This window comes from Heterocephalus glaber, unplaced genomic scaffold, assembly GCF_053883595.1.
Source record: "Heterocephalus glaber isolate CG9 unplaced genomic scaffold, H.glaber_assembly_v1.0 deba00000122, whole genome shotgun sequence".
NCBI classification, from domain to species: domain Eukaryota; kingdom Metazoa; phylum Chordata; class Mammalia; order Rodentia; family Bathyergidae; genus Heterocephalus; species Heterocephalus glaber.
In genome coordinates this window covers 15,889,021-16,033,199 of record NW_028258138.1, presented here as the reverse complement: position 1 = coordinate 16,033,199, position 144,179 = coordinate 15,889,021, and the positions used below count along the sequence as shown (strand labels likewise).

At 34.6% G+C, this 144,179-nt stretch overlaps 2 long non-coding RNA genes across 3 annotated transcripts; both read right to left on the bottom strand.

The window, feature by feature from the left end:
* Positions 1–36,335: 36,335 nt before the first annotated feature.
* LOC101699071 (uncharacterized) lies at positions 36,336–124,519 on the bottom strand. 2 transcript variants are annotated; one of them, XR_205136.2, is made up of 4 exons: positions 124,372–124,519; positions 114,067–114,161; positions 50,848–50,965; positions 36,336–48,321 (listed from the first exon to the last, which is right to left on the bottom strand). It is a non-coding gene; the product is annotated as an uncharacterized LOC101699071 (long non-coding RNA). The 2 variants fall into 2 exon arrangements; XR_001183287.2 differs by lacking the exon at positions 50,848–50,965 and having other exon boundaries at positions 36,337–48,321; positions 124,372–124,518.
* On the bottom strand, positions 70,175–104,528 carry LOC147830359 (uncharacterized). Its single transcript, XR_015452158.1, has 2 exons — positions 96,854–104,528; positions 70,175–71,430 (listed from the first exon to the last, which is right to left on the bottom strand). It is a non-coding gene; the product is annotated as an uncharacterized LOC147830359 (long non-coding RNA).
* Positions 124,520–144,179: the final 19,660 nt, after the last annotated feature.

Genomic DNA, 144,179 nt, shown 5'->3' with positions numbered 1-144,179 from the left:
CATCAGCAGATTCAACTTATTTTTCATTTAGACATTATTTCAGATTATCAGAAAAAGATATGGTAATATTATATTTAATTTCCCAGAAACAGTAAGCAAAAGACACAAGATAGATAATAAAATATTTAGAGATTTTTGCATAAGATTAAATGATATTAAATACCTGTGGGGAAATGAAAACTTGCTGAAGCTTGAATGGTGTCCTTGGGGTTATTAAAACACCAATGACTAATTGTCACAGGATATTGAATGCCAGATTGTTTCACGGAAATAAAGAAACTACTCATCTTAGACACTTTATATGATAAAATTGAGAGCAAACTCTTCTGTTTTAAAATTATAGCTATCATAATATTTATAAAGATTAAGAATATGTACAGATCACAAGAAAAATGAAAAGATTAATAGGTATATACCATAACACAAAGTGGCAGAAAACTTTCTAAGGTGGAGACACAAAGTTCAACCATTACAAATCTGAATGGGACATAATTACACTTTTTAGCTCCAGAAATTATAACAAATAGAAGTAAGGTGACTATATAGATTAAATCAACCAAACCCTTTGATACAAATTGTGTAAGTACTTTAAAAATCCAGGGAATACAATTTTTAAAAACATAATACAGCATGTCCTGGAGCCTATGAGGATTCTGTACTGTATTATTTGAAGTCCAATGAATGAAGGCAACCTTATCTCTGTGCAGGTGTACAATTTGAAAGTCAATATGTTTTGGTTCTTAATTTTAAACCTATATAGAAGACTCCATTTGATAATACCAGGAGTTTCAGTCTGTAGCCAATTTCCCATACACTGTGTTACTCTCATGCAAAACTTGCAACATTTCCCTGAAACTGAATGCAACTACATGTTTCAGTTTGGTGGTTTGTTTTGCAGGAGCAAACCCATGCAGATTCTAATTCCATTAAAGAATGGAAAGGAACCACTGGGAATTAAAGGTGTGCTCCTAAAAATTAAGTAGAGGTATCTTCCTGGTAATGCCCTGACAAAAGCAGGTGGAAGGGGAATTCCCTGACAATACACAGGAATTTCCATTACCTTCTACTACAACTTCGGAGAAAAACAAAATCTTCTAACAGTAATTCAGAGTAATCATAACTGAGGATAATACAATAAGCCCTTGATTTAGAAAAGGGCATATGATATAGTTTATATGGCTTGGTAGTAATCAGGAAAAAAAATGGAAAACATAAAATCACTAGAATGATTACTTGTATATTATCTTTCTTCCTATCTATCTATTTGCCTATGTAAATTTACATTCTACAGAGCAGAGACTGATTTGTTTTTCTCTTAGAAACATCAATAGCATTCAAATGCACTATGATTTGTGCAACTAAGACTTTCTAGAAGGGGACTGATTAAATGAAATTATAGTAAATCATGTATTTGTTAAAAGAACAAAGGAAACTTAAAATTAATTACTTACAAAGTGACTAATTCAGCTGCAATATAACTACTTTAAACTACTTTTAGTTTTATATTTACTTGTAACACAACAACCTGTGTAGATGGGTGATAGATATGCAAATAGGTAGACAGGAGAATATATTTAAGAAGTACACTTCAAATTAAAGAAAATTCTATACCATATTTTAGCATCATAAATATTAGAAATAATTTATCTAAGTGATAATTACAATTGTAAAAGTATTGTTATGTTATAGAACTACTGAAGATAATAAAGTTTCCAGCATCATACTTAATGAAGACTTTTCTAAAATATACCTCACTAAACAATATATCTACTAAATACTCTGTGTTGTAGCCTCTGAAGGTGGTAGCTTATACTCAAACACATTGAAAATTTTAAAGCCAGTCTAAAAAAAAAGAGAAAAAAAAACAATCCTAATGAGCAACATTTACATACCATGGCTCAGAGACTAGATCTCAACAAAAAATATTGTCCCTCAGGCCACTGTCTAGACCACAGGAAACCTGGTCCACAGCATGTGGGACATCACAAGGTTCAGACTCAGAAGTTTCCGTAAAGCCGTGGCCAACAGCTAGACACAATGAGTCATGTCCACACCAGCAACCAGAACACAGGCTGTTCAGACCCTGATGGACTCACACATCAATATCAGGCCAAAGTAACATCTAACAGATTTAAGTAATGATTGATCTTTGGCTCAGTAGAATTTCTGGATTTAGTAGAATCCAGAAAGTTCTGCCAGGACACAAAAAGTATAAAATTTAGAAACAAACAAATAGCTATTCTTTTGCTTTGTCCATTTAGGACAATCATCAGACACTGGTGTTCCCTGATGTACTCAGTTAGGGACCGAGTTTAATTTTGCTTCATCTGATTTAAATGATCCAAGGAGAATAGATAGATAGATAGATACATACATACATAGATTATACTGATCACTTATCTTTTGAAATATCATTAAATGGTCTCTGATAATGCTAGCTCAGGAATATTATCTTTTATTCATTTTATCCTCAGTAACTTTGCTGGCACAAATATTATATTTAAGCATCTTTTTCTCTCATACTCATCTTACAAATTTGAGATAAAGCTTGGTGAAGTAATTTCTTGCCCAATGAATGAAAATCCATCTCAAAAACATAAAGCACTTTATTCTGCGTGGTGGTGGACAGATTAACATAAAGAGGCACTCGACAAATATATTGGCTAGGAATGAAAAATTCATTATTATTGTGAAACACTGTATGATCTTGGATGCCGCTTACTACTAGCACTTATTTAACTAAAGTGATTTTTATTGACTAACATTCATATAATATTGATGTGTGTAAATTATAAACTTCACTAATTAACTGTTGTTTTCTCATATGACATTTATGCTGTGCAATTTCATTGGAAATCCATATTACTGAAATGTATTTACTTATAGACTTTAAATTCTGAAAAATCTGTTAATAATTTCCTTATACTGAAATTTGTTGGTAAGGTGAATAGCAAATAGAATTTCTTTTATATATTAAAGCAATGTATTGTTCTGTGCAATATGCAATACAGCCAACAGAACTATTGAAACAAGTTGACAAATACCTTTACAAAGCTTCACTTTAGACTCTAAACTTATTAAATTCTGATATTTTTTGAGGAACATTGAAAATATTCATAAAAATTTCAAGTAGAGTTACATCTTAGCCCTGAAAGGTATAACACCATTACATTTTCACTTACAGCCAGCCAATTCCAGGAAAACAGGTGGAAACAGAGACTGGCAAGGATGACCACATTTTACAATGGAAAGGATGTTGTGCATAACTCTGTCCAGACAGCAGCCACACTTCCTTTCAACCTCATTTTTAAAAAATATATATATTTATTGGTACATTTTAGGTATAAAATACATTTACATTTATCATTGGATGTTTGTACCAGAACATGATGCATCTTAGTTTTTATTTTTTCTCCCATTACCTGTGTACCCTTCACCCCCTTCACCCTTCCCTATCTACACAAAGTTTGATTCCTTTTTTTTTCTCATAATTTTTTTCTTTCCCTTCTTCCCTTTCCCCTTTCCCTTCCACCATCCCCAAACCCTTGGACTTTCTCTTACTTCAAATTATCAATTATTCATTTTAATCATTTTCATCCTTATTTGCACTTTCAATTTCTCACACTAGAGAAACTATTCGGTATTTACACATGTGTGTCCTATTTATTTCACTTAAGAGTATGGCTTCAATATGCATCCATTTAGCTATAAATGACTCTAGTTTCTCATTCTTTATGGCTGAGTAGTACTCCATTTTATTAAAAAAACCACATCTTCTTTATCCAGTTTCCAGTTGATGGGCATTTGGGCTGTTTCCAAACTTTAGCTATTACAAATTGTGCCACTATAAACATAGGTGCACATATATCGCTGTGGTATGATTCTTTTAATTCTTTGGGGAAGATTCCCAGTAGGGGAATAGCTGGGTCAAATGGGACCTGTAGTCCTAGTTCTTTGAGGTATCTCCATACTGATTTCCACAGTGGTTGCACCAATCTACATTCCCACCAACAATGGAGAAGGGTTCCTTTCTCTCCACACACCCGCCAGCATTTGTTATTGGTGGATTTCTTGATAGCAGCCATTCTTTGTGGATGAGGTGGAATCTCAGTGTTGTTTTCCTCTGCATCTCTCGAATGACCAGTGATGTTGAACATTTTTTTCATATATTTACTTGCTGTTTTTACTCCCTTGTCTGAGAAATGTCTGTTCATTTCAGATGCCCATTTTTGAATTGGGTCTTTGAATTTGGGAGATCTGATTTTTTTCAGTTCTTTATATATTCTTGATAGTAGGCCTTTGTCTGAGCTACAGCTGCTAAATATTTCTTCCCATATTGTAGTTAACCTCATTTTTAAAGAAATTTAAAAACGGTAATGATGAGAAAGAAGGGTTAAAACTTTAAAAAAAATGTATACCTACAATGTACCAATAAAAGAATTTAATAAAAAAAAATATGATGACAAACGTGACTGCATAGCAAGTGAGTAAAAGGAAGTATGGTTTTAACTTACTCTACTCCTTCATTCTGGAAATAAAATAAAATAAATCATTATCATTGATTCTGGCTTTGTATTAAGGACATGACATTTATATGAATCAAAAAAGATTTATAGAACTTTCCACACCATAGCCTGATCTAAGAACCTTTCAAAAGGCATCTTCTGTTTGTCACCAGAAGCAGTTGACTAAATTATATATACAAATGGAAAACAGGCTTTAGTTATATACAAAAGAATGGTACTCAAAAAAAATAAACATAAATTATTAGGTCAGCACAAGGAAGTCAAATAATTGGTAGCTATTATTAAATACAGGGGAGCCTAAATTGTGAGGACTATGATAGTTATGCAGTATCTAAAGACATTTTTTTTTTTGGTACCGGGGCCAAACTCAGGACTTGCACTTGCGAGGCAGGCAGGCAGAGGAACCACTAAGCTAAATCCCAGGCCCTCTAAAGACATTTTAAATCCACTGTATAAAAAATGTGTGCTTATGACAGTGTGTGGACTTTTGCCTTGCCCGGAGGAGTATAATTAAGGGCAATGTTCAAATGAGTGGTTTACAATAACACCCATTATTCTCCTAAATGTCTCAAAAGAAAGCTGTCTTTGCTTTCCTGGACCTTCCTTCACTGTGCGTTAGATTTCCTTCAGTGTATTGAGATAATTTTTGGAAACCTATTGCTTGTCTCAGTCAACATTCTCTTCAAGTAATTACAATTCTTAGATTTTCTTTTCAATATAAGTTCTCATTTTGGCTAGTAGATGTATAAGGCCATTAAAAATTAGAAGGAACAATTACAGTAATTGACGGCTGTGGGTCGTTTTGTGGTTGAAGCTGCACAGCTACTACTTTGAGGAATAAATTGGGAATATGAAATTGCATGTCTTCCAATGGTGTGATGACATCTACAATTTCATAATAGTTTGGCTAAAATTGATCCTATATACATGGCACAAAATTAGCCTCATGGAATGAAGGTATAATGATATGTTCAGGTTAATCAACCTAGTGACATTCTGTCATTATTTGTTGTGGCATTACCAATTGAATTATGGGCCATATGGTTCTTGTTATTAATAAAATAATAACTGATTTTATGAAGTTTACTGATGAATAATCCCTAAAACATCAAACACATTGGAACTCCTCAGAAAAACAACTAATTTATTAGCATATATAATCCCAGGTGTTGAGTGTTATAGGTAAGTCAGTAATATCAATAGAATTAATTATAATTTAAGTTTAAAATTTTTCAGCAGCCAATTAATATTTATTGAATTCACCAATAATACAATGTATTTGTGAAGTTAAGATTAGTTTATATAAAATAAATCTTTTATGACAATATTTATAATTAGATTATAAATTTAGGAAAGTAAAATAAGTGTGTGATAAAAATCTGCATGTGATAAAAACCTTAATGTATTAAAATTGTATTACAAATTACAACGCTATATTTATTATTCTGGCATAAAAATTTTGGTTATAATTCATACACTGCAAAGTAAAATGACAATAAAAGGGAATAAGGCTTTTAAATTTAAATGTTTTATTTAAAATTTATTAAAATTTTTCTTGTGCTTCTTCTAGAATTTATTATATCTAAAAGCAATCTTGCAGCCAAATATCTGGTTAAATAATGTTATTGTTCTGCGAGGAGCTTTCCTGAGCCTTATTGAATTGGGCCTTTAATTATTTTTCATTGATGTTCAGAATCACTTCCCCCAGGAGCGTTATGTAGTGCATGTAGCCATCTGACAAGGTGTGTGCAATGCACTGACCAATGCACAGTTCTCGCCTTGACCCTGGAATCCAACATCTGTGGTGTTGCAGACAGGGAATACACCACAGGTTCTTGAATGAATAGGATGTGAATCAGAATTATACCTGAGCTGTGATGGACATAGAAGATGAGTTGAGGAGCTTTATCAGCCACTTTTTTGGGAGATCATGGACAAATGATTCCCTTGATTTTTCTATCATTTCAAATCGAGCTTCTATTTCCCAAATATTTCTTAATTTTTCGGGCCTCACTAAGATAATCTTTTCCCCCAGAAATCTGAGTTTGAGAGCTTGCTTATAATTTATTTGTAAGGCCAGGAAAATGGACTGGAAAAACAGAAGTAGTAATAGAGGGACAGAGACAAAGACAATGTGACTGTATTTTATTGAGCTTTGAATTATTAGGACTTGAATCCACTGAGAAGCTAACATCTCCACATCTCCCCGAGATCAAAGGTTGTCCTACATGGTCTTAATCACCTTGCATTTATCTGAGACAGACTTTAGCTGGAACAGTTACTGAATTAGTTGTTGATTTCATCTAACTTGCCATGTATATCTGGATCCCATTATTAATAATATTCTTTTAGAAACCTTCAAAACTTATAGGATATCTATTTATGTCTCTTCTTGTGCACCTCATAATGATAGTGTGTCTTTCATTTTTCTCTTCACACTTGCCAGAGATTATCAATATTATCAACCTTTAAAAAAAACACTTAGCACCTCAATTTATTTATTATTGTCCAGTGTTTTTCTATTAATGTCTTTATCTTAATAATGTCCTTTCTAATTACTTTGGGTTTATTTGCTCTTCTACTTACTCTGGGTTTAAACTTTATTGGGGATGGTTACATTATTTCTTATATATTATCTTTATAGAATTATAAATCTAATTTATACATATGAGTTACAGAGCTGTATATATACCTTTACATATTTAACTTGTCCAATAAATTTGGTATAAAATGTGCTTATTAGTACTTTTGTTTCTCCTTTCATCCTCAGCTTTTATTCCTCTTCTCTACTTTCCTTATCTTTTCATATTTCACAATTTTTCCTGCAATTCCACTGAAATGTTACTTTTGGCTTTTAGCTAGACTTTTTTTTCATGGTTGCCATAGGGATTTCTGTGTTCAGGCTTAACTCTTTATAGTTGATATAGTAATATGTTAATTTGTTTAAAATGTAAAAATATTGCAAATGTGCATGCCACAGCCTCTTCTTTTTTATGTTAACATTTTATATCATTAAATCGACATATATAAACCTATAAGACAAGTTGTGTGTGTTTGTGTGTGTGTGTGTGTTATCATTTTCATGTGTCCAGGTATTTACTACTTCAGATATTTCTTTGTTTTCTGAGAACACATTCTTTCTCACCTGGGACCTCACCCTCTTAAATTAAAAATTGCATAGAAAAGAAGGGATTTAGGAAGCTTTGCACAATATTTACATCTTGGGCCTCAAGGTGTAAGGGAGTAATTGCTGGGTGGGCTGGAGAGGAGTAGGCAGGGCCCTTGCCAGCTGCACACCCACCTCCACCTTGGACAGGAGGGTGAGAGTGAGCTGTTTGGGAGGGAGCCCCCAGCCTGGGGCAAGACAAAACGGGGGCAGAGAGCCCTGGGAGGTGGCATGGCTTCAGTTAAGGGTTTGCTGATATTGAAGTCTTCTGGTTTTCTTCTATCTGAAAATATATTTATTTCACCTTCCTTCTGGAAGAACTTTTTTTCTACATATTGAATTATTGGTTGATGCTTCTGAGCTGTTTTCAGCACCATGAGGATGTTTCTCGATTTACTTTTCTCCATGGATTCTGATAAGTCAGTTCTTAATGGAAATCTCTTTGTATTATGTTGATTTTCTCCTGTTTGCAAGATGCTCTCATTTTTTAAAATTAATTTTATTGGTACATTTTAGGTATACAATATAATGACATTCATCATTGGAAATTTGTACCTTTACATAGTCTCTCTTGGTTCTTATTTTTCCCCTATTCCCCAGCCCTCCCTTCAACCCCTCCACCCCTCCCTATTTACAAAGACTTTGTTTCCAATTCTTCATTTTCTCATATTAATTCCATTTCCTTCTTTCCTTTCCCCTACCCCTCCCGCTTCCCCTTCCCCTTCCCCTATTTCACATTATCTATTGTACCTTTCAGTCCTTATTTACACTTTCAGTTTCTCACACCAGAGAAACTACTTGGAATTTATACTTGTGTGTCCTGTTTATTTCACTTAATAGTATCTCCTTAATGTTCATCCATGTGGCTATAAATGTCTCTAATTTCTCATTCTTTATGGCTTAGTAGCACCCCATTTTAAAAAAGAAACACATTTTCTTTATCCAGTCTCCAGTTGATGGGCAATTGGATGCCCTCTTTACCTTTGACATTCAATCTTTGACTATGATGTGTTTCACTCTCTTTTCCTTTTTTTTTAAAATTGATATTTGCTGAGCACCTTAAATCTATTAATGTATATCAATCATTAAAAGTGGGAAGTATTAAACCCTATTTATTAACGTTTCCTTTAATTCTCTTATCCTGTTGTTGCGATTACACATATGTTGGACTATTTAAGATCATGTAACACATCTCCATGCCTCTGTTCTTTTCAAAATTATTTTTCTCATTGTCTTTCATTTTAGATAATTTGTATTTACTTATGATTAAGTTAATTACTTTTAAATATGATATTTATTTGGGTATGACATCCATCCAAGAAAAATACCTGTACTTCAGAAATTATATTTTTCAGTTCTAGAATTAGCAAATAATTCTTTGTTATCATTTACAGTTCTTCATTTAGCACACATTTTCTGACACAGAACCAGTTTCCAGGATGAAGAACAGAATCAGTATAAAATGCAAAATGAGTTTTGAGACAAAAAAAGTCTACTTCACAGAGGTGATTAAGTAATATATGTGGATATTTTGCCATTCATTTGGCTATGAGAACTTCAGAACTATGTGATAGAATTATTCAAATGTTATGAAAATGCTATGGTACTTTAGTTACTAGGTAACATAGTTCACTAACATAGCTATTGTTAGTTCTTGGCAGGTGCCCATGCTATGAACTTATCCTCAATTATCTAACTCCAAAAGAATCTTAATTAAAAACGAACTCTGGGGAGTGTTCCATAGATATACTTAATAGCATCATGAAGTATTGAAATAACTTTACCACTCTCATAGCATTAAGAAAAACTATGGAAGTATACCCATATAAGAGAGAGATGTGTTAATTTAAGAATTGATGTTTACATAATGAAGACTTTCTTATAAATATTTTAAAGATAAAGTATAGCATTATTTTACATACTCCTTGAAGTACATTAACAGATGAGATTAATTTGACATCTATTCATTGTTATTTGATGAATTTCTTACTATAGAAATATTTTACTAAGAAGAATAAAATAGTTATTGCTTTCATAAGAAAACAATTTTGACCAAATGTTATATATGCTGATAATGCTCTATGACAACATATGTTAAGACATATTCATATTTTTGAGGTCATATATGTATAGAATCATGCATAGCATACCACCAGTGTTTTACCTATTGGATAATCTCACTTTCCTCAGCTTGGAACTAATCCACAACATTTTTTTGCAGCCTCAAAATTCATGAGATATAGCTCCTGCACATAGAATGTCTCAGATGTGTATGTAGTACTTGGTTATACAGTCTGGATAATTCACATGTTTAGAAATAGATAATTTATAGGGAATGTAACTCCAAAGATAATATCTTCACAGTTTCAATTAATGCCTGCTCAAATTTCAAATTTTCAGAGTATCAGAATATATATATGTTATATAACACAATCATAGCTTAAGAAAAATGAATGCAGTAGAAATGAGTGGATAAATCACTCTAGAAAGGAAAAGGTATTGTGTCAAGCTAAGTCACATTTATTTTCTACTGAAATTTTATTTTCCTTTAGGCATTAAATTTTACTTCCATTTTTTTCATACCACCCAATCCCCAAAGATTCTCTACTTTCTTTTTTTTTAAATCTCTGGCCAACAATGCCATAAATGCATGTTTGTACATTTTTAACATAAATTAATGATTAAGTATAATTATTATGATAATGCTAATAATAATGTATTAGGTCCTTTCCATAGAAAAGATGAAATTTATCTCAATAGATTAGTACTCCACCAGCAACAATTTTTTTTGTGTCTATGAAGAAAGTAGTTAATCTATTCCATTGACTTGGAAGATCAGATAGTGCGAATAAATATGTAGTTCTTTCCCATCATTCAACCAATGTTGTCAAAGCCCTGAGTCTCTCTCCATTATCTCCTTCATTTACTAACAGTACAACAGTTTCCATGGAAATTTGTCTTTCTTTCTCTTCAAGTTTTCATCTAGCACGGGCAAGCTGTCTGTAGCTATTTCTGAATTTACTTTCTAAGTGGTTAACAATCCTGGCATAAAAGCAAAATTATTTATTTTACAACAGGAAAATTCACGAAGCACATTGATTTAACTTACTTCTGTTGCCTGTCCAATCTTTTAGCATTATTTAAATACATGTTCTCTTCAGATCCTGCTAGGAGTAAATTTTATGAAAACATTAAAAGACAGGACCAGGTCAGTCCCATCAAAGTCACATAGAGATGATTTCCATAGGAAAGTTGCATTTTGCTGCTAAAAGAAGCCAGAAATTCATGCAAAAAGGCAAAATATCTTCACCATAAATTTGCATGAACATACAGTGCTTTTCCTGAAAAGAAATTTTAAAAATTAAATCCTAAAATTAGTTTCAGGAATTATATTTAAAGCAATTTTAAAAGATCTTACACGCACATTGAGTGTGACTTTTTTTGCAAGATTCTGCATTCTTTCAAAGTCCTTTGCTAAGAAATATTTATTGATAACTTGAAGTCTTCACATTATTTCACAAAATTTTCAGGCTATTGTTTCATTTCTGAACTTCTATTTTCTTCTACAGTCTGATAGTGTTTTATGGTATGAGAACACTTTCAATTGTCAAGACAAAATTACATTGTCATAAGGAGACAATTCAACTTATTTAAAATCTTAGTAAATTTTGCAAGAAATGCAACATTAGAAGTACATTAATGTGAATAATAGCATGTCAGTAAAGAAAAATGTCTTGATATACACTAGTGTTTTAATTTAACACTTATTTTTAAAAGACATTCATGGTATATATTAGTAATACAGAATAATGGCATTTGTTTGTCTATTTGTATGCACATATAACAAATTTTGATTTTTTTTTTACTTCAATATTTCTCTCTCCCTTTTCTCCCCTGTCCCCTGATCGCCTTTCACATCTTTAAAAGTTTACCTTTTGGTTTCCTGTTACCTGCTCTTCCTTCCTTTCTTTCTCTTTTTCTGGTTTTTGTTTTGTTTTGTTTTTGTTTTACATTGCTCACATAAGAGAAAACATGAGATTTTGGGAGACTGGCTTGTTTTGCTTAACATAATGATCTTCAGTTCCACTTTCCTTCAAATGACAGAGGTTCATCTATGCCTGAATAATGTACATTGCACATATATATATATATATATATATATATATATATATATCACATTTTTTACTGCTTTATCTGTTAATGGGCATCTAATCTGTTTTCATAGATTAACTATTGTGAGTTGTACTGCTACAAACTTTGGCATCATGTGACAACATAGTATGCTCTCTTTAATTCTTTCAGGAATATATCAAGGAATGGTGTAGTTGGGTCAAATGCACTACCTATGTTGTTCATTTGAGAAATTTCCATAATCTTTTCCATAGTGGTTGTACAGCTGTTTTTAATTATATTAAAATACTAGTATTAGTCAGGACGAGCTATGTCAATCGAAAGTAGTAAATGACATCCAAGTCTCAGCTCCTAGCTACCACCTTCCTCCTTTTATTTATTTTTTTAATTTGTTTCCATGAAGACCTCAGGTTTTCTAAGTCATTGTGCAAAGAAATTTTCCTTTACTATTTGATTTAGTATTTGAGGTTAAGTCACTTCAGAAAAACAGAGCTTCAGAGAAGAGTCCTGACATAAAGTTAGTTTCCTGACTTTACTTATAGTTAATTAGCCACACCAGTCCATGGGCATACTTAATATGTAAGATATAATAATTCTATTTGTCTCTTGACTGAAAGGTAAAATGGATCAAAATTTACATGAAAGAATATTTGTACATATATATATAAATGTATTTATGTGCCTATGTGCATGTGTGTATCTGTCTTCTTGTGTATTTATTTCTGTGTGTATAATACACAAACCATTGTAATTTTTATTCCTAAAGATGCAATACTAGTAGCATATCCATTAATGTCAATGCTAATATGTTTGCATCTATTATCAATGAATATTGTCCTAAATGTCTTAGATTATGTAATCTTATACAAAGTAAAATTTAAAAATAAAATGTTGCAAATGTAGAATTGACTAGTATTTTATTTTTGCAAACAACTTATGTGCATGCCCAGGAATATAAGATAATAAAAAATTTAAAACTGCAAGAAATAGTTAATAGTTAATATTTATTAATTGGTAAAAAATCTGTATTGAATCAATCATTTTCCTAAATGAAAAAATGGCCAACCAGAGAATATTCTAGACAAAAAAGATAACATTTTCTATAGCAATTTAATTAAAACTAATTTAATATTGGAAATAAATTTTAAATGAAAAGGAACATACAAAGCACATAACATATAGATAGTGAAGTGTACAACATTTATGAATTATGAACACAAAATAAATATATTTTATAAATTATCTGAGTTATCCAAGTTATAGAAATAACTTGGAAACTTTGAAGATTAAAAAAAAAAAACACTTGAGAATTTAAGCATAGAAATAACTGGGAAACTATAAAGACTTTAAACATTTTGGAAAGACTTGACATGTTTGGAAGGAGAAAATCTGTTAGGCATGTCTTTACCTTCATAGGATTTCTGTAGTCTCTTGTGTGCCATAGTCATAACCAGAGAGGCACTGATGTTTAAAACTACTCAATCCAAAGGTTTTCTTACAGCTAGTCTGAGGGTAATTATTATGGAGTTCCCATCCCTTTAAAGAAGGACTATGTGAAGCTGGGCATAGTGGCACACTCCTCTAATGCCAGCAGTCTGGGAGCCTGAGGCAGAAGGATTACAAGTTCAAACCCAGCCTGGGCAATTTAGCAATTTAGGAAGAACATGTTTCAAAAAAGGAAAATCAAAAAAGAATAAGTGAAGGAGATTAACATGTATTCCAAAAGAAACGACAGAAAATCTAATTAAAAAAAAAAAAACTTAAAGAATTAGTTCAGAGCCAAAAAGAATGATACAAGTCCCAAATAGTTTCTGGACAGAACCAAAGGGAAATTCCTCTTTGCTGCTTAAATAAATTATGTTCAGGACCCAAGAGGCCTCAAGAAAATATGAGTGGAAAGCTGCCCCCAAACCCTGCAGTGGTGAAGACTGGGTTCAGGAAAGTCTGATATTTCTTCGATCTTAGTCCAATCCTCTTGTTCTCTTAAAAATCCACTTTAGATCAAGCTGATCTAAGATATCACTATGGATTTTACAAACATAAACAAATGGCATATTTGATTAAAAACTGCAATCTTTCAATCTCAAAGGATTATAACAGAACTAGATAGAATAAAACATATTTGAATAATCAGACACTGGAAAATCCTAAACTCTTCACCATTTAAACTATGTAGCAATAACTCAATATCAATTTGTCACCCTATAGCAATGTGAACAGAAGGAAAAGCTGGATGGTTAATGGGTAGGGAGGGAGAGCTGGGGGAGACAAGGGGGAGACAGAGCTGACCACAGTGGACACAGTGATGGGAAAGCTACTATGGCCTTGAAGTGACTCCTAGACCAGCAGACATGAAGATCCAGTCACCACTCTACCGGTTATTCCTTCTGTGATCTTTGGAAAACCGTTCATCCAGACCCCAGCTTCCATTTCCCCATCTTGGAAAAGAAGAGACAATATCTAGGACATTGGCAAGTTCTTGTTGCTTTACGTTTTCCATAAATGGAAAATCGGAGCTAGTGTTAACAAATCCTTATTGAATTCAATAGCATTAGACTATCCATACACCCCTGTCACTTACAAGTTGTATCTATTGTTAAAGAATCAATCTCAAATGAATAACTTGCTCTGATTATTTTAGATATATAGGTTAAACATTTATTTCCATTTTATTTAAATGAGAACAATGGAAGATTGAGGATAATTGAAAGAAAAAGCATAGTATTAGAAATATATAACAGCCCCTGACCTACGGTTGACTAAAAGAAGTATATTGTTTATGATATAAATAATCAGTTCACATTGTCTTCATAGCACTCAGTCTACCTGACTTTGTCTTGGGAACCAATTATTTTTCACTTTTTATTCTCCTTATTTGGTGACCTAGGGAAGGGGTTTTAATGATCTGATTCAGCTTCTTCTACACTCAGAATTTGGGGGGCTTAAATATCTTTTGTTTTAAAGTTCTGTGATTCTATCACTCAAGTATTTGCATGGCTAAACTGAAGTCCATCAAAGTATAGTCACTAAGTTGGCCGGGCTGGGATCCTCCTGTCTCAACCTAACAGAGGGCTGAGACTACGGGCATGCGCCATCAGATCTGGCTCCAATAAATGTTTTGATACTTAGTTTTCAGATCAAGATTCCATGATGAACAAGTTACTATCAAACTGTATGAGTAATTTTTATCAACTTTGTCTATTAAAAATAATAATTTAAATGTAAAAAAATCAGAATATTTTCCAAGGAGTGTGCCAGTATGTTTTCTGTCATCCATGTTTGTTGAATAAATAAACACACAACATTATGCTGCCTTATTGGCCCATCCCTGCTTTATTTGATGGTAGAAGAAGAAATTTTAAAATAATGGTAAATGCACTCTTGTCAGATTGTTTTTGGCATTGGTGTTTTCTTCATAAACAGACCACTTGGGATTTAACTTCTCTACATGTTGCTTCTATGTAACTTCAGTTCTTTTCATGCTCTTCCATCCAGGCTGTCTGAATATTTACCTCCTCAAGTTACACTGGAATGTTAGAATTCCCTTATAATCTTTCTAAAAATACAGTTAAATTTCTTTCTAGTTTCCTAAAACTTATCCCGGCACCAATATCATTGGATTTACGGAAGAGCAGAGATATATAGTCATGTATGATTAACAGACATTAAAGCCCACTATTGATTCCACCAGCTCTTATGTTTTCTGTTTTCACACTACCCATTCAACCCTTAGGTCTCCAACATCAAGCAGTACATTCAAACCCTCAAGGAGAAATGAGTATCTGTGGTTTTTAACCAAGAGTACAGCAAATCTTGGTTTACAGAGATTGAGCAGGACATTGATGAGGTTGAATTAATTCCAAATTCTTGCCTAACTCTATTTTCAGAGATTTAGCTATAAATTCTACTTTTTTTGCCAGGCACAAATAGAAAGTTCAAAGTCACGGTAATTATGAAAATGTATTCTTCACAAATTGAAGACATTTCTATGCTACCAATTTATTGCTGTGATGTTAGCACTCTATTTCATTCCATGTAAAATAGAAGAAAGTCAAGTAATCTAAAGTAAGGCGGCATTTTAAAATCATGTTTACTATAATTCATATGCCTAATACATTTATGAAGCATATACTTTGGTCAGGCACTGTTGTTAATGTTTAACATTCAATGTTCACAGCTCCTCTTTACTTCAGAAGAAACTGATTTATAAATAAATGAAAGTAAAATTTCTATTATGTAACAAGGAGTAAAGGAGATGCGATTTTCAACACAAAACTATCTGTGCCCAGGGCCCTTGCTTTTACTTGTTCATGGTGTGGCTTTCAGGTAATTCTAAAAACTATAAATCATCTACTTTAAATCACCCTCTCTGCTTTTTGAAAACTCAGCATGGCCTTGTGGTATAGGAATTGCTGAAGATAACAAGGAAATCTAAGATTTTTTTTTCCTTAGCAGTAACACTTAAAAAGATTTGCCTCTGTGTGTCTGGCTAATCTATTTTGGAATTCTCAGTGGTCAAGAAAAGACAACTATTCTGCCTGTTTATTGCAACATTCAGTTATTTAGGGATAGTCTAGAATGGCAGCCAGTGGTGGAAATTGATTATATGCTATTCACAGTCTCTTGCCATAAGCTGGTGCCTCAATAGACCCAGAAACTTTTCTGTAATTGCATTTAGTTTTTTCTGCTGTCTATGCCTTTACCTGCTTATACAAGAATAGCTTATGTAACAAGCTACTAGATATTTAATTTAAGGGATATCATAATCACTTTCTAGTCAATACATCCAAATCCATAGTTAGCTACATTGGATTAAAACTAATTTTCCCTCCTATACTCCCCATTATAATAAGAAGGTAATGCTAGCCCTTTAATATCCATTGTGAAAAATGTGGTACAATCCTTCTGCTTTTCTCCCCTTCATCACTCATTAAGTATGGAGATTTTACTTCTTTAATAAGACTCCTCAGAATCTCCTTCCCTATATTATTGCTGGCCATAACTGTTTCAGGTATTTATTACAGATATGACTTTCTGGCTGTTTACAAGGACTCTGCTCATCCTCACCTTGTGGTCTGAGTAATGTTTCTAAACTACAAGCTTTGTCTTCAAGTTGTTTCTAAACTATAAGCTGGACTATGCACACCTATATATTGACTGCTAACATTCCCCTCTTCCACTATATAATGATCAGAATTAGATTATGATGCAAATCTCTACCATCTCAGCCATTTCACATCATGGGTACATTTATGCCATCCTGATTTCTTTACCACTACCAGAAGAATAGGCTAATATGTGCACTTATCTTTATTAAAAATCATTTACATAAGATGTCAGAATTATGCAGATTTTTTTCCTCAGTACCCAAAGTGGATGTATTAAGGTCTTCTAAAACTTTCCACAAGTCACACCCTACATATGTACACTTGCTAGAAATTTGAATACCCTTCTGGATAAGTGAATTTAACTCTTGCTATGAAGAAGTTTACTTGGTGTCAGCTGCAGAATCAAAGTTAAAATTGTAAATGAATAATAAAAATGTAGTAACAGCCTAATATTCCAAATCATATTAAAGTAAATGGCACTTACATTTGCCACTTTATTTTCACAGATGAAGAAGCAGAGCTATATAGACAGGCAAAGAAGCAGACCATGGGTACATAGGCTAAGAAGCAGAACAGCTAGAACTTGAACCACAGTGGCAGGACTAATTTCTTTCTGTATGTTTAATCCACCAGCAAAATATCCTCTTCAGAAGAGAACATAATGGACAGGGTTCTTCAACAGTGACATCCAAATATTAGATATTTGATACACAAACATCAAATGAGATTTTCCACAATACTACTTCCTTCCTGATTTAATACAAGCACCAGCAAAGTCAAGCCAAGAACTTAGTCTTGGAGGTCAAGCCAGGCTGGTGGCCAGCCAACGAATGGGAAAAGAATGCTCAAGGGGAGAATGCAGGGAGTATGCATTCAGAGGAGTGCAGAAGGGAAAAGTAAAATTTGGTCAAGGTTTACAGGTTGGGGCATGGATTGCAGAGGACAGAACAGGGCAGAATGTGCAGGAAAAAAAATCCATCCAAATAAAGAATCATCAGATGCACTCTTCCATTTTTAAGCTGCCCAAATTAAGAAGGTAGGTGTGAATTTACATAGCATTGTGGAAAACAGATTTCTGGGCCTGGGAAACGTTGGTGGGTTTACACAGCTGCATTATTGTGAGATCGCTAGTTGATTTCTAACTAATGTCTCTTCATGTGAGAAGGCTCTTTTTGGACAGTGGGTGACTGCCCAAGAGGGCAGTTTCCCTGGCTGAGGCAAAGATAAATGGGACAGTGACAAAGCTATAGAGTTATTTTTCATGGGGTGTTCCAGATGCCCTAATGGTGATTCTGACTGCGCATAGACAAAGCTGTGCTCCGTGAAGGCTATAAAACCCTAAGCCACTTAGCTGCCATATGAAATGAGGTCAACAAGAAGTCCTATCTAAATGCAAGACAAGAAGTAATAAGTTACTTTGAAATATAAGCTGAACATAGCTCTTCCAGATATTTATGAGCATTACTTTCATTAACAAAATCTAGCAAAATTTGCATTTTCCTCTCCTTATATAAAAAGTTAAGTTAGAAAAACAGCTTTGCTGATCGGTTTAGAGGTAAGAGTTAACTTTCTGCTAAACAACTCCTATCTCTTATAAGGAATCTTAATGTTTATTTCTTAATTAGTAGAACAATTTCATCAATTGTGTTAAATCTGCTTAATGAGTAGAAGAGTAGATTAACCAAAATTTCACTGACATTTTTCAGCCTCAGACAAATACTGTTCATCTGAGAATCACTTTATTTTTAAACATAGTTTACTGATTCACAGACGTAGATTAGGTGTAGAGCCTGTTCTAAAATCTCATGAGTTTTTCTTTTCCTGAACTGTGAAGGCTAGAATCAGAATGGCAGGGGAAGTTGTCACATTATAATGGATATTGGAATTCCAGAGCCAAATTTCTATGTAGACATTCAACAGTGGAAATTATTTATAAACATAGGTTGCAACAATTCTCAAATTCCATGGCTACGCTAAGTGGAAGATTAAGTGTACTATGCTAGCAGGCAGTTCTGCGAAAAATCTGTTAGTTCAGGGAAGATGAAATATTTCTGCCTAATTTCTCCTTCTCACCCATAGGGAGATGATAAGAAGAGTGAAAAACTACACTGAGTCAAGCTCTTGTAATTGAGGGATTGTCAGCTAAGCACAACAATGCCTTTCCACAGAAATTCTCCTAATTCATACCACTGTGGAAAGCAAGGAATTAATATTTACATAATCGTTATTCTATAATATGTTAGAAGAGATCCACAGAGAAATAAAAGAATAATTCATAACTGAGTTTCTTAAAAAGGTAACTTCAGACCTTCTGCATCAGAATCCTCTGGAAACCTGAGTATCATTGAAAAATAAATCAACTCTGAGAGTGTACTCCCAAATCCTCATATGTGATTCTTATGGGCTTCTGTTGAAGCTTCTTGTCTCCCTGAAAATCGCCCATATTGTCATTATACATTTATGAGATTTTTGTGACAACACCTTGTACACGCCCCCATTCCTTTCAATAGATGTGGGAGTCTCTAATTCTGCTTTATCTTTCTTTCTACACAAAGCATAGAGAAGGGCTTCTGCTTCCAGGCTGAATGCAAACTAAAGACATAAATTAATTAGTTAAAAGTATACACTTATATGTCTTCTCTTTTTACTGCTGATAACTGAATCTCTTTGTATTCCTTTACGGTAGGTAACCCCCAAAATGTATTATTGTGTTAATTGATCAATATAAACCATTAAAATATGGCAGACAACAATTAAAACATGTTTTAAAATACTCTCAACTTTCATTCAATTCCAAAAATCATACATAAATGTTAGTATTTTGTGTATAATCTCCTAAATGTAACAACTAACCCTTCAAAAACCACCAACAAGCTTGAGAAACAAAACTTCTGCAATACTACTGAGGGTCCTCAATTTCATGTCTTCCTCCTCGACTCTGTCTCTTCCCCAAGACCATGTAACAGTAACATAACTTTTTTGTCTTACTTTTCTTTCCTGCTGTTGCACCTGACTTTTTATTTACTAACAAAGTGTTAGTAAGATTTAGCTACATTGGTGATCGTAACAATAGTTTGTCATTTTTATTGAGATTTTAATAGTATAGTAAAGTATCTTCCTCTCAGTAAGCATTACAATTCTGCTTTGTTGTTGTTTCTGTTATTCATATGTTTGTCTCACTTGGTTTTACTCATATAAACAATGCCACTGTTGCCAGCAAACTTGAGTCAATGTTTTTCTGGGATGCATTCCCAGGTGTAGAAATGTGAATTGGATCTTCACAGACTCAACCTCGTTAGATAATGCCAAAATGCTTTTTAAAATATTTGCCCTGGTATACTACCTATTTTGTATGAGTTTCCATTATTCTACACTGTTGCCAAAAAATCATGTTTTGGAACTCAGTAAAGTTTGCCAACCCAGTGGGTGTTAAGTGGTGTCTCATTGTGGTTTGAATTGGAATTTCCCTAATTACAAAAGAGGTCCAGATCTTTTTATACAATTAGAAGTTATTCATTGAAATGACCATTTATACATACTATCATTTATTATGTTGAGCTACTTGTCTATTTTAGTTGATTTCTGGATGATAATTCTATGTTCAGAATATGCTTGTTGACACAGTATACATTCTCTCTTCACTTTCTTTGTGGTATGATATATATTGATATGCAGAAAGTGCTTCTTTGAAGTACTTTGAAAATAAATCTTTTAATACCACAGGTATATTTTTTTTCTAATTTCATTTATAAAATGCTTTATAACTTTACCTGGAATTTACATTGTTAATATCAAAATAGGCAGTGTGGATATACAATAAATTTAAGGTTTTAAAGTGCTTACAAAAGTTAATAAACCATCATAAAAATTATGAGTCATGTGCTTAGACTTCACACATTATGATGGCTTTGATATTATCGAGAGTAGACTCTAAAAATAAAATGGGCACTTGGAACACATGTTTCAAATCTGAATTTTATTTTAAAAGTATAATCTGCTAATTTAAAAAAATGAAAGAAAAACAAAATATGGAGAGAGGAGAACTCTCATGTACTGTTGGTAAGTACGTCAGTTAGTATAGCCAGGTGGAAAAACAGTATGGAGAGTCCTTAAAAACACTAAAAACACATCTACATTTGAATCCAGCAATCTCACAATTATGTATATATCTAAAGAAAATGAAATCATTACATCAAAGAGCTATCTGCACTCTCGTATGTTTTGCAACACTATTAAAAATAGCCAATATTCAATCAACCAAGGTATCCATAATCAGATGAATGGATGAGGCCTATATTCACAATGGAATACTGTTCAAACATTTTTGAGAAGTGAGTGAAATTCAGTGGATGGACCTGGAGATCATTATGATAAGTAAAATGAGCCAGACAAAGAAAATCACATAAAAATATTCTCACTCATTTAGTGAAACTAAAAGATTGATTTCATGGCAGAACAGAAAGGAATAATGATCACTATAGAGTGGGAAGGACAATGAGGAAGGGAGAATAAAGTTTGAAAAGGTCCATGAAAACATGATTAGGTAGTAGAAATTAGTACTGGATTTCTATAATACAGTAGCGAAACTATTGGTTAAAATAGTCTCTGTTACCTTTCAACAAAAGTAGTTAAGAGTACAAAACTTACCCATATATAAGAATGATTACAGAGAAAAAATGTAATCTAGTGTGGACAATGTATTTAAAAGTATACCTTGACTTAGTACAATCATGTTTCATGCTTTATATGTTCTTTGTCCTATTAGTCTGTTTTTAATTTGTATTTATAATTAACTTTATAAGGAAGGTCTTATAAAACAAGTAAATGAATGTGAGGGTGGAAAAATAAAAGAGGGAGGAATGAAGGGGAAGAAAATAACTGAAATATGTTATGTACATCTAACAATTCCCTACAGTGAATGTAATTATTAGGTACTGCAAACAGTTACTACTAAAAATCAAAAAAATAAATTCAGAAGAAATTAGTAGTGTTTGAGAGCACAGAGCTGCTTGTTACCCTGATCTGATATTCTACATTGTATAAATGGATCAAATTATCATACTATTCCCCAGAAAGATGTACAAATATTATATCTATCTCCATACTTAAAATTTGTTAGCATATAGATTTCCTGTTGGCCACATTAGAACTCTTGAAAACTAAATGTTGAATTGTGCAATGATGGTACCTAATCCCACACAAAAACTTAGTGTTCTTGACATGTATGAAGGCAAATCCCATCTCGCAAGCAGGCACAGCTTTTCCTATGGATCATTTGGTAACCGTTAAAAAATATTTTTACAAAATCTAAGTAGAAGTAACAGAAATATCTATACTTCTTTATTCTGTTTCTTTTCCTTTCATTATAATGTTTGATCTTATTGCAATGATTTATTCAACAAATATCTACTGGGAACTACTGTTTCCAGTAGACAAGTTTTAATTGAATCTGTTTTGTTTGTATGCAAACTTGAATTGCACTTTCAGAAATGTAACTCATAAAACATTCTTGTGAGAATGTTTAATCTTTGTCTTAAACAATCAAGAATTTAAAATTGGCCCTATTTGTATCAAATTTCTCGTGAGTCAACATTTTCATAAATGTCCTTGTACACATACAAATATCTGCTAAAGTAAGAAAATTTAGAATATTTTTCCTCATATAAACAAACCAGTTCACAACAATGATGAAAAATATCATTTTACTATTTCTTCAGTAAAATGAAATAGAGAATCTCAAATCTCTTTACTCTATACTTCAAGCTGCAGTTGCAAGCTCCATAAAAGTTTCAAGAATTAAACTGAAAAGCAGTCTACATCTAACACTCTCTGAAGGGTTAAATCTTCTTTCAAAGCATTTGGATTTGTTTTTATAAATCTTCAAATTCGGCTTCTGTGAGTTTCTGTAAAACTTTAATATTAGTGTTCTGGAAAATACAGATCTGAATTCTAAATCTTAATAAATAATAATTATCTGGATGACTTTGGAAAATAACCAAACCCATTTCCTCCGTAATTAGTTTCCTCAATTATTATAGATCACAGTTCTGTGAAAATCAAATAGAAAAGTGCTTTGTAACCACTAAGATTTTTATATTCCTGTAATATATTTTGTGGCATGGAGACAAAACTCTATTATTATTTAGAAGTCCCCAGGGAAACTTTTCATGAGTTTATTAAATTTATGGTACATCTATTTTGAAATTAAATATTCTCTATTTCTTAAAACTACATATCATAAAATGTATACAGTTTCCTCAGAGAAGTAATAGATGATGTTATGGATATAATATTAGTTACCTAACAATTTAATCTTGTTTTTATATAGCAGGCTTAGGGCCAGGATCATACCTTATGCATTGTTTAAATATTTTCCTTAAATAATTTAATGCTTCAAAATAGAATTCTATATTCATTCTATATGCCAGCGCTCAAGCCTTAATGAAGCTCAAGTTGAAAAACAATGATGCATACATCAGGCCAGCAGAAGTTTTTTCACGTTAATTAGGAGATTCTGATTGGGTGGCAGCAATTGACTCAAATGGTGCCATACCATCCCGTGTTATTTGCTGAGAAGACCAGGGTATTCATTACTGTTGATCTGGAAGCTTTATCTTCTAGCTTTGTAGGTGGTTATGAATGGATATGGGCCACATGCCTCAAACTTTCTCTCCTTTATTACCTCATTTTTTGCTGGCAGTTGTGGTTGCATTTTATGTATTTATCTGTTTAATAATTCTGTCTCCTCAGCAAAAGCTAGCTGGGGCAGCGACCATGAATATGACTAAAATGAAACACAAAATTCTTTCCAGAGCAGTGGAATTTTCAGGGTAATGATTATAATTAATTCAAATTACATTTCTTCCTTTACTTAGGTTTACTTATTTTAAAGTTATTTATTTTAAAATACAGTAGGTGTGCCACAAAGTTCAGGAATGATTATCAAGCAACATGTACAAGTTGTATATTTATGACTCTTTTATAACAATAATAATTACTTTTGGAGCCATAAAGAGGCAAGTTAAGTGTAAATATACATATTAGTAATTGGTTTTTCATTTTATTTGATTAAGAAATCAACTTTCTTTGGATGTGGTTAAGGATCACATCACCCAAAAATAACTCATAGATTTTATTACATCAAAAAATGTAAGATATAAATTAGGAAAGAAAATAAAGAGAAATACATTATACTTCATAGTTCAAAGGAAGGATCATCTGCCAATAACATTGTCTTTTCTCGGTTGTATTACTCATTTATTAGAATCATACCCATATGAAATATGTCCACTGAGATTGTTTGCTAGTTCAGGGCCGAAATTTATCTCACTACTATTCGTTTGGACACTTCCTGCTCCTACTGATAGTTTCTCGCTCATGAGACTTCTTCTGGCCAATAGTGCACTAACGAGGGAAAAGTGCTCATGCATGGGGCCTATGCTCTCCGGGGACTGAGAATCTTCCCTCCACTGTGGGACTAGTCCAAGCAAGACTTCTTAAGGATGAGAGACTAGCAGGGAAGAGGCTGCCTCTCCAGACATTCCTGTTCAGCCCCTTCAGTTCTCTTAGTCATTCCAACTGAATAAAGATCATCGACTGACCTCGGATCAGAGCCATCTCTCGGCTGAGCAGCAGAATTAAGGACAAATATTTTTGTCTTTAAGCTCTGGAGAGGTTTTTCACAAAACGAAATTTGCCAATACAACTAGCAGCATTACATTTTCAAGGAAAGAGAAACTACACTAGAATTAAATTTTGTGATAAGTTTATCAGTCTGATCTTTATTTTCATTTTAAAATGTGATTTTTGGAACTAAAGTTTAGGAAAATCTTACACTTGCACTTTTATTCTTGTTATTAGGACATTATAGTCACAGATGTATTATATAATGACTATAGGCATATATATGATATGTATAATATAATGCCTTGATCATTGCATGATATTCAATACTATTACCTAAAGTAAATATAATAATGGCTCTGGTATGATTTGGAATTTAAAACTTACCCTTTTAAAAATTTCAGAATACATTTAATGGATTGAAATGGTTTACTGGTGATTTCTGTACATGTTACTAACAGATAGAATCTTTGGGTAGAGTTGTTTATCTTTAGATAACCTGTGGTTTCCAGTTCTGTATGCAAGAGGAAATTTGCATGTAATTTTGAAAGTCCTAGTGGGGGATATATCCAAGAAGTTCAAGGGCTGTTTCCAATTCTCATGAAGGTTCTCAAATGTATCTTTTTAAAGGAGAAAATGACACATGAGAAACACAATAAGACAGCTCTTATGGGCATGAATATATACTCTAAGCCAAGGGAAGGGTTTTAATCAATTCCTCCACCTCTCAGTGAAGAAGAAGCAGCAGCTGAGGGAGCAGCTGGAAGAGTGAATGCTCTGAAGTTAAAAATACTTTCCATAAGACACCCCTGCAAACCACTAAATAGGTTCTGTATAGAATTGCTGTTCATTTGTCCTCCATCCTCACCAACCTACTAATGTGTGCATGATGAATTTATATACCTGGTTCATATAAAATTATTTTGTCCATACTTACATCTGCAAGGATTTTTTAAAAACTGGCTTCAAGTTGTCTCTGTTACCTTTTTGAAAACTGCTTCACTTTTTATCTAGAATACACAACATAAGCTGAAGTCTCCTCTTTTCATTAGAGTAGCACTATTTTCAACACTGGAAAAATTCCTGAACAGCCTCCTGGACTCTGCAGCATCGGGGATCACCTCTGACCCATCTGTAGTGACCTCTCACAGAAAGGGGAGCCATTATTTTAATTCCCAAAACACAGTAGAGACAGGCTTGTCCCTTCTAATAAACTGTGACAAAACTGAGTGAGAATGGAGGTAAGCAGTCAAAGTATCTTGTCACTTTTATTATCTACCCTGAAAGCTCATCGTCCTCGGCATCTTGGATGAGCTCTGGATCAGTTTCCATGCTGCTTGTCCAACTTAGCCAGACTACCAGGAACACTTGTCTGCAACAAACTGCTCTTCCAAGGACCAGGACCTCATTTTCTCTACAGTTTCAACCTCCCCGCACCATATTCTGCTTGAGATTTGCATGACTCATGCTGAAAAATAATTGATTTATTTTGAGTATCTCTCTCAGTAGGAAATTACTTTTATCCAAGGCACAGATTAACTCTAGAAATTGACAGTACATGTGCAAAATTTCCTTTATATTTTTAGTTACACAATACATATCATCCTCAGGAGGTCGAGATCAAACAATTCTTTTCCTTAAGGATGCCTAAAAATCCTTCCTACTAAGACTTGTTTTAGCTCCTACCCTGATTTAGTAAATCCATGCATTAAAAGTGAAATAGAAAAAAAATTATACACACATAATACTAAATATGCATCTTTTTCCTGCAGTAGTCTGTCTTCGTTTTGGAAACCATTTCTTTCACACTATGCTTAAAAATAATTCTGATATATCATCAAATTATTGAACCCACCTACTATTGTTAGAAAGTATATTTATTTCCATTTAAATTATCTACATTGCTTCCCTCTTTTAGTATGTTTTTGTCTGATAGAATATGCACATGATATTAACCAACCCTTCTCTTAGAACAAAATGTATTCTCCTCCAAGACAGACATTGGTACTTGAAGTAAGAAACAAATTTACAAGCCTTAAAATGGTGATTTTTAGCCATAAATGCCATCACAATCCACTCATTATAGATGAAAATTCATAATAATTTCCAAGGTACCAAAGGTTCTCAGAAGTCACAGTTCTATGAGTTGTTAATTTAGAATGTTTGAGGAGAATGTGGGACAGGAATTTAGTAAAAAGGTATAAGATACTGAAATGCTACAAAAATGTAAACAATGTACCTAAAACTCAGAGCTCTTTTGGAAAATGTGAGCTTATGTTTTCAATTCAACTGTAGGAAAATGGGTGCATCTTGAGACCATAATGTTAAGAGACATAAATCAGATGCATGAGCTTAAATATCACATGGCTTCTTTTATGTTAGAAATCCAAAACATAGATAAAGGGCAAAGCAAAAGTTAGATAATAGGAAATAAGTAGATAGCTTTTGCAAAAGGTAAAAGGACCAAGAAACGGAGGAGGTGGTGGTGGTGGGGAGAAGTGTATGAAAAAGAGAATTAAATTGTATTATGCACATGTGCCAACTCCCCAAAAGGAATAGAATTATTCTGCACCGCAAACATGTACTAGTAAAAAAATAAAAATTGACAAAAAGAATCAATTTAGCCTCCGTATAAATATGCAAGAAGACGAGGGCCCTAAATGTCCAGATTAAGTAGCTGTTAGATGTAATAAGTACATAAGAGATGACTCAAAGATTTATTATCTAGCATCATTAAGCGTGGTTCCATTCCACAGAAATACGGCCCAACTGTGTTAAATATTATCATAAGGCGTGATTTCAAAACTTTCCAGAAACTCCTTAGTAGATTAATATCAAGTGTAGTTTATTAGTGTTTTGTACCTGACCACTTTGTTAAGCTGAACAAGGCCCTTGGTGAGCAGCGCGGAAGTCTTCAGATTACAGTGGTATTTAAAGGCATAAAACATGATGCTACATTTTAAGCAGTGTTGGTAAGAAGAGCAAGTCATAGGACTAAGTCTTGAAGCACCAGAGAAGTTTGGGCTTAAGGAGAAGAAGAACCTGGTGAATAAATGGAAAAGGAAATTCTACTAATGTATAAAATAACCAAAAGAATACAATTTACTGAGAACTATGGGAAAATAGTTTCTAAAAAGATGTGAGAAGTCACCTGCATCAAATATCACCTGTGTTACCAAGTACTACATTAAAAGAAAGACTGCACCGAGGGACAAATTCTTTGCACTGTCTTCTGTTTAAAATGGCTGATAGCTAGTTCAGCTTAAAGGAAGAAAAATTACTCCAACTGTTCTGAAATGGAGGCTGGAATGGTCTGATGTGGTTGGAGGTGGCTGTTATAGGTACATAAATTTGCCTAAGAGATGCAAGTTTGGCTAGATGCTCAGCACCAAGAGCCTCCTGTGGTGGCGGAAGATTGACGAGGAAGGAAAGAGAAAGATTAGAATAACCAAAAGCTGAACTGGTATTTTGCTTACAATTTTATTGCTTTATGAGAAACAACCAAAGAAAATGGTTAAAGTGGAAGCTTTTTTTTATCTGCTTTGGTTTTTCCCAAAGACAAAGAATTAAAGTTCTCATGAAAACTAAAGTGTACAAAAAGAAAATTAAGCAAAGAATGAAGAAATATTGAATGAACACATTGACTCACTGGCCACCCTAAATAACCAATCAACCAACAAACAACCACAGTGGCGCTTTTTCCATTGTTTAAATTCAGCATGATTGCTTCAGAATGGTTTGTTAAAACCTATGAGCTGGGCCTGGCGCACAGTCCTTCCCCACTCCGCTCCTCGTGGCAGGCAGCCCTGCCTGTGATGACGTGTGTGGGCTGGGGAATGTCTCAATGAATAGCAACCATGACTCCAGTCATGTAATCACCTTCCTGCCAGTCACTGCATGCTCATTTTGCCTCTAGTTTATGAATTCCCTTTCTCATAATCAACACCTTCACTTCACTAAGAAAACAGTCACCAAGGACGACTACATTTGACATTTTGTAATTGAAGTTATTCTCACTGAGTCATAACACTTAGGAAGAGAACATGGAAAGTTGGTATTATCGTCAAGTCTTGTACTTTACATTTATACATCAAGAATACTATTAATAAATACCAGAATGACTGGTAAAAGCAATTGGCGTGCAAGAAGCCATGCCTGCTTTCTAAGTATCTTAGCCCTATAGCCATTGTTCAAATGGCCCAAAGGGGTGGGGCAGGGGAAGGCAGAAGAAACAATCTGACTATATTGTTGTTACCTTCACATCAATTTTGGGGAATGAACTGCTTTATTCCAGTAATTATTGATCAAATACAAGATTATTTGTGAAATCAGGATACACTCTCAGATATACAAGGCATTCCAATTATTTCAGGAAAAAACTCACTTATAGTTAGTTTAATTCAGATAGGAGGTAGGATGATATCGCTATAATTAATTTAGGCAAATTACCCAGCAGGAGTTTGCAGTTGTTAAACAAAGAAAAATGCACAAAGCTTCCAACAACAACAACAAAATCATAGTGTGATTCCACAGATTAGAATAGTATGAATCTGGGAGCTTTTTCTTTCTGCCCAGAAATCAGACAAACTGATTTTCTACCATTTTATCTGAGCTATTTAAAATCCCTTTACTGGTGAGTTGTCAGAAAGTTACAACCAGTAATGAACAGAACACTGGTCACACATTCAGGAAATTAAGATTCTGTCTCATACAATGGCTCTATTTTCATGGTCACAAAGTGCAACTTTACTATTATTGAAACAAGAAAAAAAAACAAGAAAAAATACATATCAGTCTATCACATTAGATTAGTATGAATATCACATGGTCTAGCAATATTTAAGTCATTTCATTCTGTTACTTATTCCAAGATGGGTGAAGAGTTTGATGGTAAAGCAGTAAAATGTATTAGTCTCTGGGTTTGGGTTTGTCAAAATTATGATTCAGCTGAAATAATCTATCAAATTTTTATTTGGGGATAATATGTTAAGGTCCAAGAAACCCACATTACATCATTGTGACACTTTTATTATTTTAAATAATAAAATTTAACTAAATTTTTAAGTTAAAAAAGTGTTTTATACATTGGCATTTAATCCAAATTATCTATCAACATAGCCTTTTAGTAAAGTTTTCTAAGATGTTATTAAAGTTCAGTTGATGATAGACACAATTCAAACATACTAGATGGCCCTTGGAAATTCAATGATGAGCAGAGTACATAATATTATTACATATTGACATTAAAATATTTGCAACCATTTCATGATATTGCTTTACTGAAAGAACATGCATTACAGCAAGGGAAGTAAACATTATGATATATGTCACAATGTTCATCTGTCTATGGATTTCAAATACCATGATATTTCATAATTACTAAATAGTTCACAACTTTTCATTAGTGGAAGAAAAACATTCAAAGTATACCTATGAAAGTAACTAAAGTGTCTATCAACAGAAAAATTCATAAAGAAGATGTGATGCATATGAACAATAGAATGTTACATATCCTTAAAAAGAAAGGAATATTGCCACTTGCAACAGCATGGGTGAACTGGAAGGCATTGCACTCAATGAAACAAGAGAGACAGGTAGAAAACAATGATCTCCCTTTTCTGTGGAGTCTAAAAAGTCAATCTCTTGGAAAGAGAGAGTAGAAAGCCAATTACCAAGCCTAGATAGAGGAGGAAGGGTGGGGAAAGGGGAAATGTTGGAGGATCCAAAAATCCAACTTAGCTGAAGGGATGAGTTTTAGGGATTTATCACACTGGTTGGTGATTACAGTTAATAATTATGTATTATAAAGTTCAAAATAGCTAAAATACTAATTTTAATGTTGGTACTTCAAAAAGTAATAAAATTTTCAGGTGATCAGTATTTTAATTAACTTAGGTCAGGGTATCACATTATATCCCAATATACCCAATTATAATTTGTTAATTAAAAATTAAAAATGAAACAAACAAAACAAACAGTGCCTTTATTCTTTTGTAGAGTCAGTATCTTTCTGTTTCTTTTTATTCTCATTCACAAAAGAAAATTCTGCAAACAATGATGTAGTATCATTTTTAGAAAGTACATAATCACCTATGTGTTTACATTTTTAAAATAGGAGAATGAAATATTCCAAATTGTTTAAAGCTATGTTTAGAAATTTAATCAAGAAAGACATTATATAAAGATACATTCACAGACAATAAACTTTATATATTTCCATTTTGGAAGGGTGGTCAGGACAACAAGCAGAACACTGTAAATTTAAATAGGATATGTATAGAAACTGTGTAGCGTTTTGGTATATTTAGCAAATAGAGATTTGCAGTATTGTCCCTATTAGAATAATATTAGTGTCTGATCGTTGTGTTCTGATCATTCTTACTGGAGACAAAACAACACTAAATTGGAATAAGTTATATATCATGTTCCCTTAAAAGGCTTTGTCTAAAATCATCATGTTACAACTATAATCTTGTTTATTTATGTAATTTTATACAATAAATTTGGAAAAGTAATATTATTTTTATAGAATTCAATGCAGCATTTCTTTTCTATGTGTAGCTTTAGGGTTTCATTTTTATCGGGGTTTTTTTGCTATGGTATATCATGTACCTGTCCATAAGCATCTTGGTATGCAGGTTTGTTTATTAAGTAAATGTTCCAAAAAATATTAAAGTTGTGTGTCAAATTATGAAAAAGGCCAGATGTCTTTAGTAAGTATATGTTCATCACTAAGGTAATGTTATTAAGTATTAAGTTTGACTCCTCCTCAGGAAATGGTTTTACAACATACAAAGTATGATCAAAGCTACAGTGAATGTCTGAATTTAAAATTAATTCCAATAAAATACACATTGTCATTATTCCCCCTCAAAGCACTCTCCTCACTTTGAATACACTTATCCCATTCTTCTTGGCACTTTGTGAAGCGGTTCTGGAAGTCTCGTTCTGTGAGTGTCTTTAGTGGCAATGTCATGGCTGCCTAACTGATTCAAGATGTTTACATTTCATAGTCATTTTGACTTTAGGAAAGAGCCAGAAGTGAGGAGGTGCCAAATCCTGTGAACAAGGTGGATGAAGATACACTGTAATATTTTTTTCTTATTTTCATTCAGCTTATTGATACATTTTAAGTATAAAATATAGTTACATTCATCATTGGGATCTTGTACCTTTACATGATGTATCTTAGTTCTTATTTTTTCCCCATTTCTCTGCCCTCCCTTCAGCCCCCTCCACCCTTCCCTATTTACAGAGACTTTATTCCCATTTTTTCATTTTCTAATATTTTTTTCTTTTCTCTTCTTTCCTTTCCCCTATCCTTCCCACTTCCCCAATTCATTTAGACTTTTTCTTCCTATTTCACATTATCAATTATATCATTTGAACCTTATTTACACTTTTAATATTTCACACCAGAGAAACTATTTGGTATTTATACATGTGTGTTGTATTTATTTCACGGAAGAGTATGGCCTCAATGTGCATCCATTTAGATATAAATGTATCTAGTTGCTCGTTCTTTATGGCTGAGTAGTACGCCATTTTATAGAAAAAACAAATCTTCTTTATCCAGTTGCCAGTTGATGGGCACTTGGGCTGTTTCCAAGCTTTCGTTATTACAAACTGTGGTGCTATGAACATGGGTGCACATATATCACTGTGGTATGATTCTTGTAGTTCTTTGGGGAAGATCCCCAGCAGGGGAATAGCTGGGTCAAATGGGACTTCCAGTCCAGGTCTCTGAGGTATCTCCACACTGATTTGCATAGTGTTACATTGCCTTTCTCCTGGCTGGTGCTCAGCAGCACCATTCACTCTTATCATGCCTCATAAAGACACAAAAGAGGACTCCCAGAACTGCTTCAGAAAGTGGCAAGAACAATGGTGTCTTAGTTTCTCCCCCCTGGAACACAATAGCTGACACCCACAATTTAAAGGAGGAAAGATTTACTTTGGCTCACAGTTTGTAGACATGTCAGTCTCTAGTCGGCTGGCTCCAAGGCAGGGGGCATGAGTGGCTCAGAGGTGTGGCAGAGGATGCCTGCTTATGGTATGGTAGTCAGGAAGGGGGAAGAGGACTGAGGGAGAGAGAGAGCAAGGGAGCAGGGAGGGAGATAGACCCTCAGACCTCAGGCCACAGCCCCAGTGACCACATCCTATGACCAGCCTTGACCCAAGTCATATTTAGCTGTAAACTCATCAGTGGACTAATCCATTAATGAGTGTCACTCTCTTACGAACCAATTGCCTGCTAAAAGCACTACGTATGTGCACCAGAGGCTTTGGGGAACATTTAAATGTAAGCCATAACAATGAAATTATTCTGTTCAAACGATGGGGCAGTATTTTGAGGAGGATTAATGGCAATGTGTTTTTAATTATAATATTATTTTTAAAATTTCAATATTCAGGGTGTATTTTGATCACCCCTAGTAAATATGAAAGAAATGTTTAGGTTTTAGCCCCTTATCACTTGTAATCCATGCTTACTTTTAGTTTACAAGAATAAATAGGTCAGTTATTGATATGTGATGCTTTATAGGTACCTTTGCTTAAAGCTCAACACTGTGCTGATGATATATGAAACACATACAGTATATTGCTTTTCTGAGATGAACCTCAGCCCTGTAATGTAAATTAGCAAGGATTCCAGCTCTCTTAAAATTTGGTGTCTTCCCAGACACAGAATAAAACCCAAATCTGAATTCTAACCTGAGTACTTAGCAAATCTGTGAGAATATAATCATATTCACAGCATAGAAATTATAATCTTTGATTTAACTTACAAATGTGAAAAAAATTTTAAAGGATATTTTAATTCACATTTTACTTTATTTTAGAAAATTCCAATGACGTTATCCTTGTACATTTATTTATTAGCTTAGTCTTACTATGGAATCGTAGGCTCTGCAAAACTGTTTTACCTCCTAACACATTGTATGATCATATTCCTCAGTTTCTAGAATAATGAAAGGGCAGCTGTTGAAAGGGCAGGTAAATTTCTCTAGAAATGAATTCAAAAAGTAAAGGCTAATTGCACATGGATTTCTTGACATCTGTCTTGAGAATTTTCTTTAGACTATTACTTGCCTTCAAGTCAGTAGCTGGAATTTCTTTCCAGTGTTGGGGAAACCCTGAAAAATGAGAGGTAACATTTTGATTTTCAAAATAACTGGGTGGTAGTATGTAAGTGGTGATTAATCATTTGTTTCTACCCCTAGTGATTCATTTCTTATTCATAAAAGTGAGGTTATAAAACAAAACTTTCTAATCTGCACCATTTTGTTATTGAAGAAAAAAAATTCTATTATGTCCAACCTATTAAGGACAATAAAGCTAAGATGATACTTTCACTTTTTTTTCTAACTATTCTAAACTTTTTTCTAATATTTTTACTGAATAAATGTTTACATTTTTCTTTTTAAAAATTAACCCAGATAAAGTTTAGACTTCAGGTTATATAGAAGAGGACTTTCTCATCCCAGCAACTACCAGGTGTGGGAAGTATTATATTTTTATGATGTAATGCCATGACTAATTTAATATGAACTTCAGGCAATCAGAAGTGGTGGTTTCTCTTACAAGCTAATCGATTACACATACAGCAAAAGAGATAAAGCAAACAACTTTTCATTGTTTTATTTTTTCACTTGCCATTCCTTCCCAGAATTCTCCAGTGATGTAACTTCTAATTGAACAATCACATTTTGCTGTTGTGACCAGGAATGTTACCACAGGCTTCAGTGGTAACATGGAGGATGCTTCATCCAGGAGCTTCAGTTTCCTCAGCCAGGTGTTCTCCTTAGGAATGAAATCCCTACATAGATTATGGAGCAAGAAAGTGGTGCATAGTTTGGCTATTTCTCTGCCCTTGACTTCTCTGTTCAAAAAAATAACCTCTGTTCTATATCATCATTTCACCAAATTTGTAGCATTCTGATCAATGGTTTTGCTCAAGTTGTTGCATTTTAAGTTTATGTAAGAATATTAGTGTGTGTGTGTGTGTGTGTGTGTGCACGCGTTCACGCACATTGGGGTTTAGGGAAAAGAGGTAAGCAATTTTACTCTAGATGTAATATTTTAAGGGAAATAAGTTAACCTAATGGGAAAGGGAAGTTTCCTATGGAGGATCTTGAGTGGGTGGATTTAAATGACTGGCAATTTTTATTTCCTTCAAAAGACAATAGATCTGAGCCTCATCATGTAGAATCCTGGCTTCAAAATATTCCCCTTTTAGATCATTGTAAGTCACAAAAATCACAAAATATACAATAGACACAGAGGTACAATTAGCTCTCTCATCTTGACCATATGGAAACAAGATTCCTTTATTCTGTCACCTTCTTTTAGGAGTCTATCTGCAGTCAAGTACTTTCCTGTCATTGGCACCATTTCTCCTAGTTCTTGCTTCTCTTAATACTACAGTCCACACCCCTGCCAGCTTTCTTTCCTGAAGTCCTCCCGCTACCTTTGGTGGTCTTTATGTGCTCCTCAGAAGCTGAATTCTGCAGCCTCTTTTCCTTAGAACTGGAAAAATCCCAGGGAAGGAACTAGAAAGAGCAGAGAGAATTTATTTTGAATAAGTTTTGAATAAAATGAAGCGTTAGATTCTGCTACTTTGGCTGTCTTCTAGAGTCCCTTGTTTACTTCCTCCTCTACAGTTGTCCAGTGATAAGAAAAACTGGGAAAGCCTGAAAGAAATATCTGGTGAATTGGATAACACAGGAAATATGTGTCATTCCAAAAGTCAGTTTTACTTCACACCAAAAGTGGGTAGTGACACATCCTAGGAATAAAACCATTCAGACAAGTTCTCACAGGCTTAACAGTATTTTCTTTCTTCTTTTCTTTCTTTTTTAAAACTTCTATGGTGACCTAAGAGGAGATGTTTTTGGTTTAATGGATATTACCAAAAATGAGCAAGATATATTTATGAAGTTGTGGAAGTGAATAGTCTCTTTATGAGGAAACGGTTTAGTTCTTTGTGTCTATTTTTTTTTCCTTCTTTTTATTTAATTCAATGAGAAAAAAACCCCTCAAAATTAAGTGCAATATCAATTTGACAGGACTTGGATGGCTGGTTTTAGAGTTGCTGTGGAAGTATGGCCCTGGCAAGTTAAATGCTCAAGTATTTCATCTTTTAAAACATACATATTTGGAAAATACTCAAAGAGGAAAGCTTCCTGTACTCAGGACAACCAAGAGTTATTAAAATAAGGTTGGAATGTGTGCTTTAAGTGTACATAGCACAGAAGATTCCAGGACAAAATTTACCAGCAATAACCAAAGTGGCAGCTAGGATTGTGGAAGCCTGTCCTACTACTGATGTAGAACAGTATTAAGCACAAAGGTGATTATTCTGAAACAAAGTCTTTTTCCGCATCCCAACAAACCTGAGGAATTCTGCTCTTTTTGTATCAATGAGTGATAGGAAGGTATCGATAGCATTGTGGTGGCTGGGTTCAGGGAAGGACATGGAGGGCTGTGGACAGAGGGCTTTGTGGACAGACAGGAAGGAGAGGTAAGAGTGCACAAAAATTATTAGTCAGAGTGAAAACTGTAAGTTTATACAATACTTTCATTCTAGTGCTCATCCATATTTCATACAATAGCTTAGTAGTTATGCTTTTAAATGAGTAGATGATATTTTAAAACATGTGAAGGAAAAATAATATTTTTAAATTATCAGCAGTTTGATTTTGATTTTTTTATCAGAATTTGATTTTGTTTAGTTACTAATTAATATTTGTGAAGTTAAAAATAGTGAAATACAAAGTGTGAAAATAATTGAACTCATAAAATCTTCACATCCTTCAAAAGGTAAAAAAAATTATTTCTGACAACTATATATTAAACATACAACCACTGAATTGGGTAAATCATTTAACAAATATTTTAATTACATTAATCATATCACCTGCTGATTGCCTACATAGCTATGTTCATAAAACAGCCATGTTTCTTCATTATTGTTTCCTTTATTATTTTAATATATATTCTAGATTTTACTAGTATAGAATTATTAAAATAAACACCAATCAACTATTTGTCCTATATAGATAAAAACGGGTATATGTTTACTCTAAAAGCTTATTAAAATCATTTTTCACCACAAAGCAAGCAGATTTTAAAAGTAGCTTCTGATATCTTTTCTCACTGAGATGTCTACTATTTTAAATTGGCTGAAATAAAAAGAATGGATTAACCCAGGTGGAGCTGCTTATCTTTAGACCAAACAATGCAAAAAGAATGTTGAATAAAAGCTGAGCTTAGCGCCTGCCTCGCAAGTACAAGGTCCTGAGTTCGATCCTCGGTACCAAAAAAAAAAAAAAAAAGCTGAGCTTAGAGGTGGCTTCCCACTACGTGTTTGTAGATTCCAGATAAAGGCCTTTGAGTTTGGATGATAGAAAGTTGTAATCTCTGGTCAGCAGGGCCTTCCATTTTGTGGTGTTTCTTCACCAGGGAGCTTCGTGAAGCTCTCATTTCCCGGGATTATCCTGAGAAGAAGCTGCAGATACAGTGCAGACTGCGCAAGGGGAGTGGAATGTGACTCGTGGGGGCTTCAGTCCTCCACAGTGCTCTGACCACAGGACCGTGGATGTCGCAGCAGGGGTTTTTGTCTAGTGCTTTTCTTACAGGTGCTGAGTATTTTAACCAGACCAGAAACACAATAACAGGATCTTGTGCCCAGTGTGTTGAAATGTTCATTTTTGTAGCTGTTTAAATAACTAAGAATTAAGTAACGGTGGTGATGGGAGACAAGACCTTCAGCTGTGAACTAAACTGTTGAGAAACCCAGATCCGCTTTGGTGAAGAAGATACTGAATTATCACTCCGAGCGAGGACAGGTGATTCCAGGGTGGGTATGTTCAGGGAATTCCATAAGAAGGTCTGAAAGCAGGGAGCAGCAACAATGTGGACACCTGCATCTGATCAACACCAAATGGAATAAGCCCGCTGAGAGAAGAAGCCACTAGTGGAGAGGCTTAGGGGAACAGTGCTACCAGGGGAACTGGTTTCCATTAAAACAGAAGTTAAGAGGAGGAGGAAGAGTGAGGGAAAATAAAGGAACAAAACATATACAAAATCTTACAGTGATTAGGGTGGGAGGAGAACAATGGTCTATGATTTTGGAGGGAGAAAAGGGAAATAAGATTGATTATTATAAAAAATATTACAGAGCTGGGGTGCAACCGTGTATTTAGGGCATGGGTGTAAGAAGAAAAGGCTAATCAGACTTTGTTTTTACAACACATAAAGCTTTATTGAGATATAATACACAATACTATTAACCTATTTCATATGCATGATTTGGTAGGTTTTAAACAGATTATACCATGAATGGTACAATCTAATTTTTGAATACTTTTATTTCTCCAAAAAGAAGCTCTCAACCTATTCAGTAGTTATTCTCCCTTGCCCTTACCCACTGCCCCATTGTCAGCCAGAGGCAACACTAACCTAAGTTATATTTCTATAGATTTGCTTATTCTGGATATTTTGTGTAAATGGAATCATAAAATCAATATTTGATACTGACTTCTTTCAATCAACATGGTTTCAGTTTCAACCCTGTTGTAGCATATAATTTTATTTCTTTTTATTGCTGAATAATTTATTTTATGGTTATAACATTTTCATTATCCATTGATTTAAATATAGGAGGTTTCCTAAATACTACTTTAGTGCTTTCATGAATCATGGTCATTCATGTATACATTTTTGTGTGAGTGTACATTTTTATTTTTCTTGTGCATGTGTCTAGCAGTATACTTGCTGGGTCCTATGGAAGCTCTATATTTAGTGTTCTGCCAAATTACCCAATTGTGTGCCAGTGATGCTGCCCCATTTTATACTTCTATTAGCAGTGTAGGAGGGCCTAGGACTCCTTCCTAATCCTGATTAATGCAGCCAATTGGGCCTGGGAGGCTCAGTCTTCCCCTACCTCCTACTCTCTTTTTTCCTTTGTTTTCTCTCAGTACTGGAATCAGGGCTACATCCACAGTGTTTTCCATTTTTTTAATTTGAAATAGGGTCTCTCTAAGTCACTACACTGTCTACACTGGGCTCAAACTTGTGATCATCCTGCTTCAGCCTCCTAGAGTACTAGAAACACAGTTGTGTGCCACTGTGCCTTGTTTGTGGTTCTCCCTGAGACCCCTGAAGTGGAGGATGACAGCCTGAGAGGAACATGATCTCAGTTTCAATGTCTAGGTCCACTCTTGACTGTATGGAGAGAGGCAGCATTTACATCGAGTCTAAAGACTCACCTTGTCTGCTGTCAATGAGTTTAAGGTTTTGGAGCAGCCTAGTGTCACACAACATGACTCCCTAGTCAACTTTTACTGCCTAGTAATGGGGGCTGGGCAACACACAAGAACTTGGAATGCTCCCTGCAACCTTGCAAAGATAACTATTGCCAATCCTGCTCCTCAGAAGAGGAATCAAGGGCTTAAGATGTTTTGAATAGCTTGTCCAACTCACATTAATGGCATTCACTGAGTGAGTCCATACTGAGCACATTGCATGTCAGCACAAATACCATTTTGAAAACTGGGTTGTTTTCCAAACTTGAATGGTCCTCTGCAGCTCTGCTTTTGTGTGCTTAGCAGTTATTCTAAACATTGTAGTTTTAACTAGCACTGGCATGTGAGAAATGTGGAAAAGCATTCCATTAAGATGTCATCAAATTTTATTAAGTAAAGGTGAGTTAGATAATGGGAATAAGGCAAATTTATCTTATTCTTAGTCATAATGAGGAATCACATTTCAAATTAGTTCTTTTGGGAAGTGCTTCTTTAATGCAATTTGGTTTGATGCCATCGAGGAGAGAATTAGATGATTAATACCAAAAATGGATGTAAAACATAATCTCTAAATTGTGATTCATCTTTCTTCAAGAAGATGTCAATATTGGAAAATTCTTAACCAACTGTACCCTCTGAAGTTATACCACATTTCTTGTATGTAGCAAATGTTCTGAATATGAAACATGTTAAATTTATATGCTTTATATGCCATACATTTAGAAAATAGGTGATTTCTATTATTATCTAAAAGGAACAAATCAAAGCATTAGAAATAATTTAAGCAACTTAAAATAAGGTACTGCATTTATTAACTGTACAAATCAAAACAAAATAGCAACATGAACTTGTTTCATGACATAGAAGAATATTCAGTGACAGTAAAATTGGCAATAGTGAGCTCTGTGGTGCAAATAGAAGCAGCTCACTTGATGCCCTATTCATCTTTGGAAAGACAGAGCAGGACGAACGGTAGCATCTTGATTTTAAAGCATTTCTTAAAAGTAATTACCAATATGGTAACAGTGGTTTTCTTTGGGTGTTGAGGTAAAGACTGCTTAGTATTTTCCTCTTTTTCATGAATCAATAATTTCTGTTTTCTATATCAAAATAGCTCTTAATTTTGCAAAGACAAAATTAAATAATTTCAAAATATCAAAGATTCCAAATGATTTTTACCAGTATTCTTGTAAATATGTTCTATTTACCAATTTAGGTTTACCAAAACATTTTATTTTATATGGTTAGTAGTTAGAGGATGGTTTTAGCTGTCAAAACATATCTTTTTACCTGTACCAATATGATAATAGAATCAAAGAGAACATTAGCATTGCTTATTTTTTTCTTTTGTAAAAATATAGAATGTAAATTTTTATGTACAAGACATGTCACTGATTGTGAAAGAATACAAAATGACTTACTCTTATCAATGATGCAATTTGTGAGAAATTCATTGCTCTGATTTTAGGTAAAGAGCTATGTATTTATTTTAGAATGAAAGGGCACAATAACAACTTTTGTGATCCAAGCCTGCCCCCTGGTGGCCATCTTGTCAGCATGAATACGCAGGGGGCTGCCTCTTCAAAAACTCTTCACAGACCACTTCTAAGTGAAAATAAGGATGATGACTGGAGAAGTATTTCCCTGGAGCACTTCAGGGATCCCTCAAAATAGCAGAACACACCAGGTGGGTTTAAAATTAATATAAAAAGTAACGAGTTATAATGAGAATATAGAAACTCAAATGATTGTCTTGCATTTTCAACGCATTCTTCTTATTGGAGGAGAAAAAATAAGTTCAAACTTGTCAAATTTGAAGAAAAATTATTAATAAGAAATATGCTAATAAAATTTACCTACAGGATACCAAGAAAATTGCATTTAAGGCACTATTTTTAAGTAAACTACATCCTAAACATTAAATAAAAAATTGAAGACAATACCATAGCTATCCATCCTAATAATCAATTCTCCTCTGTCTCTAATTTTGAGGAAAATAGTGACTAGAATTCAGAGAGAAGATGTCAAGTGGAGCTTTAAAGAATAAGAGTTCCTTGCCAGAAACGTTTTATTGAGCTACCAATCCTCTGTTTTGGGAAAAATCTCACCAATGTTACCTGTAATTTGTTAAGGTAACACTTTTCTCTTTCCATAAGAGGCAGGACAAAAACTGGCCCATAGGAAGCCAAGAATGTATGTGGTAAGGATGGTAATGACAGATTTTCTATTTAGATGGCTATTTAATGATCTCAACAACACAGACAACTTGCTATGGAGCCAAACATTAGAATACTTTGTCCCCACTGGCCTCAGCATATGCCTCTTGTGATAAATTCAAATATGTTTATGAATGTTACCATGAATCATATATTTTATCCTTTATTGAGATATTGAATTCAGAGTTTTAGATATTACATTTCTGTAACAAAATATTTCAATCAATATTATCACTTTTTAAAATTTGCTACAGGAAACGAGATCAACTAGAAAAGTTAAGTGAAACAACCATTATGACTTGATTTGACATTCTTAAAAATCTATTACAAAACATCTATCTGGAGAAAATATATTAAGAATTTGGAAGCAAAGAGTCTGAAGTTTGAATTTTAGAGAGCCAGCATCAGAATCCTGATAAATGTTCCATGAAATTGTTGTTGAAATTGCACATGTTGTAACCATTGTTCACATCAGTGGGGAGGAGGAGTGAGAAGGATGAGAACCATATATGTTGTTCATTCACTCCTGTTCACACACAGTGTCTTTATGAACTACACTGTGTGGCTTAAAATTACACAAAACCAAGAATTCACAGAAAATCCAACAGTGTGCAAGTTCTAAGTGTTGTCTGGTAGTTGCAGAATTGAAAATAAGAAATAGTTTAAAGAATTTTAGGATTGACAATTACTAAGCTATCCAGCTGTATTTCTTTAACACAACTTAACAAAATAGGTTTCCAAAATGTGAGTGATGTTCAGAGGCGGGGAAGACAGAGCCCGAAATGGGATGAGCATCAGACATAAACCTTCTTGCATCTGCATCTATCTTGTCCTCCTCCTTGCCCTCATCTTTGTGGTGAAACTATGATGCTCTTCCCAGGTATAAGGGCCTTAGCTGTTGTTTTCCCTATTTGTTTTTTACTGAGTTCCTTCTTCATCAACTTTTAAGTATACTCATGTCTCTAATATCTTAAATAAAAACTGAACGCTGTCTCCCTCCAACTCATGCATTCTTCTAGGCCCAGCAGAAGGAACCTTCCAGGCATGGGTCACCTTCCTGACTTCTATACAGCCACATGTCTTGAGAATCATGTCACCTGACTGTCTCTGTTATGGCCTTCCTCCAGCTTCTCTGTCTACTAAAATATAAGTCCTTTGCCATGGCTTCTGCCCAACACTCTTGGTAAAGTCATCAGTGACTCTTGTGCGCTACTTAATCCATCTGGTGGAGTGTTTGAAGTTGCTGCCTCATTTGACATCCGGACAATACCCAACATTGTTAGATTACCAGTTTTGTTCTCTTAATGTTGTACCAGTCCTTTTACTTTGACCTCTTTCCTTTCTTGGATTTGCTTTTGTTTTTCTTGTTTCTTAGGTTTTGTTTTTTGGGTTTTATGGTGTCTGGTGTGTGTGTTTGTGTGTGTGTGTGTGTGTGTGTGTGTGCGCGTGTGTGTGTGTTGGTTGGATGTTTTCATAGCTATTCATTCTATTTCATCTTTGTCTTACCGTGGACTATTAACAGAGTTTTCAAAGTTTGACCTTGGGACTTCTTTCCTTCTCATTCTAAGTTCTTCCCTTGGCAAGCTCAATTACACACATGGCTTTCATCACAAGCTACATACTAGTGATTTCCATGTTTACATGCACTTCTCAGCCTCTTCTCTGAGCACCAGAGGTGTTGCTTAAACTGCTTATTTGACATCATTCTGACATTGAAAAGAATGCTTTTTCTTAAAACCCTTTAATAGATTCTCACTGCCTTATAGTTAAAGAAGACTCTTTCCATGTGTCTTGGGAAATAATTTGGCCACCACTGACCTCAGAGGACTCATTTTGCTCAATTACTTCATGCTTCATTTAAATTCACTTTCTTGCACATTTCCTGCTTGGCGAGAAACTTTGTTGTCTATTCCTTTTCCTAGCTATCTCTTTTCTGTATCTCTAATTGTCTCTTCTACAAGTTAAATTTCTTTTTTTAATTCATTAATTTTATTAGTACATGTTAGGTATACAGTATGATGACATTCATCATTGGGAATTTGTACCTTTACATGATATATCTTGGTTCTTATTTTTTCCCCATTCCCCTGCCCTCCTTTCAACCGCTCCACCCCTCCCTATTTACGAAGACTTTGTTTTTATTTTCTTCCTTTCCACATATTTATTCCTTTCCCTTCTTTCCTTTCCCCTACCACAAATGCTGGTAGGGTTGTGGGGAGAAAGGAACCCTTCTCCACTGTTGGTGGGAGTGTAGACTGCTGCATCCACTGTAGAAATCAGTATGGAGATTTCAAAGAACTAGAATTAGAGGTCCCATTTGACCCAGCTATTCCCTTGTTGGGTATCTTCCCAAAAGAATTAAAAGAATCATACAGCAGCAATATATGTGCACTCATGTTTATAGCAGCACAGTTTGTAACAGCTAAAACCTGGAAACAGCCCAATTGCCCATCAACTGATGACTGGATAAAGAAGATGTGGGGTTTTTTTTAAAAAAATAAAATAGAGTACTACTCAGCCATAAAGAATGAGAAACTAGAGACATTTATATCTAAATGGATGCACACTGAGGCCATACTCTTAAATGAAATAAATAGGACACACATGTGTAAATACCAAATATTTTCTCTGGTGTGAGAAACTGAAAGTGTAAATAAGGATCAAAATGTGTAATAGATAAGTTAAATTTCTACTTCACGATCACTAGATTGCCTAGTTTGCTTCTTCAGACCAGGTTATCAATTATTGGGAAGTAGCTCTTCCTTGAATCTATTAAGGCTATGCTTGCGTATTTATTTGGTTTGAGCCTTCATTAGTCTGCAAGTGCCACCCAGAAATGGTGGAGATTATTTTCTTTTTTTCTACCATCTCTTTTGTCTACCATTTTGCCCCTGAACAAAACAAGATATCTCACACTCAATAAGATTTATTGAATCATCAAAATGCAGTACTATCATTTATTAATCAGAAATGGATATTTGGAATATGCATTGCACCAAATTTGAAACAGTCCTGGTAAAAGAGCTATTTGTACTGATTCAAATTCTGGACTTCAATTAAACAAACCATTGTTTCATTTTTTTAAATAACTAATAAGAGAAAAGTGCATGGCTCATGGTATTGATGTTAGTAATTGGTTCAATGATTAAAAAGAGGAGATGGTAATCAAAGAAATTAGACCAATTGCTCTTGAATTGTTCAAATATTTCTATTTTAGATACTGAAAAATATTTGAAAAGTAACTAGCTAGCTTGAGAGAAAAAGAACAATGCACTGACAATATGCTGAGAAATGGAACCTTTGCACATGGCTAATGGGAACATAAAATGGGGAGCTACTGCAGGATACAGTGTGATGTTGTCTCAACCACTAAACAGAGTTACCAAGAGATTCATCCATCCCACTACCAAATGTAAACTCAAAATCATCTAAAGCTGTGACTAAACTACGTACTTATACACTCATCTCGTATTATCATTATTCCCAGTAGCCAAAAAGTGAAAACATCCTAAATATCTATCCATAAGTAAATAAACAAAATGTGATGTATATGTACAGCAGAATAGTAATCATCCTTGAAAAGGAATTAAATTCTGATACCTGCTATAATACAAATAAAATTCAAAGACATTATGCTAAATGAAATATGCTATGATTGTGCCAGTTGATGATATTCTAATTCCACCATCCATTCAATGAATTACTCTACTTTAAGAACTATGACTTCTTCAATTTATTTCATTGTGTATTTATTACTGAGTATGCATGCAGATTTCTATTTTATTAAAGTGGATGTAATGAATATCAAAATTTTCCCCTGACTTGGCCAGTGGGAACCCTTTAATGCTGGTTTCCTTGTCTTTATGGCATGTTTCCACACTGTTGACTTTTTTTTTTTCTAAAAAAATTGGTTTGCGAACAGAAGCATTTGGCAAAACTTTGCTTCAGCTCTCGCACTCCACATTGGGTGATGGACATGACTGAGGCCAATTTCCCCAGATTTGTGGAATGAATGAAGTTTGTAAACTGAGGTACTAGTGTACTTTGTTCTGACCAAGCCCTACAACTACCTACCTATTTTTCCAGGAAGCTCTGGTTCCTTTTAGTGGAGACTGGTATTTAGAAACCAAGATCCAGAGCTAGGTGGGCTTACTGCTGCAAGAGTAACATTGCCTGTGCCATCTTAGAAGAAAACCAGGATGTACTGGTAGACATACACATTTTCATATCTATGACTATTCTATTGTGTATTTACCTATATAAAAGACTGGGAGTTTGCACCAGTAATTCCAATCCTAACTCATTACCACAGCTGTTGTTCTCTCATGCCCCTTTCTTAATTTCTCTCACAGTGAGAAAACCAGGTCCTGTTGTCTGCTGTATAATTGCAGCACAACATCTCTGGACCTTGCCGGGCCTTCTTAGAACTTCCTTGAGCCCTGGGCCATGCTGGACTGTGATCCTTCTCATTACTTTCCTTGCTCCAATCCCCGCCCTTTACTATACATCTTCCTCTTTCAGGCTCTAGCACCTGCTAGGTCAGGTCTCCTTTCTCACTCTGGTGTATCAAACAGCTTCCCAGGTAAATTATTTATGTAGTAAGGAAGTAATTGGAGGAGAGAATGAGGCAGACAAAAATAGGGAGATAGAGGGAGGAAAGGAAACAGAAAAAAGAAACAAAGAAAAAAATCAAGTCAGTAAGTTTTAAAATGGGACAGCCAGAACAGGATTCCAGCAGTGTTTGACTCCAAAATATAAGAATTTTCTTCATGTAGTGTCATATCCTAATGCAGCTTCTGATTGTGTATGTGTTCCTTATCTTCATTTTCAACAGATTTGTGCAAAAATTAATGGGTTCATATTTATTTGCTAGTTTTTTTCTCTGTAACTGTTTCCACTTTGCAAAATGACACAAAGAAGAAACAAAACCTCTGATTTTTGATGATTTTCCCATTCTAGAGAGATTCAACCTGCTAAGTGATAACAATAGAATTTCTCACTGTAGCACTTAATGAGTTTACAAATGTATAATTATTGACTTAAGGCATCAAAAAATGAAGATTTATTAAATGCACACACATCTAAGGTTACTTGTAGATGTTTTCAACTTGACATTTCCTGCAGAACGGATATATTGTGCAGACAGTCTGGACTATGTATGAGCAGCTAAATATTGTATTCATGGCAATTTCTATGTCTAATCACAATAGGTGGTCAATCAACCCTGAGGGATTTTTTTATATTTCATTTCTTTTTTATTAAACTAAAAACATGTCTATAAGCTTAACAGTTTGGACTGAATGGAGAGACATATTTTAGATTCATAAATGTTTAGTGAAATAATACTTCCCTATCTTATGTCCATCAGAATGGGTCTTGCTGTCCAGGGTCTATGTCTTATGATAGCATTATTGATTAACAAGTTTATAAAAGATGATAGTAGAGATTCTTTCTTTATTTCACCAATAACTAATTTAAAAGTATCTCGCTGTTTTCTAAGAAATTATGAGACAAATATTGTTTACTAACACATTGTGAGTCTACTTTAGCTCCATCCAAAGTGTGTCTCCAACTACAAATTCTAGCGTACCCATTGCTTTGAGCTTAGTCAGACTGTCCGGAAAATTCCATCCCAAAGCTAGCAGGTAATGAAAGAAGTCTTTGCCTTCTGTGTTATTGAAGAGATAAGACCTAATTTAGTATGAAAGTCATGAAGTGATTGGACAGGTGTTTGTATAATTTTTTTGTAGTTGTTCTAGAAATTGAACACAAGCTTTCACATTGAGCTACATCTGCAGTGTCCTTTTCCTAATTAATTTTTTTAAAAAATTGAGACAGGTTCTAGCAAAGTTGCTAAGTTGTCTTGACTTAGTTTGAACTTGCTATTCTCCTGCCTCAGATTCCCAAAGTACTGGATTGTACTCATTCACCACCATGCACTGCTTGCATAAGTACCCTTATAGATTTGCCATGAGACAAGCAGTGATTTAAACCATTAGGATGTGCAAATGAAGTCACAAATACTCTTCTACAGCTAACGTCCCACTTATTTTTTCCTCTACATCTCTCTGCCTTTGATGCAGCAGCTGTTTCAGTGGGCTTTGCTTTGTGACAATTGTCACTGTGAATCTCACCAGAGCAGAAGATGAAGGAGGTCTCAAGCTCAGTTCCACTTGTGCATCCTTCTGCAACTAGAAACTCTCAAGTACACTCTTACAGGCACACAAAACGGTCATGTACAGAACTCACTATCCTTGAAAGAGTTGGACATGAAAAGTGTAGGAGAGGATCTTTCTACTGATGGCTTTGTTTTTGAAATTTCCTGAAGTTAAAAAAAAAGACAATTGGAAAGGAAGTCAATTTATGTAAAGTACCGTAAGACATTCACTTTGGTTTTCAAATGATTATACTTCTATCTATATTCCAAGCACTCTAAGTTCAAAATAAAATAAGATCAGATTAACCCACCTCTTGAATCTGCTCACATATACTCTGTGGCATCAAGGGCTCTCTACATCTAGATTCACCTAGCTTATGTTCTTGGCTTTGTTGTTGCTATTTTTAGATGCTACATTAAACAGCTAAGAATACATTACCTACATTTTCAACTCACCTGGATGCCTTTGACAGAAAATTGACATGAAGACAGTTGAAAATACTTCACATTTGGCAATGATTTTTGTAGCAACTTAAAATGAAAAAAGCCTGACTTTTCTATAATACATTTTATTTCTTTTTAAAGTCTTACTACCCTGAAGCAACATTTAGACCCTTGATGATTCATCCTCAGGTTACCATTTTTGCTCTCTGTTGTAAGCAAGAAAATCATAATCACACAATGTCCAAATGTTTTTATTTCTTTTATTTGAATCCTTAATAGTCACATAATGCCCAAATTTGTTTCTTTCTCTTATTTGAATCTTTAAATGAACAGAGTGAAAAAAAGAGTACTTGTAGATGTCTTCTCTTCGAGTAAAAGAGGTAAATTTGTGCAGAGTTGTTTGGAAATGTGGACGCTGATTTCACAATTCAAGTGTCACTGCAGAGTATGAGTATTTAGTAGCTGGTCTCCTCATGGTCAGCAGGGTGGGCAGCCCTCTCTTCTGAAGGCATGGAGCCAACAATGAGGCAGGTTCCTAGGGGATGTAGTTGGTAACAGCATTGTTCAGCCACAGGCCTGTGAGACCCACATTACAACAGAAGCATTGCAGTCCATGGTAGAGCTTTCCCTTCAAGGTTTGCCTGCAAATAAAATTGTTCCAATTATGCTCTAATCAGCACTTTATGTTCTGCTTTTTTCTTAGCTTGTGAAACATGAAAATGTGTACACTTTCACATGTACATGCTGCCAATACACTGCTCATAAAATGATAAATGGGTAAATTTTTACATGGCTAATAAAATGATAAATAGGTTAAATATTTCCAGTATAACATACAGTGGCTTCTGAGATTGAGGTTACTTTGTAGAGTGTTCTTATTTTTCTTCTTTGTCATGTTTTTATCTTTAAAATATTTTATTGCTTTATTAGTATATGTTTGCAGCACATAATGATTATGTTCCTCATGGGGAGTTAGCAGATATATATGTATATGTATATATAAATTCTTATATGCATATATACATACATATATGCTTATATACATATATATATATGTATATCTCACATCTTTTTCCATTCACTTTCCTTCCTCCCCCCTCTCCTCCCTCTATCTCTTGGTCTCCTTCACTTTTCCAAAAGACATATCTCCCTGTTTCATATTATTCATCTTTTATTTGGCTTTTTATATTTTGAGATCCTCCTGTAAGAAAACCCATGTGATATCTAAGTTTATGAGTCAGATCATTTCACTTAATGTCATGATCTCAAAGTATACCCATGTACCTAAGAATGCTTCAGGCTTATCCTTCTTTATGACAGAGTGGTACTCCATTATGTGTAAATATCACATTTTCTCTATTCATTCATTTGTTGATGTACATATAGGTTGCTTTCAAAATTTAGCTGTTATGAATTTTTCTGCTACAAACATAGCTATGCATGTATCACTGTAATATGATGTCTTTAACTCTTTTGGGAGCAAGCCTAGAAGGGGAATAGCTGGGGCAAATGGAATTTCTAGTTTTAATTTTTGGAGGAATCTCCATACTGCTTTCTGTAATGAATTCCTATGCCTCATGGAAATCAATTTACCATTCTATATGGTTTTTCGATACCCAGAGTCTTACATATGACTAATCTCAGGAAGAATTTCTTAATTTCTTTCTCCTCAAATGAAGCATAAAAGACTTGAAGCCTTGTGTAAGTCACCAAATTGAACATAGAATTAACATTAGTGACTCCACTGCTTGGTGAAAAAGCACAAAGACATAATTACAACAGGTAGCACTGTGTCCACTAGTCAGTGTTTGAGAAATCTTCCCAAACCACTAAATGAATGTTCCCCAAATGAACAATGCATTTTTTTTAAAAAAAAAAGGAAACAAATAGGAAAATCCCTGTGAAGTACATCTTGACTCCTAAGGCTATACAGATGTACCTAGTGGAAATATGACCACTGGCCAGATTAATAAGAATGATTTTCTTGGATGTCTCTGGTAATATCAGAGGTCTGCACTAGCAATAAGCAGGCCCAGGCTCTCTGAAGGATGGCGGTGATCTTATGCATCAGCAAACAGAAAGCTGTCTGGGCTTTCTAGCAGAAAGAGAAATAGCTCACATGAACGTGTACCAGTGACAGCCAGAATGTCATAGGCATGGCAGGTGGCCTTAGTTTCTCTTAGTCATAATAGACATCGGGGAAGAGTTTCTTTCATATATGTAAGGGCTACGGCACTTGGTATACTGTAATTTGTTTTAAAATGTCCTGGGCCTGTGAGTTGCAGATTATTATTTGGGTGTGTCAAAAATGTATTTCTTTTTTTTAATGAAGTAGATTTTTAGGCAAAAATGGTTTTTCTTTTAGCATAAACTTCACCAGTACATAATGATAAAAAATTTCAGTTATCCAAGAACCTAAAGAAAGTTAAAAATTGCATGTGTTTAACAACATATCTTCATAGTATGTGAAATAAAATAAAATAGAACTGCAAAAATAAATTTCTACATTAAGTTTAAATATGATCGAATGGACATATAATGAACTATAACACACCTATTATATAATGCATAGTATTTTTTCATGCCCATAGAGGATTTTTTTTTCTAAGTTCCTTTATTGGTACATTTTAGGTATACAATTCATTTACATTTATCATTGGGTGTTTGTACCTGTACATGATGTATCTTCGTTCTTATTTTTTCCCCATTACCTGTGGGCCCTTCACCCCCTCCACCCTTCCCTATTTACATAGATTTCATTTCCATTTTTTTTCTTTTCTCATAGTTTTTCCTTTCCCTCCTTTCCTTTCCCCTTCCCCTCCCTTCACCCCTTTGCCTTTGGACCTTTTTTCCTATTTCAAATGATCAGTTATTCATTTTAATTATTTTAACCCTTGTTTACACTATCAGTTTCTCACACTAGAGAAACTATTCAGTATTTACACGTGTGTCTATTTATTTCACTTAAGAGTATGGCCTCTATATGCATCCATTTAGCTATAAATGACTCTAGTTTTTTATTCTTTATGGCTGAGTAGTACTCCATTTTATATAAAAAAGAAACACATCTACTTTATCCAGTTTCTAATTTCTTTATTTCTAGATCTGCACTTAATCTCTAACATGAGGCCTATGCCTGCCTAACGTGAAGTCATAAATGAACTCACCGTGGCTCTTCTGTTTGTCTCTTTCTGAGCATCCCTAGATTCAGTCAGCCTGGCTCTCGTCCTCTTGCCTCTCTCGAACTCTGAGCCAGCTCTCCCTCGAGGTTCTCAAGGCTCAAGCCTGCCAAAATCAGGACGTGTCATCCTAGGTGGTTCTCATTCATTGGAAGTGGGAACCGAGAGGCCTGTGTCTTCTTTGCCTTTGCCTTTTGGCAGGGGCAGGAACTGGAACTATCCAGTTGGTACACATTTGGTTCCCAGGCAACACCCTGGCTTTGCCTCTCAGTTTCCAGCCTCTTTGTAGGAGTTTTAGTTGCATCATAAATATGCTATATTCTTATTGACTTAAAACAACAAAAATATGTCTTTTCCTTATGGATATGAGAGGTCAGCAGGGGCCATCCAGCTACAAGATGCTTGAGAAGTTTGGCTCTACTTCAAGCAGAACAGGACCCAGAAGCTGACTGAAGTCTGCTCTTCTCATTGTAGCTGGGAGAAATCCAGGAGGAAAATAAGAAATATATCACTACCCTTAAAGACTTATTACTGGTCCACCCTCAGGTCCTCCCATATTTCACTCACCAAAGCAATTGCAAGTCTAAACCCAGCTTAGATGGGGTGGTGAAGTGTATGCCACCTCTTGGCAAAGATAGGCAGGAAAAAGTAAAAATGATATGCTGTTCAGATTATGTGTAAGCAAACTCTTTGTTCATTCCACTTTCAAATTCAGATCCAATGTATAAGTGAAAACAAGAATTGGATCACAGATCAAAATATTTATATTTTATTTTTTAGAAATAAAACTGATTGGAGAAATCAGTATGGGTTCCAGACAGAACTGGACCTCCAAATTTCTAATTCTGGTTGTATTTGTGCATTGCATACTGTTAATTAGGGTTCTTCAGAGAGACTGAACCAATAACAGGGATGGATGAATGGATGGACAGAAAGCAGTAGAGTTATGTGAGAGTAGATTTGTTAGGGAGTAGACTCACAGGAGGCCCATGAGAGGCTGTGTGCAGTTTGGAGAAACAGGGAAGCCAGTGGTGTAAATGCTCAGCAGCATAACATTCAGTACGAAGCCTGAGAGAATTGTGGGGAGATGAGTATGTATGTGGAGGGTGGGCTGGTGCAAGCCTCACAGTCCAAAGACTGGAGAATTTTGCGTTCAGAAGATGAAGAGGAAGAAAATGGTATTCCAGCTCTGGGAAGGGGGGGGGGGAGAGGGGATTTGCCTTTGCTGTGCCTTTGCATCCAATTTGGGCCTTCATTCAGTTGGATGGCCCCTTCCCTCAGTGGATGTGGATATTTTTTCCTCAGTGCACTGATTTAAATGCCAAAATCTTCCAGAACAGCCGTCACAAAACCACAAATATAGCCACAAATGCTGTTTCACCAGCTACTAAAGCATCCTTTAATCCAGCCAAGTTGAAACTTAAAATTTACTCTTACACCTATACAGAAATTAACAGCCAGTGATTGTAACCTTTCAGTAATGAAGAAGCGAATATTAGGCAGGCATCTCTGGTTTCCAGAATAGGGATGCTCCATGCTCTCAGACAATTCCAAATTCCCAATCTCATGGCACTATTTTGGTGCTTTTCCTCCTTAGGAAAGAGAAGAGTTCTAAAGAGACTGTAGCCGATTTGTTTCCACTGGTGATCATAGAAGTTTCCAGCCCACACTAGAATCCTGAGTGTGAGATACTGTTCTGCTTGAATCTGTCTCTCTTCAGGTTTCCATGGAACTTCCATACTGCTTCTCTAGACACAAGTTTTTATTTATTTTGCTTTTGCTTTTACTTTTTTCATCCTGCCTCAGAGTTCCCCAGTTTTACGGCCCTCTGGGTCTGTCTACTTTCTCAATTCATCAGCAAGATTGGGGTGGAGAAGGTACTTCACCCCCAGTGAACTGTGTGCAGAAGGAAGAGGAATTTCATACAAATCATAAATTTTCTGGTGCAGAGCACATCTGCTAGGCTGTTGATCCAAACAGTCCCCAAATGCGTGTGAGTGGTGATGAAACAACCATTCACTCTTAATCTAATATCCCCTCAGACAACAGAGCAGGCTTTGCTGAGTCTCATTTACTTGCCGTTCTTTATGCATGCAGGGTTGGGTAATAAAATATGATTGCTAGTTCTCTTCTCTCTCAATTCTCTCATTTACCCAATGCTACTCTTATATCACCATGTTTGATTGTGGAACTTGATACCACTGTACAGCTCATATCAGATTGTTGTATTTCAATTTACAATTTAATATCTGGAAGCTTTCCTTTAAGGACAATATTCATACTGTCTTTGTTGCTGTGAAATTAAAGGAGCAGAAAAATATATTACAAGGAATAGATAGGAATTAATTTGCCATCAATATGACACTGATAAACCTCCTGTGGAGAAGCTGTGCGTACTTTAGTTATTCACTTATTTTTCATTCAAAAAAATGTTCTTTAACTTGCTTCTATATTTCAAGCACTCTGATATAGTCATGAATGTTTCACTGTCGTCAAAACTGGGGTGTCCTGCATGCTTATCTACTTGCTATTTAGTGGGATATTATTTTCTTTCTCTTTTTAACTAAATATTTTTTCCAGTGATAGTAAAAATTTTTTAAAAAACAGTAGCAGACTTTTCTTAACTTTTGGATATTAAAGAAGTGTAAATTAAATTTCTCTTAAAATAATGTAAATCTCTATTTTTGATATATTAAATAATAAAAGATAAGTCATGATATACAAATCTCATATTTGGACTCCATGTGAACCAGTACATATGTTATATATAAAATAAACTTGTATGAGCTATTAATATTTTAGTGTGTTCTGTTTCTAGTAAATGTGCCAAGTAAGCCTTGCAGTTTTGAATCCACTTTGTTTTATCTTGGAAATTTTTTAGAGTATAGCTTTGGTTTATCTTCTACAGCTATATTGCATATGAAGGGTCTCCCCTATCTAGATGTTGTCTGTGTGTGTGTCTGTGCGTGTGTGTGTGTTTGTACTTATTCATTAGAGTTTACTTTTTCACCAAATAAAAACAATATGGTTACTGTAGAATATATACTCATTATTGTTTGTAAGCAGTGTCATGTGCAGTGCAATTTGGAAAGTATTTTTATTGATAATGTTCTCTTTTGGTTAAAAAATTGATTGCTTAAGAACACTGAAGCCTAGGATTTCCAACAAAACTTGACCTTTAATGTACATGTTTATAGTATTTGTAATAAGTTTTAATATTCATTACAGGCTTTCCTTTATCGACCTTTCCCCTTCCACCTACCCTGCTAAGCAGCAGATATTAATACCCTGTCTATCACTCGACAGACTCCAAATCTGGGAGTTGGACTGTTTCCTGCTTCCTCAGTAGCTGGCTAGGAATCAGGTACAAGACTATGCCAACTGAGTTAGTAGAACATTCATCAGGAAGACTGGCCACATAATCATGCTTGTCAAACCACCTTGGAATTTATCAGAAAAATTAAAACCAAAAATTTATTTTGGTTTTTTATGTTTTAAGATGGACTTGGAAGATATTACCTTATACCCTAACAATGGAGCATTTGCAATTATAGAATGGCAGTTATATTTTAAGACTGAATCTTTTCTTTAAGATTATGTTACAGATAATATTTTTCCTGCTTATAGTTGATGAACATAAGGCTCAAGAAGGTTTTAAAAATATTCTGAGGCTATCAAGTTAGCAATTAACAGATTTCTGGTAAAACCTCCAAATGTCTAAATCAGCTGGGCTTCCTGTAGCATATCAAGCTGCCTCCTTTTACTTTTAATGCTGTATTTACCAAAGTCCTTACATCAGCCAAATGTAGCAAAGTTGATAGCTTTTAATAAAAATAGGACATCACATGTTCCAAGGCAGAGTGAGCTCAGTTGTAGAGATACTGAAACTATTCCATAATCTCTCTCATGTCCTCTCACAAACCATGGATTAAAAGGCAACTTTCATTTGATTCCTTTTCACTTGTTACTAAAATTCCATATAAATAAGATTTGTTGTCCACAGTTTCATGAAAGCTCTCAATTTTTCTAAAATATCTGAATATCATTGCAAATGTAATCAAATGATTATTCTGATTTCAGAAATTGCAGAGTAACTGTTAGCAAACTCTTTTAAGCAGACAATAAAATGGCATTTTACCTCTGTCATCATCTTATCAGAAACCCATAACTTCAGTCTAATTATGAGGAGAAAAAAGACAAATTCCACTTTTGTGGCATGAAACCATGGTAAAACACAAATTTGTGGGTATTAGTTGAGAACCAATGAACTAAAGGAGATTTTAATACCCACGTGTTCTGATTTTAGCCAGTGCTATGGATGATAAGTATGTTGTCTCAAATTTGTCTGATAGATTATGATATAGCTACAATTTGGATTTTTCAAAAGGTGTTGTTGTTGTTGTTTTGTTTTTTTGGTACTGGGGATCCAACTAGGGTCCTTGCGCTTGCGCAGCAGACAGTGAAACCACTGAGCTAAATCCCCGGCCCAATAACATAGATTAACCCACATTTCCTTTTTTTTTTTTTTTTTTTGGTACGGGGGATTGAACTTTCGACGTTGCACTTGCGAGGCAGGCACTGGAACCACTGAGCTAAATCCCCAGCCTTAACCCACATTTCTCAATTTGGATTTTTCCAGTGAAACGAATTTCTCCATACCACAGTGAGGTCTTCACACTTTGTTTTTTGGAAGCTCTAATCTTAGAGGGATTATTTTAAATGGAGCTAATTTGTCTTTTTTAAAATTTTTATTGATTGATTATAGTGCTATTACCAGCAGTTATGCAGCCATTTAGCATAAGTTCATCCATTTTGCTAAATAACTAACTTTCCAACACTAAACACTATTTTCTTCCATAATGCTTTTATGTATGTAATATCTTACATACTTCTTACCACATCCAGTTATGAAAGATATCATTCACTTTTTTTTCCTTCCATATGTATGTTCCTAGGTCTTTTAGGTATTTTTATATTTTTCCAACAGTTTAAGCTGTCATTACTCTCTAAAAGAGTATTCCTCTGCTGGTAGACCTACTACAACTTAAGAGGATGACAACAAAGCAACCTCTTTTGCCTGTTTTCTTTAAACAAATGTGTATTTCCCTTATATAAACCAAGGGAGAAGGAAAGTACCAAATTAGATTTATTAGATTTACTTTTACCAAAATATATAAAGCAAATCAAGGGGACAATAATTTAACTGCATTAGCTCAAACTTTGTGTTTTTATTATGCACACCAATCCATGAAATAGGCACATTCCCCTAGTCAACTAACAAAAAACATAATCACTGAATAACATACCTGGGATATAAATGCTATGTACTGCAAATATGTATAAAAAAGGAAGGAGATCAAGACATGGATGGAGGGGGAGGGAGAGAAGGGAAAGAGGATGAGGAGAATAATGAAGATGTGCTATATGTTATGTGCATGAACCAACTCCACCCTAGGAATGTAAACATAATGGGCTGCAAATATGTACTAATAAAAGTAAGATAAGAATGATTACAAAAATTTAAATGTGTTCTGTATATGTTCCAACCCCGATGATAAATATAATGATATGTACAGTAAACAGACTAATAGACAAAAAGGTACTGCTTATTAAGCAAACCATAAGATTGTGTGAAAACCAAAGTATTACTTCAAAACTCAGGTCAATATATTATTTCTTTCCTTTCTCACTTTGTGACTATTCCTTTGTTTCTTTTGATTTTTTGTACAATGTGTCTATTTCCTTAAAGTTCAAGGTTTTGATATGCAGCAGCTGATTCTGATCACTGTGTTTTTGAAGTGTTAACAATTAGAAAAGAGAAAACTGTTGCTCTCAGAAGATATGAGTTGGGTTTGTGATTTTTGAGGTTGGAATTTGAATTAAATTTAGAGCAGGCAAGTTTATTGTTTACAGATAATTATTTCAATGGGCTTTGAGTTAGGCAGTGTTTAAGAGGAGTTCGCATTCAGAATGTTGTATCTCTGGACTCGCTGGCTCCAAGAACTTCAATTATGCTACCAAATGATATGAAAGAGTCTTCATTAATTATAGTTATGCAGATCTCACTCAGAATTGCTTCTTTCGTAAATATGGCTATAGACTCTACTTTTCCTAATTATATTTATTGTTTCTTGGTGAACGTGCTATGTGTGTGGTCTTGTTCAAACATTTGCTAAAAGAGAGCAACAACACAGTGTTATATGGGGATTCTATGCTGTGTGAGGTATTCCTGAAGTTTACTGTAGACTCTACAATTGAAGATCAAAAGCGCCATTTTATAATTCTGATATGGACAAATATGGTGATATAGGATTCTTGTGTTCTGATGGATTATACTTTCAAAGTATAAACTGGCAGGGCCACCTTCTCTATGTAGAGAGAGCTCTTTCCATGAAGAAGTGATCTGAAGTCCAGGTATCTGGTGCAGGAGATGAGCACAGAGGAAGAGTAACTGAGACTTGGCAGAGGTGGGGGGCAGCAATGATAAAATTTTCTTTGGCCCAGGGGGAATACAAGGCGCTGAGTTCCATGTAAAAGAGACAAAAGAATATGTTCTGGATAGCAATATCTCTTAGAACATGGATCAGAGACTAATCCCCATTATAGGAGGACTTTTGCCTCTCTAGAGCACCCATAGTTTATCCTTGCTCCAAGTTGTGTCTGTATGGTAGTTCTATTCTCATAGCCTCATAGCCTTACTATGTTTTACTCCAAATGTTGGATGGTTGTGCCTCCAATCGGTACCAAATACCTAGATCCATTTAGGAACATATTTTTCTGATTAACTACACAAAACTCACAGGCAAACCTTAGGAGAAATGTGACTAAGAGAACCAATAGAATGAAATCAAGATTGTCTTTTGTTCTTAGACTATACTTAAATCTCTGTCCTTGACTTTAAAGATGTCTTGAAAATATTTTTACCTTTCTAACTTCTTCAAATTGTGGCAACATGAATTGCAGATTGAAAGCCAATCCAAGTATCTAAGACAAATGAAAATTATCAAAATATTCACAATAAGATTTATTTTAATTAGAGACAACATTTTAGGAAAGACGATACAAAAACAAATACTTCAAATACACATATTTAAGTCAATGAAAATATTAAGAATAAGCATTCAAAGAACATGAAGTTGACTCAACATAAATAGTTTAGAGTTTGTTTTAGTTTTGTGGGGTTTTTTTGCCTTTATATTGGCTTTGAGAAGTCTGAATTTTCATCAAAAATTACTCTGGAAACTAAATCAGTATCTTATGCTGACTGTCATACTTATTGACTTATTGTAACCACACTCCTAAGGGATACCAAATTATATACTGTATTATTTTGTAGAGGTGCCCTAACAAAATACCACAGGCTGAGTGGTCAACATGATAAATTTATTGTTTCAGCATAAATAGAATTCTGAGATCAAGACATCAACAGATTGCTTCCTTCAGAGGGCAGTGAGGGAAATTCTGTTCCAAGCTTCTCCCCTAGCTAAGGTATGATGTTTTGCTCACTAGCTGTAATGTTTTTTGGTTCATACTTTATCACCCTGGTCTCCGCCTCCATAGAACATCCTGTTCTTCCTTTGTGCATGTATCTAAGTCAGAATTTCTCCTTCTTATAAGGATATCGGGCATATTGGATTATGAAGTTGACTCTATTTTCAAATTAAGTTGCATTCTGATGTACTAGAGGTTAGAATTTCAATATATGACTTTAAAGGGAAATACAGTTCAACCTACAAGATATACAATAGGTTGTGATCACACAAATATAAAGACAAGCAATATGATTTGTGTGCAAGGAATATTTGCTTAATTGCAATTGTAATCTGGTAATGCAGGAAAAAAACCTCCTTCAATATCAATGTTAGCACTAAGCAACATATAACAAACAGTAAACTCTGTTTCAGATGCTATGCTAAGATTTTCCTCCCAAAGTACCAGATTTTGTCTAGTGGATTAGGGAACAAGAAAGGACACAATGTCTCATCATCTTTTGCATCAAAGCCTATTTGTATATTTGCTTGTATATTTTTAAAATTATTCATACTCTCTGGCATTAAAAATAATGAGTTTTTTTTTCTCTTTGGTCTTTCTTTGAAGATTTTCCAACCACTAAGAATGTTGTGCATTAACAAGGGAAAGCCCAAATTAAAGGAAGTTAGTGGTTTGGCAGTTTAAAATAGCTTTGCTAAAATATCTTTCCAATACCATGTTTTAACTTGTTTTATTAGTACTGAATATATCCTTTATTATTTGTAGAGAAACCTGTGAATATTTACCTGTGAGGTGTATCTATTATAGGGAACACAGAGGGGATATTCTTTAGGGCCCTGTTCATTTGGTGAACGTGGGTTAAAGTCCAAATTTGGCTCCCCTTAGTGGAAAGTCACTCAGTGGGGAGAAAGGAGAACAGTGCTCCTATTTCCTTATCTGAGTAATGAGTATTTAGTTTCCATGGTCATTGCAAGCTCATATCAACAGCAGCCGTGTTGTACTAGAGTTCTACTTTCTATTCAAATTTCTGGCAAGCTGTCCTTTCATTTGGCTTTCTTAAATGGCACAATTGAAGACATGCTGATTTTGTTTGGGGAGGGCCTCATTTCAAATGGAAGCTTGGCAACTTTATCAGTTGTGTTGCTTAAAGCCTTTGTAGTTTCAGTTTCTTGCTGCATCCACTGGTGACATGAGGGCCCTTCACACAGTATCAGAGTTGGGGGGCTTGAAACCAAGTCTGAGCTCTCTGGGAGCTCCACAGTGCAGTTCATGATTTCAACTCAGGTGGGAGCAAGTTGCTTTACTTGAGATATTTGAGAATTTCTATTTTAAAATAAATTTGATTTTGTATATTTGATATTTACAATCTAATTTGAGGAGAAAATATAGACAGTAAAGTGGTTACTATAATAAAGTAGGTTAACAAATCTATCATCTTACAGTTACTTTTTTGCCTACCTAGGTAGAAACCCAACTTTAAAATGCCTGAGTTTGTTGGACTATCATCTACTTAAATTAGATTTTATTGATGCCTACTAAAGTCAGATACTGGCCTTCAGTAGTCCATGCTATATTAAATGTCTAAACAATAAACTACTCCATCTCTGGTCACTTATTCCCTGCCCCAATACCTGGGCCAGTTAATTTCTAAATTCCTCTATCTTCCTTTCTGCCCAGTTACTTGCTTCTTGGTAGAACCATGTGCAGTACTGTTACAAGTCTTGTAAAATGGTGTAGGTTTGTGTACGTCCGTCTGTAAATTTATGTATGTTTGTTTACTGTATTTCACAACGGGCCATTAGAGAGGCATTACTTTAGTTGCTGTAGCTGACTTATAGTCATGTGTTTATTTTCACTGCACAACCACTTAAAACAGCTTAACTTTCTTTGGTGATGTTTAAATAAAATCATATTTTATTGGTTGCAACCACTTATATCTTCCCTTACTTGTTTATGTGATTAAAGTCAGGGCTTCAAAGAGCTCTGAGGATATTAATTTCAGTTTGAACATGCAGACTGGACCACTCATACAACTGTTAATTTCCTCAAGCTTATTTGTGTGTCACTGTGTAAAGAGGTGTCAAATTATACTCAGCCTGCAATAAATTATTGCATGGCAGCATGTGGGATTACCCTTGCAAAGTATGGCAGCACCACTGAGATCAAAATGTCTGAATTTTAGGCAAGTTAGACCTCATTTCAAATGACGGAATGGAGATTTCACAATATTGCCTCTTTTGCTCATGGTAATTGATTGAAATGATCAAAATATTTCAAGCTCAGTATAGTGCTACTTTAGGGTTATTTTGGGAATGCTCAAAGAATGAGCATCAAGCTTCTGAAAGTTTTACAAATGTTTTCCCAAAGATTTTATAAGACTAGATACACATACTCATTTTTTATCTATTATGTAACATAATTATTCTTTGTAATTTGTATCTCCATATCCCCTCTTTTAAAACCCTAAGTCTATGTATAAAGCTTTTGTCCTAGAGAAGTGAATTCCCCTTTTCTTCACTGTAACTTACCAAGTTCAATTTATTTCATTTTTTTCTCTGTCTATGTGTTTAACCTCAGATTCCATTGTGCATACTACCCTATCTATCTCTACTGGTTTCTAATCTCCCACTTGAATATTTCCCCTCCTACTCTTTATTAGCCAATGTTACTCATTTTAGTGGCCCCAGAATAAATGACACATACTAAGGAACAAGCTTCATTCCTAAATCATATTCCTGCTTTTTGTTTTGTTTTGTTGATGCTGGGCATTGAACCCAGAGCCTTGTACATGCTAAACACATACTGTACCATTGGCATACACCAACATCCCCCATTTCTGTGTTTTAATTGCTCATTTCACTCACAGGAAAATATTTTTCTTCTAAGTATTTATTATCATTTGTAATTACATTTATTCACATTTTTAAAAAATGTATTATATATCTTTCACATTCAACCAAAGCCCCTTAAGAGCAAGTCCATTTGTATTTTAACCACATCATTCTCTCATGAATAATATGATCATAAAATTATTTGCCAGTGCCTTAGTTGACAGTATGCAGGCGAGTACTGAAGATATAACAAAACCGAACACTTGGAGTCAACCCAAGCACAGATATACTTAATTGCGCCCTTTTTATACTGTCAATTCACACCCTTGCAGTTTTCCCGTCTTGGGCGTGACCTTGCTTGGTAACTATGAAGCCCTGTCAATCCTCACGATCAGCTGTTGGCAACTCTCCCTAACAACCCCAACCTGATAGCATGATACCAGCCAACAAGGGACCCCAGGGTTCCACAAAGGTTAGCCTCCTGGGCTTACAGATAGCGAGGAAGAGAACAAAATTAACTTGAAGGGCAACATGTTGGTTAATCTGGAGTGTCCACTTGACTGGGAGAAGAGATTTCAGGAGAGGTGATAGGATTGTGGGGCTTCTACCCCGGCAAAGCGACAAATCCATGAGTTCACAGCTGAACGTACAAGGAGGAAGTAGGGCCCACTACAAAACAACGTGTCACGGAGGGAAGACTTGGGGACTCTGGTCCCCTGCCAACTTCCTCTCGGCCTCTTTATAGCCCATTCTGCTTTCTGGCTGCCATGAGTTGAGCATGTTTCTCTAGTCTGGAGCCAGCAAACCATGACCAAAAATAAACTTCTCCTCCCTTAAACTGCAGGTGCCAAGTATTTTGTCTTAAGACTCAAAAGCTGACCACTAGGCAAGGTCTATTTCCTTGTTTAGAAATGAAGACTTTGCAGTCTCCAATACAGATGGTTGAAAATGTTTAGTTCACTGTTTTCTCACTGTTTGAGTTTGACTAATTAATGTAACTCTGTGAATAGTTTTTTTTATACAGTAGCTATCAATAGCTACTATAACAATCGATAGGGTTATGGTCAGGATGGAAGTATTATGGCCTAAAATTCCACATACAACAAAGCCTGGCATACAAAACTTAATAAATGATAACATATTTCCTTTCCCTTGGCACTAATGCACTCTAATCTAGAAGTATGAAGGAATTGGCTTGATTGTAATGACTAATCAGAATAGTGAATTGATTAAGGTCGTATTTACATTGTATTTAGGGCTGCATGACGAAATAACAAACCACAACGTATTTTTATTTGATAAATCTGACTAGACCAGATGCATTCTTTGTTACCCCTTCAAATGATTCATGATTATTTAATAGCATTTATGCTATTCGGCTGACATTTGAAAATTGTGACTTTTTATTACTTGGAAACTCTTATAGTAATAAAGCTTACTGATGAAAACCAGAGCATAATATATAGTGTTTTATAAATAAGAAATAATTTTCAGGTTATCAAATCCACACTTAGCCTGTAATACCCTACCATGCTTAAAATATATGGTCACATAAACCGAGTTCCTTTATATAAAGAGGATATAGAAATAATTAAAATCATCTTTTTAATCAATTTGAAAAGTTTGAAGCAATAAAAATTTAATAACTCCATGTCACTTTTATAGAATGAAAATGAACTTTTATTCAATTGTTAATAACATCGTATATTGGCATTTGTCTTATGTTAAAGGTAAATTATTATAGCTTGGCATAATTAATAAACAAAGTATATTACAAGTAAGGCTGAATTCAACATTGAGCCTCTTGTGAAGAAAAGCACATGAAGATCAAATTTATTAAGAAAATGTTTGCTTACACAATGTGCTCCCTAAGTGTATTGAGATTAAAATTTTTTCTTTTGTGAGAAACAGTAGGTATTTTTCCAAAGTTCAAAATATGATTGTATAAAGTGATAATTTAAATGTTTTATATTGCAATATTGATTTCTAGAATGAGTATCATTCAGGATTGTACTGTCTTCCCATAGGAAGTGTTTTCATAATGATAGCAATAAATGCAGATATCCAAAGTTGGTAGAACATATATAAATGGATAAACTCTTCAACATTAATATGAAAGAAGATGGCGTGGGCCGGGGATTTAGCTCAGTGGTTTCGCCGCCTGCTGCGCAAGCGCAAGGACCCGAATTCGATCCCCGATACCAAAAAAAAAAAAAAAAAAAAAAAAAAAGAAGAAGAAGAAGATGCGTGTTTTGTAAATAGATTTGGCTGCTTTAACTTTTTGTTTATTTTGTTTCTTCTGAATACGTTCACATATATTATATTTGGAAATCAAATTTCACTTTTTTTTCCACATAAATGTAGTCAGTCCATGGCTTACATGGGTAACATACCATTAATAGGATTTGGGAAATATCTATCTTTTGCTTTGCAATTTAAGAATATTAACTTTCACTTCATGGACCAATACAGTTGCTGCAGCTTCACCCATCATATTATCATCCCTCAGCAGAAAGGCAGAAAAGGGCAAAGGAAATACAAATAACCCTATTCATGAAAATTTCCCAGGAGTTGTTTATTCCATTTCTTGTTGTCACACATTAGCTAGGATTTAGTCTTATATCATCAGCCCTGGAAGCTTTCTGGGAAGCTTAGGAATCTCTAGCCAGGCAGTCATGTTGGCCAGTTATTTTTACTGTAAAGAAAGGAGAGGGTAAATAACCAGAAAAATATTGTATGGCAAGGCCTACAAATAGAAAAAAAAAAAAAGTTCTTGAGGCAGTAAGACAAAGTATTTGAGTTTTCTTTCCTCAGTGACAGCTGAGCACTTAATTTCTAATTTCTCTTCCTTGAACTTGTAAATATTAGGTAACTTTGAAGAGCAGAGGACAGATGCAGAGGGTGTCCTGATTTGGCTAAGCTAGTTGTGTAGTTGGTTTTCCTTTTCTCTAGTAAAATCTGGTATGGTCTCTCGTCTTTAAGGAAGAGCATTTCTATCTCTAGATGAAGGTGTGTAGTTGAGGCTGGGAACAGTGTAGCCATATTGTTATGCTTAGTGTAAGAAAAATCATGGAGCATGAGAAGCCAAGAGAACAGGACAGAAACAGAGCTGTGTCTCAGCCACCAGCCACCATGGGTACAGCCCATGTATCCTTGGAGGTCAAGTTTTATGAGAAATAATTTCCTTCAGTGCAATGTTCCTCTGGTTTGGCCAGAGTTAATTGTCACCTGCCTCCAAAGCAGTAGTCTAACACACAGTCAAGTCAACACGCACATTTATCATTTCCTGAATTAATAACCCTCTCCCTACTTTTTATTTTGCACATTTTCTTTCATGTTAATTAAAATACAACATATATGCAATATCTAGGCACTCTGTATGTACTTAAGGTATATAAATTCCAGAAGCAACAATGATCATTTTCTCACTTGTTGCTCTTATAGTAAAAATAACATTTGTAAAAGTAAAACTATCTACAAGTGTGCTTGGTAAGAGGAGGAAAGATTTGATGCAGGATATTATATATGCAGTTTACAGACAATGGGGATGTGAAAATTACAAAGCCCCTGTATTGCAGTGGCTAATATACCTACAGCCAATTGAAACATGTCTTTAAGAAACCCATATGATTGTCATCATCCAAGGAATAACTACTAAACTTTATGGTGTAACAGAATTTTTAGAGTTTAGACGATTAATCGTTGTCAACTTTGCATTACTGTAATAAAATACCCAAGAGAATCAGTTTATAAAGAGAATGCTTTCTTTGCTATCACAGGTTTGGGGGTTTCAGGTCAAGATCTGGCAGCGCCATCACTTTGGGTCTGTAGTGGATGTTCAGATGGCCATTTCAGGGAGCAGTGACAAGAGACAGGGAGGAGGGCACACCTGTCTGTCTCTTCTGGTCTCTGTCCCTCTTCTTATGAAGCCATCAGTAATTCAATTAAAGACCACCCTGATGATTTTTACCATTTCTAATCAACCTCCAAAGGCCCCAGCTTCAAGCACCATAGTAAAATTAATTTCCCACTCTCTGAACATTGCACAGTGGAGATTAAAATTTAACATATGAATCCTTATCTAAGCTGTAGCAGGAAGTACATGTAAGACAGATTTGTTAATTGGACAAAATGCCAAATTACTGGACTCATCTTCAGTAATGAAAGCTGATTCAAATGACACACTTCCTCAATAACTGCTTTTCGAAAATTACCACATATCAGATCTACTTGTAGGGCTTGTTAAACAAAAATTTCTGGAACTCACTTTCAGATTTTATTGACTCAGTAGGGTCTACAAAGGGGCTTAAAAATTTACATTTCTCCCAAGTTTCTTGGTTGTGCTAAAACTGTTGGTGAGATCCACACTTTCAGAATGATTGCCCTTCATCAACTTTAGGTGGGTTTTGTTCTTTTATGCCACTAATAGTACATACTGTCTACCATTTACATTTTTATACAAAAGTTGTGTATATAATGCCATGTATATCTGTCATTACTATACTTTCTCCTGGAGAAAACATCCAAGCTAATGGTAATAACACCCAGGCATTACAGTGCATGGAGACCCTCACCATGAGTGGCCATCAGCTTCTCCTTTCAGTTCTGTCAGTTTCTCTGGTAGTGGAATACTTTGGCAAGACACCTCTGTGAATGGCTTTCCATGGCATGTTAGCAAGTGGATTCCCTGCCAGCCCAAAAGGAGGTTTCTAACAATTTCCATGCATGTGGTCCTACAGAAGCTTCTCTGTCATCCTGTGAGCCATATTTTCACTCTTTCCAATGAGACACAAATCTTATCCTGGTGGAGATAAGACAGTCTTTTGAGGTACGATATTCCTGCTTAGAAACACTCCTGCACTTTTATATTTGCTAATCTCATAATCTATCAAGTTCTTTAAATTGATTACAGCCTTGTGCTTCCTTATATAATAAAGTCTTTGTTATGGTCAGTAGCATCATTCTTTTTACCATGCTTTCTCTCTTCAAATCACTGTGTCGTTTACCCACCTGTTTGGACTTAAAAGCACGAAATGCTTATTTTTTCCTCATGAATTTGGAGGTTCAATCCATGTTTGTTTGGCATTAGTGCTCTGAACTACGGTAAAGCAAACTATGATGGTGGAGGTGTGCAGAAAAGGAAAACCAGTTCACCTCAAGGCAGCCAGAAAGCAGAGGAGACAAATATGAAGGAGCCAGGGTCCTACCAGCCCCTTCCAGGGCACAGTTCCAAGGACCTGACTTCTTCCCACTATGCCACATCTCTTCATGTGTCCACCACTTTCCATAGTGCCCGGAGCTGCTGACCAAGCCTCTAAGACTCGGGCTTTGAGTGGGCACAGTCCAGGCACAAAGGAGAGTAGACTTCATCTCCTAGTTCATTATCTACATGTAAATACTCCAGAACAATAACAAAAATCCTGGTCCCGAAACAGTCCTAGTTGGAAATATTTTAGAGAATGGTAGGGACTAACTCAGACAGAAAAGGGATCCACATGAAATGGAGAAATAACAAAAGGCATTTTGTAGTGGTGAGGAGTTGTTTTGGCCTAAAGAAGACAGATTTGGCTTTAAAAAGCAGAAAAGGGTGAGAGAGAGAGCTACACAAAAATGAAGAGGCAACTGGCATGGTGACACATATCTGACATCCCAGCACTAGGGCTATGCCAGGAGGACCAGTAGGCAATGTAGCTACTTAGAGATAATTTGTTCCCATAAAACTGAAAAAAAAAGAAGAAAGAAAAAGTAATGGTATGGAGATAGAGCTCAGTTTGAAGTTCCTATGTTCAATTCCCAGTATTACTCAAGAAAAAATAGTGAACGGGCAGAAATGTACAAGAAAATTATAAAGAAAAGAAACACTCTTATTTAACCACAACTTTGCACATATTATTCAGTTGAGGAATTTTTCTATTCTTTGGAATAGACTTATGAATTTTTTCAATGATAAGTTCACAATATGCACATCAAAATGGATTAGTTGTGACAGCCATGAACATGGAAGCACAAATGCAAAGCCATCATTGTCAAATAACATTTCTCTTTGTTTCATGAATCACATTGAGTGCATTGTGGTTAAAAAATAATGAATTTTTAGAAATCACCCATTAGAACTCTGGAAGAAAATGTAGGGGAAAAATTTCATCATATTGAACATGGTAATAAATTCTTGGACCAAAGCACAGAAAATAAAAGGAAAAATATAAAACAGGACTGTATCAAACATTAAATCTTTTGTGGATCAAGGGGAAGATCTTGCAGAGCAGCAGTGCAATTTAAAATGGGAACCAATATTTGCAAATAACAGAAGTGATAGGGAACTAATATACAAAATCTATAACAAGTTCTATAAATCATCAACATCCACAAAAAGCAAGACAACCAGTTTTAAAAATGGTCAAATGAATTGAATAGATATTTTCCAAAGATGATATATAAGTGGCCAGCAATCATATGAAAAGATGGTCATATCACTAATAATTAGAAAAAACAAGCAAAAATCATGATGATATATCATTTCCTAACCATTAGGTTGCCTCCTGTCAACAAATAGATACTCAGTGTTGGTGAGGATTTGGAGGAATTAGACATCAATACAATGTTGCTGGATTATCAAATGACAAAAACACCATGAAAATAGTATAAAAGCACTTCAATAAGTCAAAAGTACAGAAGTACCAGTATAGTCAAACAATCCCAGACCTGAGTATTTAACAAAATGAACTGAAAAGCAGAGTTTCAGAGACACAGTTGCACACTCATGTTCATAGCAAGAAATGGAAGTGAACTGAATGCCCATTGATGAATGAACAGATGCCAGAAAATGTGGTATGATATAGAATGGAATAGAATTCAACTTTAGAAAAAATGGAAATCCTGTTGTATTCTATACGAGGGTTGGAATTTGTGGACATTATTTTAAATGAAATAAGCTATTCACAATTTAAAAACTACTGCATTATTCCACATATACCTGGGATTTCACGTAGGCAAATCTATAGAAAAAATAATGTAGAATGGTGGTTACTAGGGACTGAGGAGAAAGAAAAATGGAAATTGTTCTTTTAAGCTAGAACTTGAGATTAAAGAGATGAAGATGTTCTGAAAACACTTCCTAATAAAATGAATGACCTCAAAACTGCTGAAATGTGTGCATTAAAGTCCTTGATAAAATAAATTTTGTTATATGTTTTTAAAAACAATAAAAATACAAAAAGCCCAGAAATTCAGTGATACATAAGTGACTTTATAGATATTTTCATCCAAACTCCCCTTTTTAGGTATAAAATAACTAATACACCAGAAAGTGGGTAAATTATCTCAGGTCATTCACCCAGGAAGGAGCATGCTTCCCAACACATCACATCTTAGTTGCAATGGTTAACTTAATTTTGTCAACATGATTGGCTTGGGAGCCACCCAGAAAATTAGAAAAGCACATGTCTGGGTTTGTCTGGGTGGGTCATGAAGGCATGAATTTAAAGTCTATCTCTGGTCCCTTCTGCTTCCTCTCTTGCGCAGGACCCTTGCTCTGTTTCCCAATTGCCATAAATTGAGTCTCTTTGCTGTCCCATGACGTTCCATCATGAAGTTTCTTCCTTCGAGTCAGCCCACCATGGACTGAATCCCCTGAAAATGGGAGGCTAATTAAATTTTTCCTCCTTTAAATTGTAGATGTTGCATATTGTGTCCTAGCAACAGGAAAGCTGCTTATGAATGTGACTGCATCTGTTTAGTTTAAGTAATATTTTGAGAGATTCTCAAATACTTTAATTGATAGTAACTTGTGTTTATTATAACACATATGAATATAGAAACATTATGACTAAGTGTATCTTTCCAATGTATTTTTGGTTCACTATAAAGCAAAAAATGTATAAATCTTTCCAGGTAGAGGGGATGTATTTTTTAAGAGTAAGAGAATTGCATTCATCATATTTTGTTCATATATTAATTTACAAACCTTTATGATTGATGATTTTTGCTTATTTCTATCTGAAGATTTAAAGAAATAATAAATCATATTCATAATTCCTGATATAACCTCAATACAGTGGGCAAAAGAAATGTGTAAAGAGTTAAGTATAACATGTTGTTATAGAAGCCAAGTGGAGGACAAAGGGAAAGGGAAAATAATTTGAGGCCAGAAAAAACTGTATGGAGAAAGCAACATCCTAACTGAGATTTGTTGGAACTTTCAAAAGGAGGGGAAAAGACAGAAGATTATACAGCCAAGACTATGGGTCACAGACCAATATAGACTATACTGTAGAAGATCACAGAACTGAAATGTTTGGCCAGGTGGGTTTCAGGTAGTCTAAGAAGAACATTCTCTTTCATGCACAAAAGGAAAGCTTTATTTCCAGTAAATCCAAGAGAAGGTTCTTTTGTTTTTGTTTTTGTTTTCTTAGTTATATCTCAAAACAATAGAAAGCAGTGACATTTGTTTTCTGTTTTGTTTTGTTTTTAAATCTTGGAGCATAAATGTTTAAAACAGGGTTGCTATAGAGTAAAAATTCTACTGCAATAATCAGGTTCCAATTTCAGGTTTTATCAGCTCTGGTCTTAGAGATTTTAAAGTAAATAAGACTTTTCCAAGTTTGGAAAGTACACATTTTATCATACAACTATGTATAGAGTGGTTGGGTTTAGCTACATTTCCTTTCCTTCAAATACACTGAATGTTGGGGGCATTTAGAGATTTAACTGGTTAAAGTTGAGGTCAGATAAGGAGACAGCGTACAAATCACTAGACAATATGATACTTCCTTATCTTTTCCTCTACAGTTCTGCACACAACGAAAGTTCTCCATGACGAGCCAACCCACGTTAATAAAACATACCAATGGAACAATACTTCAGATGGTATAGAGTTAAAGAACAAATCACCAAAATACATATTTGTCCACTAAAATTCTTCCAAAAAAGATGTTGACCAGACCTGTTCCATTGATTTTCATAGACTGGTAATAATATTTGCAGAACTATCCAAATTATTTTGGAATAATTGACATTATAAAGAATAATATTGTTATACTCTGTAATTTTTTTTAGTTCTCTATTAAGTAAATTAAATATATTATTTTCTATATTACAATGAAGTCATTTTTTCCTAATTCTGAGACATAGCTTTGCATGTATATAAAATATATATAAATTTTCCCTGAAAATTTATACATTTCTTTTGCAAAGGTAATATTAAAAACACCAGATGTAACATGAAACCAAAAGAAAATATTCTTGAATCAGTTTTATAGTGGTAGATTTTCTTGTGATGAATCCTTGCTAAACATTTACCTTTGCATCTTTGTAACAAAAGATCTTTGGCAGGATTTATAAATATTTACTTGGAAGTAAACACACATTATCTAATCAACCATGTTTCCAACTACAATTCCATCTTTGTTAAAAAGGGAAAAGCTTCTTCCTGGATTTAAAAGCATCCTTTTTCTTAGCATTTTTTGGAAATTGGAGCAGACAGTTTGAGATCGTGCCTAATGACATAAGACAATGGAACCCTGTCACGTATAAATATGACTCAGGGGATGGCAAGACCAGAATGCCATTTGGAGACTTGTGTTCTCATTAGGATCTGAGTTATTTTTATAATTTCCTACAGGAACCATTTAGAACAGCACAAGGTTCAAAAGGAAGGGCAACTAGAAAGTATAGAGAAATTATTTTTGAGTTGACTCCTATGAAAGTGTCTCTCTGGCTCCATTCTTATTTTACGGGGCAAATTGTTATTGTCAAGAAGAGTGAGATTACATAAAATTAAAGAAAAGATACTGAAAATGTCTCACCAGATACTAAAATGATTTTGAAGAAATATTCTGTTCTCCAGGTTTATGAAAAACCATTTGTTTTAGAAAATTAGGATCCACACAATATAAGACTGCTCTACTGAGAAAAAAGAATTAAAGAGAAGATGTAGACTTGCCAATTAAAATAATAACCAAGTGATTAAGATTTTATATCCTGAAGCACTTTCTAAGTACAACTGAATCAAGTCTGATGTAGGTATGCAGTTTCAGTATGCATTCCACAAATGAGACCACACATTGTGCATGGCAAATTTGGAATTAACAATTCTTGCTTCTGTAAATTCCTATCAGTTAATCCTCATTCAAAAAGTGATTTCGGGGCTGAAATGAACATAACCCAGAAAAATCTTCTCATAGGCCTTGCTCCGTTTTAAACTCTTCAGAGTGAGAGGACTTCGTGTGTTCTTTTGAGGATGATACAATCCCTAAGGAGGAAGGAACACATTGTTTCAAACAACAATAAGAATAGAAATTGATTTGTTTCTCACTTCCTGAATTTTCTTAAACCCATCTTTATCTTTGTGGTCAGACTCATTTCCTTGCTTAAATTAGAATGAAATTCAAATTCATTTATAGTTTCATTCAGCTAAAATTAAGTCAGTAGAAAGGTCAAGTTAAGTATGGTACATGTTGGTTTCTTTGGACTATAAGCTGCTGTTTGCATAACCTTTCTCACAAGGGAAATTAGATCAAATTTGATTATTAAATTTTCTATTACAGATAAGTTTAACATGCTTCAAAGAAAGAAAAAAGTAGAAAGATTTAAAAGGAGATAGTACATGTAAATTGCAAAATCAGGAATGATGTTACAAATTAAAAATTTGAAATTTGTGAATATGTCATCCAAATAGCATGATAAGTACCAAATCACAAATATTTCTCTTTAAAAATCCTGATATTAATATTCAAAACACTTGAATGTTTTCCTCAGTAAAAACAGAATAATTGTAGTGATAGATAACATCTGTATTGAAATTTTTCAACTAAGAATTTCCTGGACTCTAAAAACTGTTTTGATCTCATTAATGTCTTATTGTAGAAGCTGTAAGGAGTAGCTAAATGACACTGACTCCTGAATTATTAAATTAAAAATAGCGCTGTTTCTATGTATTAGCTGGGTCAGGTATTGAACTGGGAATGTACAATATGTTGACCTGGCAAATTCTATCTCCTAAATTGGCTCTCATTTATGAAGTTGCTTGGAAATATGTGCTCACCAACAACCCCTCCTGTTTCCCACATTCCCAAAACTCTTGATTTTATGTATAAGAAGAACTGGAAGTGATCCATGGATTTTGGATTGATCCCAACACCTAGTGAGCTTGGCCTGAACTTTAAAGCACATTGGAGCAGAAAAGAACATCAAGCCATATCTTGGCTTCTCCGATGCTGTGTCAAAGAAATAATAATAAAAAGTAAATAACATGCTAATTCTGAATATATAATTTACTATTTAGCTATAAATATTTTACAGATTTATGGTGGAGTAAAGTAGATACAGTTTTCACATCTGGAATATACGACAATGTTGGAGAAGAGAAAGGGTAAATAAGGAGGCAAGATAAAATATTGGAATAATGGTAGTGACATCATCAGAAATAGTAAAATTTGGAATGGTGAAGGGTTTGGGGAATATATAATTGATCCAATTAAATTTAGTAAGCTTAAGGTAATAAAAAGAAATTTTAGTGGCATTTTCCATAGGTGGCTGGAAACATGAGATTACAGTTCAGTGAATTTGGAAGCCATGCATGCGTTAGGAGGTAGCAAGTAAATGGTTGAGGGCCAACCAACCCTTTGGAAGTAGCAGAATTATGAGATCACAAATAAATCTAACAAACTGGAGAAAAGTAGGAGTCAAATAAGCAAGTATGTTTTCATAGAGCCAAAGCAGTTCCCAAGTCAATTCTTTAACTGTCCCTAGTAAGTTTAAAGGCAATTCAAGACTCTTGGATTTGAGAAGAACCACAATAGAATATTATTTCTGTGACTTCCACAGACAATGTGGGTAGAAACCAGGCTGCAAGGGATTGAAGACAGAATATATTTTTCCCAAAATAATTTTGGTAGAAGTAAACCATTAGGGGAGATAGTTTACAATGAAAGTAGTTGGGGCAAAGTAACTGTGCTTTGGTAAAAGCATTTTCCATTTCTCCATGATGGAGTCTATGCAGTCACCCAGCAATACAGTAGTCTGATATGCTGATATTTTAAATTAAAATATTTGGAGATAAGCAGATGTTAGAAGAGGTGCTACTTTTATGTATCTGTAGCTGCCTACAGACTGTACCCACTGACACTGAAAACAATTGCTTTCAGGCCCTTCTCTGAAATTTCATTAAATGAATTCACATTGCTGGAAGAAAAACAGAGGAATATTGCCATACTTGGATAGATTTTGTCACGAGATGTGATCTGTCTCCTGGGCTACTCAATTTTTGCAAACTATTGACTGGATTCTGGTCCCATTCATTTCCCCTAATCATTTCCTAACAGTAAAGAATCCCCATGTTCCTGCATTTCCCTCTCCCCTATGAAAAAGTGTATGCAAACATCTTATCTTTACGGAGTTATTGGGTAATCATTCTCCCCAGATTTCCCTTGAGAAAATTAATAAATTTGTAGTTTTTTTACCCACTGACCTATTTATTGTTAGATCATTACATCCAAACTTCGGAGAGTGAAGGAAAAGCTTTCCTTTCACTCATACAACTATTTTTAATAAAGAAAAGCAAACATTATCTTTACAGAAATGTAAAACATTCACTTTTAACAGAAATAAGAACATAGAGTCCAAAGAGATAACAATCTAGAAAACAAACAAAAAATTGGAAAACTTTGTTTCCTACTCCAGAGAAAGCTACTCTTTCCTTCTTTCTATCTCGCAGAGACGTAGGCAATATGCTCTTACTCTCGAAAGACAGCTGGTCATTTGTCTGTGATTATTCATCATCAGATCCTGTGATTATTCATCATCAGATCCTGTGCTGAACTCTAAACTGCTCACATCCCGCACACCGGTCCTCATCTGATTTCTACAGCTCCGGTCATAAATCATCTCCGTCAGTTTGTGCCAGATAAAAGCACTCTCTTTTCTCATTTTAAAAGTGGTTCAGAGCCTGGGGTTTGGCTCAGTGGTTCTGCCACCTGCCTTGCAAGTGCAGGGTCCTGAGTTCGATCCTCAATACCAAAAAAAAAAAAAAAAATGGTTCCAACAATGATTTCCTCAAAATGTTTGTGCTGCTGTAGCATGATGTTTCTTGAAATGTCTCTTAATTTTTAATCTTCTTTTTGGTTTTTTTTTGGTACCAGGGATCAAACTCGGGTTCTTGTGCTTGCATAGCAGGTGGGGAAACCACTGAGCTAAATCCCCAGCCCATAATTTTTAATATAATTGTGCATTAATAAACTTTTGCTACATTTTGGTAGTTAAAAAAATGCATGCCTGCTCTCAGCACAACATAAAATTTGTTTGCAGCTTAATAAAAGTGATTATGGAGATGAAGGCCCCAGTGATACAAAATGATTAGTTAATTTTAAAGAGGGTAAAAATTGCAGTAGTCAATCATTGAATAATATTTCTCTTCTCCTGAATTATATTTAAAAATCTCACTTCATTTTCTGACAAGAGATTAATGCACCATTCTACACCTTTGCATAATTTTTTAGTGTTATTGTGACTAGTGCCAACTGCTTTGAAACCAAATGATCAAGTGGCAGATTTCAAATTCTCTTTTAAAGTCAAATTGTCTAATTATCTATTGTGAAAGTTGAATAACATTTTATCTAATTATGAAATAAACCAAGATTGATTCAAAAGAAGCAATGGTAGATGATACTAATGGATAATATCCTCGTTTATGTTCATATCCAGGATGTCATATATAGTAGAGATTAAATTGTCAGCAAGAGTAAATAATATATAGTTAACTCCATCAAATCTTTAATCAAATAATGTTGTCATAGTTGTCTTGTTTAAGATGAAAAGAAGAATATTATTTGTGCATTAAGTAACTAGATAATTGAATCAGTGTATATATCTTGCATATTTTTATGGAGGGAAACCTTAGGAAATTTGCTATTAAAACAAAAAAAGACCACACTTTACAGAAAAATGGCCAAGTATATTTTCAACAGCAGGCTATTTTGTCCTTAATCTTACAATAGGATTTAATTATTTGCAGGTAATTTACTGATGAACTAGCATTGTAATTTAATATTTTTGAACTTTAAGCAAATAATTGTTCATAAAGTCTTTGGGCCCACTTGAGAATATCTGTCAAATGACAGATATTTTCTCATAAACATGATAAATTTTAGAAAATTTAAGTTATTTCTTGTAGCTTCCATCATTTTTTCTCCACCAAACAGACAAAAATAAATGTCTATGAATATTTTAGCTCAGAACTCTGTGCCTGGAACCAGCTTCCCTGTTTTTTCATGTGGAAAATTCAAATCCTTCCATGCTTTGTGTATGACCTAACTCTCCATTTACTTTGCTATCTCATATGCTTTTCTTCATCATCCTCTTTACTGCGACCAAACATTCTTTACATTCAGGGTTCAGAAGCTCTATTTCTTCTTCCCCTGTTACATAGTTTGATACCATATCTACTTCATGTTTTGCTCAAATGGGACCTTGTCAGTGTAGGGCCTCAACAATATTATTTTAAAATTTGAACTTCTCCCCTGCTTTTGCCCCTCCCTATCCTGGTAGCTTTCCTTGCTGTTTTCAGCTTCCTCACTCTCAGACATAGAATGCATCTCATTTCAGGACAGACTATCACCATCATAAGGGCAATAGTTTTTATTGTGTCATTTGCAGCTGTAGTCCCAACACTTAAACACTGCTTAGAATAGAGGAAGTGGACCGAGTATTTAGCCCAGTGGTTCTGCCACCTGCTTTGCAAGCACAAGGACCCAAGTTCGATCCCCAGTACCAAAAAAAAAAGAAGAGAGAAAGTGCTCAATAAATTATATTTTTAATAAATAAGATAACAAATTAATACATCAAAACAAGGAAATTTCAACCAAGTTAGAAAATTCCCTTATTAAATAAAAATGTAATATCTGCTCACAACATTATACTTTATGAATAAATTGTTTAATAATAGTTGATTTTAGTATATCTTTTGCATTATCACTAAAATTTAATATGAAATATAGACTCTAATAGAATTCATTCTTGGTTAAGTTGCCTTGTACATTTATTATTGGCTAGCACATGAAATTATATCAATTTTCTCAAAAGTAACATTTTCCTCATACACATTTAAGCAATGATGATAATTAGCTGGAGGTTAGTTACAAAAATACAAAAAATGTGACCTGTTAAATATTCTAGCCTTTTTTAAAAATTAAATTCTTTTATTGGTACATTGTAGGTATACAACACAATTACATTTCCCACTGGGAATTGTACCTTTACATAATGTATCTTGGTTTTTATTTTTTCCCCATTCCTAGTCCTCCCTTCACGCCCTCCACCCTTCCCTATTTACAAAGATTTTATTTCCATTTTTTCCATTTCTCAGCATTTTTCCTTTCCCTTCTTTCCTTTCCCCTGTCCCTCCCACTACCCCTACCCCTTTGGACCTTTTCTTCCTATTTTACATTATCGATTATTCATTCTAATCATTGGTACATTTTAGGTATACAATATAATGACATTCATCATTGGAAATTTGCACCTTTACATAGTCTCTCTTGGTTCTTATTTTTCACCCTTGCCCAGCCCTCCCTTCAACCCCTCCATTCCTCCCTATTTACAAAGATTTTGTTCCCCTTTTTCCATTTTCTCATATTAATCCCATTCCCTTCTGTCCTTTCCCCTAACCCTCCCACTTCCTTCCCCTTTGCCCCTTTTCTTCCTATTTCACATTACCTATTATACATTTAGTCCTTATTTACACTTTCAGTTTCTCACACCAGAGAAACTATTTGGTATCTACACATGCGTGTCCTATTTATTTCACTTAATAGTATCGCCTCAATGTGCATCCACTTAGCTATAAATGTCTCTAATTTCTCATTTTTTATGGCTGAGTGGTACTCCATTTTATTTAAAAAAACCACATTTTCTTTATCCAGTCTCTAGTTGATGGGCATTTGGGCTGTTTCCAAATTTTAGCTATCACAAACTGTGCTGCTATGAACATGGGTGCACATATATCACTGTGGTATGATTCTTTAAAATATTCTAGCCTTGATTCACAACTCTATTCTTAATCCAAAACAAAATTCAGAAAATAAATACCTCAAGAACCTGCCTGATATAAGTACCTTCTGGGTAGAGAAAATTGTTTGCCCCCTTAAGCATTACATTCTTAATTCTGAATGTTCATCTATTGTCCATATCTCCCAGTCTTCCTCATATGTAGATTTTCCATGTGGTGAGTTTCTGGTGTTTGGACTGTGAATGATATGATACTCAATTTGTGGGTCACGCTCTTACAAGGAAAGAAAGCGTGTTCTCTGCTTCGCTTCTTAACCACTTGCATCCTCTAATGCTTACCTTTGATTTTTCCAAATAGAATAGGCTGGAAGACAGAAGATCCTGGCCAATGATAACAAAAACCCACTTAGAAAATTGGGAAAATATATAGACATTTACATTACAAAAAACTAAATGTCTTTTTTTTTTTTTGAGCCAGTACCTTACAGTCTCATGGAACTACCTGTGCTTCTCCAAATTAATGCATTCCTGGACTGAACATCATTACTAAATCTGCTAGTCCTGGCTCTGTCATTATCAAGGCGATTGTAGTCAGTAACTACCTACACTCCATTTCATTGTTCCTTAGTTATTTGTTCAATAAATCATTGGATATGGCCACACCACTTTGGACTGTGTCTCCTATAAACTGAATTTACCTAATTAAAGTCCGTACTCTTACACCAAGATAAAACTCTGTAGTCAATATTTAGTTCTTCATGGGAAAATGGCGTGCAGGAAGTAAGACATATTGAGGAGCACCGTGAAGTACATATTTGCATCGTCTTTGCAGTCACAATTCTCATTCTTTTCTCAGATCTTTCATTTTTAATTGTGTACCATTGGACAAGGCCCTTTATCTGTTTTGCAGAAAATATTTTTCATGTTTAAATATAAACTACTACATCTACTTTTATACTATTTTAACAGAATAAATATATATACTATTGAACCTGACAAAAAAAGTGATTGTGATGTCTATGGTGATTATGACTGACTTCATTAGTATTATTATCTATTATATTTTCCTAAAGTTCAGGAATTGAAGTTCGAAAGATATAGAAGTTATGTATTTGTGATCTTGGAAATGTATATATTTCAAAGAACACAGATATATTGCTTGAATTCAAAATGTCACATTTCCAGTCAATAGTACTGTTTTTATGATCATGTCTAGATCAAAGCTGAATTGTTTTGATACCAAAGGTACCAGTTAATGTATTGGGAAAACACTGCTCTGCTAGAATTCCCAGTTGGTTCTAGCCACCTAAGATGTAAGATCTGGAGGAATTATTCTCTAAACTGTAGTAAATTTCTTAGGCAGAAGGTCTAACTATTCTAGATGATGGGATATATACAACTTGGCCTTTGGAGTTTTGCATCAAAGTTAGTACTAAGCTAGCTCCTTAGTACATTGTGAAAGCCCTCTATGAGTTATATAAGAGATTCAGAGATTGGTTGCAGTGAGGTAAAAAGAAAATCCCCTCAACCCTTCATTAAAACAAGGTCACAAGTCTCAGAAGTTTGGTCAAAGTCTAAATCAAATAATGACATTTTACTCTACATGTCAACCTTTCCTTCACAGATGAGAAATGTAGTAACTTCAATCAACTCTCACAGGATTTTACAAAGCAATTTTATGTCCAAAGACAGAGAAGAATTAGAAAAGTAGATTCACAACCCAAAACCATTTCACTAGGTAAGCAATAAGTATGTGTGCCAGAGGAGAGAAGTAAATTGTGCTCAGGACCTTAATTAACCATACGGTCTAAGAGGTGGCATTTGTGAATCATGAAATGAAAGACATATAATATGAGAAGTTTCCAAAATAATGTCTTATGTCAAGGATAGGTGTTAAGTACTTTTATTCAAAAGGTCTTTCCTTTGACTAAAGGGAAAGGTTTGTCCCTAGTAATGTGTTCATGATGAAAAATTTAATAAGAAGGATGAAACCATTTTACCAGGAATGATTTAGAAAACCTTAGGTACTCAAGAAGCTGTAATTGATGCCAACCGAGAATGACCACATTTCCTCACATATGTCTTCAGTTACATTCTTCATTGCTGATGAAAAGAGGATTACAGCTGATCACTAGCTTTTCTCTGCCATGCACTCAATTTGCTTTTTATTTCTAGACCTGATCAATAGTAACTAATTCTAAGAAATGACTCAAACAATGCCTCTTATAAAGAAAATGTTTCCATTGCTAATTAAAAGTGACTAATACTATACCACAATAGGAAATGAATCAAACTGTTAAAGAATCAAATCATGTTCAGGTTATCTTTAAATAAGTTTTTATTTACTGAGTTAGGGGACAATTCTATGAAAAAAGCCAATAAACCAAAACTGTATGTAATTATATGATGATATTACTAACCTATAAGAGAAAAATTTAATTAGAATTTTATATTAGAACATATTCTAGTCATTGTCCCCTTTTACCTTTTACACATATAAGTGGATTAACCACAACTAATTTTAAAATAAAAATATTTTATCAAATATTTGATTCAGGAAAGAAATCACAACTCCCATAAAAAGCTAGTGATTTCAACCCTTGTTGATTCATTAAATTCTGATGAGCTTAAAAATCTTAAAATAAATAAGCAAAATAAGTAAATAAGTAAAAAAATAAAATTACTTGTTAATTTTAAAGCTTTAAAATTATTTTCAAAAGTCCTTATATCTGGGCTCCTCTTGGAAAACATAAAATTAGGATACAGAAGTAGAGGACTGATCATCAGCCTTTTTCATTTCCCTTTACACTTCAGAAGTATACATTTGGGTTGAGGAGTACAGCTCTAAAGAATGTTTTATATTTAAAATATTTATAAATAGGCCAAACTTCTGTTCCTGTGAACTAATTAATCATTATAAAATGGTGAGAGGTTCATGCTCTTGAATGGGATGATGCGAACAAGGGTCTCTCCCACACCTTCCTAGTGACAGTTGCTAACAAACTCTTTGAAGTTAAGTCCCCATGAAAGGGCAATGCAAAAATCCTTTTTACAACTGGAAATGAATCAGACAAGCTTCTCAGCTACTCCCGAACCAGATTCCAGTAAATCTCATATTATTTGGCTCATTTTCCCTAACTCCTGTTGCGATTTAATTCTGCTTCAGTCTTATCCAAATTACTACTCCTGAAATATTTTGCTTACCAAATAACTTTTTAAGCTATATTACCAGTTTTTGTCAAAATTACGTGTAGGAGTCTGAAAAAAAGTATCATTTTAATCTAAAAATCTCTCCAGTAATTCAATTACTTTGGGATTTTGTTATATGTGTGAAAAGAATATTTAGATCCAAGAATAAAGAAGTAAGGTAAGGCAATTTCGCTAGTTTTTTCTTTTTTGGCATTTTAATTTAAAGTTCAAAACAAGTTCAGCAGATTAGAATCCCAGATTAAAAAAATAATTTGGATATTATCCCGTTTTATTATAAGTGGATAAAATTAAGTCACTGAATTTCGTTGCAGAAGCCTCCTTTCTAAGTAACATAGCTACAAACAACCAACAAACTATTTCACTTGCTTAACTTATTTGTTTAACATTAAAAAGTAAAAAAGGATTCAGTTGAGGCTTTATTCCTGCCATGTTTCTAGAATGGTTCTAATCTATGCCATATGTAAGGGGTTGTACCCCAACATCTAAAGGAAATTGTTTAAACACTCATGACATGAGCCCATGTCAAATCTTTTGTCTTATTCCCTCATTCAGTGGTTTAACTAAATGCTTTTAAACCATTTGTACAAACCTAACATTGAGAATGTGGCAAAAGCTACCACAGAAAAAATAAAGCCCCTGTCTTCACAGAGGTTGCATGTTTAAGAGACAGTCTGAAAATAATCACTGCAAGTATGATTAAAAACTAAATTATAAGTTCTCCAAGGAGAGGAGAATAGTGGTAGGAAATTCTAGAGGTCTTTGTGGAGATCATGTCATACTATTCAACTTCTATGGCATTTCACTGAAAAGAAAAAAAAAAAAAAAGAACAGAAAGAGACAAGGGAGAGGTGCTGTGGCTAACTGGAGAAAGAAACTCAGTCCAAGGTTTAGGAAATGGTTTGAGGCAAAGAGAGAGGCTACCTTTGCAAGAGTTGAAGGCAGAGACCATCAGGTCCTATGGAAGGTCATAGATGGCTTGTGCAATGGAGAAAGATGATGCAACTTACAGTTTAATGGGATTACTTTAGCTAAGATACTGAGACTAGAAAGTGGTAGATTTCCATCAGAAGTCTATGCAGAAAACTTTCCAAATTATAAAAGTGGATTTTTCATAGTGAACATGTGGGTGTGTCAATGACATAGAACAAAAACTTACCAGCACCTCCAAAACCACCTCTGATGCCTGTCAGTGCACGATCCACTCCTGTGCAGATGTCATCACTGTCTGACACTGACTCATGCCAACATACATTAGGTTTGCATTTTTTTCAAACTTTACATAAAAATAATCATACTCAACAGTTTTATTTTGGGACTTTTGCTTAGATTAATTAATTTTGTAAAATTTATCGATCTCAGTGTGTGGAGTAATAGTTGAACTGGTGGATTTCTGAAGCTGATGTTTGCTAATATAATATTCCAAAAATGGCTACACTCACTTATTTTAATAATTGATTACTAATTTATTTTGGATTTCTAAATTCTAACTGTGATTGCCCATGAAAAATGGCATTTTTTCCTACTTCTTGTCCATACGAATTTTATTTTTCTTTCTTCTTTACATTGGAGGGATACAATATTGAAAGAAACTGGTAATAGCAGGCATCCTTGGCTTATTTCTAATATGATGAACTTTAATATTTCAATAGTAAGCCTGGTATTTGTGCTATTTTATTTTCAAATACCTTCAGTTAGGTGTTAAAAATTGTCTTCTTCTAAATTTATTAAATAAGCTTAGAAATAAATGAATTAAATTTTTAATTAAGTTTTTCATGTCTAATATATCAATTTTATTATTCTTTTCTTAGTCTGTTAATGCAGTGAATTGCACTCACCTCCAAACTTTACAGTAATCTTGTTCTTTGCATAAATGCTCTAATTTAAGTTGTTGATTTTGTATTGTTGCATGTAATGTGCCTATACTTTCTTTAAATTTTTTGTATACATTTTCATAAAACAGCATGGCCTATAATTTTCCATTTTATAAAGACTTTATCTGTTTTGAGGAAGAATAATCAATCATGAAAAGGTGACTTTCATTTTCTTTAAAAGGATGTTGATTTGTGAGATCGGTGCTTTATTTTTCCTTAAATGGTTGAATGAATTCACTGATACGGTCATGAGGACAGGAATTCTCTTCATATAGATACCTAATCATGAATGCTTTCAATTTAATAGATCTAAGACTATTCATATTTTTATTTCTGTGCAACCTCTGGAAAATTAATGTTTTTATATGAATCACTCTATTTCTTCTAAAATTGCAAAGGAATTGGCATGAATTTGTTGTCATGAATAACCCTACTATTACAAAACAAATCCATTTATGTAAACTTGTGTTCTTAACCAGGCCTCTTGGTTATTCTTGAGGAAATTAGTATGTAGCTTAAGACTCTGCATAAGACCATGCAAGCTGAGGGTGACATAATAACCCCAAAGAATTATACTGATTATGGAATAAATGTCTAGTTGTGATGGCATGGGACCATGGTTCCCAGTGGGAAGAGTCGAGAAAAAAATTGTAATTACTCATACAGAGCACACTCACAGGTGTGTTCAGGAAGTGTGGATGCTGGATGTTCTACACAGCAGTATAGTGAACTGCAACATTTGTTATGTCCAAAGAAGGCTATAAGCAGTGCAGGCTGTAAAGTGTTAACCCCACAATTGGTTTGTTTATAAAAGTGAGTCCAGCTGATGCCTATCTGCTGAGGTCAGAGTAACTAATACCCAAATTCTATTGCCACAACTAAAACTTTCTTACTAGAAGAACAATGTTGTAATTACAACCATATACTTTGTCTATTTTGTTCCTAATTTGAGAATGCTTTGTCTTGTCCTTTACCAGCCTTGTTTACATTAATTTCCCTAGAAACTACACAATTATGTGCCCTAGCACATAGTTCGGCCCTTACACGTAGCTTGCCTTTACCCCAGTTGATTATCAATAAAAATCAGTGGGGTGGACTGGCCAGGGACTTTGCTGTTTGCACTGGCATTGATCATCCTGGCAGCCCACTTTCTGTTTCTCTTAGTTCTGTCTTTTAGGTTTATTCTCAGGCCTACATTGTACACTGGACAGAAGACTGACCCTAACTACAGGGGTCTCTTGTATAACAGGTCGAGTAAATAGCTGAGTTTCAGCAGGGCAACCCTCCTAATTTCTCTACCATGAGTGAATAAGCAAATCTCAGTGCTATTGGGCAGCTGAAATAATTCAACCTTGAGTGAAATGTGTAACACTCTATTGCCTACTCCAATTTATTCACTGATGGAGAGACCAAAATAAGGAAGACTCTGGACAGATACCGTAAATAAACCTTACACCATGACACCCATTTGTTACCAGTTCACTGGCCTATACCCTGGAAAGAAAGGTACATGTGTAGTACGCTTCCAATACCAAATTTCTCCTGCCATTTCATGTGATTATAAAGAGCTAGTGCTTTAAAACCATTCTATTCTTTATTGGACCAAAATTATATTCTAAAATTGCTTAGTCTGAAGGTTAGCTTTTTATTTGTAGGGAAATATACCTGATATCCACAACTTAAAGGAGGAGAGGCTTATTTGTCTCATGGTCTCAGAGGGTTTAATCCGAGGCTAGGTCCAAAGAAGGACCTAGGTGCCAGCTTCGGTGGCAGATGGGGACAGGGAAGCAAAACTGTTTAGTTAATGCTGGATGAGAAGCCAAACAAGGGAACAGTTCCAGAGAGGACAGAGCCAGGGAGCAAATACAGACCCCAGAGTCACACCTCCATGATACACCCAGGCAAGCCCAGATGCATGACTTACCTATGTCCTCGGTGGCTCTGTGACAAACAAGTTAACCATTAGGTTTAATCAAGACACTTATGAAGAAAGTAATTACTGTACTCAAAAATAGCAGGTTAGCAATGACAAGAGATGATATGCTGACAATTACATTGAAGAAGGTGTTTGGGAAAATGAGAGAAAATGCTTGCAATAGTTTATGTGAAATATTAAGTAATCCTTTTATGTGGAAGAGGATTTATAAGCAATGATAGTTGTGCAAGTATTCCAAAATGCTTCCACTTTATAACTGTCACCAGAAGAGGGGAATCTTCTTTAAGTAAAAATCTGGAGTGTGGCTTTAATACTGGGAATCCAGGAAAGATGCTCATTTATTAAGATAGCAGACATTTATTGGTCATTGACTGACAGAGAACACAACAGTCAAAGTTTCTTGCTACAATCTAGACATTCTCAATGACTAAAAATTCAGAATGACAGCTGATTTGTTTTTGTTTCATTATCCACTGTGACACTTCCAGAAATGTTAGCATGGCCAAAATAAAGCAGGAAAACCCCACTCTGGGAACAAGAAGATTGATGAAAAGGATTCTAGTAAGCCAGTATTTGGGTCATCCCACTTTTACACTTAATTACATTCAAAGTTTATTCACAGGAAATTCCACAAAATACCTGACTAGCACTTTCTAAACTACTAAAGTCATCAGAATCAACAGAAATCTGAAATTGTCTCAACCACAAAGAGCCTATTGAGAAATATCTCCTTTATATATTATAATATCCTACAGTTTTCTGGAACAGAAAAAATTACTTTGGTAGAATCTAGAAAAATTAATTTGAAAATAATGTAGACTATAATTAGTGATACTATATTAATATTGGTTTACTATGACAAATGTACAATGTAAGATATTAATGAAAGGGGAAATTGTGTATAAGATATATTGGAACTCCCTGGCTCAACTCACTGTCTCAACTTTTATGTAAATTTAAATTTATCTTAAATTTTAAAATTTATCTAGAAATAAGAATTTAGAAAGTATTTTCACTGACAACAAAACTAAATCAGTTCCTCTTTATTTTGCTCATATTATTGTACCCATTCATTTAATATATTTTGCTCTGGACAGATATTTACCACAAATCCTCTCACTTTTTATATAGTAGCTATAGAGCAATTTGTGGCTGGAGAGTTAAATGTTTGGTTGGTAGTATATTTAAAATTAATCCAGTAATTTTGATTGAGTACCTACCACATATAAAAAAGTATATTTTACATATATTGCAAAATACCTTGGTAAATTAGAAATGCATCTTTCTTTAACATAGTAGAGATTGGTGTCACTCTGGCGAATCTGACAAATATAAATTATCCACTTAAGGCAAAAGGTTGGCTATTATTTTCCTAGTTTATTCTTCATGTTTTTGGCAAGGCATCAGCTCAGAGTAGGGGTGACAGCAATGTCTGCCTTGACCAAACTTTAGTCATGGTCCTCTGAACTCTCTTTTCAACCAAGCCTGCTGATATTTATGACCCAGTCTCAGAAAGAATCCTGCTAATTTCAGTTAGAAAGAACCCTCCTCCGCTGATATCTGATCATCCAGACTTACCCTCAGCAAAAATCCCCATTGAGTCAGTTTAGCAAGAATTCCTTCTAATCCTGGATGTTTCCTCTTAGTAATTTTTTATTCATGTACACCACCTCCCACCTGCTCTTTCGTTATAAATGCCCTCTTGTGCTTGCTGGATGTGTAACTGAATGTGGTTCTATAATGAAGTCTCCCTTATTACTCTAGTTCTTGAATAAAATCCACTCAAAGTGCTGAAGTACTATCCACCTGTGGTTTTCTTTCATCACTTGTTACTTTATGTAGAGATCTTATCATCGAGGACAAGTGAATAATAAATCTGGCAAAGTTTCCATTTGCAGCTCCAGAAAAGCCAGAACTCTGAATCAAGATCAATAACATAATGGTATGGGATTCTGTAAATTTTCTTTTAATTTTTTAAAATATATATATATATTTGGTACCGGGGATCGAACTCGGGTCCTTTGATTGCACAGCAGGCGGTGAAACCACTGAGCTAAATCCCCAGCCCTTAACTTTATATTTTTAATAGTACATATTTGTCATCCACATTGCTCACCTTCATCATAAGGAATTTGTACCTGTACATAATATATCTTAATTCTTTTTTTTTCCTTATTCTTTTCCCCTCCCTTCACCCCTTCTTCCCCTTTCCATTTACAAAAGTTTTATTTCCAAACAAGGGAAGTAGGGACATAAATGTTACTACACAGCATTAGACTTGCATAAAAGAAATGTCCTGTTACTTTAAACACATGGATCTACAAATGTGATAAAAGTGTGTAGAAGTAAGCACAAACTCTTAAATGTATGCATACAAAACTCCTGAGATCTGAGGAGAGTTTGTAGAAGCTTATACATTAATTTTGATGTATTACTCTACTCACACAACTGGTTAATGTAGCATCAACCTGGATGACTGGTACGGAGTGTGCTTTGCATTCTTAACAACTGTGTGTAATTCTACAATTGTATCACAATAAAAGGGTAAAAAGAAAATCACCAGCTCTGAGGAAAGCAAAAGTTGATGTGTCTTAAGGTTCTGTCCTTGGACCTCTTGGACGCAAACATTTATAAGTAAGTTAATTGATGGTTTAAAAGGTAAATTCGTCCATCTTGGCCTATAAAGCTAAGAAAGTCAACATTTAAGGGTCATTATTATTCACTATTATCACAAAGAGTAGAAAACTATTGTTTTATTGCTTAAACATATTAAGATAGCTTCTGTTTATACAGAACTTTCTGAAGAGGGGAAGTTTTGTACAGTTGCTACCATGTGAACTACTTCTACTCAAAATCTCCCAAGGAAGTTATTCTTATTCCATATTCCTTCTCTCTCTCTCCTTCTCTCTCTCTCCCTCCCTCCCCCCACCAGACAGAGAATAAGAGAATACTAACTTCTATGTATGTGTATATGTGTCTTTGTGTTTTCTCCTAACATCAAAATATTCAGATACAGTTATACATTCTCCCATATTTAGATTTATATGATTTAGATTGTATGATTTTCTCTATGGAGACTTTTGCATTTATTTACAAATTAATTAATTGTTCAATTATCATATAAAAGAGACTCGCTTAAAAATAGGTACACTAACATACATGTGTATACACCCACACACATTTACTAATTGATAATTATTGTTGATCAGAAGTTTGTGTAAAAGCTAAAAATGCAAAAATGATTCTAAATGTTAGCAAGAGAAGCTGGAAGTCCATATCAAAGTAGACATTTGTTTCCATACAGCATAATGCACTACAACAGATACTGCTATTCTGTATTCACTAAATCTCATTTGGAGTTTAATTCTGAGCACCATGTTGCAAGATGTTATTTACAAATAGGGATATAAAAAGAAACACATACTGAGGATGCTCTTATTAAAGCCAATCTCTTTTCATTTCTGATACCACAACCTCTAGCTCAGTGCCCGGGGATCACATGAGATATCATAAATATTTATTAGAGGAGAAATGGAAATATTTAGTGAACACCATGGTTCAACAACTGTTTTATGTGAAAAGAAAGATAGACGATATTTTGGGCATTATTGGCTGTAACTATTCAACTCTGAGATCCATCCTGAAACTAGCAAGAGAGGACATGTAAACCTATGTGTGTGACCATGTTTCTGTAAAACTTTATTCACAAACGTGAGAAGCTTTCAGTTGGGACCCCAAAATGTACCATGTGCACTGTTAGTTCAAAACAAAAAAAAGATTAATTGGAGGTAGAATTCCCTATTTTTATTTTTTTTTAAATGGCATGTTTATGCAAGGGATTGTGACTGTTTTGTTCAGAAATAAAAAGACAACATAGCTAAGTTAGAAAAAGTTACAAAAGGAGAGTCCTGTTCATCCTTTTGAGATGAGAGATATGCTCTTACAAACAGGAATGATTTTTCTAATAATTGAATCATCTAGTCATGTTGTAAGGAGCCTAAACACACAGAGATTTTCTCCTCGTTTGGTATACTGAAGTAATGCTGAATGACTAGCTGTCTATAGATACAATATTATGTAGAAAGCTAAATATTTCTGTATCCATCTCACAGGGAATGTATTGAAATGCAGACCTTGGTGCCTGTGTCCAGTTTTGGGCCTGAGATCCTAGCAAGCCCCCATGTGATGCCCAAACAAAGGATCAGGGACTGTGTTTTGAATACCAGGGCTCTGGTACTATGGAACGAATTGTTTGTTTCTGAGCTTTTAAAATAAATTTCTAAATTTGAGAATATATTTGAAAACTAAGGCCATAAATTGCTTGGGGATTTATTTTGAAAAATCTCATTTTGTTAATTTTAGGAAATTATTTGATAGTTTAAATTTACTCTGATCTAAAATAACCTTTATTTCTCCAAATATTGTCAAAATACGTCATTAATCAATACTATACTAAAATGAAGTACATTTGGATGACGCATTTCATGTATTAAGTTAATACAAAAGAAGCTGAAGACTTTTTTTTTACTATTTCTATTTTATAATTGTTCACATAATAACAAAAATAGCATAAATGCATTGAGTACCCAGAATAAGCCAGCCACTCTCTGAAACATAATCTCTTCATGGGCCTGGGATGTGGCTCAGTGGCTCCACACCTGCCTGGAAAGTGCAAGGTCCTGAGCTCCATGCCCTGTACTGGAAAACAAAAAAAAGAAGGAGAAGAAAAAAAGAAAGCAATATAATCCTTTCTATTTATCCCAGTCCTGCATTTTGCAGGTGGAGGAATAATGGCACAGAAAAGTTTACGAGGTCTTCAGCCAAGGGGGCCAAGGTTGATTTCGGAGTCCTAAACTACCAGGAACGCTTTTCTCTTTCTCTCACCTGGCTAATAACGATGAACAATGCAGGAGTAGAGATAAAGATTCTGTAGGTAGCCTCGGCAATCTATACGTTTATAACTACACATCACAAAAAATCTGTCATTACAACAGCAATCGGAAATCTCTGATCAACTTTGAGCACAGCCTGATTAAGACCCACAGGAGGCAAAAGGAAAGAGAGGAAGAAGAGAGAAAGTCTCAGGCGCTCCGGCTGGTCCTCAGGAGACAGCGGACAGCAAGGCGGGATCCTCCAAGGTTCTCAGGGCTGCCTCCTGCTTGCGAAGCCATTAGAGCAGCGGCCCCTGGCAGCAGGCTGCACATGGCCTCCAGGACACTGTAAAACAGCAGTGCCTTTTTTCCACAGATGAAAATGCCAGTGCCTGTGCCACAAGCACTTTACCACATGCTCTTTGGGGTTGGGAAAGCAGGACTGAGAAAAAAGAAAGAGCCATAGAGTTTTCCTTGCGCCCTTCTAAGGCAAACGCTTCCCCCACTTTGAGTAAGCCTTAAGAAATTACATGTTTGAAGTGACATATTTATTCATTTGGAAATAAAAAGTACTAGCTAGTGCTTTTTTTAATGTCTATATACCATGAAGTTATTTCAATAGATAAAAGTGAATGCTGAATAGCATTGGAAATATTTTTTTGTAAGAAATCATCTAACAGATGTTGAATAAAAAGAGGACTAATGGAGGGTTTGATTAGAGAATATATATAAATGTATGTGTGTGTGGGGGGGGGGTATTCCTATGTATTTGTATGTATATGTGTGTGGTTTGTGATTATTTGACTGTCCAGATGAGCTTTTCTTAGTTTCAGCAGGGTGGATATCAGTTTATTTTAGGATTATGTGTTTATTCCTAATATTTGATATGTTCTTTATTGTGGGAAAGACAATCTTGAGGCCAGAGGCACTGCACATCCAATCCTCAGTTGTCATTAATGACATTTGGAAGGAGACATAAAACTCATCAAAGATGATTCTGGAACACATTTCTGGGGATGTGATGAACAGATGAAAATTTAAGTCTCTCCAAATCCTTGGTACAATTGTTCAAAATAGAATTAACATTTGAATATTATAGAATACTGTTTTTTCATCAGTAATCCGTGAAGGTTTCAAATCCCTATGTTATACTTATAATACTAGATTATCATTTTACATATTCTAGAACAGTTTAATCTGGTTGTGCAAATAAGGATAAATAGATTTCACCTCTCCTGTTAGAGAGCATTTAAAAGACAATATTTCTGTGAGAGGCGTATGTGCATGGATTTGAATGCACATGGATATTTATATTTATATAAATATAGTAAATATCTGTACAAAATTGTCACTTATATCTGAAAATCTAAGCAGCTAAGTTAAATCAGAGCTTTTCATAGACATTACGACATATTTTTTCTTAGCATATCAGAACAAGCCCCAGTCTTTTCAGCAGTCCTCGGAAACAGTCTTCTCAGGGTGAAGGTCTGCTGAAGGACAGCGCTGACCACTCCAAGCACCTATTCCTCCACTTGCCCAGGGACAGTAACACTGGAAGCCCTCACAATGGCACCCCGAGGATAGAGGATAGGGAAGCCAACACTCCTGCCTGTGTAACATTTGTCTTGTTCTCAGGTAATTCAGATGCATACACTTGCATACGACATGCTCCTCTGTTATAAGACTGGGCTACCCTAGAAATAGCCACTAACTACAGTTTAGTCCAGTATGCCTATACATTTCAAAACTTATGGAGCTTTTCTGAAATCCCACTAATTAAATTCTGATTGAGCAATTCTCGCTTCTTTTGTAGCACAAAACAAAAATTTGTCAATACAAATTCAACCTCGCCTATAACCTTTCTCCTTCGAAGTGAATTCATTTAATCGAGTCCTTTCCTTTTTGCAACTAGATTCTGCTTTACTGAAGGAGTAGATGTCTCTCATGGTTTTAATGTCTAGAGAATGAACACTTCACTTACATAAACTATTTCATCATCTAGAACGTTCGGGAATTTTTAGTAGCTACAGCTACAGATTCAGCATTGAAGACGGGAGTGGGAGAGGGGAGACGCTGTGAAGTGAGAGGCTGTGGCTTCCACAGACACACAGGGACTGCATCCCTCCCTTGCCAGGGGTGCTGTAGAGGACCATGAACGACTGCACAGCTTCCTCTGCCTGACTTCCTGGGAGGAAAGAGCAGTTGTTCCAATTACCAATTAGCTTCCAAATTCCCCTCTGTCTCAATTTTGTCTCCTGCAAAACGGAGTCTTTGTGAGAGATTACAGGAATTAGTGTTTGCTTCTGTTGAAAATACTCGGTACAGAAATTGACAGGAACAATATGCTGCATAAATGTTAGCTGTCTTCATTTCCCTGATCTTGAAGGAATGGTTTGGACCCTGTGCCTCTTTCTCGGACCACCCCAAAATCTGTGATCTCTCTGTGTAGGGCATGAGTAGAAATAAATGTCAGAGAACTGAAGATGAACACATAGTTGGAGAAACTAATTTTATTCTACAGTAGAAATTTGTCACTACCATGGGAGAAATGCTTTGACACCCTGAAGAACCGAAATTTGAAAATGCCCCAAGTTCACCTTTCTTGGCAGAACGTGGAGATTTACTCCAGTTATCATTTCTGAACATTCTTTACGTGGTTCTTTTTTGCACAGAAGTTTGTTCTGTGTCTACTGAGCAGGCTATTTTATTTTCTAGTAATGTTTTTCTCCTGAAGGGCATCTTCTAAGCTTCCAAACAAACTTTCTACTATAAAGCCAAAAAAAAAAGGTGTAATTTACTTTTTACCCATTTTAACAAATAGAAATCTAAATTATGGTCCTTCTATTCATTTTCTCTTTCTTTTAACTAGTGAACATAAAAATAGTTGGTATACAAGACAAACCAAACACACAGACCAAGACAGCATTTCCTGTTTCTTGAGTTCTTGTTTTGCCAGTGACTTTTTTTTTCTGATAGTCTATCTGTCTCTTCTTTGGGAATACTGACAACTGCACCACAGTAACCCAGCTTTGTAAATACTAACATTAGCATGTTACCTAGGTGACGATTCAGTCCTAGGGTCACATTATATTATATTTATATTTTCAGTGCTTGTCCTTGGACAATAAAATGGACTTGTGTTATTTCTCTATATCTTATTTGGAGCATCAGCATAACATTAACCTTTTTTTAGGTTTCATTTCACTCAAGAGTGTAAATTAAATGAGACATCTAAGAAAATCTAGTACTCCCATTCATGTGTTGATATTTATCTGCCATTAGTGAAATATGAACCCCACTGTCATTTCAAGTAGATTCTATTTAAAGAGACCAGATTGTGAGGAGTCATAGAACTTTCAGAACCAAGCTCTATGAATCCTCTGAATACTAACAGATTATATTGCGGGGGAAAAAAATCACAGGAGTTGCATCTCGTGCAGCAAAGCAAGCCCAGTTCTAGGGCAAAGGGAAACAAAATCCACCCTGAAACTTTACTTAATAAGTATTTCTCTCTCTTCTTTTTCAAATGAAAACTTATACTAAATCTATCTCTGTGAGTTGTCTTATACAACTTCTCAAACAAATCAACTAAATTAATAATTAAGAGTAAAAAAATGGTGCTACTATTTAATAGTCAAAATAGTTTGCTCTACATCAGTCTAATACTTTCTTGTGTAAAAGCACTGTTGTTTGTGTTTTTATGAGTTTGGTTTCTAAGTTTTTTGAAAGTACACATTCTAGGACTTCGTAAACAGTCCCATTTTCAGAAGGCATAAGCTTTTTATACTTTTTGCTGTATATCCAAACACATAAAATTATTATTTATTTCTGTGGTTGGAACACCTTAATGTTTAACCAAGGGACTCTTTAAAAAGTGTAACCAATGAAAAAAACCTGGATTGTTTTAATAAATTGATTTTCACTAAACCTCCTTTTCCTTGAGCCTTGGCATGACCACATTCCTTTAGAATGACTTAGCCCAGCTGCGTGTGGTGGGTGAAGTAAAGGGCAGCGTTACCTAATAGGAAAAATCCATTGTGCATACACTAAGGTGTTAGACTTCTCAGAATTTCTCATTCAGGAAAATAAAGCTCATGCAAAGAACTAATCCAAAGGATAAAAGTTGATTTTCACTTGTATCACAAAGCTGCTTTGAAAAGGCCCTACATTAGAAAACTTGAGATGAATTGTTAGGAGGCCTGGGTTCTGATCTTTAGTGCTTGACTTTAGCCAACTCCTTTGACCCAACTGACCCCCAGAACTCCATCTATAAAATGAAGAGTGTAATGTTTGTCTTTCCTACTTCACAAAATTATTATGAGGGTAAAATAGGAAAACAGATGTGAAGCTTCCCCAGAGAAATATATAAAATAGTGCAGATATTAATACTAATTCTCCTTGGCCCTTCTAGGGGTCAAAAATGCACTGGGCCCCATCTTACTGTCCTTAAAAGGAAGAGATCAGTTCTCTGAAGGTCAGAAGCCCTCCAAATGACTGACTCATTCTTAAGTATTATACATAAGACGTACTCCAATGTCTGAGATAATAGAAAAACCAAAACACCAGTTGCATTTTACCAAAATTCACGAAGTTTGTTGCTTTCTATCTTCTTTTATGTTTAAGTCGATGCATTTTTAAATCTTTGAACATATATATACTTGAATATTTTCTTGTACACACTCAGGCTCACATCCTCCCACGCTTAGTTCTCCTCCTCTCAAAGGGGCCAAATTTATCATTCCACTTCAGTTGTTTTTTATTTCTCCAAGCTCTGGATTCTATTCTAATTCTTAACCAAAATCCTTTCATATTATAGGGCTCATGTATTTGTCCACCTCAGAAAAGAAAGATCTACAAATTTGGCCCTGTCAATTAGTATATAAGTTACGGGTTATATATAGGGATGACAATTTAAAAATGGAAACAAAACACAAAACAAAGCCTTTAAGGTTTAGAAGGGGTCTGATTGCTTTTACAAACATAATTTAATTAAAATATTACCTGCAAACACTATCTGGTTCTAAACCTCGACTTTGAGGGGGTATACTGTAATAAGACAGGCAGATCCCTCAAATCGAATAAAGTAAAAACGTGAAAATAATAAAAGAAAGAAAGTTTTTGCAGAATGATTAGACATCATTAAAAGAATAAAGATGTAACATGTTTTGGCCTTGAATCAGAGAGACAGTAAGAGTAGTAACTATCAAATATTCACATGGAAATTAAATAACACTTTAGAGGATTAGTACGTTTAAAATCATCATCACTTCAAGTTTTGACTTTCTCTACCATGAAATAAATGAAATTTCTGGCAGATATTTGCTATCTGTATGTTTTGACTTTACAAATCTAATTTCATTCAAAGACTATATTTTTATCACAAAGAATATTCAAAAACTTTTCTTGCATTTTAAAGCACTTCTGATGAATACATTTTTCTCTGATAATCAAACTGAATCTGTAATTTTATGTTATCCTTAAAATAACCACATTCTTTTCAATTACAGCTATTTTTTTAGCTTGTCTTATATTGTCTATATTTTATTGAGAAAGACATATACAAATCACACAAGTGATTTGTTTGGTAATTATTGACCATTTCTTACTAGTGAACATAAAGCTACTCAAAGAAGAATTTTTAAAGAAATGAGAAGAGTTCAAGATATATACCTGGTCAACTGTATATAAAAATAACATTTATTCTGGAATTTAGGAAGAGAATAAAATGTGAATTTCCTCTAATGAGATAAGTATTAATGAGAGATGAAAAGAGTTCTTATTAGCCTTGTGTATGACATAATCCCTCGGTTTCCAAAATTACGAAAATTTTGAGAGCCTTTGGTGTGATTGTGGAGACAGTTTACATAAGAATACAAAATACCTTCTGTCTATGCAAAATAATTTAACCTAAATTTATAAATCTAAAATTGAACACATGCATATTAGTATTCACAGAGAATTGATGATTGGAAAGCATTAGACCTTGTTGTTTGAATTAAAATTTTGCTTATATATTTTTAGTATTAAAGCCAGTAATTTCAAGTATTTTTACAGAAAAAGCAAGTCTTGTCCAAGTGTAATACTTCAGATAGCAGACAACTATTCTTAGTATTTGTCTATATCTGAATTTAATCTTAATTACTACATTATAAACCTAGTTATAATTAAATTTATAAACACAAAATAAAATATAACCTAATGAATCATATTATTTATGAAACATTTTGTGAATGATTATTATATTCTAAATTGTGCTGCCAAGTAGTATAATACAGGCTTGCTTAAAACAGGATCTCTACTTGGGATTTATCAGACATGTGGGGAGACCTTTGTAGTTATTTATTATTAATAAATGTGTAAGTTTTTTGGACACATGAAGATACGTTTGTGGTAATGAAGTCGTAGTGGTTACATTATTGTAGCGATGACTGTTGTCATAGCCTATACTATCAAAACCACAGAAGATTAATAGTTCGATATCAGAGAGCTTCCAATGATCAAGAAGTTTGTTATTAGGACTGTATTTCTCAGGCATAAAGGTATGGGTGCCGTAAGATTTCATAATTATCTTAATTTGGGTTCCCCAGAATCTTCACTCGTTTTCTTTTTTTTTTTTTTGGTACCGGGGGTCTAACTCAGGACCTTGTGCTTGTGAAGCAGGAGATGGAACCATTTAACTAAATCCCCAGCCCTTCCCCAGAATCTTCAGAAGCAACTTGGGACAGGTATGCTACAGATGTATTCTTGGAATTAAAAATGAAGAAACAGAAGTACAGTGAGACAGCAAAGGGAGAAAAATAAAGAAAGCGCAGATTCTTGAGTTATTTATCACTGCAAGCAAATGGGATTAATCAATCATGTGGATGACATACTCCTTTTTGTCAAAAATTATTGAAATGTTAAGAGCCTTTGTTTGTGTAAATGTGGAAATGAAAATAACCCTGTGAGGAATTCTGTAGAACACACCTCAATGTGACACCACCACAGAATGCAGGGTGGGCTTTCCTTCCAGATTTTGGCCCTCTTTACTTGTAGCTGTGCCAGGGAGGCTCCTGGCTTCAGAAAAGCCCTGAGGCAGAGAAGATGTGAAAGTAACTACAACACTGTGTGGAAGTGAATCTGGAAAACATGCATGCAAACGACAGCACTTCTTCCCTGAGACTTCTGGGCCAGGAGAATATTGTCTTAGGTATCCACTGCAATTCAGTTTCATGGTTACCTTTACAAAAGAATCACCTTTCTTTAGACAGTGTTCCCTTCTCCGATGTGCTGCAGATGCCATCCTCCCTGGCTACTAAGTAATGGACATAGTGACCAATGATTGAACCTTAATCTTTAATCAAAGTTTATCTCTCAGCAGTCTGGAACTTGCATATATACATGGGTTCCTATGAATTCTGGCATCAAAAGAACCAGCTAATTGGTAAGTTTGATATTTGATCAGTTACTTTAGTCAAAAAAATTTCCAAGTGGTAAAACTTGATGACAAAGAGCAAAAATAAACAAAAGACAACAGGTACTGAAGAGAAGCCTGCATAATATTTGAGGATAGGGAATTCTGATGCATTTTATCATTCACGGGAGGATAAAATTTTGAAGCATTTTTTTAATTTCAAAGAATAGCAAGCATTGAGGACTAAATTTATATCTAATCAAACCCACAATTTTATGAAAAAGATATGGGGTAAAATAATTTGACATTAGGCCTAACTCAGAGCTAAGACTCTTGACATATAAAGATATATAAAATCTTAGTTTATTTCTTTTTTTCAGGATATGTCTCACCATTTCATTTACTTAATCCAAGACTCTTATGTAGTTGCTTTTACTCATTTGAAGGCATTTTCTTGTAACTGAGTTATCTTAAACACCTAAATAGAAGAACATTTAATATGAGAAGAGAGTGTATTGCAGTAATGGTCCTAACTATGTCTTTTCTAAGTAAAATAAACATTATTATGTCATATGTTTATGAAAAATCAAGAATATCAGTGTGGCTATAACTCACTTGGACATAGTTGTGCCCTTCCCTCCAATTTTCAGCATGGCTGAAACCTTTTTTAATTTGTGTTTACATGTAGAAAAATTATTGTCCCCAAAGAGTCCACTCTTGGATAAGTTTTATTTTATTTTATTTTATTTTTTATTCTTTTTTTTTTTTGGTACTGGGATTCAAACTCAGGACCTTGCACTTGCAAGGCAGGCACTGGAACCACTCAATCCCCAGCCCTTGGATAAGTTTTAAACACCAGTGGTTTATTGGATTTATTGCACCATGGGGTAAATTGTCTGTATATTTTGTAGAATAAATTTTAAGTATTCTACGCAATATAAATTATTATTCAAAAGAGTTATAAATTTGATTTAAATGTTAGTTATGAAAATATTATTTTACCACAGTTTTAAAGGGTCAAATACCTGTTTAAAAAATGAAATATTAGAAGCATTATCATTTTACCTCAAGATATTTTCAGAAATACTCTTCATTTTAATGTTTCATTTAAATTAAACTGCATAGAATTAATAATTATTTTCTTACAAGGCATGGAAATTAACCTTAGTAATCTTCTTTCATTTATTTCTCTCAATTGTTTTCCTAGATTTAGTCACTATATAAATTTATGTTATTAAAAACAAATTAATATTAAAAGAATCATTCACTAGACTCTGCTGGCTCCCTTTTGTTCTCAACATTTATGTATTATCAAGCTGTTGTTTTGAAAACCCAAACCATGAAAAACGTATGGATATCTCTACACTTTCATAAACACTGTGTCAGCTGTCAATTGCCATATAACAAAAGCTAGCAATAGTCAACTGAAGAAAGGAAAAGGTTTATTTTGGCTGGCAGTTTTGTTGCTCCTAGTTAACAGTTTGCCCTGTTGCTTTTGGTCCTGTGGCAAGGCAACTCACTGTGGAGGATGCACACGGTGGAATAAAACTTCACTGTATGGTGGGGAAGTGAGAGAGAGAAAATCCCAGAGCCTCATTCCCTTGAGCACATCTTCCCACAGACTCAAAGACCTTATGCTGAGCCCCACTTCTTAAGGTTCCCACCACCTCCAAGGAGGTGCCAGGGAGCAAGCCTTGAACATGTGGTACTTTGGGGGACACTTATGGTCTAAACCATAGCAATGACAACAAATCAGATGGTGGTCGCCACAGGTCAGTGCTAGGAGACCGGAATGAAAAGTAGTTTTCATGATATGAAGTTACAGATTTGCAAGATAAAAAGATCTCTGGAGACTGGTTGGATGGTCACTTGAATGTTCTCAACATTACTAAGTAGCACATTCAAAATAGTTGAGATCAGCTGGGTGTAGTAGTACGCTGTAATTTCTGCACTCTGGGAGGCTGAGGCAAGAGGATTACACGTTTGAGTCCAGCTGGGAAATTATCAACTTAGTAAGGTTCTGTCTCAAATTGTAAATTAGTCAGTCAATCAATCAATCCATAAATGGCTAGTAATGTGGATGTAGTTCAGTGTGAAGGGCCTCAGTTCAGCGTTCAATCCCCACTACTGGAAAGTAAAGTTTACATGGTACATTTTATCCTATGTGTAATTTAACAAAACTAAACTAAAAATGACATGCAGACAAGACATTATTAGCAAGCAAAAGTAAAAAAGGGGAGGGGAGTTTTAAATCAATAGAATTTAAAACTGGATTCTTGGTTAAAGAAAAAATATGCTACTAGATCATTTCAGTGTAATACTCTGGAAGAGAAGAAAGCATTAAAACCTTCTGTAGATTTTTTTTTATTAAATTCTTTTATTGGTACATCGTAGGTATACAACACAATTACATTTCTCATTGGGAATTGTACCTTTACATGATGCATCTTGGTTCTTATTTTTTCCCCATTCCTAGCCCTCCCTTAATCCCCTCCACCCTTCCCTATTTAAAAGGCTTTATTTCAATTTTTTCCATTTCTCATCATTTTTCCTTGTTTTTTTGAAATGAATAGTTATCATAGTTGCTGGGGGAGAGGAAATTTTCACCAAACTATAATCTTGTGATACTTATAGTTTTGTGATATATGTCAAAATGTAAAGCTCACTTATTCTTGACTCTGGAATTCCTCTCCTGACTATCAGTGGTTTTCAAAAAAGTAATCCAGTAGGTATTTTGCTATTTATTTCAATATTTGTCATAGTGGAAAGCGAAAACTTGAAGTACACTGTTAAACAACAAGACAGAAATGGTAGAAAAATCATGCTATATCATTCTATATATTTTAGAGACAATAGAAATCAATTAAACTCACATAGTTATCTTGAAATGATTTCTATTTGATTGAGGAAAAATATATAGGAGAATATATATTATGATACATGAATAGCGGACAGATGAAATATGACTGCATTCGATGTACTTATTTAAACCTGGAGAAAAAAAATAAGAGGATACATACTACCTTCTGATTGGCAATGTGAAAATGTATGGGGTAGAGAGCTTTAACTTTGTGGAATGGAAATACAGAATAGCAGATTGAAAAACAAAGGATCAAGTTAAAATATATAGCACATGATATGAACTCGTTTAAGTAAATTTGTATGTGACTGTGTTTTTACTGTAAAGTGCTATGTATATATGTAAAAATAAAATTAGATATGCATCGGAGCATCTGACCTCAGTTACCCTACCCAAGTGGATCTCATACTAATTTGCAGATCATCCACGAGCTTAGCTTTCCATCTACTTTAATGTTTATTTCACTTGTTCCAAAACAAAACAAAACGAAAAAAGGCATTACTTTATGAAATAAATATAACTCCTTTTGAAGTTCTTTTTGAGAAACTTTTAATATTATATGTTTAAATCTTAATTTTCACATGTTATTCACCTAATAATGGAGTAACACGCCCCTAAATAAAACATATTCTTCTCAAACTTAATAGGTAAAGGGTATATAAGTTACTGTTCTAGGAATGTATTATGTGTGAACAGATAGAGGGAAGAGAACAAAGTGTAATGCTTTAAACAAAAACACACATATCTACCATTAAATATGCACTAAAGTTTTGGGGACTAGGGTTACAGCTCAGTGGCGGAGTGCTTGCGTAGCATGTGCAGGGCCCTCAGGTTGGTCCCGAGCACCAGGGGAAGAAAAAGAATAAAAGAATGGCATGCAAAGTATATCCCTCCAAAGTCAGAAAAAAGTCAGTAATAGTGGCTTTAACAAATAAGAAAGAGGAAAAGAGTGTTGCGTTATGAACTGGAAAAGCAGAGAGGACCACAAGAAAGTGGGATGAGGTCAGGGTTAGGGGATTTCGGGCATTAACGAGACTCATAATAGAAACTTGAACGCTGCCCCTTTCTTCTTTCACTTGGGTCCTCAGGAAAACACTGACCTGCCTGAGGATTTGGGAGGAAACAATCCTAGGAACTATTCTTTCCCATATGTAAGCCTTAAAATAAAATAAAAATGCAGCTTTACTGTGAAGCCAGCCGTACTAGCAATAATCTAACTTCAAAGGATTCCTAGCTTCTCAAAATATCAACTATTTGGTTTAAAATTTCTTTAAAAATGTAAAATATTTCCCATTTTATCACTAAATTTGTGGGTTTCAAGGGTAAATACCACACGCAAATAGGAACTACAAAGAAGGCAGAAGTGTATACCTAGATCCACCTTCTCCACGTGTGAAAAGGTAAAAAGATCATGACAATTCCTAAGATTATATTTAAAAAGCGAATTCAGAAAGACTTGATGTTCAAAGACCAACATAGGATCTTTCGTATGTTTGACAAAAGTTCATTCTGGAGTCATTGATGAATTGAAGGAAGAACTCTATTGGAAAATGGCAGAGAACACTCGTTGTCAAGAAAGGTTTACCAAACCCTCCATCTGAAAAAAGAATTATGATGTGTTATGCACATGTACAAATCCCCTATGATTATGTGATCATTGTGTACAGATTTAAAAGAAAACAAGTAGAGTTCACCAAGATCAGACCTTAAAGTCTATTTTTCTGGGCAACATTCTGTCTTCAGGGTGTCTCTCAAGGAAAATCTTCTCTATCCTTGTAACTTTACCACAATACTAAGTCTTACTTTCACTTTCCTGTATCCTTTTCACCCCAAACATATTATTTTAAAACCTGTTTTCTCATGTCTTTACTAATACGAGGCTATTTATAATGTCAACACCTGTGTGTTTATGTTAAAGGTTAACTTAGAACTTCATTTTAAGTTGGAGCACTTCTTGTCACCTTAGTGGTGGGGTCCTATACTTGAAGAAAAATAAGGCCATTTCAGATTCCAACTCTTCATGCTGTGTAGCAACTAATGATTTATTTTTGTGCCCCAGGTCCTAAGGAGAGGCCTGAGAACAGTTGACCTGTTTTTCCTGACATCTGTGGTTTTGGCAATTACAGCATACAAGAGAGAAATAGTGACAAGTTGAAAACATAAGCCAGTTTACTCTTTTAAATATTGTCACAATAAAATAATCCACCTATTAATAACAAAATGGACCTAAAGTGAAAATTATTTTTATAGCGTGATATTGATATTCACTTTGTTTAAAGAAATATTTTTCACATAATTCAATATATTACGAATAGAACTAAATTAATTTATATTTCTGCTTTAGAAAGTGAGGATTTCCTGATGGAAATTGGAGATTGGTGACCACTTCATATTGGTAAAAATGTAGTTTTAGTGTTCAAAATATAATTTTAAAGATTACAAAGAGGAAAATCAAATTAAAACTTGGTATTGAAAATAGGTAAGTAAAATTATTTATAGTTTGTTTTGTGTTTAATTTTAAGACCAAAACTGAATTCATTTTTACTTTACTACCTAAGCATATTTTGAGTTTAAGACTGGTAAATGATATTGCAGTATGAAATTCATGTTTTGTTGTATTAGATTAGCCTTGGCTTCCTGACAGTACTTTGCAAAAGCAAATGGAAGCATTCAAGATTTTAGTTTTTTTCTAATATTGAGGTCAATCTTCAGTCCAACTAACTAAATTTACTGTAGCAACCTGTATTTAACTGTTAATACCCAAATACACAGGAGAGTTTTCAGTCATCTAACACTAAATATTAACTTTCCAAACACTTGTATTTGCAGTTAGGAAAAATGATGGTGACTTTTCCCTAAGATCTTTTGATCAATATCCGGTGATACCCCTGCTTGCGAGAACCTGCATTTGGATTGTTCTTTAATACTGTATTTCATGGTCAACTGAAAAAATATTACTTCAATTGACAGAAATATAAATAGACCTAGTGAAGAAATAATAACAATTATTTAATGTCTTAGTTGATACTTTAATATACTTTTAGTTCACTAAAATATTAGGTGCCCTAGAGTGTAGAAACAAAGACAGGCACACATTGTTTTCTAATTCATTCTAGACCTGCAATGAACTGGATGATCTTCTCTTCAGTCCTGGGCCCATCCTGGGTTCACAGTGTTTAAATGAGACTGACATAGTCCAAATAAACTAATCCTACACAGACACATTGTATGCACTCAGTTTGTACATTGTGAATTGCTGCTAGACACAAGAACACAGTAACCTATGAGCTAGTCCATGTCTTCAATGTAAAACTTGCCTGAAACAGTGACTAAAATCAAGATTAACTCTTTAATCATCTGAGAGGTTGAAGGTTTGTTTTGAGTCTTCCTGTTGCTGAGCAAAATATCTGATGCCTGCAATTTAAAGCAGGAGAGACGTATTTTGTTTTATAGTTCTAGATCTTTCGATTCAAGGCAGCAACTTCATAGTGGGAGGGAGTGGTGGAAAAAAACCCTGCTGAACCCATGGCAGCCCAGAAGCAGAGCACAGAAGGGAGTCACAATCCCCAAGGGCTCACCCTCCATAGCCCACTTCTTTCACCTCAGCTACAAACTCACAAAGGATCAACCACCTGACGAGTATGATATCCTGTGATCCAGTTGCCTCTTGAAGGCACTATCTCTGAACACAGGAGTCTTGGGGAGACATTTTAGATTTAAACCATACCAAAGTTCCTATACAGTTGTTGCATTTCATGACTTTGATGTGGGTTCTTATTTTCTCCTTCATAAATAATGAGGCTTACTGCTTAGCCTAGAGGTGCCATACCCACCAAAATGCAAAGTATAAGCTGGGAAAAAAACTACTGTTTTTAGTGATATACATGTGATCTGGTGAACCAAATTAAATGATATATCAACTATTGATGTTAATTACACCTGTAGCTTTTGTGTTGTAACCACTGACATATCACTAAGATTTATCTGATCAAATACTAAATTTATTGTTTCTAATGCATATATGTTTCTTTTGCATCTATTCTTTGTCTTATTTAGTAAGTCTTTGATTTTCAGAAGCTATTATTAACCTATTTGCCATCATTTCTACTGTCATAAAGAACCTGGGGTTTCAATGGATAGCTGTTTAGATCAAACACTTATTGAGAATCTCCCAAATTTCAAAACAAAAACAGAACCATTCACAGAAACTTCACAATGGGGAAAATAGACAACCGAGGAATGAATAGGACCCTAAAGTAATATAGAAACTTTCAGATTAACAAAAAAGAACATCTCTTAAGAAATGGCAGGCTTTCAAAAAGGGTTAGGAATATTTTTTTTCTTCTCCTTTTACTTTACAGTTGAAGGAATGACCAAGAATAGCACAGATTGAAACTTGGCTTTATTAAAAAAAAAAGCATTTTAAAAGAAACTTTTATAGGGCATTTATTAAAACTAAGTGGGTGAGCACAAACTGAACAGTTCTACTGCGAAATTAATAGACAGATATGGTTCTGTATCTTGGAAACAGATGTCTCCAGTTAAACCAAAGTGACATGAATTGTACTTTCAGTAACTTCAATGATGGAGTATCCATCTTTAAAGATTACTCCATATTGGCACCTTCATACTAACTTGGCATGGCTCCTCTAAATGTCCTTGGCTTAGAAATGTTTTACAATAAACTTTCAAGCCAATGCAGGCAGAATCTTGGCTTTTGTGGGACCTGCCTCTGCCCACTTCAGGATATGTGTTATAATAAGCAGACACACTGGTTTTTCTTTATTAATAATTTAGTATATTTTTCCTGTCAACCAAACCTCAACTTCTTAATTCAACTTTATTTTGTAAACACCATTTTATTTTAAACTTTTTTTTAATACTTGAGAATGTACCTTGTCTATAAGAGTATAATAAGAAAGGGAGAAACAAAGAAAAAAAGAACTAGATAAAAATGACTAAAATTAATGCCCTGAAATCAAATTTATGTGCTGTTTTAGAAATTATTTGCCTGTAATGTTTTTGGTGAAACAAACTTTCCTTTTTCCAGCACTGTGTATTACTGACACTTGTATTTAGTGTAATTCTTAAGATTTTTCTTAGTCATAGAATCTGCAAACTAAGGAAGGCTGTGAACTAAGTCAATTTAACTTTACCTATTTAGGATTTCACTTTTCAAAATTATTTCTCTCTATCCATATAATCTCGCTTACCTTTTATACCAGTAAGAAATTTACTTTACTTTATAAAACTCTTGGGGCAAGGCATTTAGCTCAGTGGAACCACGCCTGCCTTTTGTGCAAGGTCCTGAGTTTGATCCCCAGTACTAGAAAAAAAAAAAAAAGATTATAAAACTCCTGAGTTTCAGATTCATCTGTATGTCAACTCATCGTATGCAAACATCAATAAAATACAGATTCAGAAGTGCATGCCACAATTAAACAGAACCTAAATTGTACTTGAAATACCAGAACATTTTCTTTTTTCCTATGGTAGTAGGAACAAGTGAGATTAGACTTTTACAGAGAATGTGTCTGTTGCCAATGTACAGAAGGCCTGTGTAATTAGATAGAGGTAAGCTGTCCAAAATCAGTTATTTAATACATGCATGGAGGTGGCTCAGGGAAGGGTTAATTCTCCAGGCCTTCACTGCAGAGGTCATCAGGACTGGGTAGGGACAACTCCTGGGGCCTGATAGCCTAGCAACCCTGGGAATACTCTTCCGATAAGAGCCACTGTGCACCTGAAACTGTAGGCCACAGTACATACTGATGCGAACAACGTGATTTATTGTGAGCACTTGTTGCTCAACACCTGGGGCTGTGTCCTGCTCTTTCAACATGTCCTCTGTTAGGCTGCAGAGAGGTGGAATATTAAGTAGATAAGGAAGGCACTCCAGGATGAGTGCTGGAACCCTCCCACAAGACCCGGACAGGGTAGCACAGTAAGCTTTCCTTGTTAGCAACTGTTCCCACACGTTGTCACATGTTGTTGCTTATGGAAGTAAGCACTGTGCTAAGACTCCATAAGAAAGGAAAGCTCATATAGGGTGGTTTCGCCTGGACTCCACTCTACGTGCCCTTTTGATTTTCCTGGTTTGAATCTGTATCCTTTGGCTGTGGTAAACTCTAACATTAAGAAAACAAAAACATTTCCTGAGTTTAATGAATTCTTCTAGTCAGTCATCAAACTTGCAGTGGACTTGCTGACTTCCAACACAGAGCCTATATATTTAAAACAAAACAAAACAAAACAAAAGTGTAAAACTGACTTTAGTAGACACTGCTGATACCTTCTCCCCTCTGACCTGGAGTCACTGTGCTCACCTAAAATGTATGTTTTTCCAGCTCATAGACAGCTTTCTACTTCAGACCTATATCTTTGTGATTTGTGGGGAGGAAGGACTAGGGATTGAATAGAGCTATTCTTTCAGCCCTTTGGGAAAAAAAGGGGATTTTTTTTAGACAGGATCTTGCTAAATTTCCTGGACCAGCCTTGATGTTGAGACCTTCCTGCCTCAGGTAGCCTGAGGCAGCAGGATTATTGACATGCACCCAAGTGATCTGCTGTTATCTTTGTACGCTCACTTTGTATCTTTCAGTGTTTGAGTTTGGAGGCTTCTTCAAAATAACTAGTGCTGATTGGCCTTGGGCTAGATGAAAATGTGATTTAAGGTTGGAGAGTTAATGCCTCTAAGGCAACCTGCAACTAAGGAAAGAAGAGAGTGTGTGGAGAAATGCTCCAGAATACCTGACTCCTGGTGAAATTACTATTAGTTTTCACTTTTATCCGTACATGTTTGCAGTGCATGATTACATTCACTGTGGGGAACTGGTACATGCCTGTAACACATTTCATTTCTTTTTGTCATTTCCTTCACCCCCCTTTATTTTTATAGCACCAGATTCATTTGTTTATCTTACAAGACCTTATAAAGTTAATTATCATATATACAGATTGAAAACCAGACTAATAGTTCAAAAAACATAAAAAACAATTAAGACAATTTTTAGATACATTGTCCACACTGGATTAAAATACGTTCTCTCTCTCTCTCTCTGTCTCTCCTATTATCTATCACTTATTTTGTACTTTATACATACTAAGTTTTTCATACAAGAGAAACTATGTAATATTTGAGCTTGTGTGTCCACTAATGCTTTATGGATTGATTAATTTCTTAATAAACTCCCATCCCCAAGTTATGATCTCAGATTTGTGTTTTTGAAAAAATCAAAAACTAAGACAAGAGCAAATGAGGGAGTTTTACAGTGAGAGAACATATGATCATTAGAAAATTACTTACTTTAATCGGGACATGAAGGTCAAGGTAGTTTACTCTTCCGACGACAGAAAGATGCTGAAACTTCCATTTATTAATGACTAGTTTTCTCTGGGTGCAATATGTCAAACAGCTCACTTATAATAATAGAAATTGCACCTATTCTTTCAGTTATGTTTCCATCACTGTTACTTAAAAATGCAAACATCATAGCAAGAATTCTAGCCCTTGTGAGCAGGATCCTACAGCCCTTTCCTCTTATCACAAGTCAAATTGCCTTCACATAAGTCCAGTCCTCTACTATTCCCTTACAGAACTCGCCACTGCCTTGTTTCTAGATGACACCTTCATGTAGCTGTCAAGTAGATGTCGCTGTTGTGACCTTTCTTTTGTCATTCAGTCACACTGATGCTCACAGGCATTATTTTCTCTTCCATTTTTAGAAAGCAAACTCTCAGGTCAAACTCACCATCTATAACATTGAGTTTATCACTCTACAAACACACACAACCACACACACATATGAATGCATAAACACTACATTATTATTCTATTTTTATGCCTGTGAAATACTAAAGTCACTATTTAACTCTCTTTCTTCTCTTTGTTCTTTATGATTCTAAAAGTTTTAGTTAGATCGAACTGGACCAATTATGTGTTTAAATTACACTCTAAAGTACAGTCTTCTGATTTTTGTTCTCTAATATCATTTACTGAGAGATTATTGAAATCTCCATGTGTGTTGTTTTTTACTTTAATTTTTATATTTAAATGTGTTTTGAAGTAAGGTAATTGAGTTCATATATATTTATATCATTTATGTGTTCTTTATAAATAGTCCCCTTCATTATTATGAAATGTCCTTCTTTGACCATAGTAATATCCCTTGTTCTGAGGTTACTTCACTTATTCTAGATTTTGAATTAAATTTCCTGTAAATATCATGTAGTTGGATCTTACTTTTAATCCAATCTTACAATCTTTATCTTTTAATAAGAGAGTATTTTGTTGATCTATACTTAATATAGCTATTACTTTGGTGGCTTTAGAGCTACCATGTTCCCCTCTGATGACTTTTCAATTCATCAAGAATTTTCTTTTAAGGACTAATTTTAACTCCACTATTAGCCTCTAGCTGAACTCCTGAGTTTCAGTTTTAAGGGTTGCTATAGAACTATGAATTGAATAGTGCACTTTTTGTTGGGTTCTGTTATGCAAACTTATCAGTTATCAGATTTTAGTTAAATAATGCTAATCCTCCAGAAAAACAGTTTTCAGGTACCACAGACTATTACTACTTGTGATTAATTTCTGAAAGTAAACATTTCCATATTAGCTCTTCAGCCCATAAACCACCATATAAATGACAGATATGGATTATGATCAATGATCAGTCACTCTCTTCTTCCCACATCTGTCAATGATCAGCTGTTACGTATCTGGTTCTTAGTTTGTACCTAGACAGCATAGCATGCACTTATGTTTCCTGTGTCTTACCATGAGAAATCCATGTGTTTTTAACAAAATTAGATAATTGAAAGACATAATCAATAAACGAAGTTAAAGTATAATAAATACATAAATAAATTCAAATTGAATCTTAGTGGAGTTGTAAAAGGAATACTTGGCTGAGAATGTTGACAATGTCACCATCTACGACACTTCACATGTGCAGTTAAAGGCACTTGCTGAAGGGAAATTTCTTTCCCTAAATGAGGGAAATGATTACCGTGAAAAGCTTCACCAGAGGGTGTGACTCTGACTAGAAATTTCACATTATCTAGGAAGTCTCAGAGATCTTTAAGGACATTAAAAACAGAGAAAATATATATTGGACATGGATCCAAATATATAAAAGAATATGAAAACTCACAAAAATACGCAAGTCGTCATGAGTTCTGTGATAAGAAGGCAAGCATTATTCAAAATATTCTTGATACATTTTATACAAATATAAAGCATTTATCAATATTCTAAATTACAATGAACTAAATAAACACTAGCTTTGCATTTAGTCAATCTTATGTACATTTCTAGCCATGGTAAAACAGTTTTTACTGTTTTGCCCTTGAAACAGTTACACAATAATTTTATGTTTACACATGCATTATGAAAATAAGAGCACATATCAGTTTGAAGAGTCATTACTATGATCACCAACTGATGTGCATACAAAGTATCATCTCTATGTATTTTTAGATTAGCACAGTCAATCTTCAAATAGTTATAATTCTTGGTATATGTTTTAAAATATTTTCCTCTTCATAGTTCTTTGTAGAGAACTCTGCCTATCTCTCTGGTTATACATTTTCCTCCTGCACATCTTTATGTTTATCTCTCTACCTCTATCTCTAATTCTATCACTCTATTGCACAAATTTTTGTTAAAAAGTCAATTGCCTTTTAACATTGTTAAAAACATGAGAAAAATGTATTTTGTGTTTATCATTTCTAATATCCATTATTCCTTCGTGAAACTCTAAATCTTCAGTTTCTGTAATTTTCTTTTCTTTTCTCCTTTCTTCTAATGCATATGTACAGATAATAAAATCAGTCAGCATTTCTTTGTTTGAAAAGAGTTGTATTTGCTTTGCTTTTCGATTTTTTCATTAGATTTAAAATTTTTCTTTCGAATGCATTTTGAGATTGACTTGTTTGGCTTGTTGCTCTTTTTTGTATTAAATGTGTTTGTGATGAAGAGTTTATCACATTAATCTCATTGCCAGTAAAATATATATATTATTTCTCTGGCTGCTTTTAAGTTTTCTCCTTGTAAATAAGTATTTCAGTTTGATCTTTATAGTTATCCTACTTGAAGTTCTTTGTGTTTCTTTTATTTATTGGCTTATAGTTTTAGCAAATGTGAAAAATATCTCAACCACTAGCTACTTTTACAAATACTTTTTTATACTTCTCTCAATTTTCTGGAAATTGTAATTGATAAATATGCTTAAACCACTTGCTATTTGCTGATTCCAGCATCTCCAGGGTTTGTGTGTGTGTGTGTGTGTGTGTATCTTTCCTATTACTTGAATTTTCTTCTTGTTATGGATCTTGATTTTTTCTTCATATTTTTGCTAAGTATAGTGAAATTTTGAATTTTATGCTTTTGGTTGCTGGATCTTGAATATTATGCTGTTGACTGCTAGAATTTGTTTTTTCTTTAAAAAGAGACTGCTTTCTATGGCATGCCATTGAGGAATGTATTTAGGATCTATGAATGATACTGTGACTTGCTTGTAAGCTTCATTATGATGGCTTCATAGAAGCCTTCACTCTAGAACTGATCTGACACTAAAGTGTGACTCTGCTGAGAAAGTGACCAGATTTTAGGCATGTAGCAAGTTTCTCCCTCTGGGTGGAGCAAAGATGGCCTTCCCATGTTGCTAAGAACTCCAGGAATGTGTTTGTCTCATCCCCTGTGGTGGTTCTTTTCCAGTTGCAAGTGATTTTACTCCAGGCAGGCAGAGCTCAGTAGTCACCTCAGGAATCCAGGGGAATTCTGTGTAGATCTCCATAACTTTCCCAGTCTGTGACATCTGTTTATGTCTGTTAGTCAGCTCTTACAATTCTACCCATTTTAGCTTTCCCAGACTTTGATATATGGCTCTTAAATTCTGCCAGTCATGCTGTTCTTGGTAAAATTTCTCCTCACTGTGCTGCAGGCTGGAAACTGCCTGTAGTAAGTAGGCTGGTGGAGTGAAGGCCATAGTAGGGTGTTTTTTTTTCCTTCGAGATTACAGTCTTGCACTAAAACACTTGGTTGATATACTTTTTGCACATCTAAATGTTTATAAAGACAGGATAATTCTGCTAGGCAGTTATTTTTCCCATGGCCAATGATGAAAGCCTTAATGCATGCTTTTTTTGTTCATTTGATTTTTAGCCTAGATGCCTTATTTTTCATATCCAGCAAGCTAATCAAAGCCAATGCTGATGAAGATCAATATGTCTATATTTTTGTCTTAAATTCAGTGTTATTTGCATCTATAAATTCAATTGCCATTTTACTTTTTCTGAAAGTTTTCAAGAAGTAGTGTTTTTGTTATAAATGCTTTCTCCTGTTCCTCAAAATGCCACCTAGGCAGAAGTTAGGTCTTTATTGTCATCTGTCAAAATTTACCAACATCTTACTAAGGATTGTTATCACTCTGTGTTTTTGGTTGCCTTTTGTTTAGTTTCTTCTAATTAGTTCTCAGTTTCTAGGGTGTAGTCTTTTTTGCTATTATGGTTTCTGTGTCTTCCTTTTTTATAACTTTTTAATTAATCATTTCAGTTTTTATCTTTTTTTTTTTTTTGTACTGGGGATCAAACTCTGGACCTTGCTCTTGCACTGCAGGGGCCAGAACCACTGAGCTAAATCCCCGGCCCCCTCAGTTTTTATCTTGTGATCAGCCAGTTTGCTTATTTGTTTCAATTCACTTCCTGATTATTGGGCAATACTACTCTTTGTGTGTGTGTGTGTGTCTGTGGGCCCGTGCACCCGTTCACATGTGCACACGCACATGCACACACGCACATTCTGAAGATTAAACTCACGGCCTTAGAAATGTTAGGTAAATTCTCCATCATGAGCTATGCACACAAGCTTCTTGGTAATACTAATAGGTTTAGCAACTTTATTTTGAATATGCTCTCATCTCCTTTTGCATCTTCTTTTCCTTCTCATTCTCCTCCTTCTCTGTCTTCTTACACTTTATCTTCTACTCCTCCCCTCATTTTCCCCCCTCCTCCTTTACTTTCTTCTTCCTCCTCTTCTTCCTTTCTTCTCTTTCTTCTTCTCCTTCTCTTCTCCTCTTCCTCCTTCTCCTCCTTCTTCTTTTACTGTTCTCTTTCTCTTCTTCATCTTTTTTTTTCGTTTTGATAATGGAAAATGCAATCCTTTTCTCACCAATTTCCTCAGAGTAGGTCCAGGTCTTAGTGTATATGGGCAGACTGGGGAGAGCTGATATGGTGCTGCAGTTTGCATAAATTTTATAAATTTTTTTGCAGATTTCTGTTATAGAATACTGTTACTTTGAATGTTTACTCTCTGTTCTCACCACAGCCTTATTTCCTGTTCACCCTCACTTTTTTATTTTATTTTTTTTTAGCTTTGGACAAGATAAAACCTTTATTTACAATTATTCTACCCTTTAAAATGAACACAGAAAAGGATTTGAATAAAAATATGCTTCAAATCACAGGAAACGAAGCCAAATTCCGCTAAAACTAAGAGAAAATGATAATAGCCAGAATATCAAAACCAATGAACAGCCACAAAGGGGTTAACACAAATTGAGACAGAACAGCCACATCACCTTTCCCTTGAGCCTTCTGTCTGTAGTGCTTTTGGTTCACAGTTAATAACTAGCTCAAGCATATCCACACTATTTGTGGTGTTATCTCTACCCACCTCATATAATGGTGGAGCCATTCATTTAATAAACACAATGTCAGAGAGGTTGGCTCCATTCACAAAATACCCTAAGAAAACTGTTGCTCAGGAGGCTGGAAATTCTCCTTTAGGAATAGAGTCATATAATATGGGAAGCACTGTCTAAATCCAGGCACATTTTCTTGTAAGGTCTTACTTCAACTCAAGCCAAACTTTATTTCTTTCTGGGATCTTTGGTGAGAAATTGGCAACACCACAACCCTAAGGCTATTTTATTCTTTCAGTTTGGACACCCATGTATTCTCATTCATCAGAAAATGTAAGAAATACTTAAATTGTTAATAAGTAGCATTAGGAATATAACAATTGGGAAGAAAAGTGGCTACCCCTTATTGTACCTGAAACCATTGCTAGTAAGAAACTTTAGTAGCTTTGTGATCTTGGTTTAAATGCTATTTAGGGTGACTTTTGAAATCTTCGGGGCTTCAAGTGGATTAGTTTTTCTATTTTGTAAGAGGAAGGTTGGGAGATCAAAATCTTTTTCTGGAGGCTTTATGGAGTAAAGTTGGCTGGTGTGAAGTGAGTTATTATGGGGAAGATTCCCCACAGGAAAAGCTTGAAGACTTCACACTTTTCCTTTCACCTTTTCACACACCTTTTCAGAGAAAATGTGATTGAGGTTTAGATGAATGGGGCTATAGAACCTCTGTATGATCACCCTCAGATGATGCATTTCCTCTTCCTTTAATGCTTCTTCACCTCTGTGAGTTTCTGCTGCTTGGTGCTCAAAGTAAATGAAATGGAGTACATCAGTCCGAATTTGCCTTCAAGTTCAGATTCCTTCCATTTTGTGCTTAGACAGCACTGAGTTACTGTCTGTTAACTTTCCTACTTTGTCTTGGTCGCACTGTTCCACAAGATCTTAGCTTAAAGAAAAAAAATTATTGTGCCTCCCTTAGAAGAGTGACAATGACATTTTACAAAATGATTGTCTTGAACTTGGACTGTACAGACACGTAAAGATACTCTTACTCCTTTTTTAATTTAAGATACAACAGTATTTGGCAGGTTTGTATCACATTTATGGGTTGAGGTTATAGTTCTTTTTCTGATGATATTTATGTTTCTATTTTGCTTATTTTCTTTTTATTTATAATGAGTTTTAAAAGAAGAGTAAAATGACACGTACTTTTGGATGCTTATTGTAAGACTGAGTAATAATTTTCAGTGTGTAGTATTCATTCCCTATGCCCCGTTCCCTATTCTTTGAATATCTGGCAACTTAGTAAAAATGTTCTCAACACCAGTAAATTAAAAATTATTTGGTGACATTTCTACTCTTATAATTGCATCTTCCTGTCAAAACCACCCAAAATGAAGTAAATCAATGATGACGTGCTTTTGAAAATAAGTGGTCTAAAACTTTTGCTAGGAGAATGGCAGAGGAAGTTCTGTGGCCAAAGGGGAACTAGGGAGGGGGATGGGAAAGGAGGGAAGATTAAAGAACAACAGAATGAGAAAAGAACGAAAAGGGGGAAACAAAGCTTTTGTAAATAAGGAGGGGAAGAAGAGTTGAAGGCAGGGGAGAGGAATGGGAAAAAAAAGAAGAATCAAGATTTATCATGTAGAGGCACAAATTCCCTATGATGAATGTAATCATTTTGTAGATCTAAAATGTACCAATAAACTTAATTAATTAAAAAACAAACAACAAAAAAAGAAAATGTCACATTTTCTTAACCCAAAATTTTTTTGCTATTGTAAGTAACTAAAGATTTTGAAATCTTTGAGGTTTTCAGTTTGCTTTAAAAGAAAAAAAATATTTTTGGCTTTGGCAAGGCAAACATGTAGTTTTCTCAGTAACTTTCTCCTTTAACTTTGAGATTAATCTGTCTTACTGATATACATTCCTTTATTATATGCATAGCATTAAAGTAGATGTTTTTTCCAAGGCTTTCATGTTGAAACATTTTACATGTGTGCATGGATGTATATATGCATTCTTTTTATCTCCCTAAAAATATAATTGTCTTAACTTGAAGTACAACAGACTTGTGGCTTATAAATAACAGAAATGTATTTCTCACCCTTCTAGAAGCTGGAGATCGGAGATTAGGTTTTCAGCATGGTCAAGTTCCAATGAGAAATTTCCTCTGATTTGTCAGCTGTCATATCCTTGAATCTTCATAAAACAGAAAATAGATCAAGAAAGTCCTGTGGGATTCGATAGGATCCCTTATCTTATTATTAACACATGAAGGCATTAATCCCATGTATGTGGGCTCTGCCATTAAATCCCATCTATGTGGGTGCCCCATCATGACCTAATTATCTCCCAAAGGCTCCACTTCCTAACACCACCATATTGAGATTAGGATTTCAACATATAGGTGTTTGGAGGATACAAACATTCAGCACATTGAAATAGTTAAGGAAGAAGAGTTAAAAAACATCAAATAAAAACATGTTCTGTTTATTGTTATTTCTGTAAGTGTCATGTCACACAATAAGCATCATAAATAAAGTACAGTATGGTATTCATTCATCCAGTTCAGAATATTTGAGGTGGATGTTATGATGTGTATCTAGATGTACCTCCAAAGCCTCATGATGTCAGAGGTGGGGATTTTCGGAGGTGGCTGAATCTAGGGTGTTTGATACTGGGATTAAAAATTTTATAAAATGGAGTACTACTCAGCCATAAAGAATGAGAAATCAGAGGCATTCATAGCTAAATGAATGTACATTGAGGCAATACTCTTAAGTGTAATAAATAGGACACACATGTAAATACTGAATGGTTTCTCTGGTGTGAGGAACTGAAAGAATAAATAAGCGTAAATGTATAACAGATAATATGAAATAGGAAGAAAAGGTACAAAGGGGAAGGGGAAGTGGAAGTGGGAGGGATAGGGGAAAGGAAAGAATGGAATGGAATTAATATGAGAAAATGAAAAAATGGAAACAAAGTCTTTGTAAATAGGGAGGGGTTAAGGGGTTGAAGGGAGAGCAGAGGAAAGGGGAAAAATAAAAATCAAGGTATATTATGTAAAGGTACAAATCTCCAATGATGAATGTCATATTATATACCTAAAATGTACCAATAAAATTAATTTACAAAAAGCTGTCATGCTGACATTAAGGATGTGATTCTGGGATTAAGTATGTAAAGCTGGGATTAAGGACAATCACCTTGGTGTGAGTGGCACCATCCAAAATTCGGGTAGCCTGGAAGGGATAAAAGGGAGAGGCAGGCTGCTGCTGCTTCTGCTGCTGTCCTTGCTTGATGCTTGATGCCTTTTGCCTGCTCTGCCATGCCATAGACTGTTTCTCCTCTGCTATGACCCTCTGCCATGTTACCTGCCTTGGAGCCAGCCGACTATGGACTGAAACCTCTACAAACTATGAGCTGAAATAAACCTTTCCTCCTTTAATTTGGGGTGTTGGGTATTTTGTCTCAGCAATGAGCAAAGTAACTTAGACAGAAGGCATTTGAGAAAGATCCAGAAAATACATGTTATGTGTATTGAGGAAGAAGGCTGGAACTTTCATAAACATCAAAAAACATGCACAGAATACCAAAGCTGAACAAAGGAAAATGAAGGAAAAAAATGAAAAGTAGAAAGAAGGGGCAGATTGACAGATTGAGAGAATAGAAATCAAATATGTGACTCATTTTCTTTAAAAATTTTAAGTAAATGTTTAAATGTGACAATATTAAGATAAAGACTAAAGCTATAATGACAAAAGGCAATTTTTAAGTCCTTATCCCTTCTAACAGTGCATATTGTTTGGTCCTATCAGTAATACAGTTAATTAATTAGTTTAACAGAGGGTCAATAAATCCTTGCTAAACTCTTATAATAATCTTAGAAATATAAAAATTATATGAGGGAGAGACTGTACATGAAATTGACCAAAGAGTTTACGAACAAGTTGAGACAAAAGGGGAAAATATGAAACATTATCACAGGATAGAATAAGATTCCTGTCACTGTTGAAGGACTAAGAAAAAACAAAGAAAGTTTTTGTAATAAAGCCATGTTTTAGAAAATTGTTGGGCTAAGACTGGAACTTAAAAGTTGGGTAATATCAATTACACATAACAGAAAACATAAAAATCGCCACTACCCTACTATTAGGGAATGAAAATCAAATGTAAAATTATCTTTGTTTCATAATCATCTTGCAGTTGTCATTTAGCTCCTTCTAAGGTAACATGGGATTTCATAGAATATTATACTTCAATAGCACTTCATCAAAATTTAATTTCCAGTAAATCCAATTTTTTCAATTTTTAACAAAAAAATCATTCACTGTACTGAGAAAACAAGCAAACTGCCTCTTACATGGCATTTGGTCTTTTCCTCACTTATTTTTATAACTTCATTTTCTTTGGAAAGTTTCACTGTCATATTGTGATAATATCTTAGTTGTTTTAAATTTGCATTGAATTACATCTACTGTTTATTAGAAACCAATGAATTCCATGACATTGGTCAATTTCTAATCTTAAATTTGAGAAGCTCAGTATGGTTTTGTACAACTTCATTTCATTTAATATAATTTGATGATTAAGATGATGTGGAAAGTTAACATACAATTTTAGCACACTGTATGATGTAGCCAAGGAAAGCTGACACATGTGTCTTTTTTCCCTTTATTTTAGACTGTACATTTATGGTTAGAGGCCCCTTATACAGATTTATTTCTTTGATTTGGTGATTCTGATGCACTAAGATCAGAAAATCAGACTAAAACAAATTTCTAATTATAAATATCAAGATGGATAACAGACATACAGTTCTCAAATAGAACAAACTTTAAAACCCACATTCATTTCCCTGTTTCCTCACCTAAGAGTTACTGTATTTTTATTGATGCAGTGATTGTAATTTTTCTTTCAGTGGTGTCTCCACTTAACAATTTCATGGAATTGAAATGCAATTACATTGCTCTTGAATTTGTTTCTAGCACTATTCTCTGTAAGACAAATCCATGACCATAGGTCCATCTTATATTCAAGGAAATGTAGTTACTCTTAGACAAATTCAGACAAGCATGAATCCATGAATCCAGTAATGCAGGAATCCATAATGCATGAATCCAAGGTGAGCTGCAGACAGTAGTGCTTCTCTAATTTGCTTCTCTAGCAGATGCTAAAACAAAACATTTCTATTTTTGTATATATGCCACCACATGTGTTCAGGACAGGCATGGACAAATGTTCTATCTAAATCAGAATAGTCTATGTTGAATTCAAATAATCAAATTGAACTTTAGGTGTTTCACAAAATAAATTGTTAGTGAAAAGTTCAAGGTTTTTTTTTTTTTTGTAGACTGGGAAGATAGTTCAAATGATTGAAACTTCATTTATGAAAAAGTTTAGCATTTTTTAACTGGATGAGGGTCCCCATACCATGAATATTCTTTAGGAGTCTTATCTTTAAAACACTGGTGAATTTCTGTATGGCTCTCAGTACTTGAGACTAATCCCAAAACCACTCACTAGCATTGGAATGTATAGAATCTATTCTGTATAAGAAGCAGCATTAACAACAAAGAAACTTCTGAATGAGAGCAGATGTTAATTTGTAAAGAGTGTCTTGTCATCTGGTCAGCCTTATTTCCTAGTCTCTAGTTTATATACATTTATACGGCAGTTTTGAATATCCACTCTTGATATAATGAAGGGAGATATCAGGAAATTATATGGAAAGAAATAATTTGACACACAACTTTTTTTGGTGGTGATTAGAACTGAAAAATTCAAGTTGGTTTTTTTTTTTTTTTTTTGGCTATTTTTTGCAGTGAAAGATAAAGGACAGGGCCTCTCACACACAAGGCATGTGCTCTGTCATTATCTAAGTCGCCAGTCCATATTTGAGTATTTTAAAAGTCATCTTTCACAGCCTATTCCCAATGACTAAACATTGAGGTAAACTAAAACTTCTTTTGTTGTTAAACAACGTTTATAAAGGGAATTACAGGATCGTGATTGCAATGATTAAGAGAAACTTGAACATCAAGTATTTAATCATTATCCAAAAGTTGCAAGGGGGGTTTCATCAGGTCAATTAGTAATGCAAATGTATAATTTCCTATGTGAAAATTAGGTAGAGAAGAAATAAGATTGGCTTAAGCATGGAGCTGGGGATTTAGCTCAGTGGTTCCTTTGCGTGCCTCGAAAGAGCAGGGTCCAGAGTTCAATGTCCAGTATCAAAAAAAAAAAAAAAGAAAAAAAATTGGAGTAAGCTTTGGCAATAATAGAAAGTAAAAGGCCTATTTAAATGTACTTTAGAATTCTATATATTTAAAATCGCTGTACCACAAAGCAAAAAATAAAATAAAATGAAGTAACTAATTTGAGTATAACTGTCTAAACTAGCTGTCATTTCTAGCACACCTTTTTGCCATAATGTATCTTGAAGCTTATCATGGGAAGAAGGAACCCAGGAAATTCCCAGATCTGCCTCCCGAACGTGATCAGAGGTTTGTGTGAAACAAAATTTTCTTAGTGGGCCGAGGATTTAGCTCAGTGGTTTTGCCGCCTGCTGCGCAAGCTCAACAACCCAAGTTCAATCCCAGGTACCAAAAAACAAAAACAAAAACAAAAACAAAAGTTTCTTAGTAACAAGACCCTGAAACACACAGTCTCTTGTATTAGTTCTATTTCATCTGATGATTAATTGTTTTTTGTTTTTTTTTTTCCGTGCTGGGGATTGAATCTAGGCCTCATTCATGCTAGGTAAATATTCTACAACTCAGCCCCACCCCTAGTTCCTCTTAGAGATTTTTGAAAGAAATTTATGACCTTCAAATTACTTGTATTTAAGCCAAATCATGGAAAAGTTGGTGAGGATCCAAAGACTTTATGTATGTGCAGAGCTGAAGTTTTCCAGTTCTAAAGTCAGGATATACGGTTCAAACCATGGTCCTTTCTTTTTCTAAGGATTAGTTCTGTGTTTACAAACCTTTCCTGCCTGTCTTATCTCATCTGTAAATCAGCACAGTATGCAGTAATAATAATCAATGCAATTTGGGGCTAACTCAACAAATGATCTAAATTTGCTTACACTTGAGTGTGGCACAAAATACACAGATAATAAACATTTTGTTATTACATTATTTTATTTTGTGTGATAAGGTAAATAGCTATTGTACTTTTAATTTTGAATAAGGAATATTAATAGTAATAGAAATTAAAAATAAATTTATTAGAGAAGCTTACTAAGAATAAGAAGCTTAAATTTATTTGCTGATTCCTTAAATGAATTTAATTCATATGCATGTATACGTTGTTTAAAATATTTTATCATGTACTTGTGGAGGGAAGCCCAGCCACTACAATGATATATATTACATAGTAAAATCTAGTGATAGAATATATTCTAAAATTCAATATAAAATTTGAAATTAAGCTTTTATTATTGAACTTTTTATTACTTAATTATAAGAAAGAAAAAGAAGACAACCAAAAATTAAAGTAATAACAAAATTCCAAGTCTTCTTTCTTTTTTTTACTGTTCTTCAGAATGACAATTTTTGATCTGATGAGATGGGATGGAGTTTATTGAGTTGCATATAATAGTGTCTGGAATATGAGGCTTGATAATGTCAGTCTTCATTTCTGGCTCTCAACTTGCTAGGATTTAGGACTCAGACTAGTAGTATTTTGGCACCAGTAGGATAATGTCCATTTATCTGTTGTACAGTACAAAAACTCCTTTAGTTTACCTACTACTGAAATTCTACATAACAAAATTAATTACTCTGTGTTCATCTGCTATGTGGATCCCTGGTTCTATGAGAAGCAGCAGAAAATAATGATTAAGAGTAAGAATTTAGGGACCGAACTATATGGGTTCCTCAGATTGGAGGTTGTACCACTTATTGTCTATGAGAAGTTAGGCCAGTTTTATCTCTGAAATATTAATGATCAGAAGTGTTAATATGTAAACTCACAATACGATTCCTAGGATGGAAAATATGCTATTATTAGTGATTGCCATTATTACTCTTAATATTATAAATTATTGCAGGAATATATTCATCACAGTACAAAGAGGCAATTATTATTCTATCTCTCAATTAAAAATATTACAGCTAAAGAATATTAACTAGGACATGAATATTTATGGGTTTTTTTCTCTGTTCTCTTTATCCATATTTTTTTTGTTGTTTACCCTACTTGTTTCCCTTTACTCAGGGGTTTTGGTACTGGTTAGTGACTCTCAGAAGCTGGTCAGAGTTCATGCCACAGACATTGGATTTTAATCAGATGACTGCTTTTCTTAAATAAATCAAATTCATGGTTGTGGTTGATATGAGGGCTTCTGTCCATCGGCAAATGATGAAGCCACAGTTCTTTTACTAAAGCTGGAGAGAAAATGGTGATTGCTAGTATTTGTGCCCAAATTTTGTTCATGGTTGCCCACTGAATTTGTTTGGATACCAGAAAATTATGGACTGTATGATTCAAATTAGGATAAAAGAGTTAAACCCTAGGGACCATTCAGCAAAGACTTTGCTATAAAATGATATTGGAAAAAAATGCCTTTAACCAAGTCAGTGAAATTAGCTTAGTCATGAAGATTTCCAGTGAGTTTTCTGACCTTAAGATATAAATACAGGGCCAAAAAATATCATCCTAAGATGAGAAATAAATGCATGTCTTTGTTTTAATGATAGGTTTTTACTGCTAACTTAATCTTCTAACTCAATCCCTCTATTTCGAATCTCTAAACATTATAGATGCTTGTCTCAAATGATGGAAGAAGTTCCTTTAATATTATTATTAGAAACAAGTTGTGACAAATCAATCCTTCCAGTTCAAATACTTAATGTATTTTTTTCTATCATAGTTTCATACTTTCCACATCAGTGTGCACATGGTAATTAATTCCACCAATTGACTTCCACTTCTGCTGTCACAATTCTTCCTGTTGTTTCTGTAGTTCCTTGTTATTATCTAGCAAGGTAACTATTGTCATGTTCAAAATTAATTGAGAAGTCAAAGCCTTTTAGTCCATAAAAACATATGAACTCTTCTTTCATACAGGTTCATGAATAAAAAAGGGATAAGAGGGCCAGGGATTTAGGTCAGTAGTTCTGCTGCCTGCTCCCCAAGCACAAAGTTTCAAGTGTGATCCCCGGTACCAAAAAAAAACAAGGGATAAGACCCCATTTAACCCAGTTACTAGTGTCTGCTCTGTAGCACTGGGCAGGGCATCAAGACTGCTGTCCCCTCCACCATGGAAACAGGGGAACAGATGCCAAGCAAGGCCCTGAAGTTCCTCATTCTGTCTTCACTTACATCTTAGAGCAGCTGTTCCCCTCCTCCAGAGGTAGATGATAGTTTTTTAATACAACATTAAAATAATTTTTTACCATGAAACCAACTACTTATTAGTTATTAACCTGTCTCCTCTTATTAGGAGTGCAGTTCAAAAACTTCTGATTTTTAAAGGGATGCAGTATTTATTCAGTGTTTCAATAACTTTGCATTCTATAAGTGTAGCAAGATTTCAGTGAACATTCTCTTTTCCATTTAAATCTTGCCATGGTAATTTTTTTTTCTTCAAAGTCTCACATACCAACAGCTTGGTGTCTGGGTTGGCAGAGAATAGCCAATTCTTGTATCCTAAACTCAAACAGGATGGCTTGAGTAACATCATGGTTGAACATTTCCAAAATGAGGACCTTTAAATCTGTAGGCGATAGGATGGCCTCCAAGATGTTGAATGATCCATACATGTTATAGGAAGCATATCTGTAAAAAGAAGAAATCTTCCAGGCCAATCACTGTTTGGTGTAGAATCGAGTGGTGCAGTACTTCATAACGGGCTCCTCCTGAGCAGAGGCAACATGGATGGTGGGATTCAAATCTTTTGTAAAAGATGTAGTGAATTGGTGGTAAGAGTGTAAGTGGGTGAATTCACTCAGGAAAATCCTTCCTACGTACCTTTCCTTCCCTGTGATGGAGGTAAAGAAAACACTGGACCATGTAGGATACTATTTTTCCTCTTGGTGGTTGGGTTGGTTAATTGGTTTTAGCAATAAAACCAAATAATTAGTGTTTTAGTTTCTCAGGGCTGCCACAAAAATTAAAACAGAAAGAATGGCTTAAAACAATGCCTAGAGCTGCTAGCCACTGGAGGAGGAAGAGAAGGATAGCATTTTTTCTAAGAGCTTTTGTAATGAATATGCTTTTCCAGTAACTTGATTTCAGACTTCTGAAATAGCGGCTGTAGGTGTTGTTTGGCTTCTAGCTGACTAAATTCAGTGACTTTGCCTTCATATGGCCTTTTTCTCTCTTTCTTTGTCTTACCTTGTTCTGCTTCTTATAAGGACATTCATCAATTAATTTAGAGTTCATCATATTCCAGCATAATCTCAATTTTACATTCTTACCTTAATTACATGTGAACAGATTCATTCTTAATGTATAAAAGGTTGCATTCTAAGATTCCAGAAAAAAATCTTTTCAGGGCCATTATTCAGAATTTTCTAGCAAAACATGTCTGTTAAAGCCAGATTTTTAAAGAAAGAAATTTTCTTTGCTTTTTGTGTGTCTCATTTACCCCTCCAGTTTCAACATTTGATCTTTCCCTAGAAAGGTGAAGGATGTAAAGTGGCCAGAGTTGGCAGTGAACTCATTTTTGTCCATCACCGTGTAGGAAATGCATGCTTATTATGGGAAAACTGCACTGGTCTACTGGGATCATTATGGTGATGCTGCTGGACACTTTTCCTTGCTCTTAACATCCTTCTGTATCTCTTCCTAAGATTCTACTGAGAGCAGATCTTGTCTATCTTCCCTGGTGAAAGAAGATTTTATTCTCTACTAAGTTATTAAAAGAACCTCTTTATTTCTTTTCACATGGAGTCTGGAAAAATATGAGCACATATTTACCCAGCTCCTCTCTCCCTGGAAAGACTTTTCAAACTCCCACTTTGACTTTTGCTTGTTAACACAGGCGCCTCACCCAGATGCACCTTAAGACCATAATGCTAAGAGAAATAAATCAGACACACAAGTTTAAATATCACATTGTTTCTCTTGTATGAGAAACCGAAAGAGTAAACAAGGACCAAATTGGATGACATATTGGGAAGTTAGAAGAAAATGTTCAAATGGGAAGAGGAGAAGCAAGGGGAAGAGAAGGAAAGAACAGGAAAAAAAAAAAAAAAAGAATAGAAGAAAAAAAATGTGGAAGAGGCTTTTGTAAATTAGGAGGAGAAGAAGAGTTGAAGGGAGAGGAAGTTCCAGAGTAGATAGATCAATTTGTAGTAAATTTTGTGTCTGATGTCATGTGCTATGAATAGATACATGGCCCATTTTTATGATTTTTAAAACTCTATTTAATTTACATACATTATAATGAAGCCAATCAGTGGAGAGTCCTAAGCATCAGTATAATCTATAATTCTAATGAGTGTTGAGAAGGAAGTATTGAGGAAGAACAATGTGTCCTAGGGACATATGGTAGAGATAAATTACATTCAACACACATTTATCAATTCATACCCCATGGGAACAACATCTGTCAATATGCAGAATTCATATATAAAATAATTCTGCAGAAATTTTTGTCACATACTAGATGTGATGCCCAGAACTATGTGATGTGAAGAGTAATTGCATATTTTGGAAAAACATTAGTAAGACCTCATGTAAATAAAAATTAATCCAGATGAAAAACAATGAGTAACTCTGATTACACACTTACATGATATTTTCACAAGACAATATTATAAGCAAAGGTTGAATTGTTTTAGCTGGTAATACTAGAAAGACCATTTCAAATTTTGCATATGAATTCCAAGATTATTAATAATACTACATGGAATTAACCAAATTTTATATATTCAATTTGCATACATTGTGTAAAATTTCAAGAGGAATTACATTAACCTCTATAACATTCTGAATCTGCTGCAGATGTGCCATACTTATTTTAAGGCAGGATACAAATTTCTACAGTATATCTAAAGATGTGGTTAGTTATCCAAGGAAGTAAGGAGATAAAGGAGAGCTAGATAACAACAAAGATTTAAAAGTATATCTATTTATGTTTGGGTAAGGATAATTTGTAGTATCTTTGACTTGAATGAAAGGTTATCTTCTTTCTATGGATGAACTTTTGAATTTAAAGAGCAAAATAATGCAATCTCTTCATGTCTACATCACCTGCAATGACTTCAAATTTCTTCCAAAAGAAAATCAGCATTTCTTATGTTGCCATTCATGGTTCATTTAAATATGACCCCAAAATTTCTTTCCTATTCTAATTCCCAATCAATATCAATATGCTCATCACATTCTACACATTCTACACAAAATACACACACACATACACACACACACACACACACGCACACACACTCACCTCTCCAAAACTAGTGTGTGTGTGTTTCCATTTGTTTGCTGCTTTCCAGGAGTTTGAGTGCTTGTTTTCAATTTAAGAGAGAAACAAGAGACTAAAAAAGTCATGAACTTTGTCCTCCTAAACATTACATTCCAGAACAGGAAGGTAACACTAAAAATATTTGATTAGTTATTAACTTTAGAGTTTTGACCAGTGCCTTCCCATGCATTCTTATCACGCCTGTAATCTCTTTTGCTTCCTACCCTGTTTGAGGAGTGTTCAGCATGTTTCCACTCTCAAGTTAGGCAATGTCTCTATCATTTTGTCTTACAGAAATCTCCGGGTCAAATTAACCTTCCCCTTCCTAGAGTTTTCAGCTCTTTTTGTAAATGATTGGTGTGAAGTATATTATATGAAAACATCTTTTTCCTAATTAATTGTGAGTTTTTCCCCATCTAGTTTCTAAAATCAGGAAGTTTCAAAATCTTTGAAGTAGGTTTTGCAGTCCTGTAAACACTGAATAGAGATAGGCGAACAAACACATTGCAAATTTCCCTAAAAATTACTATCTTTACTCCACATTCTCTCTTCCTAAATTGTCTGTAGTTCAACTTTACAATAAATTTGATTTTTCACTTTTGTTAACCTTATCTAGATGTTTTCAAACTTATTTTTAAAATTTGCATGTATTTCTCTATTAAAATAATTATTTCTAAATATGATGTTTTTTTATTCTACTGTATTTTTTAGTTTTATTCTATCTAGAAATGCAAAGGATCATCACAAGACAGAGAATGATGGAGTTCATGCAGGAAAGCTAGTATTTGAAAACTTTCTTGAATTAACTAGAAGAAAGAGATTCCTCTACTCAGTCTTGATATCTGATGTCTGTATATGTTGTAAAGAAAACTTTTATCACTCCATATGAAATAAATCCTTAAACTTTTCTTGTCTCTGTTTTAGATAAAATTCAAATAAGAAGTGCTTATCTCAGTTCTCTGTACCCCTTCAACATATACTGATCAAGTAAAATTCTTAATTCCACATATAAAAACAAACAGATTTGAGAAACAGGTATTTGTTGAGAATTATTGGCCAACTAAGGTCATGATGGGTGAATCTAAATTCTCCTATCTTAAATTCCCTATCTTTATCCAAAGCAAGACACTCCAAGACCAAGCAACCACTTACAAAATGGATGTTATACGTACCAGGTGTATTGTGACTGAACCCTCTTGATTAGAAAGAATGCTGCAGCATCTTCCCCCAAAACTGTCTTCATGTAAACACCAGGAGAAAAACAGATCTAAGCAGGGAGGGCATGCTCTGCAGTAGCCTTCCCATGTCACTAAATCACCTTTTAGAGGACTATTTTTCCACTCCCTATCATCGAAAGGAGTCTTAACCCTCCTTGGCCTATCGTCTAGTAGTAGGTGTCCTGGATGATTTCAGTTTTTCCTTGGTTTCTGTTTGTTTTGTTTGTGGACTAATTAATTTTGAGACAGGGTCTCACTATGTAGTTTAGTGTGACCTTGAGCTTGGGGTGATCGATCTTCTTGCTTCACCCTCCCAAGTGCTGGGTTTGCAGACGTGCACCACGGATGTGTACCCGGCTTGCAATTTTACCTTTGTAACTCTGCTGCTTGCTTCAGTTTCTGGGTGGCCTCTGGTGGCTACTTTACCATCGCCTGCCTTTTTCTCTCAGGAGAGGTTTGGATGTGAATGCAGGGAAGGAAGAGCATGCAGAAATGCTTATTCCTCGAGTTCTGTATCTCCAGGATGTTGGTCGGTTGATTATGTTGTTGCAGCCTCTTCAATATGGTTTATCTTTTAAATTGTTTTAGCTCCTGACACTTCCTTGTTTTTACGTCAAGGAGCAATGGGAGTTTCCTTACAATGAGCCCTTCCTGTTTATTTTGATTAAACTCTGACTTTGTAAGTAGTCCCTTCATGTAGTACTATCAATTACCCAATGTACCTCTCCCATTCTTTCTCGCTTAGTCTCACACATACGTCCAACTACATAAGAATAAGGGGCTCTCATTTTATCAACTTTCTTCTGCTTTAGTGAAAGCTTATTAGACATTTAGTCAACTGTCCCTTTTTTTTTCTCCTTTATTTTATTGGGACATAATTCACATACCATAAAATGGACACTTTAAAAGAGTATGATTGAGTGTTTTTCGTATATTCACAAGTTTGTGCCACCATTACCACTCTAATCTCAGGACACTTGTAACTGCCGGAGATGAAAGTTAGTAAAACTGGCAGTCACTCATCCAGAATTTCCATAGCCCTTGAAAACTACTAGTCTAGTTTATGTAAATTTTCATCTTCTGGACTGTTCCCATAATACATAATGCAATAGGCAGTGTGGGTTCTGTTTTCTTTCACTTAGCATAGTGTTCTTAGAGTTTGTTCATGGTCAATCAGAAGCACTGGCTCTTTCTTTTTTATTACCAAGTAATATTCTATTATATGACTATAACACATTTTCTTTACACATTTATCAGTTAATGAATAGTTGAGTTTTCACTTTTTTCTAATGAGTAATGCTACTATAAACAATAATGTACAAGGATTTGTATGAGCAAATGGAACTGATGTGGAATTTCTAGACCATCTGTTGACTCTCAGTTTAGTTGTCTGAGGAACTTCCAAACTGTTTTCCAGAGCAGCTTCATTGTTTTACATTCCTGGAAACATGGTATAAGAGTTCCAGTTACTCCACAATCTCTACAACATTTGTTATTTTTAGTATATAATTTTTAGTTTAGATCATAAACAATCCTACTACAGTCACATACATAGCATTTTGTTGAACAACAAACTGCATATAAGATGATGGTCTCATAAGCTTATATTGCCTAGTGATGTGGCCAAATTAAATACGTCTAACTTCCCACTATGATAGTCATACAACATTTTATTTAATTTGCGTGTTATTTTTGTAAATGGGAAAAGGTATTTGTCTACCTCTCCTATTTTGTAGGTGGGTAACTAGTTAGTTGTACCTCCACTATTTGTTGAAAAGATTATTCTTTTTCCATTGAATAATCTTGTCCAAAATCATTTGGCTTAAATAAATTTAGGACTTTTAATTTCCATGACATTGAATTTCTTTCTTTATATATGAATTGATTTCTTGACTCAGATCTATGGAAATACGATATAAATTGATATTATAATACCTTAATATTAAGTTTTGAAAAGAGGAGTTCCCAAAATTTGCTCTTCTTATGCAAGATATTGTGTTCAATCAAATACAAGAAAAATTACACAAAATACATTTTTTATATTTAAATTATCTGATTTTACTTTCACCATTGTTCTCCATTCTTCCATTCATTTATATGGATGCTAGGTACTATCCAATATAGTACTATTTCATATGGAAGAATTCATCTTTGTATTTTTGGTAAGGAAAATTCACTAGTGGTAGATTCTGCTAGTTTTTATTATTTAATAATGTTTTAATTTCTTCTTTATTTTTTGAGATATATTATTACTAGTTATGGAATTGACAGTTATTTTTCTTCAGAACTCTGAACACGCTATCTCATTGACTTCTGCTGTGTATGTCAGCTATTGAAAAATCAGTAAATATTTGTCTTTAGATTCTTGCACATAGTGAGTTGCTTGTCATTGCTTTCAAAATTTTCTCTTTATTGTTGGCTCCTAATAGTTCATATGTAGGTGTGGATTTCTTTGTATTTATCTCAACTGAAATTCACAAAACTTCTTGAATGTGTATATTAATATTTTTATCAATTTTTGAAAGTTCTCAATCATTCTCTTTCTCTGTATCTTTCTCTGTCTCCCTATTTCTCTTTCTATCTCTCCATCTCTCTACCTCTCCCTTTCTCTCTCTCCTTTTCACTTCAATTGCCCTGTCTTCTCTCTCTTTTGCTTTTGGGACTACCATTATGCATATCTTGACATCCTTGATGGTTTCTCTGAGTCTCTGTTCATTTCTCTTCATTGTTTTTCTGTGCTTAGCTTGATTAATCAGATTGACCTCAGATCAAGTTGCCTGACTCTTCAACCTTCTTGACCTGCCTTTAATACAATTATGGTGCTTTTAATTTCATAATTATATGTACACATATCTTGACTATCCTTTGAGATTATAAATTTGGGGTCAATTTGTATTATCAGGACACATTGTTCCCTTCTTTCATCATTTGTTTTTGATACTGGGAATCAAACTCAGGGTCTTGCACTTTCCAGTCATTCTTTCATCATTTTATTCCATTATTATGTAGACTCAAGAGACATGATGAAAATTCAATTCATTTTCCAAAGTAGCTATTTCTGAGATCACCAATAAGTTTCTCTCTATATATGTGTCTCAAATCTGAAAAATTTACAGTCTAAGATTTTCATGGACAGCATTGCTTCATGGGCTCACCACACATATCAATGAGATGAAATTCATTAAGTTTCACCCGGGATCAATAGTATTGAAGTAGGTTAAGTTTCAGTGTCTTTAACAAGAGATCTTATATATTAAGAATCGATCTCAGGGTTTGGTTTTAATGTTCACTCTCTATTAGAGAAAAATGAATACCAAAAAACAGAAAACAAGACAGAGCAGGTGTGTTTATTTGAAAGAAAATGGGCAGAACAATTAAAGAGCAATGAAATGCATATGTATAGAACTATATTTCGAAGATATGATTTCAATAGATTCAAACTTGGTGCCAAAATTAATTTTAACTCTTGAACAAATCCTCAATGTTACATTTAACTTTTGATTTTTTTCTTGCATTCACCGCACTGACAGAAATATTTTAATCATAGCTCTTCCTGTAAAACAAATGATAATGGGAATGATTCAATATAAGGGGAAATCATGAGGAGAATTCAGAGAGAAGTTTTTAGGAAAATGGTCTCTTGTAAGAGAATGGGACATGGTTTTCTCTTTGGTATAATCACTGACAGACTAACCTATCTTTTTTAAAGGAAAGAAAGCAAAGAATTTAATTTCAAATGCTGGAATACCAATGGATTCAGTCATGAGAGAATCAGGAAAGTCTCTTTTGATTGCTTTTGTTTTCTTAGTGGAATAAAAAGCAAGTGTATTAGATGAGAGAGAGAAAAAAAGAAATATTGAAAGATTAAAAGAGGAAAGTATAAAATTTGGATGTTCACTTGTGCCCAAAAGGACCAAAAAAGTATTTTAAGTATAAAGGTTGGAAAAGAAAGGATTTTCCTTTTCACATCTCTGGAATTTCATGCTATATTGTTCTGAGGCTGCTAATAGCAATGCTTCCAGACATGTGGAAAAGTGGGACTGAAAATAAAACCAGAAAAATAAAGTAGCCCATATATGTAGCGAGAGACAGAAAAATCTTACATCACTGTCCCAGGACATGAAATCAGCAGTCACACTTGAATATAGAGCACATCCTGAGCTTTTGTGCTGTGAGAGTGAACAAATACCTGTGTTTACTAAACTTGGAGGTGTGAGTGTGTGTGTGCACACAAGTGCACAGTGTCTATTGTGTTTGTCAATTTTAATTGGAATGGTACCTAATACATTAGATAGTTGAGTAAGGTATAGGTTTCATTGAGTAAGTTCTTACACAAATGAGAGAAAAGTTGTATAAAAATGACAGTTTAAGCCAACATGATTCTGCACCCTTGCAATTCCAGGATGCTGATAGGCTGAAGGAGTATTAGGAATTCAAACCTAGCTTGGGCAACTTAGTGTGATTCTATCCTAAAATTTAAAAAACATAATTTAAAGGGCTGGATATGTAGCTCAGTGCAAAGGGCTTGAACTGAATCCTCAGTACCTCAAAACAAAACAGAATAACAACAATAAAAATCTCACCTGGTTTAGCAAATTATTTATCTGAATGGATCATGAAATTAGAAGACTGAGTTTGAATTTTAACTGTTTCACTTGATGACATTTGTTACCTTTTGGTTTACTTAATCACTCTGAGATTCACATTTTTATTGGTTGGTTGGTTATAATTGGTTGGTTGCGTATAATGATGATAAGGTCTACCACGTATTAAATCTCCAGCAATATACCAGTGTTTTATAGATCAAATCTTCCAGCTTTCCAAAAAAGCAGGTGATATTATTTTTCTTTTACACATGAGAAGAGTGGGGCACAGCAAAGTTAATAAACAGCCAACATTCCACAACTAGGAAAGTGATTTGAGCCCATATTTCAAAGTTAAAGTAAATTTAAGTTTCAGTTCATATGGGATTATTCTAGTCCATACCTGCTGTACCTGCATCCCATCTGGTTAGCATATCTTTCATTTGGAAAAAAAAGTCTCAATTTGGATAATAAATTTTATGATCTTTATTGCAGGTTGATTTCCCAAGAATCAGACTCTGAAGATTAGTTTGCAGGAAGTTAATTGTAGAATACTCTCTGGAGCTCCATAGTAGAAGGCAGAAAAGGAAGCAAGACCGGCCATGGGGTGACGGAAGATTTTAGCTAACTCCACGGGGAACTCTGAAGTGCAGTAACCCTCGGGAGTTATTGCATTTGGATCAAAGGGGGACAAACTACTGTATTTCACATCATCCCTCTCATTGCATGCGGTCTAGCCCTACGAGGAGGAGTGACCTTGAGTAAGATGGCATTCTTCAGCTGAGTACAATTTCTGCAGAAAGCTGAGAGCATACTGGCAGCATACCATATATGTGCAGAAAGAAGTTTTCCAGAAGGACTGGAAATTATATTACACTATCCACCACATGATAATTTCTCACTATGCACAGCAGTTTTTCATTAAGTTGCTCTAAGATTAATCAATGTATGAATATAATATGTTTAAGAGCACCTGGTCTATATTAATATGTGTATATAATATACATGGCTACACTTATATCTATTCCTGTCTATACTTATTAAATGAATGGAAGCAATTACTTTCTTATATATTACATTTTAAATGCTATAATTTATTATGCTTCATATTTTAATAATACAAATATTTTTTACTATAAAGTTATAACTGAAAACTTTTTGTTCTTTGCTTAACTTGAATAATTGCCAAATACCTGAGCACAAAACCTCGTTATAAAAAGGGGAGGGTAATGAGGACCATTTAAGAAGAAAGAAACTAGTTATTAGAAAGCTAAGGGCATACTACATGGGGATTGATGATGGAAAAAGTGTTAGGTGGCTATGGCTTAATAACACATAAGGTCATTAAGGAGCTACTGCAATCCAGTGATGCTCATACTCAAACTCTCTTAATATTCTCAATTTCTCTAGACACAAAAAAAGGAAATATTTTTCACCTAACTAGTTGATGACTTATTTAAAATCAAAGTCCCAGTGTAGGATGGATATGGAGGAAGTTGGCCTAAAATCCCCCCAAACAACTTCAATCTGGTCTTGTCTACATCCTGTGTTATTTGTTAACTCTAATCCTAAAATTGTGGTAGAATAACCAAAGTCTTAGACTAAGCATAGTAGTAGCTAAGGATAGATTCCTTGTTAAATTAATACATCATGACTTCAGACAAAGAAAGCTCATCTCTACTAGACCTGGTTCCCATGGAGCATGGTACCCAAAGCTTGTGTGATTGTTGTTTTAGGTGTTAGCTTTACTGGGCTAAGGGATGCCTAGATATAGGAAAAACATTCTTTGAGTTGTGTGTATTGCAGCATCTCTGGGAAAGATTAGTTTTGAAAACTGTAAACTATTAAGATTCGGTGCACCAATGTGAGTGGCATCATACAATGCATTGAGAGAGTAAGTAGGAAAAAACAGTAGTAGAAGGATCCATATCCTCTTTCTGCTTGACCCAGGACATTAATGTCTCCTGTCTTCAGAATTCAGCTATCTTCTTTTACTGGCCTCTGGGCTCAGAATGGAGTAGCACCATTGGCTTTCCTGACTATTTGACCTAGGGATTTGGATTAGAACTACTCCATCAGATTTCTTGGGTCTCCACTTTGCAGATGGTCCGCCATAGATCACGTTAGCTAATCCATAATACATCTCTTTCTCTGTATCTAAATATATCTTACCAATTCTTCTTTCTTTTTAAAATTATTTTTTATTTACTAAGTTTATTGGTACATTTCAGGTGTAAAATATGATGACATACATCATTGGGAATTTGTACCTTTAAGTGATATATACCCGCATTCTCAAATTAGCTAATGCAGCTACAAATTTGCCTTTTCCAAACAAAAATTTTAGAAAATTTCTCTTGGCAAATATATCAAGTAGGAAATTCCTAATATAAAAACATGTAATTGTAGTTGGTTCTCCCTTATTCTAAATGTAGTTTAAACTTAATTGAAATTAATTAACACTATATATGAGGAATTCTGAGAGAAATTTAAAAATTATTTCAATTTCAATTTTTTATCTTAATGCTTATGTTAGTCTTATATCAATTTTAACCTCTGATTTTCTACACTTTTAGCTGCTCATTTCAACAGAAATATACTTTAGAATGTGTATATACAAGCTGTTGAAGAGAAAATTAAATGAATTATGACATTCCTCCTTGGAGTACAATTCATAAGTTATATAATATGACTTTAAGCAATATAAATTTTCAACACCAAGATTCCATGCTACTTCAGAGAGAATGGTTATCATCAATAAATCAAATAAGAGCCAATGCTGGTGAGGCTACAGGGAAATAGGAATTCTTCTCCATTGTTGGTAGGAATGTAAAATAATGCAATCATTATGGAAATTATTATGGAGATTCCTCTAAAACCTAAAACTAGAAATTCCATTTGATCCAGGTATTATCTTTCTATGTATCTTCCTGAGAATTAAGGACATCATATTACAGTAATACATGAATATCCATGTGTATGCCAGCATAATTCGTAATAGCTAAATCTTGGAAGTAGCCTGTATGTTCAGCCACACATGAAGGTACGAAGAAAATGTGATATTTATGTAAAACTCAGTACTACTCTGCCATAAAGAATGATAAACTCAAGTCATTTGTAGGAAAATGAAGGTATTTTGAGACCTTCATGTTGAGTGAAATAATTTAGACATACAATACAATAATACAATAATTAGACAATTAGACATACAATGCTATAATAAATAATTAGGCATACAATAATTTAGACAAACAATTTAGACATACAACTTAAATATCAGCTGCTTTCTTTTATGTGAGAAACCCAAAATATAAATAAAGAAGCAAAATAAAAATAGACTATAAGAAATAGGAAGGTAGATCTTTTGCAGTTTGGGAGGAGACCATGAGATGAAGGGAGAGGGAAAGGAGGGGAGGGGAAGAGGACAAACAGAATGGAGATGTGTTAATGTGCACGTACCAACTCTCCAAGAGGGACGAAACCATTCCGTATCACAAACAAGTACTAATAGAAAATAAAAGGTGAAAAAAATATGAATTTCCATACTAGCACTGACCAATAGGAAACGATTAAGATACTTTCCAAACTATCTTAACACAATATGTAAGGTGAATTTTTCTCTTCAAATACCTGTTCATGATTTCAGACCTTGGGAGAGAATGTCACATGCTATGAAACCCATGACCTTGCTTCATATAAAGACAGTGAGAACTGGTCCCAGTTATTAAGAAAATCTTGACATAGACACATTCTTTCTTTTACAGTAAGGCATAAAAAGGTTTTCTTTCATTCTGGGGAGTGGATTTTAAAGTTGAACATTACAAGGTTCTCTAAGGAAGAAGGAAGTTTCTTGCCACGCACTAATGGAACGTGTATTTTCACTCTGTAATGTTTTCACATGAAGAGAGAATATGAACAGATTTTATAAATAATAATAAAAAAGAAAAACAAAATAGGGCACAAGAACACAGACTGTAAAGAATTCTTCCTATAAAATGTAGAACGAGAAAAATCCCCATTACACAAGCTTCTAAAAACTTTATTATTACATTATTGAATAGAGGTGCCAATTGATGTTATAAAGAATTTTTAAAAAGCCATAAAAATAATTATTTGACTATAAATTATTCAGGAACTCAATATGTAAAGGTGATTTATTTCACTAAAATTAACTGAAATGCAAGTTATTTCTACCCAACTTTATTTGAGGGATTTTAATTTTGTGATGTAAAATAGCAGAGGATAAATTTATTCTTCATTTCTTCTTTATTTTTGTTAGACAAAACATATTCGAGGACTCTTCTGAATGTAAGGTAAGAAAAACTTAAGGTTTTATGATAGCTATAGACACCCTTGCAATGAGACATACAGGCTGGATTCAACCAGACCACAAAATGCAGAGGTGTGAATTTATAACCAAGAAACATAGTGGGAATCAGTGGATAATTACCAAGACACAACATCAGGGGCAAAGGGATAAACAGACCTAAAAAAGATTCTTGCTGATGTCAAGATACAGTGATCAGGTATCACCTGCAGGATAGTGGGGAATAAAGAACCTGGTCAGATTTCAAGGATGAACAGAGAGGCAGGTGGGGAAGTTCTGACTAAATGGACTTGGAAGTGTTCTTTGCTAAAGCCTGATTTTATAAAGAAATGCATTAAAGGACCTAGGAAAAGGTTCAAAACTCTGATTAATATTTGGCCAAATAAAGAATCTTTGTTATTTCCTCCTCTGGCTATTTGTCCAAAGATAAGGAAAATCCATGAGAATTAAGAAATTTTGTAATACAAATACCTATGGTGACAAGATTGATTTGTAATTTATAGTGATTTATAGTGACATTAATCTGTCTCAATCTCTCCAAGACTCCAAAGCAAACTACAATATTACAAAGTATGCAATACTTGCCTGCATTTTGTTTCTTAGACATAGTTTTCAAATTTCATTCCTTTATTATGACTACAATTGTCAAAAAAGAAGAGAAAGGAGGAAGGAAAGAAGGAAAGAAAGAAGGAAGAAAGGAAAGAAGGAAGACAGGGATGCAGAGAGAAAGGAAGGAAATACTTAGGCAATAAAAATACTAACATGTATGTGTGTGTTTCTGAAAATTGTAGTTTGCAATTTTGAAAATAAAATAGCATTCAATCTCAGTCCAGAAAGAGTAACATTATTTCAGAATTACGCTAGGCAGTGTACATTTGGAAGATCTTGTCTTCCCAGACATATAGAAGCAATATTTAAATATAAATTACAAGTGAATAAAAATACACATTAAAATTTATTGTTCACAAGTGGAGTTTTTCTTAATGTACCAGAAATCTCTGGCTGCGTGTTTCACATATACCACAGCTATGTTATTCAGGAGAATGAGTGTAATCAAAAATATACTTGCAGACAACAAGCTAAGAACTAAATAAATAGTTTGGGGTATCAATCAGGATGAATTTCAACCTCTGGACAGAGTTTGCTTTTTTCGAATTCATTTCCTTTCCTAATTGTAAAAAGTAAAATCACCTTGTAGACACAAGATTTAATCTGACTAGTATAAGTTCATATTTTAGTTTCTCTGTCACATAAAATTGAAATAAGTAAAATATGGGCCCTACAAGCAGAAAATAATCCTATGTTTTGATATAGAGATGTACTTGTTTTCTACTGACACGAAGAGAAATAACTGCTCAATTTTTAAAAGTAGACAGTCATGCATTAATAAGGAAAGAATTACATTGTATTAAACCATTTCACAAAAATTATTTCAATAATAACTTTGGGGGCATTTTATCCAAATTTGATTTAACTCTGATTTACTGAATTTGCATTTTCTGCTTCATTCACCTGCCTCACTGAATGAAGAGAAGTATCATTTAGTTATTAAGGAAAGGTGATTACTCCAAGGAAAGGAGATTATTCTTTATGAAATGTGAATTTATGAAGTCACCATTTATGAGATGTAATTTATGCTGCATATTTTAACTGCTTATTTTTCTTTCAAAAAAGAAACACCTCTGCAATTGACATATGGTACACTGAATTAAACTGGGATTCCATTTGTTATTTCAGTAATAGTATTCTACATTTGAAATTCCAATAAATACCTTTCTCTGCTTCAAGTTGGTTTACTTATCATTTTAGGCAATTATTCTTTATAAGAAATAAATGCATGCCAGCATTGATGTAATTTCTCAGAGAATATTTTTGCCTCGAACTTGGATTTCTTATTACGTTCACTAGCTCAGACTCCAGGTGAATACGTGGGATAAAGAGAAAATGAATAGAAAAGGTAATAAATATAAAAGGACTAACAAAAATATGAAACTATGCAACATATTATCAATCTTATTTTCTTTTCAATATGCATATAATTCAGCATTTCACAACAATATATGAATTAATACTATTACTAGAACTTTTGTTCTTAGAATTAGGAGAAAGCTTTTTTTCTCCAGGAAATACCTGGCTTTAGAAATCAATTTAAACCTATAGTGTAGTACATAATTCAGAATAAAATACTTTGGATTGTCATGGACAGTTTCAGTCTTATTTCTTCATATATGGACATAAAAAATTAAAAATATCACAGCTCATTTAAAAACTCATTTTGTCTGAGAGAAGAGCAAAAAGTCATATAAAATATTGTAAGAAATCATTAGTCATTATCAAACCATTTACAAATATCACAAAGCAACATTCAGAAGTTCTATTTTTCTTTTTGCATTTAAAACTGGTGGGACCTTTTCTTTCTATTTCAAATTATCAATTATTCCTTGTAATCGTTTTTTTCCTATACTTGATAATTTGAAATAGGAAAAAAAGGTCCAAAGGGATAAGAGAAGTGGGAGGGGAAGGGGAAAGGAAAGAAGGGAAAGGAAAAATTATGAGAAAAAAAATGGAAACAAAGTCTATGTAAATAGGGAAGGGTGGACAGGGTGAAGGGTGCACAGGTAATGAGGAAAAAATAAGAACCAAAATACATTGTGTACAGGTACAAGCACCCAATGATAAATGTAAATGTATTGTATACCTAAAATGTAACAATAAAATAATTTAAGCAAAAAAAATTTTGTTTATTCACCAGTTTACAATGACAAGAGCTATAAATTAAGGGCCTGTAGTTTTTCTTTTGTTTTATTACCATTTAGTATGTCAATTCCATCCTGTTTCAATGACTATAATTGAATATAATTATAATAAAAAGTAATTATGACATCTCTGAAAAAAATAAAAATAAATAAAACTGGTAGGCACAGATTTTCAAAACATTTTTTGTTAGGGTCTAATCAGAGCTCTTCTTCATTTCAGACCAGAATCCTTTTACTCTAAAAAGATCAAAGGAGTAGCGCTGAAGACACCGAATCACCCCACTGCAGAAAGGCAGACACCTGGTGCCACACTACAAAGATGCAGAGGACACCAGACCACCAGACCAAGGTGCTGAGTCCTGCTGTTCCTGGCCCAGAGGTACAGGCTTCTGAGCCACCGTCCCACTGCTCCTGGTCCAGAGAAAGGGGCTTCCTGGTCACCATCACTCCCACTGCTCCCAGCCCAGAGGAAAGGGCTTTTGGGCCACCTTCTGCCCCACTGCTTCTGGCCCAGAGGAAGGGGCTTCTGGGCCACCATCCTTCCCACCACTCCCAGCCTAGAGGTAGGGGCTTCTGAGCTGCCATCCCACTGCTCCTGGTCCAGAGGAAGGAGCTTCCCAGCCACCATCCCTCCTGCCGCTCCCAGCCAAACAGGAAAGGGCCTTTGGGTCATTGTCCCTACCACTGCTCCTGACCCCTGTTCCACCTCGTCCAGCTCAGAGGAGGTAATCCGTGCAGGCGCTAACAGCCCTCCACCCCAGTTGAAATGAGAAAACATATAAATAAGTCTCAAAACCAGACTTCCAGATCACCTACAGCAAACTCAAAGGGAAATGAGATGGAACACTCTAATACTCAACCACCTGGACCCACTGAACTGGCAACAAAAGAGGATCTGGAAAAAATGAAATCAGAAATAATTTCTCAGATAACAGGAGAAATTGTGCCCCTAGTGCAAGACACGATTAATAAATCTAGAGAGGAGCTCAGCAACATGATGGAATTCCAACATAAGAAACAAATGGAATCCATAAAACAGATGCAAATAGATTTCCAGGACATGAAAAACTCCACTGAAAGTCTACACAGCAGAATGAGCCAGTGTGAGGACAGAATTTCAGATATAGAAGATAAGATTGCAATTAGTGACCAGGAAAAGAAAAATTGCTTCAAAATTATACGGGAACATGAGAAATCAATCCAGCAGCTGCTAGATGATGCAAAGAAGAATAACTTATAACAATAAGATGGATTGGGCTCAATGAAGAAACAGGAGAGAGTGGAGATGACATAAAAAAATCTCTTCACAGAAATAATGGCAGAAAACTTCCCAAGCAGGGGAAAAGAACTTGACATACAGATAAGTGAGGCATATAGGACTCCAAATAGCCTTGATCAAAAAAAACTACACATAGGCATATAATTGTTAAGATTCCAGAAACACAACAGAAGAACAAAGTTCTCCAAGCAGTCAGAGAAAAGAAACAAATCACATACAAAGGAAAGCCCATCAGAATCACAGCAGACTTCTCAACACAAACCATCAAGGCAAGAAGAGTTTGAAGTGACATATTCCAAGCCCCAAAAGAAAACAGCCTCCAACCCAGATTGATGTACCCTGCAAAACTAGCTTTCAAAATGGATGGAGAAATAAGATATTTTCATGACAAAGAGCACCTTAAGAACCTCGTGAATACCAAACCAGCACTCCAAAGAATTTTACACAATATCTTAGGAACAGACATTGAGGATCACAACCCCAGGAAGCAAAGCAGAATGAACCCATCTGGCATGACAAGAAATTAAATGCTGAGGGGGAGAACCTAACAAAAAGAAAAAGTCATGGCAATGACAAGTCAATATGTTTCAGTTATAAACATCAACGTTAATGGTCTCAATTCATCAATCAAAAGAAATAGACTGGCAGAATGGGTCAAGAAGCAAAATCCAACAATATGCTGCATACAAGAAACAAACTTAATTCAAAAGGAAACTCATAGACTGAAAGTTAAAGGGTGGAAAACAATACTCCATGTGACAGGAACCCGAAAAAAAGCAAGAGTAACTATCCTCTTGGCAGATCAAGTAGATTTCAAACCAACATTGATTAAGAGAGACAAAGAAGGACACTACACACTTGTAAAGGGAAGAATCCAAGAGGAAGAGATGACAATCATAAATATCTATGCACCAAACACTAGTGCACCCAACTATATAAAACAAATACTAACAGACATGAAAAGCCATATATGCACTAATACAATTGTAGTGGGGGACCTGAACACCCCACTGTCACAAATAGATAGATCAACTAGACTAAAAATAAGTAATGAAATACTAGAACTCAATGGAACTCTTGAACAAATGAACTTAACAGATGTTTACAGAGTCTTCCACCCCACAAAATCAGAGTACACATTCTTCTCAGTTGTACATGGATCCTTCTCCAAAATAGACCACATACTCACACATAGAACACGTTTAAGTAAGTGCAAAGGAATTGAAGTTATCTCCTGTATATTATCAGACCATAGTGTGATGAAATTGGAGATCGATAGCAAAAGAAACTCAAAAAATTTCATAAACACATGGAAATTGAACAACACACTTTTGAATAACCAATGGGTCACAGAGGAAATTAAAGAAGAAATCAGTTCCTTCAATTAAATGACAATGACAATACAACATATTGGAATCTATGGGACACAATGAAAGCTGTCTTATGAGGGAAATTCATAGCAGTGAATATGCATATTAGGAAAACAGAATGAGCCCAATTAAACAACCTGATGCTGAACCTCAAGCTTCTAGAAAAAGAAGAGCAGGACAACCTCAAAGCTCATACAAGGGAGGAAATTATAAAGATCAGAGGAGAAATCAATGCAATGGAGACTAACAGAATGATACAAAAAAATCAATGAAGCCAAGAGTTGGTTCTTTGAAAGAATCAACAAAATTGACAAACCTTTAGGCAACCTTGTCAGAAAAAGGAAAGAAAAGGCCCAAATCCATGCAATTAGGAATGAAAAGGGTGAAATTACAACAGACCCAGCAGAAATCCAGAGGATCATCAATACCTACTTCCAGAACCTATACGCCAGTAAGATGGACAACACAGAAGAAATGGACAGATTCCTAGATACATATGAATTACCAAACTTGAACAAAGAAGACCTAAAAACTCTAAACAACCCAATATCAAGCAATGAAGTTGAAAATGTAATTAAAAACTTATCAACTAAGAAAAGCCCAGGCCCTGATGGCTTCACTGCTGAATTCTACAAGACATTTAAAGAGGAACTGCGGCCACTACTGTTTAAACTCTTCAATGAAATTGAAAGGGAAGCAATACTCCCAAATTCATTCCTGGAAGCAAGCATCACCTTGATCCCCAAAGCAGAGAAAGACCCAATTGAAAAAGAGAACTGTAGACCAATCTCACTAATGAACATAGATGCAAAAATCCTTAATAAGATAATGGCAAACAGAATGCAGAAGATCATCAAGAAGATCATACACCCTGATCAAGTGGGATTCATGCCAGGGATGCAGGGATGGTTCAATATATGAAAATCAATCAATGTAATACACTACATCAATAGAGCCAAGGATAAAAACCATATGTTTATCTGCATAGATGCAGAAAAAGCATTTGACAAAATCCAACATGCATTTATGATAAAAACCCTACAAAAAATTGGAATAGATGGTCTCTACCTCAAACTGTTAGAAGCCATCTATGAAAAACCAACAGCCAATATCATACTAAATGGTCAAAAACTCAAATCTGTCACACTAAAATCAGGAACAAGATAAGGATGTCCACTATCACCACTCTTGTTCAATATAGTTCTGGAAACATTAGCCACGGCAATTAGACAAGAGAAAGAAATAAAAGGAATAAAGATAGGTAATGAAGAAGTCAAATTGTCATTATTTGCAGGTAACATGATACTCTATATAGAAGACCCCAAGAACTCCACCAAAAGTCTTCTAGACTTAATAACCAAATTCAGTCAAGTAGCTGGTTACAAGGTCAACACACAAAAATCAATAGCTTTCCTCTACACCAATGACAGACTCACTGAGAGAGAAATAGGCCAAATAATTCCTTTCACAATAGCATCCAAAAAACTGAAATACCTAGGAATCATCCTAATGAAAGAAATCAAAGACCTCTTCTCTGAAAACTATGGCACTCTGAAAAGAGAGATTGAAGATGATATCAGAAAATGGACAGACATCCCCTGCTCCTGGGTAGGAAGGATTCATATAGTGCAAATGGCCATACTTCCAAAACTGCTATATCGATTTAATGCAATTCCAATTGAGATCCCAGCAGCATCCCTTCATAGACCTTGAGAAAACAATCCAAAAAATCATTTGGAACAAGAAGAGACCCAGAATAGCAAAAGCAATTCTAGGTAACAGAGACATGGCAGGGGGAATCACAATCCCCAACCTGTAACTCTACTACAAATCTACTGTGATAAAAAAAAAAAAACAGCATGGTACTGGCAAAGAAATAGACTTGAGGACCAGTGGAACAGATTAGAAGATGCAGAAACAATGCCAGACACACTCAACCATCTCATCTTCGTTAAAGGAGCCAAACACCCTCACTGGAGGAAAGATAGCCTCTTTAATAAATGGTGCTGAAAAAATTGGGCTTCAACTTGCCAAAGATTAAAACTAGACCTGTTTCTCTCACCATGCAATAAACTAAAATCAAAATGGATTAAAGATCTAAATATTAAAATAGAAACTCTGAACCAGTTGGAACAGAGGTTAGGTAGAAACCGTGAAGACATCGGTGTAGGAAATGATTTTATGAACAAAACCTCAGTTGCCTGTGAACTAGCACAAACAATCAACAAGTGGGATCTCTTTTTATTAAAAGGCTTCTGCACAGCAAGAGAAACCACCAGCAGTGTGAAGAGACAACCCACAATGTGGGAAAAAAATCTTCACCTGCTTTTCCTCAGCAAAGGTCCACTATCTCGAATCTATAAAGAACTTAAAAAGATCAGACCTCCCAAATTTAAAGACCCAATCCAAAAATGGGCATCTGAAATGAACAGACATTTCTCAGACAAAGAAGTAGAAATAGCCAATAAATACATGAAAAAATGTTCAACATCATTGATCATTCGAGAGATGCAAATGAAAACAACGCTGAGATTCCACTTCGCTCCAGAAAGAATGGCTGCTACCATGAAATCAACCAATAGCAAATGTTGGCGGGGCTGTGGGGAAAGAGGAACCCTGCTCCACTGCTGGTGGGAGTGCAGACTGGTGCAAGCACTGTGGAAATCAGTATGGAGATACCTCAAAGAACTAGGACTGGAAATCCCATTTGACCCAGCTATTCCCCTGCTGGGTATCTTCCCCAAAGAATTGAAAGAATCATACCACAGTGATATATGTGCACTCATGTTCATAGCAGCATAACCTGTAATAGCTACAACTTGGAAGCAGCCCAGTTGCCCATCAACTGGAGACTGGATAAAGAAAATGTGTTTTTTTAATAAAATGGAGTACTACTCAGTCATAAAAAATGAGAAATTAGAGACATTTATAGCTAAGTGGATGCACATTGAGGCAATACTCTTCAATGAAATAAACAGGACACACATGAATAAATACCAAATAGTTTCTCTGGTGTGAGAAACTGAAAGTGTAAATAAGGACTAAATGTCCAGTAGGTAATGTGAAATATGAAGAAAAGGGGCAAAGGGGAAGGAAGTGGGAGGGCTAGGGGAAACAATAGAAGGGAATGGGATTAATATGAGACAATGGAAAAAGAGGAACAAAATCTTGGTAAATAGGGAGGAATGGAGGGGTTGAAGGGAGGGCTTGGCAAGGGTGAAAAATATGAACCAAGAGAGACTATGTAAAGGTGCAAATTTCCAATGATGAATGTCTTTATATTGTATACCTAAAATGTACCATTGATTAGAATGAATAATCGATAATGCAAAATAGGAAGAAAAGGTCCAAAGTGGTAGGGGTAGTGGGAGGGGCAGGGGAAAGGAAAGAAGGGAAAGAAAAAATGCTGAGAAATGGAAAAAATGGAAATAAAGTCTTTGTAAGTAGGGAAGGGCGGAGGGCATGAAGGGAGGCTAGGAATGAGGAAAAAATAAGAACCAAGATGCATTATGTAAAGGTACAATTCCCAATGAGAAATGTAATTGTGTTGTATACGTATAATGTACCCATAAAAGAATTTAATAAAAAAATAAAATAAATAAAAAATAAATAAAAAGATCAAAGCACTTGTCTCCTTTGTACCAATGGTAAATTTGATTACCTAATGCCAAGCAAGATTTTCTGGCAAAAGAAATGGATATGCTGATAAAAACCCCAAGAGAAGACACGCTCTGGCCAGTGCAATTTACACATCTACATTTCTGTGACCTTTATCTTGCTAGAAGACCAGTATCTTTTTCCATGTCAATGCTTGGAACTCTGACCAGCAGCCCTTGTGGCCGAGTAGAGTCTCAGATTGTAAATTGCCCTTACCTGAAAGAAAGACTTGGAATGGCTTTTTCTTTTTTCCTATTGACACTTTTTCCAATAGCCTGCACATGGTCCAAAAAGGTTTTACTTCTTTGTTTTGATACTATTAAATTTCTAAATAATTAAGTTTTAAAAATATAAACTACCAATATAAAATTAGTGTTCATTTAGTAGCACAAATTGATTATACTCAGAAAAGTTTAAATTATGAAATATGTTTGTATCATTCTGTATCTTTTATTCCATTCAGCATAATATCCTTAAAGTCATCAATGTCATAGCAAATGAAAAGATCTCATTATTTTTCAGGCCTAAATAATATGCCATTATATTGTATAATAATCTCATTTCATGGGTAATCAGAAAATAAATTCAAACAGAGAAGAAA